This window comes from Myxine glutinosa, chromosome 10 (genome assembly GCF_964187855.1).
Source record: "Myxine glutinosa chromosome 10, kmMyxGlut1.1, whole genome shotgun sequence".
Lineage (NCBI taxonomy): Eukaryota > Metazoa > Chordata > Myxini > Myxiniformes > Myxinidae > Myxine > Myxine glutinosa.
The window spans coordinates 44,865,950-45,010,128 of NC_136270.1; the positions used below are offsets into that span (position 1 = coordinate 44,865,950).

At 42.6% G+C, this 144,179-nt stretch overlaps 4 protein-coding genes across 4 annotated transcripts; 1 reads left to right on the forward strand and 3 right to left on the reverse strand.

Annotated features, from left to right (window-relative positions):
- Positions 1-24,509: 24,509 nt before the first annotated feature.
- Positions 24,510-51,241, reverse strand: LOC137418857 (uncharacterized). The gene is made up of 24 exons (XM_078785183.1): positions 51,022-51,241; positions 50,736-50,914; positions 50,298-50,362; positions 49,346-49,497; positions 49,044-49,213; positions 48,890-48,954; positions 48,555-48,712; positions 48,269-48,447; positions 47,781-47,845; positions 46,829-46,980; positions 46,527-46,696; positions 46,373-46,437; positions 46,038-46,195; positions 45,752-45,930; positions 45,145-45,209; positions 43,232-43,383; positions 42,931-43,100; positions 42,777-42,841; positions 41,358-41,515; positions 41,044-41,243; positions 40,870-40,934; positions 28,710-28,858; positions 25,358-25,458; positions 24,510-25,255 (listed from the first exon to the last, which is right to left on the reverse strand). Exons 1-24 carry the CDS (start codon positions 51,239-51,241, stop codon positions 25,154-25,156), a joined length of 3,204 nt encoding a protein of 1,067 aa, XP_078641309.1. The 3' UTR covers positions 24,510-25,153.
- A 4,233-nt stretch (positions 51,242-55,474) lies between these two features.
- On the reverse strand, positions 55,475-59,986 carry LOC137418858 (uncharacterized). The gene is made up of 13 exons (XM_078785184.1): positions 59,847-59,986; positions 59,614-59,765; positions 59,312-59,481; positions 59,158-59,222; positions 58,823-58,980; positions 58,537-58,715; positions 58,124-58,188; positions 57,172-57,323; positions 56,870-57,039; positions 56,716-56,780; positions 56,381-56,538; positions 56,041-56,273; positions 55,475-55,516 (listed from the first exon to the last, which is right to left on the reverse strand). The coding sequence occupies exons 1-13, from the start codon at positions 59,984-59,986 to the stop codon at positions 55,475-55,477; spliced, it is 1,749 nt and encodes a 582-aa protein (XP_078641310.1).
- Positions 59,987-60,937: 951 nt separating this feature from the next.
- LOC144893942 (uncharacterized) lies at positions 60,938-61,947 on the reverse strand. The gene is made up of 4 exons (XM_078785185.1): positions 61,779-61,947; positions 61,625-61,689; positions 61,290-61,447; positions 60,938-61,182 (listed from the first exon to the last, which is right to left on the reverse strand). The coding sequence occupies exons 1-4, from the start codon at positions 61,923-61,925 to the stop codon at positions 60,938-60,940; spliced, it is 615 nt and encodes a 204-aa protein (XP_078641311.1). The 5' UTR covers positions 61,926-61,947.
- A 15,439-nt stretch (positions 61,948-77,386) lies between these two features.
- Positions 77,387-78,514, forward strand: LOC144894142 (uncharacterized). The gene is made up of 2 exons (XM_078786229.1): positions 77,387-78,229; positions 78,375-78,514. Exons 1-2 carry the CDS (start codon positions 77,879-77,881, stop codon positions 78,396-78,398), a joined length of 375 nt encoding a protein of 124 aa, XP_078642355.1. The 5' UTR covers positions 77,387-77,878; the 3' UTR covers positions 78,399-78,514.
- Positions 78,515-144,179: the final 65,665 nt, after the last annotated feature.

The window sequence follows — 144,179 nt, forward strand, 5'->3', positions numbered from 1 at the left end:
TGATTCCGAAGAGAATCATTGAAGGGTCGTTACGTCTCGAGAACGGGCCGTCGGCCATTTTGACTTGCGCGCTTTGCATGTCGAGCAAGGTTTTTTTTTTGTTTTTTTTTGTATACTGAATCGAGGCTCGTGAAAGAGCTAACATTTATTTCACAAACAAATCAACCAGACAAACAAAATATACAAAAGAGGGAGCGGAAGACAAGATGGGGAGAGAAGGGGAAGCACACAACCACAACATTTGACAGCAGGGAGAAGTGTGGGAGGGAGAGGGCTTGGGGGCAGGAGGCGTGGGAAGGGGAGGTGGGGAGGTGGGAGAAGTATAAAACACAAGGGGACCGAAATTAGCGGGGGGAGAAAAGATCAAGGTTTTGGATGGGAGAGGATAAGAGATGGTGGTGAACAGCTGTTTTAAAGACCTGGAGGGTAGAGTGGGATTGAAGAGAGCGAGGGAGTTTGTTCCAGAGGCGGGAGAAAAGAGGAATGAAGGAGTGAAGGTGAGCAGAAAGTCTTGATTTTGGCAGTTTAACCATAAGAGGGTTGCAGGCAGATCTTGTGCGACCTGTAGGAATATTTGGGGGACAGAGCCCAGAGAGGGCTGGGGGGGGGCAAGGCCAGAGAGGAGTCGGTAGAAGACGGAAAGACCACCAACCTGCCTGCGGTGAGTGAGTGAAAGGCCCTTGGAGTTAGCTTCATCACGGGAGATTCCAATGATTCTGAACGCTTTGGTTTCAACAGCGTGAAGACGGGCTAGGTGTGAGGCAGGAGCACCAGACCAGAGGGGAGAGCAGTATTCCATAGAGCTGCGGATGAAAGCCTTGTATGTGGTGAGGAGCTCAGGTGTGTCAAGGAAGGACTTCACACGACGGAGGATGCCCAGTCGGCGACTGGCTTTGGAGGCCAGATTTGAAATGTGGTTTTCCCAGGAAAGATCATGGCAAATAGTGAGACCCAAAAGCTTGAGTGACAGAACTTCTTGGAGAGGATTATTCAGAAAGTGGATGGGAGGGTTTTCCAGTCGGTCTTTTCGGAGAGACATCGTAAGAGTGTGAGATTTATCAGGATTGAAAGACATGTTCCATTTGTTTGCCCAGTCTGTGATTTTGTCCAGGTCTGCAGAGAGTGAGGAGGCTGCAGTCTGCCGATCTGAGGGATGAGGAATGGAGCGACAGAGAGTAGAGTCGTCAGCAAAGAGATAGAGAGGATTTTCAAGAGAGTCAGAGAGATCATTGATGAAGACCAGGAAAAGCACAGGGCCCAGAACACTACCTTGGGGAACTCCAGCCTGAACAGGAAGAGGAGATGAGAGAAACCCATTCAGGGCCACACGTTGACTACGACCAGAGAGGAAGTCCGCCAGCCATGCATGGAGATTTCCATGGATACCAAAGGAGGAGAGTTTGGTGAGCAGAGCAGGGTGCCTAACCGTATCGAAGGCACGTGAAATGTCAAGGGAGACAGCTCTAATTTCCTGTTTGGCGTTGAGGACCTCCATCCATTGTTGAGAAAGCAGAAGCAGCATGTCCAGAGTAGAGTGACCAGGTCTGAAACCAAATTGATGATCAGAGATCAAGCCATTGGAGAAGAGGAAAGATTTCATATCTGAAGCAATGATGGATTCCATGACTTTGCTGATAATTGGGAGAAGGCTGATTGGTCTGTAGTTGCTGGGATCAGTTTTTGCACCTTTTTTGTGCAAAGCGGTGATGTTGGCTGATTTCCAAGCAGATGGCAGATGACCTTGAGCAAAGGAGAGGGTGAAGAGAACAGAAAGAGGGGGTGAAAGAGCGCAAGAACATGATTTTAGGACCCGTGGGCTGATGCCGTCAGGACCAGTTGCAGAATCAGAGTCGAGGGTTGACAGAAACTTTTCCACCTTGTCAGGAGGAAAGGACACAGAGTCCAGGAGCAGCTGGGTACGACTGGGTATGGTGGGTACAGAGAGGGATGGGTTTGGGACACAAGATTTAGAGGCAAACACAGAGTTGAGGCATTCAGCTTTTTCACGTGCGGAGTCAGCCGTTAAGCCATTTGAGGTGATGGAGGGGATGGAGGGGGAACAAACACCAGAAACAGATTTGACCAGATGCCACCAGGATTTGGAAGAGGGAGACAGACAAGAGAGTTCGGTCTTGAGAATGGTGAGATATTGTTTCCTGGCTCTCCTGAGGGTGGACACACACTTGTTTCGGGCTTTGTGAAAGGAAATGAGATTTCCTTCCGTTGGATTTGCTTTCCAGGAGACGAAAGCAAGTTGTTTCAGGGCAAACAGCCTCACCACAAGAATCCGTGTACCATGGACGGGAGGAAGGGTATGACAACTGAAGACGAGATGGGATAAATCTGTGCATGAGAGAGAGCAATTTACTTTGAAAGAATTCCCAGGATGAGTTGATGTCAGAGGCGGTAGAGATGGGAGAGCAGTCCAGATGATTGATGGCTGCTTGAAGACCGTGCCAGTTGGCCTGAGTGAAATGCCAGACTCGTCGACGCTGAGGAGGCTCTCTGAGAATGGTCAGAGAGATGTCCACCTTGACAAGCACATGATCAGATGAGCCGATTGGAGCAGAAGAAGAGCAGCAGACATTTTCAGGGAAGTTTGTCATAACCAAATCCAGAAGAGAAGATGCTCCGTTGACTGAGATCCGGGTCGGGAAATTGACAGATTGTGTCAGTCCCAGTGAGTCGCAGAAGTCCTTTGCTGAAGAGCCGTGGCTGGTGAGAGAGGTACCCACACCCAGCCAACTGGCATGGTGACAATTGAAATCACCACATATGAGGAAGAGAGAGTTGGGATGGGTAGATAGAAGTTGGTCCATATTATCAGACAGCGAGATGTAGATGGAGTCATCGCTGTTTGGTGGACGGTACAACACACATATGAACAAAAGGTGGGAGCGAAGGGGAAGCCATAGCCAAAGGTATTCCTGGGGGTGACGTGGAGAGAGGGCAGTGGAGGGCGAGTGAGGAAGAGAGTTTTTTATAAAGATAGCAACCCCACCTCCAGGACGAGGCTCAGGTCTATCATACCGGAGGAGGGACTAACCTGGGAGAGATACCAAGGCATCAGAGACATCATGAAGGAGGAAAGTTTCTGTTAAGCAGATCACATCTGGTTTGTCAGAAGCAACCTGTATGGAGAGATCAGTCAAGTTTGAGCGGAGGCTCCGGATGTTTGAGGTCCATACCGTTAATGAAGAGGAAGGGGGAGCATCGGGTCCAGAATTGGACCCGATTGGACCCGTTTCTTTGCTTTGCTGCAGCCTTTGTGCGATGCGCAAGGTTTTTCTTTGCTTGACTTCAGCCGTTTTCACCGCATTCAGACGTATCTGGTGTGTGTGTGTGCAATGCGGATTTTGAAGGTATATCTGAGGTTCGCTGACTGTGAGCTTTGGAACATCCATACCCGAGGGTGTGATTTCCCAGTCGCCTGGAGGGCGCCTTTGGATTTCCCAGTCGCCTGGAGGGCGCCTTGGCACAGCTTTGGCAGCAGGACTGTAACTGCCAACCCAACGGGATTCTGGTCTCGATTGGACATTGATCTGACAATCGCTGGAGCGAATCCACTTTGGCTTGAAGCCGGGAATTAGAGACATTGGGAATCTTCTTCTTTCCGCTCACTTGGAGCACAGTGAGTAACATATTACGAAACTGATGGTACCATCATAGGATATATATTGATTGTACAATTGATTTCTATTGTTGTACTGTTATTCTTGTGTGATCTTAATACAATATTTGTTTGTGAGTAACAATTGGTGTGGCTTCCCCATTGATCTTTGACATACAGAATAACACATTTTTCTGCCGTGACTCCTCTCGGGGCTCGGAGGTACAACGTGACCAGGGGGTCGGGGAGGAGTACGTAACAGAAATTGGGACCCCGTCCGGGATTAAATTCCCTAATAACACTCATCTGTTATTAAATTCCCTAATAACACTGGTCAGGGATAGAATTCCCTACCCGCCTTGTCCGGGATAGAATAGAAATTGGGGGCTCGTCCGAGATATTGGGAACTTGTCCAAAATTGGCCCAAATTGAAACTGGGGGCTCGTCCGGAATCGAAATCCCTAACATTCCCAAAATTCCCAAATTTGGAATTTTTCTAACATTCCCAAATTTTTCAAAAAATTGGAAAAAAAATTGTGTGAAGGTTAACAGGTGTTAACTGATAGTCAACATGGTGTTTGACGCAGAAACGTTTGCGGCATCCCCTAATGAGGCACAGTTCCTAGCGTTAAAAAGATCGGCACTGTGGAAGTACTGTACTGCATTAATGTACTGTATGGCATGGTATTAAATGTACTGTATGGCATTAATCAAAACCAATATGGAAGTAGAGATCTTGACATCATAGTGATCGTTGGAATTGGAAACCGAAGCAGATAGACGATTTCGTAAATGAATGTCAGGAATTTGCACGAACGTGGTAATCTCTTGTTCACCTGGTCACAGCCCCAGGCTAGAACACCCTCCTATTGTGAGGCAAATGCAACTCCCAGCAGGGGGGGGGGCGAACCGGCTCCAGTAAGGCGATCGAGTAACGGATTAGAAGCAGCGGAGAAGGGATTACGATTTCAGCGGACAGAGGATTAACTCAAGCGTGCCGATATAAACCAGAACAGACTTTGATTCAGGAGGACTTGCCACGAGAACATCTGCCGGATGGACGAACGAGTATGCAACGGGAAAGCAGCGCCAGGAGAGCACCGGCCAATGAGGAAGAACCAACGACTTGAATTACTAAATTCGTTATGGTATTGTAGTTCCTTATTATATTGAAACAAGTGAACTAGTAGTTAATAAAGTCTTGATCTTTTGTAAACCTGTTTCCGGTCATTGGAGTCCTGTGAGTCCCCCAGTAAATTCCCTGACAATCTTGGAGGCACCGCTGCGATCAATTGTACAAGCAAGTCTTCTTTAAAAGGTGAGTGTGTCTTGTCTTGCCCAATATGATTTACGAACTTGGAAGTTATGGGTACATACATGGGGGAGCAGGTGATCTGGGGCTCCTTTGCGCACCGATGCCGCGATATAGGTGGCGTGAGCCATCACGAATGGGATTTCGATAAACGACTGTAGCTTTATTCGTTTTTTTCTAAATGATTTCTGTAAATACGTATTTTGGCGCTGTGTAAATAGATGCGCCAGTTCGACGCTGGTTATTAGAAGCCTTACCATGAACTGGGAGCAAGATCGTGCCATGAGTGCACCATGGGACGATCTGCTTCCAGGACGTGTAAGGCCGGTACACTCGTTTACACACCCGCACACGGATAAAGTACTACTTTTTTTTTGCACTTGTTCGAAGCACTTGACTTGCTCGGGAAACGGAATTATATTTATATATATATATATTTCCAATATGGTACACCGGCCACAACGATTTTAGCGATTATCCGAGTTTTTTTTTAACGATTTCTGTAAATACGTATTTTTCCTGCGCTGTGTAATTCTTCTGACACGCACCACGAAGAAACGCACCACTGATGTGCATGAAGCGATTTGTTTGCCGGGTCGATAAGGTCCGTACACGTGTACAATCGTGTACACCCGTTTTAAATAGAGAATTTTTTCAGTTTTCCCGCCATAACTAAAACCTGTTGTGTTTTTTTTTTGTTTTTGTTTTTTTTGACGAAATTTGCTAGATAAATAGCATGGGTGACACGGATTAAATGATTTTATGATTATGAATTAATGAGAAAATGATTTTATAGTTAAATATAAAAATTGATCTGCTTGGTGTTAGTTTAAGGGCTGGTCCAAATTTATCTTGATTATGAGACAAAAACAGCAGAATGGGAATCGGCAGACAATGGAACAGCTAGCGACGGGTGTTTGTGAGTAACAACCACCCTCTGGTCGAGGCTCATAGAAAAAATTGATACTTATTGATTTGGCACGCTTACAATAGATATTAATGGCGAGGGTTCTGTGGTCGTTCGTTTTGGCTTTGCGAATGGACCAAAGAAACGTTGTGATTATGAGAGATAATTACAGGAAATGTGTACTGTTCTTGTTGTAATTATGAGAGATAATTACAGGAAATGTGTACTGTTCTTGTTGTGGTTATGAGAGATAATTACAGGAAATGTGTACTGTTCTTGTTGTGATTATGAGAGATAATTACAGGAAATGTGTACTGTTCTTGTTGTGATTATGAGAGATAATTACAGGAAATGTGTACTGTTCTTGTTGTGAGTATGAGAGATAATTACAGGAAATGTGTACTGTTCTTGTTGTGAGTATGAGAGATAATTACAGGAAATGTGTACTGTTCTTGTTGTGGTTATGAGAGATAATTACAGGAAATGTGTACTGTTCTTGTTGTGGTTATGAGAGATAATTACAGGAAATGTGTACTGTTCTTGTTGTGATTATGAGAGATAATTACAGGAAATGTGTACTGTTCTTGTTGTGAGTATGAGAGATAATTACAGGAAATGTGTACTGTTCTTGTTGTGGTTATGAGAGATAATTACAGGAAATGTGTACTGTTCTTGTTGTGGTTATGAGAGATAATTACAGGAAATGTGTACTGTTCTTGTTGTGAGTATGAGAGATAATTACAGGAAATGTGTACTGTTCTTGTTGTGGTTATGAGAGATAATTACAGGAAATGTGTACTGTTCTTGTTGTGAGTATGAGAGATAATTACAGGAAATGTGTACTGTTCTTGTTGTGATTATGAGAGATAATTACAGGAAATGTGTACTGTTCTTGTTGTGAGTATGAGAGATAATTACAGGAAATGTGTACTGTTCTTGTTGTGGTTATGAGAGATAATTACAGGAAATGTGTACTGTTCTTGTTGTGGTTATGAGAGATAATTACAGGAAATGTGTACTGTTCTTGTTGTGAGTATGAGAGATAATTACAGGAAATGTGTACTGTTCTTGTTGTGGTTATGAGAGATAATTACAGGAAATGTGTACTGTTCTTGTTGTGATTATGAGAGATAATTACAGGAAATGTGTACTGTTCTTGTTGTGGTTATGAGAGATAATTACAGGAAATGTGTACTGTTCTTGTTGTGAGTATGAGAGATAATTACAGGAAATGTGTACTGTTCTTGTTGTGGTTATGAGAGATAATTACAGGAAATGTGTACTGTTCTTGTTGTGATTATGAGAGATAATTACAGGAAATGTGTACTGTTCTTGTTGTGAGTATGAGAGATAATTACAGGAAATGTGTACTGTTCTTGTTGTGGTTATGAGAGATAATTACAGGAAATGTGTACTGTTCTTGTTGTGGTTATGAGAGATAATTACAGGAAATGTGTACTGTTCTTGTTGTAATTATGAGAGATAATTACAGGAAATGTGTACTGTTCTTGTTGTGATTATGAGAGATAATTACAGGAAATGTGTACTGTTCTTGTTGTAATTATGAGAGATAATTACAGGAAATGTGTACTGTTCTTGTTGTGGTTATGAGAGATAATTACAGGAAATGTGTACTGTTCTTGTTGTGAGTATGAGAGATAATTACAGGAAATGTGTACTGTTCTTGTTGTGGTTATGAGAGATAATTACAGGAAATGTGTACTGTTCTTGTTGTGATTATGAGAGATAATTACAGGAAATGTGTACTGTTCTTGTTGTGAGTATGAGAGATAATTACAGGAAATGTGTACTGTTCTTGTTGTGAGTATGAGAGATAATTACAGGAAATGTGTACTGTTCTTGTTGTGGTTATGAGAGATAATTACAGGAAATGTGTACTGTTCTTGTTGTGGTTATGAGAGATAATTACAGGAAATGTGTACTGTTCTTGTTGTGGTTATGAGAGATAATTACAGGAAATGTGTACTGTTCTTGTTGTGATTATGAGAGATAATTACAGGAAATGTGTACTGTTCTTGTTGTGGTTATGAGAGATAATTACAGGAAATGTGTACTGTTCTTGTTGTGATTATGAGAGATAATTACAGGAAATGTGTACTGTTCTTGTTGTAATTATGAGAGATAATTACAGGAAATGTGTACTGTTCTTGTTGTGGTTATGAGAGATAATTACAGGAAATGTGTACTGTTCTTGTTGTGGTTATGAGAGATAATTACAGGAAATGTGTACTGTTCTTGTTGTAATTATGAGAGATAATTACAGGAAATGTGTACTGTTCTTGTTGTGGTTATGAGAGATAATTACAGGAAATGTGTACTGTTCTTGTTGTGGTTATGAGAGATAATTACAGGAAATGTGTACTGTTCTTGTTGTGAGTATGAGAGATAATTACAGGAAATGTGTACTGTTCTTGTTGTGGTTATGAGAGATAATTACAGGAAATGTGTACTGTTCTTGTTGTGGTTATGAGAGATAATTACAGGAAATGTGTACTGTTCTTGTTGTGAGTATGAGAGATAATTACAGGAAATGTGTACTGTTCTTGTTGTGATTATGAGAGATAATTACAGGAAATGTGTACTGTTCTTGTTGTGAGTATGAGAGATAATTACAGGAAATGTGTACTGTTCTTGTTGTGAGTATGAGAGATAATTACAGGAAATGTGTACTGTTCTTGTTGTGGTTATGAGAGATAATTACAGGAAATGTGTACTGTTCTTGTTGTGAGTATGAGAGATAATTACAGGAAATGTGTACTGTTCTTGTTGTGAGTATGAGAGATAATTACAGGAAATGTGTACTGTTCTTGTTGTGGTTATGAGAGATAATTACAGGAAATGTGTACTGTTCTTGTTGTGAGTATGAGAGATAATTACAGGAAATGTGTACTGTTCTTGTTGTGGTTATGAGAGATAATTACAGGAAATGTGTACTGTTCTTGTTGTGATTATGAGAGATAATTACAGGAAATGTGTACTGTTCTTGTTGTGATTATGAGAGATAATTACAGGAAATGTGTACTGTTCTTGTTGTGAGTATGAGAGATAATTACAGGAAATGTGTACTGTTCTTGTTTGGTGAGTATGAGAGATAATTACAGGAAATGTGTACTGTTCTTGTTTGGTGAGTATGAGAGATAATTACAGGAAATGTGTACTGTTCTTGTTGTGATTATGAGAGATAATTACAGGAAATGTGTACTGTTCTTGTTGTGATTATGAGAGATAATTACAGGAAATGTGTACTGTTCTTGTTGTGGTTATGAGAGATAATTACAGGAAATGTGTACTGTTCTTGTTGTGATTATGAGAGATAATTACAGGAAATGTGTACTGTTCTTGTTGTGATTATGAGAGATAATTACAGGAAATGTGTACTGTTCTTGTTGTGAGTATGAGAGATAATTACAGGAAATGTGTACTGTTCTTGTTGTGAGTATGAGAGATAATTACAGGAAATGTGTACTGTTCTTGTTGTAATTATGAGAGATAATTACAGGAAATGTGTACTGTTCTTGTTGTGATTATGAGAGATAATTACAGGAAATGTGTACTGTTCTTGTTGTAATTATGAGAGATAATTACAGGAAATGTGTACTGTTCTTGTTGTGATTATGAGAGATAATTACAGGAAATGTGTACTGTTCTTGTTGTGATTATGAGAGATAATTACAGGAAATGTGTACTGTTCTTGTTGTAATTATGAGAGATAATTACAGGAAATGTGTACTGTTCTTGTTGTGATTATGAGAGATAATTACAGGAAATGTGTACTGTTCTTGTTGTGAGTATGAGAGATAATTACAGGAAATGTGTACTGTTCTTGTTGTGGTTATGAGAGATAATTACAGGAAATGTGTACTGTTCTTGTTGTGATTATGAGAGATAATTACAGGAAATGTGTACTGTTCTTGTTGTAATTATGAGAGATAATTACAGGAAATGTGTACTGTTCTTGTTGTGATTATGAGAGATAATTACAGGAAATGTGTACTGTTCTTGTTGTGAGTATGAGAGATAATTACAGGAAATGTGTACTGTTCTTGTTGTGGTTATGAGAGATAATTACAGGAAATGTGTACTGTTCTTGTTGTGATTATGAGAGATAATTACAGGAAATGTGTACTGTTCTTGTTGTGATTATGAGAGATAATTACAGGAAATGTGTACTGTTCTTGTTGTAATTATGAGAGATAATTACAGGAAATGTGTACTGTTCTTGTTGTAATTATGAGAGATAATTACAGGAAATGTGTACTGTTCTTGTTGTGATTATGAGAGATAATTACAGGAAATGTGTACTGTTCTTGTTGTGATTATGAGAGATAATTACAGGAAATGTGTACTGTTCTTGTTGTAATTATGAGAGATAATTACAGGAAATGTGTACTGTTCTTGTTGTGATTATGAGAGATAATTACAGGAAATGTGTACTGTTCTTGTTGTGAGTATGAGAGATAATTACAGGAAATGTGTACTGTTCTTGTTGTGGTTATGAGAGATAATTACAGGAAATGTGTACTGTTCTTGTTGTAATTATGAGAGATAATTACAGGAAATGTGTACTGTTCTTGTTGTGGTTATGAGAGATAATTACAGGAAATGTGTACTGTTCTTGTTGTGATTATGAGAGATAATTACAGGAAATGTGTACTGTTCTTGTTGTAATTATGAGAGATAATTACAGGAAATGTGTACTGTTCTTGTTGTGATTATGAGAGATAATTACAGGAAATGTGTACTGTTCTTGTTGTGAGTATGAGAGATAATTACAGGAAATGTGTACTGTTCTTGTTGTGGTTATGAGAGATAATTACAGGAAATGTGTACTGTTCTTGTTGTGATTATGAGAGATAATTACAGGAAATGTGTACTGTTCTTGTTGTGATTATGAGAGATAATTACAGGAAATGTGTACTGTTCTTGTTGTGGTTATGAGAGATAATTACAGGAAATGTGTACTGTTCTTGTTGTGATTATGAGAGATAATTACAGGAAATGTGTACTGTTCTTGTTGTGATTATGAGAGATAATTACAGGAAATGTGTACTGTTCTTGTTGTGATTATGAGAGATAATTACAGGAAATGTGTACTGTTCTTGTTGTGGTTATGAGAGATAATTACAGGAAATGTGTACTGTTCTTGTTGTGGTTATGAGAGATAATTACAGGAAATGTGTACTGTTCTTGTTGTGGTTATGAGAGATAATTACAGGAAATGTGTACTGTTCTTGTTGTGATTATGAGAGATAATTACAGGAAATGTGTACTGTTCTTGTTGTGAGTATGAGAGATAATTACAGGAAATGTGTACTGTTCTTGTTGTGAGTATGAGAGATAATTACAGGAAATGTGTACTGTTCTTGTTGTAATTATGAGAGATAATTACAGGAAATGTGTACTGTTCTTGTTGTGATTATGAGAGATAATTACAGGAAATGTGTACTGTTCTTGTTGTAATTATGAGAGATAATTACAGGAAATGTGTACTGTTCTTGTTGTGAGTATGAGAGATAATTACAGGAAATGTGTACTGTTCTTGTTGTGATTATGAGAGATAATTACAGGAAATGTGTACTGTTCTTGTTGTGATTATGAGATAATTACAGGAAATGTGTACTGTTCTTGTTGTAATTATGAGAGATAATTACAGGAAATGTGTACTGTTCTTGTTGTGATTATGAGAGATAATTACAGGAAATGTGTACTGTTCTTGTTGTGAGTATGAGAGATAATTACAGGAAATGTGTACTGTTCTTGTTGTGGTTATGAGAGATAATTACAGGAAATGTGTACTGTTCTTGTTGTGATTATGAGAGATAATTACAGGAAATGTGTACTGTTCTTGTTGTGAGTATGAGAGATAATTACAGGAAATGTGTACTGTTCTTGTTGTGGTTATGAGAGATAATTACAGGAAATGTGTACTGTTCTTGTTGTGAGTATGAGAGATAATTACAGGAAATGTGTACTGTTCTTGTTGTGGTTATGAGAGATAATTACAGGAAATGTGTACTGTTCTTGTTGTGATTATGAGAGATAATTACAGGAAATGTGTACTGTTCTTGTTGTGAGTATGAGAGATAATTACAGGAAATGTGTACTGTTCTTGTTGTGGTTATGAGAGATAATTACAGGAAATGTGTACTGTTCTTGTTGTGAGTATGAGAGATAATTACAGGAAATGTGTACTGTTCTTGTTGTGAGTATGAGAGATAATTACAGGAAATGTGTACTGTTTGGTGAGTATGAGAGATAATTACAGGAAATGTGTACTGTTCTTGTTGTGATTATGAGAGATAATTACAGGAAATGTGTACTGTTCTTGTTGTGATTATGGGAGATAATTACAGGAAATGTGTACTGTTCTTGTTTGTTGGGTTTTGCTGACGTTTCCACAACGTCGCTACAACGTTTCACTTTCGTTGTTGCAACGTTTTGCTCCAACGTTTTGGGGACACTCAAAATGTTAAGTGAATCGGATAAGAATTCAGGAATTATTTCATTATTAGCGATTAATGAAGTACTTATTTAATTAATTACATTGCTTATTAAATTACAGTAATTACATTACAGTAATTACAGTTCCGGTAATTACAGTAATTACAGTAATCATTACAGTAATTGCAGTAATCTTATTACAGTAATTACATTACATTAACTCAGGCACCTTTTGAGTAAGGAAGCTGATATATGGACATGACACTGACCGAGTGATATGGCTGTCAAGGAAAATATTGATTTATTGATTAATCATTTAATAAATTAACTCTTTGATTAATAAATGACTTATTTAATTAAAAGTCCTCAGAGACACATCTTCGGATGAAATACTTGCAGATTGGTTATGCTATGAGCCAATTGATTAAGGAAAATATTTTGTGATGGCCATATTGGCAATTTCATGGCCATATTCGTGGCAACTCAGTTAGTGCCACTGCACCTTTAAAATGCATCCCTGCGTTCATTTTTCGATCGATTGAGTTGAAATTTTGAACAATCGGATCTGGACTGTCGTTGTTAACGACTCTAGCACGCACTCGTCCAATCAGGATGGAGCGGTATGGTCCCCGGATCATCACTGCCCGCAGTTTTAATTAATTTTACTTTTTCTCTTGGGCATATAATTTTGAAGACATGCATGTCATGATAGAGGAAATGTTTGTTCTGTTAAACGGAATAAATGTTGTTTATTTGTGTGGGTGTGTATTTTTGTGTATTTGGATATATTTTCACGACTAATTCCAGTTATCGTCCTGCAAAAGGTCTGCTCGTTCTTTTCCTTTGAGTCGTAAATTCCTGTTGAACTCTCATTAAAAAGCGGAATTAAGTACGCTGTGTGATGATGGAGATCCTTGATGACGAATCAGGAATAGTGAATGAGCAGACAAATATCACGGATGGTACACCAGATAGGGAAAATGTAGATGAAACCCCTTTTGCTCAGGTGCTGTGTAGCGCTGCACAAAGATCCATATGAGCGGGGCCTGGGTGCTGTGTAATTAGTACACAAAGAACCAATTACTAGGGTGCTGAATAAACACAAAGATCCATTTTTGGAGCTGGTTCTCCCGGTGCTGTGATTTATTCAAAGAACCAAATCTTGCAAGAATTAAGATATGATTTGTCGACATTAGAAATACTTTAATATATGTAACGATTTTGTAACGATCATCCTGCAAAAGGTCTGCTCGTTCTTTTTCCTTTGAGTCGTAAATTCCTGTTGAATTCTCATTAAAATGCGGAATTAAGTACGCTGTGTGATGATGGAGATCCTTGATGACGAATCAGGAATAGGGAATGAGCAAACAAATATCACGGATGCTGCGGCTAGAGCAGTGGAAGCGATTTTTGAATTGTTCAATGATTATTCGATATTGTTATGACTTTTTGTAAATAGGTATACTAAGTGGCCATGAGGTAGCCTGTTGCTATGTACAGTTTTATTCTATTGTTGATTATACCACATAGCTGTGGTGATAAAGGAAATGTTCGTTTTAAATAGATGATTATGATAGGACCATGACGATAAAATCATGATGATTATTATGAATGATATCATAGGGTTCAAATGCAGAATGCTGCATGAACTTGGGAAAGAACTTTCAAGCCCTATGGGATAAATTGGGTGGTACAAGCGATGGAGTTTCAAAATTTAGCATGATTAAAGGAATTTTACAGTCCCATTTCAGGAGTTTTACGAAATTTATATTGCCAAGAGATTTTGGGTACTATTAAAAGGAAAATGATGAGATATTTTTCCCAAAGAACTTTAATATCTGGCATCCATTTTGGCTGTCTCACGAATGAAGGATGAGTTGCCTTTAGTGGTTGCAAAGAAAAATTTGTGAAGACCAGGCAAAATGGGAAAATATGTCAGATATGACCCTAGGACAGGACGGCGATTCATCAATTGACATGAGGTACGAATCCGAGGTGACGACCGATGAAATTCGATCTCAGTCAATGGATGGACCTGTCCTGACATCATTGGGGAAAGGGCTTATGCAAGGAGTCATTCAAAATGATTAATTTGATTTATTGATGAATATTGATGAATTAATTGAAATTGAATAATTGATTGAATTGTTAATTGATTGAATCTAATTGATTGAATTTAATTGCATAAATTGAACTGAATAAATTGAATTGAATATATTGATTGTTTGATTGATGAAAATGCGGTCTCAAGAAAGAAGCTTTGATATCTTTGCGAGATATTATCAATGTGGAGACAACCTGGGAAAATTGAGCAAGGTGGTGAGTTTATATACAGATATATATGTGCGGTTACCATTGTGTGATTTCCCCGTCAAACAGAGCGGACACCTGAGGATTCACCCACTTCATACTGACCCTCCGGCTCATCTGCAAATACTGATCTGTGAGATTGGATTGTGCAAAAGCCACAGCTGAGGGAGATTCTCTGGAAATCACCGTGCGAACAGGTGGAGAGATCCTTCCTGGAGGTACGAGTGAAGCTTTAGAGGAACCTGGAACAAGCTACAACACATCCAACGCTACTTTGATAAAAGGCAGAATGGGAAATGGAGCCTGCAAGAACACACAAGGACAACCAGAGATTCCACAAAAAGGTACTTGTACACATCATATGTACGACCGTTATGGTGCCGAAGCTATAAGGCAGGTCGAGAATTGGTATTTGTGGACAAAGGGACATGATGAGGAGTTTCCAAGAGATGGTACATTTGAGCGAAGTCGATTGGAAAGATTGGAACAAAGATTGAAAGCCAGGAAGAGACAGAATCTAACGGTAGACTGGCTTGCATTCCATCTTTGGGATGGTGAATCCAGACAACGGGAACAGCAAGAACGGATAACGGAACTAGAACTTAAAATAAAAAGGATACAGGATACAGTGGAGGAGACAAATGCACAACTGCCCTCGAAATTAGGAATGAAAGTCACAGTTGTCCCATCTGATTTCCAGTTGTCTCCCCCAAAAGGACGGTACAGAGAATTTTTTCGTGTTTCAGGAGATAACGAGAGATTGCAGTGGCAACTCAGGGATGTAGAGATGCAGCCCAGCAATACAAGTGCACAGGCGCACAGATCAGACAACGACAGAAACCGGTGTTTCGAGTGTGGAAAGATGGGACATTGGAGAAGAAGATATCCGTATGTCAACAGGAAGACAAGGTCATGGGGCAAACCAAGATCAAGGGTACCAGTGCTTACCGGTACCTCAGACAATGATTAGGCCTTCATTGCTGCAAATCCCAAATGATGATTGGCCTCAACAGATTCGATTACTGGACAAACATGAATAACTGTCGATGATTCTTGTGTCTGAAAAGTTTTCAGAGCAAGAATGATTCATTTTTTCTTTTTGCTTGTTAACAAATTAATAATTAATTGATCAAATGCCAAAATTGGATCTTCTATTTTGGGCACAGCAATTTTAAATTTACAAAGTTTGGAACAATTGCGTTGCAATTTTTGGCAAACCAAGTAACAAGAGTCACATGATGATCAGGTGGGAATTTCGGACTATTGTTCCGCACGATTGATAGGTCAATGGTCGACTGACATGCAAATGGGTGTGTAGTCAAAATTTGGATAGATTATTGTGAAGGCAGAAAGGGTAATTTCAATTTGACATCATAAGGGTTTTCTAAGAATGGACTTTTGGTTTATTTGTCTATAAGCATTTTGAATTTGATTGACAAATTTTATGAAATTGAAATACATGAGCTTCATAAAAGGAAATGAGGAAGTACAAAATCATCCAAATTTGGGAGAGGTCTTACACTGACTTCCCAGAATACTCTGCTCATGGATTTTATATATATAAACTTGAATTTTATCAGCATATAAATTGTGCTGTATGTATGGATGTGTTTTAGGCATAGATGATATGGGAAAATAGTAAAGAAAATTTTGCTGGTTTGAACTATTGTGGGTTTTTCAGTTCTGGAGTTCAAACAAAGTCACTGGTTAACAGATGAGAAAGGATAGTAAATAAATTATTCTCTGCTGGGCAAATTAAGTACGATATTACTAAGACTTATGAGAGCTATTGTTCCGCCTTACAGCAGTGGAAAATTATTGGAAAAAATTAGATCCAACATAATGAATCTATAAAAGAATGTGATAGGGATAATATCCTCAATTTGTACTAATTATTTGATTGTGGGTAAAGGAATTAAGTCATCGTAGTGGATTGTTAACAGCAGCCTGAAAATGTCCTGAGAGTGTGCATCCATGTAATCAGAAATCCCAGATGTGTTTTTACAAACAACATTTTGGTAGAGGTCTTGTGTGGAACACTTCCTTGGTAGATAAAAAACGGTACTGCATGCTGGCAGCCACTTTTGCGGCCAGTTAGGCCAAACAAATTGAGAGGAAATTGTAGTTAAATACGTAAGTTACACATGGCTATTTGTAAAAAAGGAAATTTGTTGAGATGGGAAACATTTTTTCGAAGGTTTATTAAGGTGTTATAATATGACATGTGGCAAGGCAAACTATTGGATGGGAAAATTAGATCTGGCTATAGAATAAATTTATTGACCCCTTGAAGTTAATCCTTCGAATCATTGTTTCACTGGCATTTTTGTTCAAATTGGAAATAGTTTGGTAGAGCTTTGGTTAAAACCTTTGGTTGCGGTATCTTGGAACGAATTGATAAACCATAGGAGATTGATAAGAATAGAAACAAATATGGACCCAAAATAGAAAGTTGGATTCATGCCTCTCATTGCAAGCAAGCACATGGGGCTAAGGTGGACGATCCCACAGAAAATGAGGCTGCACCTAGCAGCCCAGCAGAACATTCAGTGGTAGAAAAATGATAGTCGTGATTTACAGTCATTTGAATTACATTTTAACACCCCTTGCATTGATAAACATTACATTTTCAACATGTGATATTCCTACTTGGAATAGTGACATTTATTTGCCTACATGACATACAATTACCTGCTGATATTAATACAACATGAGTGAAAAAATGTATCACAACTACACTCATGATCAGGGGATTGAGTTCAACCCCGCGAGATAGGGGGATCAGGGTAAGACAAATAATCTGATTATGTTACATATTAAGGGATTTTCTTTATTTACCTTTTAGGAAGCTTGTTAGTTTGGTATATAATGTTAAATGTCATCGACATATAACTATGTCATAGATATGAATATATACAAGGAGTAGCAGACTTGTTTGTTGGTTTAGTAGTTATATTGGCAATTGTTTTAGTGGTGGCTTGCTTGAAAGCCTTAGTGACGGTGTGTTTGAATAAGGTAACCAACAACACGATGATAACACATGAAGTGACAAATGAGGAAAGAAATGTGGAACCAGAAAAGGAAGACTTTTATGGCGACATAAACAGTAGAATTAAGATAATGGCATAACGACAATGTTATGAGTTGTGTCAATTACAATATCAATGAACTCATATCACCACGAGTGACACACTGTTAGGAAAAAGAGGGAAAAGAAAAAGTGGAGAGGAATTATGGTAATAATACATTATGCTTAATTTGTTGGTTTGGGAAAATTGTTGTTGGGAATTAGGTATTCCCGTTTGTGATTGTAATCATATACAATGCTATTCTTAGTTTAGTAATAAAATACATACCTGATTGAATATTATTTGTGTGACGCATATAAATGAATATAACTTTTTGTGTTAAGGAAAAACAACAAATTGTTGAATGTGAAACTGTCGGAAGATATACATGATTATGCTGATTTCATGGTAAGATGTACCCTATCTGATTCAGTGTGTGCGGAAAGCAGATTCAGATATGACTGAGCATAAGGATAAGACGAGATCACATTTTGGAGGGATTGCTAACGGAATTGGGAAGAAGAAAGAAAGAAAATTTGTGGCTAAAAAATGAAGTTAATCGTGGCATACACCCTCTTTCTCAAAGAATGATGAAGACATTCTCCCGTGTAACTTGGAGATGAATGCTTACCTTCACCAAGGAAATTTATGTGACCATTTGCCTGGATCACACTGCAACATATGAAAGAAAGGCGATCACTTACTCTTGTTCGAAGACTTCGAACATTCACCACATCAGAAGTTGCAGGACAACGACATTTTACCTGCAACCTCGGTGAAATGCGGGGACATATGTTATTACTTCACCAACGTCCGGGGAACCAGCATGGAGCTGCAAAAAACGGCTGTGCCCTTGTCACAACAGCTGTGCACGATTCTGCTGGATTGCTCCTGGTAAGGACCATGAATGACCTGAACACCATGGTCCCAACATCATTGTGGATGCATCCGGCATCCCTGTTCCACATCTTGCTGGCCAATCAATGTCACACCAATACTTGCTGCCCACTCACAATAAGGGAGGAGGCAAGTCGACTACAACTGGGTGAAGGCCTTGTTCAGGAATTACTATGGTTTACAGCAAAAAGTGGCAAGAATGCTACAAGGAGAGCAGGGTCAGTCTATGACTCCGAAATGTTACCACAACAGCGAAATCCTACACGAAGTAGTGCAGGAGCTATGAAGACATTAGGAGAAAATGTTTCATACCAGGATTCAAACACAAGTGATCAGCCCTTCCTTTCAAACAAAGTCAACATTTGTGTGGAGGCAAACGTTTTTGCCAGATGGTGCAGATGCTTTATAAAACTTGAAAATGAAGTGAAATTGTTGTATCTTGGTGATGGTGAAGTGTTGTTTTGAAAATATATTTGTGATGCAAATGCAATAGATTGAACAATATGGAAGGAGTCAATGACCAACGAAATGTTTTTTTGATTCTTGCAGGATGACGGTGTATGCCCAAGGGAATTTGATTACCAAAGTTATGATTATTTACTTATACTTGTAATGATGTTTACTTGCAGTGATTGATTATTTACGTATACTTATATTGATGTTTACTTGTAGTGATTGATTGTTTACTTATATTGATGTTTAGATTAATGGTTAATATAAACAAAAACAAAAAAATGAGGGAATTGTGGAAGTACTGTACTGCATTAATGTACTGTATGGCATGGTATTAAATGTACTGTATGGCATTAATCAAAACCAATATGGAAGTAGAGATCTTGACATCATAGTGATCGTTGGAATTGGAAACCGAAGCAGATAGACGATTTCGTAAATGAATGTCAGGAATTTGCACGAACGTGGTAATCTCTTGTTCACCTGGTCACAGCCCCAGGCTAGAACACCCTCCTATTGTGAGGCAAATGCAACTCCCAGCAGGGGGGGGGCGAACCGGCTCCAGTAAGGCGATCGAGTAACGGATTAGAAGCAGCGGAGAAGGGATTACGATTTCAGCGGACAGAGGATTAACTCAAGCGTGCCGATATAAACCAGAACAGACTTTGATTCAGGAGGACTTGCCACGAGAACATCTGCCGGACGGACGAACGAGTATGCAACGGGAAAGCAGCGCCAGGAGAGCACCGGCCAATGAGGAAGAACCAACGACTTGAATTACTAAATTCGTTATGGTATTGTAGTTCCTTATTATATTGAAACAAGTGAACTAGTAGTTAATAAAGTCTTGATCTTTTGTAAACCTGTTTCCGGTCATTGGAGTCCTGTGAGTCCCCCAGTAAATTCCCTGACAGCACTCTTGATATTGGCCAAACATTGTAACTTGGAGGTCCAAGCTCATATGAAGAAAGCAGAGATGCAGACATTGGTGGTAGAATCTCTGGTGGGACAGGAAACATGGACAGAGGTAGCCTTGGATTGGTTACCCGAGGAAAAAGAAAATGTGGAGCTCCGGAAAATTGAGATGCAACTGCAGAGCCAGGAAAGGTTAAAAGAGTTGGAATGGAAAGTCGAGGAGAGAAGAGCAGAGGAAAGGAGAGCTGAAAGAGAACTCGAGGAAAGAAGAGTCGAACAGGAACGAGAACTCGAGGAAAAAAGAGTAGAACAGGCACGAGAACTCGAGGAGAGAAGAACAGAGGAAAGGAGAACTGAAAGGGAGCTCGAAGAAAGAAGAGCAAAGGAAAGAGCAGAGGAAAGGAGAGCCAAAAGGGAGGTAAAGGAACATGACATGGAGTATCAGAAGGAAGTTAAACTCAAGGAGCTGGAATTAATGGGAGAACGGAGAGAAGTCGTATCCATGCCGGCTAGTTCGACAACTAGTCAGAACACCTGGGATGTTGGTAGGCATGTGAGGCTGGTTCCACCCTTCAATGAAAAGGAGGTAGCCAAGTTTTTTTTACACTTTGAGAAAGTGGCTCAATTGCTGAAATGGCCTGTGGGGTCCTGGACTATGTTAGTGCAAAGGGTTCTGGTGGGTAAAGCTCAAGCTATATTTTTGGCTTTACCGATTGACCAATGTGCAGATTATGAGATAGTGAAGAAAACCATTCTCAAGGCCTATGAATTGGTCCCTGAAGCTTACCGGCAAAAATTCCGGAATGCCAGGAAGAGGGAGAGTGAGACCCATGTGGAGTTTGCCAGAATGAAGGAAACCATGTTTGATCGGTGGTGTGATTCGAAGGGGATTGGGAAAGACTTTAAACTGTTGCGACAACTGATCTTGGTGGAGGAATTCAAACAGTGTGTCCACACGGACATTAAAGTACATCTGGAGGAAAAGAAGGTACCAGAGTTGTATGAGGCAGCAACCGTCGCAGATGACTATGCCTTGCCACACAGGATGGGGTTCCACAAACCTAACTTCCCGCCTAGAGTTCGCCAGGGAGGTTATGGTACATCCGGTGCGGAGAACGAATATTCATGGGGGCGGCCTAGAGATGACTATGTGGACAAATCTGATACCACGACTTTTAGGGATCAGAAGACTACCGTTCCAAAATAGACTTATCTTCCTGGGGGACCGAGGCAGCCCACGAGTTTTAACTCCGGGCCTACTTGCGCTTTTTGCAAGAAACCTGGACATTTGATGTCCTATTGTTATGCCCTGAAAAGGAAAAATCAGGAGCGGAGTCAGACTAGTACAACTCCGAATGCATTGGCAAATGCAAGAAATCGTCCTTGGAGGACAGTGCCTTGTGAAGGTTCCCATGCCAAAGTTACGGCATCACAGAACGACCTTGTTCAAGAGGGTTACAAACCTTTTATTTCAGAGGGGTTTGTGTCACTGGATGGAGACTTGACTAACCAGAGACCTGTTAGGGTATTGAGGGACACAGGAGCACATCAATCTTTGATGCTTCAGGGCATTTTGCCATTGTCAGAGAAGACGGCAACTGGTGTTAATGTTCTTTTACAGGGGGTTGGTGGCTATGTTAAAGCTCCACTTCATGTCATCCATTTGAAGTCTGATTTGGTGTCAGGACCGGTCACCGTAGGTTTACAAGCCACTCTACCTGTAGAGGGAATATCTTTTGTTATCGGGAATGATTTGGCCGGTGGTCAAGTTTCTGGTAACCCGATGTTTGTTGAAAAGCCTAGTATGGAAAATAACACTGCACAGTTAGAGCAGGAGATTCCGGGTGTCTTTCCATCCTGTGCCACGACTCGTGCTATGGGTAGGAATCGCTCTGAAGAGAAGGAGAAGGTACTGACGTCACGCCTTGCACAGGCACGTCTTGTCAAGTACCCTGAAACTGTGTCAGCACACACGAGTCATGAATGGAGGCAATGTTGGCAAGCTCTTTGTAGGTGGACTGAACTTTGACACAAGAGAAGATGTTCTGAACTCTATCTTTGGCAAATATGGACCACTCTTGGAAGTGCTGCTGATAAAAGACAGGGAGACGCAAAAGTCGAGAGGGTTTGGCTTTGTCACGTTTGAAAACACAAAGGCCGCCAAAGATGCAGAAAAGGATTTGAATGGCAAGGATTTGTATATTTTTTTTTTTGTATACAAGATCGAGGCTCGTGAAAGAGCTAACATTAATCACACAAGAAGTCAAACCGACACACAAAACACAAAAAATAAGGGGAGCGGCAGACAAGATGGGGAGAGAGGGGGAAGGACACAAACACAACGTTTGAGAACATTTGAGATGGTCGGACCATAACAGTAGAGAAGGCAGGCCATGGGCGTCGAGGGGGCTACAGAGGAGGAAAACGTGGAGGTAGTTTCAGGGGTGGCTATGGCTCCCGGGGTGGGAGTAGTAGTTTTGGTGGTGGCCGCAGTCAAGATTACTATGGAGGCTCCCAGAGTTACGGCAGCTCCCGAAGGGATGATTACCAGGGTAGTGGCCGAGAGGGAGACCGCTACTCACATGACTACAGCACCCGACTCCACAACTGTGGTTATGATTTTTATGATCAAGAGAAGAGTTGGAAGCACTGAGGGCTCAGGCGCAGCCGAGCCAAGATTCCTACACGGATTAACCATGAACTCCACTTTCCTAAAGGCGTCCATATAGTGAATACTTCCAGGCCTCACCACCCAACCACCATGAAATCTGGCTCTCAGCTCGGCCTCCTTCAAAAAGTGCTATAGATTTGCTTTGCTTTGGATTTTTGATCACAACCCCTTAACCTTCATTCAAAAAATTGAAAAATAAAAATCAGAAGTTGATGAGATGGAGTTTGGCTTTGCAGGAGTTCAACTTGCAAATTGAGCATGTAAAGGGCAGGAACAATGTCGTTGCTGATGCTTTGTCCAGAGTGAACTAACTTTGGAAATTTCTGTAGGTTGTTTGGAAGTTTTGTTGCTTTATTTTTGAGAAATATTAATTATTGTTGATTATGTGAATTGATGATTTGGGTGTGAGTTTTACTTTTGTTTGTTAAAAGAGTTTTTGCATGCAAAGAAAGTTTTCACTATGTTCAAACTTTCTTTCTTGAGGGGGGAAGTGTTATGGATTCATCACTTCCATTGTGGTGGTTTTCATCCACTGTAACCTTTTTTGATTCCATGTACTATTATTGTTTTCAAAAGGTTTATTGTTGATGAACTGTTTTCAAAAGGTGAAAAGGTTAGTTCTAAATGAAACCGGACGACAAAGAGGAAGAAGAGAGAAAGAAGGCGGAGCGAGTGGAGTCGGACAAGAAGCATAGTTGCTTTGCGGTCTGGAGTGAACGTTGGCGAGCAAGAGTCACGAGTGAACTTTGGGTTTCCCAGGAAAGGGAATTCCTGCGACAGAGTGGTTATCGCTGTGACATAGTAACCTGCATGTCAGGTTTTGCGATTGATTCCAAAGAGAATCATCGAAGGGCCGTTACGTCTCGAGAACGGGCCATCGGCCATTTTGACTCGCGCGCTTTGCGCGACGAGCAAGGCTTCTTTGCTTCGCTTGAGCCTTTGCGCATCGCGCAAGGTTTTTCTTTGCTTGACTTCAGCAGTTTTCACCGCATTCAGACGTATCTGGTGTGTGTGTGTGCAACGCGGATTTTGAAGGTAAATCTGTGGTTCGCCGAATGTGAGCCTTGGAATGTCCATACACGAGGGTGTGATTTCCCAGTCGCCTGGAGGGCGCCTTTGGATTTCCCAGTCGCTTGGAGGGCACCTTGGCACAGCTTTGGCAGCAGGACTGTAACTGCCAACCCAACGGGATTCTGGTCTCGATTGGACATTGATCTGACGATCGCTGGAGCGAATCCACTTTGGCTTGAAGCCGGGAATTAGAGACATTGGGAATCTTCTTCTTACCGCTCACTTGGAGCACAGTGATTTACATATTACGAAACTGCTGGTACCATCATAGGATATATATTGATTGTACTTTTGATTACTATTATTGTTGTACTGTTATTCTTGTAAGATCTTAATACAATATTTGTTTGTGAGTAACAATTGGTGTGGCTTCCCCATTGATCTTTGACATACAGAATAACACTTTTTTCTGCCGTGACTCCTCTCGGGGCTCGGAGGTACACCGTGACCATGGGGTCGGGGAGGAGCACGTAACAGTACACATTGTCTATTGTCTTACTACATACAGCACCATGAGCAAAAAGGTTTGAATTTATTTAAATGATTCGCAACCGATCCATAACTTACGTCTCCGACATATTCCCCACAACTGAAGTTAAACTAACAAGTCAATTGTTCCACAATTACTCTTTAAGTCCTTTATTAAACAACGATGTTGTGTTTGCCACTCTCTAATCCTCTGGTACTTGTCCCGACTCCAATGATCTGCTAAAGATATCCGCTAACATCTCGCTGATCTGCTCGTCCACCTACGTCAATACATTGGGATGCATATTATCTGGGCCCTTCTGTGTGCATCATTGCTTGTATGATAACATTTCCACGAGACAGCATTCATTTGAAAAACCCAATTTTTATTGAAATCGTGTATGTCACAGTATTAAAATATATAGCTTCATAAATTATATTAAATCCCAAAACTGGTATTTCTATCTTTTTAAAATAAAACTCTAACATTTTATATTGGATGTTCTTCTACCATGTATTTATTTGTAATCACATTCCTGGCACAGTTACACAACAGTTTGTAAACACATTTATGAAACGCAAAATGTCGCATCATTTTAACCTCCAACACATTCTGTACCAAGTTTATTCCCTTACCCATGTGAGTTTAACATTTTCCACTTCACCATATGCACTTGAAATTTATATTAGTGCAACACAAGGTCAGTCCTTGATATCGATGTATTTGTTCTTTGTCATGTTTAAAGTAGTCTTATAAGCATTTTCAATAAAGATTAATTGGAGCACCTCATTTAATATTTTATTATTATATCAAAGCAGCTTTCAGATTGTAAAAGTTGCACTTTGACCGGGTTATAAATTGAGGAAAAATCAGGTTGAAAAACCCCCCACCTTTATTTTGTGTTATGAAACCAATGAGGAATGTTTGCTGCCATCAGGACAAATTGTTGTATAAATATATATATATATATAATTTTGCAGCTAATGTACATTCTGTATATGTTCAGCTTCAGTAAACCTTTCTCATATCCAAATGGGGAAAGTATGTCCCGTAATCAGATTTCTGAGTCTTGAAGCTGGCCGTGCGGTGGCGGAAATATTTCATAGCGCACTGTGAAGAGAAAGAAAAGGACACGATTAGTCAGTTGTATCATTTGTTGCACGTCACGAGACGGATGTGGTTTAAGAACATGGCGGATGGGTTGAAACTCACCACTACAGCAAGGAGAGCAAGCAGAGCTGCAAAAATTAAGCAGCAGAGGCCGATTACGAAAATCACCCAGAAGGGTAAAGGCTTTTCCCTTTTTACGATTTCTGTAAAAACATCAAAAAACGTCTCTGTTTGCATTGATAGGAAAGTTAGGTTGGACCAAAAACACCTGAAACCTACATCCTGAGTACCAGCACTGCAGGTGCTATTTGGATGTAATATTAATAGCAGCAATTGTTTTTGTTTTACATTGATCTCAGGCTAATGGAGGATTGTGGACATAAATCACATGCACAACAAAGATGTTCGTACATATCAGTGTGCTTTTGATGTGAATTACAAGGACACTATAGACAATGGACAGATACATACAATTAGTCCACAAAGTCCTTGTGCAACTTTGAACCTTTAACGTTTGATGTACACATGATATAAACACATTATAAATGGCATAAGATAGCATAATTCATTCAGTTTTGTTCATTTTACTATAATTCACCAAATGTCCGTCTGTCCATTCAAAGGTACCGCAAAATGGCTCAACCGATCGCAATGATATTTTGGGTGGGTATTCCTGGGACCCCTGGGAGTAAAATAGGCTATATTGTTTTTCCAATTTTTCCCCAAGTTTTCCAAATTTCCAGTTTTTCCAAACACGATGGAATAATATTTGCCGATATGAACAGTGATGTGGCTGTTTTTGAAATTCTACAAATACTGTTTAGATTTTGATGACAATTATGAACCTGCCGCGAATGCGGAAGTGGACAGACGACGGCAATGCGTGGGTTTGATAATATCCAAATGCAACCGTCATTCAATCGTAATGTTAAATCGTTAAACGTTAATCGTGTTAATCGTTTTGTTAAAGTATCAATTGATGATTGGAATTGAGTGAATACAATTACGATTTTGAATTCGTAATTGTATTCACCCAACCGTACGGAACTTCACATCAGGATTTAAATATTTGTTTATGTCATGAATGTTGTTAAAAGTTTATTTTTTATATTAATGTTATTTCATTTGTGATTGGAGTTATGCTGTTTGGAATGAAAAAAGAGATATTGAGTTCAAGTGAATGACGAAATGCCGTGACGGTTTCTACTTTCAAAACGTAAATTCGCGGATCTCCACATGCAGATTCGCCATTGACTGGGTATGGAACAAGCGTACCCGTTTGTTTCCGTCCGGATACGTTTTTCATGGAAGTCATTCACGAACTTGCTGTCCATGTCTGACGTGCGACTGAAGGTGCTACAGGAATGTGGAATTTATTGGTTTCATGCTTTAGCATTCGCCGTTTCTGCATTGTCTGTTTGCTTCTGGCCTCCCACCCGTGCGTAGCAAATGTACCTCACTAGTGTTATTAATGTCGTTTTGCTGTTGTTAAGTCTATTATTCCCCTGGGTTTATTGACGAGTTGACATTTTCTGATGAGGCAACTTCCACATGATCAGTGGTAAAGTCAACCACCCCAATTACCACATCTGGTTCCCAAACTACGATAAAATCTTTCACATATCACCTTGTACAAGTACCAGCAAGACGAGACTCGCTGCGATTATGCATCGAATGTGCGATGGTTCTGCAATGATGTCTTACCAGACAAGTGGATTGGTAGACTATGATCACAAATGCAATTCATGAAATTACTCAACAGCAACTGGAGAATGTTTTCAACAAGTTTGAAAACCTGATTGAAGGAAGTGTTACAAAATACTGTATTGTGGTTATGTTGAAGTTTAAAAATATGAGTATTTGAACTTTATCGAGTAAAGTCGTCATAAGTGATACTTTCATGCACCATTTACAGTTTGTTTCTATCAAGTGTACAGTGAAAGTTATAAAAGTTCAAAGGTGCACAAGGACTTCATGGACACCCTGTATAATACCGTATGAGACTTTAACTTGGATCGTGAGTCATGGAGTCAGATGGGAATGCTAAACAGTTCAGTTAGATTGCAATAACACATTCAGGGTGTGGTTATGGAATGCATTTTTTGTGCTGCGAATAATATGTATTCAGAATAACATACAAGGACCGAAAGACAGGAAAAGCCCGCTTGCATTGTGCAGAATTATATTTCAAATGGAGTTCACCTGTTTAGCATTCCCATTTGAACCTGTTGTTCTGATATTGGGGACCCAGGTTCAACTTTCTATTCACTGTGAGTTAGATTGGTTTAACTGTCTATTGAGGTTCTTGTAATTCATGTAAAGGTATGCACCATTAGTTGTTGGCTTAACTGTTAAGGTGGCCAGGTTAAGATCAGGTGGCCAGGTTAAGATCTTAGGATCTAGAGTTTGAGCCTGATTGTGCCGTCAAATAACACCAGGTGGGTTGACTCATCCTGACATCATTCTGAGGTGGCAAAATGAGTACCAGCTTGGTGGAAACAGGGGCACTGCATCAGCGGCACAGCTGTGCTTCCATAAATGATGCAACAAGTAGCCCAATCTGCAGCAACCACCACTACTACTACTACTGCTACTACTACAACTACTACTACTTTGACTACTATGATGGTGCTCTGACTGAAGGTAATTTTAGTGGTGTCTTTCGTGCTCCATGGCAAGGATTACACTGGGTGGATTGTATTTGCCTTACCAGCTTTAGCAAGATTTTTTCGTTTGTAATTTTTTCAAGGTGTCGACAATAATTCGTTTCCTCTTTGCAGAAGATACCGTGGGATCTTTAGCCTCAACCCACTAATACTAGCAAGGTGGACATCTGGTTTACCTTTGCGTGATGCTACGCCCCACCTGCGAAGCACCAATCTGACGGTTTAGAGTCAAGTTGAGAACGGCAACCAGACTAGACTGCCCAGATGCATTGTAACACCTTTCAAAGTCAATATAATGCTTTAGGAATAACTTTTGCTGTTCAATAAATGACTATAATTGATGTGAGGCAATTTGCGCAATTTCACCTCTTTGGACGTTATATTACTGAGCCACTGATGTTGCAAATATTTTGTACCTTTACCTTATAGACCCTTATGAGTTAGGAAACGAATCGTTTTCACAATGTAACTATTTATGATTCGGCTCAGTGAACAAAAATTAATCAATTTATAAGAAAAAGTTATTTTGAGATGCGTCATCATAAACTCGTAAACTGAGACTCTCCAAAGTGGAAACTGTAAAATATGATATAGTAAAGTAGATCAATAAACTAAGACTAAAAAAACTGAGCATTTAACAATGCAGATCGCCTCGCCCATGATATATAGATTACAGTAGATCTGATATACAAGTCTATTAAGGTACACCTGCGTGCGGACTCACACACTGACACACTCACTCACACACAGACCAAATGCAACAGAAGAAACAATAAATAATTCATTACCTTTCACAGAGAGTGAAGTTGGCTCCAGCTGAAACTCATTCAGCCAAGATGTGGAATTCGTTTTGTTGGAAAATGTTGTGACCAAATCTGCTTCTACCGCACTGTCTTTTTCAAAGTAACAATGGCAGTCCGTTTTTACCGAACCAATTCTGAAAGGAAAGCACATCATCCCATTTAGGCCTCATTGTTACTTTTGCATGAAAGGGGACGGGGGGCATGGAGGGTTGATTCTCAATTTAAAAAAAAAAAAGAACATCAACTAACAAAATTTCCCCAGGTTTCTAAAGATACACAGTAGGAAACTAACCCTTTTATGCCATTTATTTCTTCCATTAATGTTGAATCCCTGTCTGTGAAAATAACCTTCCGACAACTTGCGTCTCAAACACACATGCATTGAAATGTCGTGAGCGATTCAGAATGTCCAATGGTGAACGAGGCTCATCAAATGCAAATGCATCATAATACATCAAATGTATTATGCAGACAACAATATTGCAGAAAAATATAACATCACCACATGTTTTTCACATGAAAATAAGGTGAACATGTGGTATCAAAAGTAAATTGTGATGTACCATAAACTGCATTGGCAGCACCAATGCTCTATGACTGACCATTCTTAGCAAGGGTTATACTGGGTGGTTTGCCATTGCCTTCCCAGCTTTAGTTAGGGTAAGAATTTGTCATTTGTTCAAGGTGCCGGTGATAGCTCGCTTCCTCTTCCCAAAGGACATTGTGGGATCTTTAACGTCCATCAACTAATGCCGACAGACGGGATGCCAAGTTTCACGTCTTGATAAACCAACCGCCCCCGTGAAACATCAGATTGACAGTTTATCGTTGGGCCGAAATTTGAACCTCGGCTAGTGGCTTGTGTGTGTACCTCTAGTCTAGGCCGTCCTGCCAGTTCTCGAGTAAATACCGAGTCTACATATGGAACATGTATAATTCGGAGAATCTCAAGATGTGGTAATCTATGGTTACACCAAGTATGTAAAGATTAGTTGTTTCTCGCAGTTTGGGATTTGGTATCCAATTAAAGTTTTGTATCAGAAGTAGGAAGAAACAAACACAAACTATGGTGTTTTATTTTAAAAGTACAAATTGTGTAATTTTACGCTTTTGTCCTTTTCAACTGTCACACTGAGGGGAACCATAGGTCAGACCGTTGATCAACACTATCACCAAAATGTCCTCCTAAGGTCATAGGATCCTTTGAATACTGTGGTCACCGATCAGAGACTGTTTTTTTTTGTTTTGTTTTTTTTTGTATACAAGATCGAGGCTCGTGAAAGAGCGAACATTAATCACACAGAAAGACAAACAGACACATAAAACAAATAACATCGGGAGCGGTAGACAAGATGGGGAGAGAGGGGGAAGGACACAAACACAACATTTGAGAGCAGGGACCGAGAGACATGGAGACATCGAGAGATCTGTGGGAGGGAGAGGGCTTTGGGAGGGAGGCATGTGAAGGGGGGGGGGGGGGGTGGGAGAGGTATAAACATATGGACACTGCCAGGATTTCCAGGAAAGAAGTTGGAATTTCAAACAAGGTGGATCTGGGGTGAATTAGTGGGGGTAGAAAAGATCAAGGTTTTGGATGGGGGAAGATAAGAGATGGTGGTGAACAGCTGTTTTAAAGACCTGGAGGGAGGAGAGGGATTGAAGGGAGTGTGGGAGTTTGTTCCAGAGGCGGGAGAAAAGAGGAATGAAAGAGTGAAGGTGAGCAGAGAGCCGAGATTTCGGCAGTTTAACCATCAGAGGGTTGCTGGCAGATCTTGTGCGACCTGTAGGAATATTTGGGGGACAGAGCACAGAGAGAGCTGGGGGAGCAAGGCCGGAGAGGAGTCGGTAGAAGACAGAAAGCCCACCTACCTGCCTGCGGTGAGTGAGTGAAAGGCCCTCAGAGATAGCTTCATCGCGGGAGATTCCAATGATTTTGAAAGCTTTGGATTCAACAGCGTGAAGCCGATCCAGGTGTGAGGCAGGAGCACCAGCCCATAGGGGAGAACAGTATTCCATTGAGCTGCGGATGAAAGCCTTGTATGTGGTGAGGAGCTCAGGTGTGCCGAGGAAGGACTTCGCACGACGGAGGATGCCCAGTCGGCGACTGGCTTTGGAGGCCAGCTTGGAAATGTGGTTTTCCCAAGAAAGATCATGGCAGATAGTGAGACCCAAAAGCTTGAGCGACAGAACTTCTTGGAGAGGAATGTTGAGAAAGTAGATGGGAGGGTTGTCCAGTCGATCTTTTCGGAGAGACATAGTAAGAGAGTGAGATTTGTCAGGATTGAAAGACATGTTCCACTTGTTTGACCAGTCTGTGATTTTGTCCAGGTCTTCAGAGAGTGAGGAGGCTGCAGGCTGCCAATCTGAGGGAAGAGGAATGGAGCGGCAGAGTGTGGAGTCATCAGCAAAGAGATAGAGAGGATTTTCCAGAGAGTCAGAGAGATCATTGATAAAGACCAGAAAAAGCACAGGGCCCAGCACACTTCCTTGGGGAACTCCAGCCTGAACAGGAAGGGGAGATGAGAGAAATCCATTCAGGGCCACACGTTGACTACGACCAGAGAGGAAGTCCGCAAGCCATGCATGGAGATTTCCATGGATACCATAGGAGGAGAGTTTGGTGAGCAGAGCTGGGTGCCAGACCGTATCAAAGGCCCGTGATATGTCAAGGGAGACAGCTCTGATTTCCTGTTTGGCATTGAGGACCTCCATCCATTGTTGAGACAGCAGAAGCAGCATGTCCAGAGTAGAGTGACCTGGTCTGAAACCAAATTGATGATCAGAGATCAAGCCATTGGAGAAGAGGAAAGATTTCATATCCGAAGCAATGATGGATTCCATGACTTTGCTGATAATTGGGAGCAGGCTGATTGGTCTGTAGTTGCAAGGATCTGTTTTTGCACCTTTTTTGTGTAAAGCGGTAATGTTAGCTGATTTCCAGGATGCTGGCAGATGACCTTGAGCAAAAGATAGGGTGAAAAGAACAGAGAGAGGGTGAGATAGAGCGGCAGAGCAGGATTTTAGGACCCGTGGGCTGATGCCGTCTGGTCCAGTTGCAGAATCAGAGTCGAGGTTTGACAAAAACTCCTCCACCTTGTCAGGAGAGAAGGACACAGAGTCCAGGAGCAGTTGGGTTCGACTGGGAAAGGTGGGAACAGAGAGAGATGGGTTTGGGACTAAGGATTTTGAGGCGAACACAGAGTTGAGGCATTCGGCTTTGTCACGTGCGATGTCAACTGTGTGGCCATTTGAGGTAAGGGAGGGGATGGAGGGGGAACAAACACCAGAAACGGATTTGACCAGATGCCACCAGGATTTGGAGGAAGGAGACAGGTTTGAGAGTTCATTCTTGAGTGAGGAGAGATAGTGCTTCCTGGCACTCCTGAGGGTAGACACAAACTTGTTCCGAGCTTGGTGGAAGGAACTGAGATTGCCTTTTTTTTTTTTTTTTTTTTTTTTTTGTATACAAGATCGAGGCTCGTGAAAGAGCGAACATTAATCACACAGAAAGACAAACCGACACATAAAACATATAACATAGGGAGCGGTAGACAAGATGGGGAGAGAGGGGGAAGGACACAAACACAACATTTGAGAGCAGGGACCGAGAGACATGGAGACATCGAGAGATCTGAGAGAGGGCGAGGGCTTTGGGGGGGGGGGGCGTGGGAAGGGGGTGGTGGGAGAGGTATAAAACATATGGACACTGCCAGGACTTCCAGGAAAGAAGTTGGAATTTCAAACAAGGTGGATCTGGGGTGAATTAGCGGGGGTAGAAAAGATCAAGGTTTTGGATGGGGGAAGATAAGAGCTGGTGGTGAACAGCTGTTTTAAAGACCTGGAGGGAGGAGTGGGATTGAAGGGAGTGAGGGAGTTTGTTCCAGAGGCGGGAGAAAAGAGGAATGAAAGAGTGAAGGTGAGCAGAGAGCCGAGATTTCGGCAGTTTAACCATCAGAGGGTTGCTGGCAGATCTTGTGCGACCTGTAGGAATATTTGGGGGACAGAGCACAGAGAGAGCTGGGGGTGCAAGGCCGGAGAGGAGTCGGTAGAAGACAGAAAGACAACCTACCTGCCTGCGGTGAGTGAGTGAAAGGCCCTCAGAGATAGCTTCATCGCGGGAGATTCCAATAATTCTGAAAGCTTTGGTTTCAACAGCGTGAAGCCGAGCTAGGTGTGAGGCAGGAGCACCGGCCCATAGGGGAGAACAGTATTCCATTGAGCTGCGGATGAAAGCCTTGTATGTGGTGAGGAGCTCAGGTGTGCCGAGGAAGGACTTCGCACGACGGAGGATGCCCAGTCGGCGACTGGCTTTGGAGGCCAGCTTGGAAATGTGGTTTTCCCAAGAAAGATCATGGCAGATAGTGAGACCCAAAATCTTGAGCGACAGAACTTCTTGGAGAGGATTGTTGAGAAAGTAGATGGGAGGGTTGTCCAGTCGATCTTTTCGGAGAGACATAGTAAGAGTGTGAGATTTGTCAGGATTGAAAGACATGTTCCACTTGTTTGACCAGTCTGTGATTTTGTCCAGGTCTTCAGAGAGTGAGGAGGCAGCAGACTGCCGATCTGAGGGAAGAGGAATGGAGCAGCAGAGTGTGGAGTCATCAGCAAAGAGATAGAGAGGATTTTCGAGAGAGTCAGAGAGATCATTGATGAAGACCAGAAAAAGCACGGGGCCCAGAACACTGCCTTGGGGAACTCCAGCCTGAACAGGAAGAGGAGATGAGAGAAACCCATTCAGGGCCACACGTTGACGACGACTAGAGAGGAAGTCCGCCAGCCAGGCGTGGAGATTTCCATGGATACCAAAGGAGGAGAGTTTGGTGAGCAGAGCGGGGTGCCAGACCGTGTCGAAGGCACGTGATATGTCGAGGGAGACAGCTCTAATTTCCTGTTTGGCATTGAGGACCTCCATCCATTGTTGAGACAGCAGAAGCAGCATGTCCAGAGTAGAGTGACCTGGTCTGAAACCAAATTGATGATCAGAGATCAAGCCATTGGAGAAGAGGAAAGATTTCATATCCGAAGCAATGATGGATTCCATGACTTTGCTGATAATTGGGAGAAGGCTGATTGGTCTGTAGTTGCTAGGATCTGTTTTTGCACCTTTTTTGTGCAAAGCGGTGATGTTGGCTGATTTCCAAGCAGATGGCAGTTGACCTTGAGCAAAAGAGAGGGTGAAGAGAACAGAGAGAGGGTGAGATAGAGCAGCAGAGCAGGATTTTAGGACCCGTGGGCTGATGCCGTCGGGTCCAGTTGCAGAATCAGAGTCGAGGGTTGACAGAAACTTTTCCACCTTGTCAGGAGGAAAGGACACGGAGTCCAGGAGCAGCAGGGTACGACTGGGTATGCTGGGTACAGAGATGGATGGGTTTGGGACACAAGATTTAGAGGCAAACACAGAGTTGAGGCATTCAGCTTTTTCACGTGCGGAGTCAGCTGTGTAGCCGTTTGAGGTAAGGGAGGGGATGGAGGGGGAACAAACACCAGAAACGGATTTGACCAGACGCCACCAGGATTTGGAAGAGGGAGACAGATAAGAGAGTTCGGTCTTGAGAATGGAGAGATATTGTTTCCTGGCTCTCCTGAGGGTGGACACACACTTGTTTCGGGCTTTGTGAAAGGAAATGAGATTTCCTTCCGTTGGATTTGCTTTCCAGGAGACGAAGGCAAGTTGTTTCTGGGCAACAGCCTCACCACAAGATTCCGTGTACCATGGACGGGAGGAAGGGTATGACAACTGAAGACGAGATGGGATAAATCTGTGCATGAGAGAGAGCAATTTACTTTGGAAGAATTCCCAGGATGAGTTGATGTCAGAGGTGGTAGAGATGGGAGACCAGTCCAGATGATTGATGGCTGCTTGAAGACCGTGCCAGTTGGCCTGAGTGAAATGCCAGACTCGTTGACGCTGAGCAGGCTCCCTGAGGATGGTCAGAGAGATGTCCACTTTAACAAGGACATGATCAGATGATCCGATCGGAGCAGAAGAAGAGCAGCAGACATTTTCAGGGAAGTTAGTCATAACCAAGTCCAGAAGAGAAGATGTTCCGTTGACTGAGATCCGGGTCGGGAAATTGACAGATTGTGTCAGTCCCAGTGAGTCGCAGAAGTCCTTTGCTGAGGAGCCATGGCTGGTGAGAGAGGTACCCACGCCCAGCCAACTGGCATGATGACAGTTGAAATCACCACATATGAGGAAGAGAGAGTTGGGATGAGTAGATAGAAGTTGGTCCATATCATCAGACAGCGAGATGTAGATGGAGTCATCACTGTTTGGTGGACGGTACAACACACATATGAACAAGAGGTGGGAGCGAAGGGGAAGCCGTAGCCAGAGGTATTCCTGGGGGTGAGGTGGAGAGAGTGCAGTGCAGGGCGAGTGAGGAAGAGAGTTTTTGATAAAGATAGCAACCCCGCCTCCAGGACGAGGCTCAGGTCTATCATACCGGAGGAGGGAGTAGCCCGGGAGAGATACTATGGAATCAGAGACATCATAAAGGAGGAAGGTTTCTGTTAAGCAGATCACGTCTGGTTTGACAGAAGCAACCTGTATGGAGAGATCAGTTAAGTTTGAACGAAGGCCCCGGATGTTTGAGGTCCATACCGTTAATGAAGAGGAAGGGGGAGCATCAGATACAGAACAGGGGGGAGGAGGGGTAGGGTAAGATGTGGAAGAGGTGGAAGAGGTAGGGAGAGCTGTTGAAGGTGTGTCAGAGATTTCAGAATAGCTCGGAGAAAGGGAAGGATGGGGCGGACAAAAGGTTTGATGGTGATTGGGTGAGCCACAATGAGGTGTTATTTGAGGAGGGGGAAGAGCGAGGCAGAAGGTTGGGGGAGATGGAGGTGAGAGTTTGAAGGGGGAAGAAGCGGGGAGGACGCTTTGAGGAGGGGGAGTGAGAGGGGGGAAATTGAGAAGCAATGAGGGTGGGGAGATTTGAAGGGGAGGGGTGAGGGGGGAGTTTGGGAGGGAAGGGACAAGGGGAGGGATTTGAAAGGGATGGGATATGGGGGAGATTTGGAGGGGAGGGGTGAGGCAGGAGTCTAGGAGGGGAGGGGCGATGGGGCGTCTTGGCGGGGAGGGGTGAGGGGGTAGTTTAGGAGGGAGGGGGCAAGGGGGGAGATTTGAAAGGGATGGGTGATGGGGAAGATTTGGAGGGGAGGGGTGATGGGGAAGATTTGGAGATGAGGGGTTATGGGGAAGATTTGGAGGGGAGGGGTGAGATTGGATTTTTGAAAGTGTACGATTTATGGGAAACGAACATTTATTGCAAAATGAGTTTCTTGTGACCTTCGAGTTAAAAATACGTTTAAGGACACTGGATGGAGGATGGAGTGCAGGAGAGTTTAGGGAATGTAGAAAAAAGGCACTATAGGAGATGGATATTTTTTTGGGGATGAATTGATTTGGTGAGCAAGTCGAAAGCAGCCTTTTAAAGAAGAAGAAGAAAAAGGTGTTATAAAATATGACGGAATACATAACTAGAGGGGAAAGTGTAAACATTGAAGGTTAATGAGTGAAAACTATCTGGGGAAATGGGGGAGAAACACGTGGTCGAAGAACGAACGAACAAGAATGAATAAACGAATGAGAACAGAGAAGGAAATGTTTTTTTTTTTTTTTTTTTTGAGTTGAGATTTACACAAGGAAGTAGGCTATGGGTGAAAAGACTGGGAATACAGAGAACGAAAGTTATTGGATCACAAACGACGGACCGCTGAGAAAAACAAAGCCTCAAGGTTGTACAGTGCACACTGTACAAGGCCTCAAGACACGACACGAATTAACACGATTTTCAATACAGGTATGAAAGATTTGCACCGAAAAATCTTCGTCGGGACACAATATACGTACAACACCATAAATAAATACAGTTTTAACGAAAATACAAATGGGAACAAAATACAAATGGGCCTTCAGTTGGATTAGCCTTCCAAGAGGCAAAGGCAAGTTGTTTCAGGGCAACTGCCTCACCACAAGATTCAGTGTACCATGGACGGGAGGAAGGGTAAGACAACTGAAGGCGAGATGGGATAAATCTGTGCATGAGAGAGATCAGTTTGCTTTGGAAGAATTCCCAGGAAGAATTGATGTCAGAGGCAGTGGAGATGGGAGACCAATCCAGACGATTGATGGCTGCTTGAAGACCGTCCCAGTCGGCCTGAGTGAAATGCCAGACTCGTCGACGCTGAGGGGGCTCTCTGAGAATGGCCAGAGAGATGTCCACTTTGACAAGCACATGATCAGAAGAACCGATTGGAGCAGAAGAAGAGCAGCAGACATTAGCAGGGAAGTTTGTCATAACCAAGTCTAGAAGAGAAGATACTCCATTGGCTGAGATCCGGGTCGGGAAATTGACAGATTGTGTCAATCCCAGTGAGTCACAGAAGTCCTTTGCTGAGGTGCCATGACTGGTGAGAGAGGAACCCACACCCAACCAGGTGGCATGATGACAGTTGAAGTCACCACATATGAGGAAGAGAGAGTTGGGATGAGTGGATAGAAGTTGGTCCATGTTGTCAGACAGTGAAATGTAGATGGAGTCATCACTGTTTGGGGGACGGTACAGAACACATATGAACAAAAGGTGGGAGCGGAGAGGAAGCCGTAACCAGAGGTACTCCTGCGGGTGAGGAGGAAAGAGGGCAGTGCAAGGAGAGTGAGGAAGAGAGTTTTTGACAAAGATAGCCACCCCACCACCAGGCCGAGGCGCAGGTCTATCATACCGGAGGAGGGAGTAACCAGGAAGAGATATTAAGGATTCAGAGACATCTTGAAGGAGGAAAGTCTCTGTTAAGCAGATCAAGTCTGGATTGTCAGAAGCAACCTGTATGGAGAGATCAGTCAGGTTTGAGCGAAGGCCCCGGATGTTTGAGGTCCATACCGTTAATGAAGAGAGAGGGGGAGCATCGGGTACAGGACAGGGGAGGGGAGGAGTAGGGTAAGATGAAGGATGAGAGGGGGAGGTAGGGAGAGCAGTTGATAGTGTGTCAGATGTTGCAGAAGAGTTCCAAGAAAGGGAAGGATGAGGAGGATGAAAGGTTTGATGATGAAGGGATGAGGCACAGTGAGGGTTTGTTTGAGGGGGGGCAGAGGAAAGTAGAAGGTTTGGGGGGGTGGAGGTATGAGATAGAAGGGAGACGAAGTGGGGAGGAGGCAGCTTGGAGGAGGAGGGGGGAGGAGGGAGAATTGGAGAGGAATGGTATGGGGGGAGAATTGAATGGGAGGGATTGGGGGGGAGTTTTGAAGGGGAGGAGTGAGGGGGGAGTTTAGGAGGGGAGGGGCAAGGGGGGAGTTTTGGAGGGAAGGGGCAAGGGGGAAGTTTAGAAGTGGAGGGGCAAGGGGGGAGTTTAGGAGTGTCGGGGCAAGGGGGGGGATTTGGAGGGGAGGGGCAAGGGGGGAGTTTAGGAGGGGAAGGGCAAGGGGGGAGATCAGGAGTGGAGGGGCAAGGGGGGGGATTAGGAGGGGAGGGGCAAGGGGGGAGTTTAGGAGGGGAAGGGCAAGGGGGGAGTTCAGGAGTGGAGGGGCAAGGGGGGAGTTTAAGAGTGGAGGGGCAAGGGGGGAGTTTAGGAGTGTCAGTGCAAGGGGGGGGATTTGGATGGGAGGGGCAAGAGGGGAGTTTAGAAAGTGGATGATTAATGAAAGACGAACGATTCAGATTGACATTGATCACATTGATTAACATTGATTGACGAAAGACGAACATTGATAACAAATTGGGTTTGTTGTGATTTTCAAGTTAGCAATCCGATTCAGAACGATGGAGGAGGGATGGAATGAATGTGAATTTAGACCATGTAGTGAGGGAGACGTATAAGATATTGAATTTCTTTTTTTTGAAGTGGAATGAGTTGGAGAGGAAATTGAGAAAAGCCTTTTAAATAGGAAGAAAAACAGCGTGTTGTAATATACCACTGAATAAAACACAGAAGGGGAAAGGTTAAACATATTTAAATAATATTTAAACAGAAACGTGAACAATCTTATATGCACAAAAATACCAACGGGGGGAGAGCCGAGAGGGACCACCACGAGTCACGTGAACAGGGCAAACGGTGGATGGCAAGGAGATAATGGGGGCGGGGCGAACAGCCCCACAGAATGGGGGTGGTTTATTTTGCATCATAACTATTTACAACAAGCACATGCTGTTTCACAATTCTCTTTTGTGGGTGCATAATCAATCCATCATCATCTTTCATCTGCAGTGGAAGTGAGCACACCAATGAGGTACATCAGTTGTGATGATGTACGTTCCAGTTGTGATGTAAGCAACAGACCCGAAGCTTCCAGGGAGCTGCTGCACATATCCTCCATCTCTCCATGCACAGGTTTTCAAGAGCTCTGCATGGTTGTTGTTGTTATGGTTCTTGTTGGGAGTCAATTTTTGAAATGTGCACCCATTGGTTGGACAGCTGCCAGACCCCACCCACATTTGTCGTTTGACTCTACCCACCATGGCACCCAGAAAAAATAATATGGCCACCATCTTGGTTTTCTGGTGGGCCTAAGACATTCAGGCCTGTAGGCCTCTGCCGATTATCCACTGCTCGGGTTTGTTGCGTCAGATTTCCATTGGCTTTGTTTGGGTCGATTGTTACTTACAATGAGGGACCCCGAAAAATATCATCAATGTCGAACATAAATTACTCGTAAGGTTTAATCAAGCCCTTCAACATGCACAGTGCGTTCCTCCCTAAAAAAAAATAGCATAAGGTAATACTTAAACGGCCCCATGTTGGGTTAAACAATCCGTGACCGTGTAATGAATCGGCTCGTTCTGATGTAGCTGTGTTGGAGGGTGATATGGATAAGACGTGTGAAGTTATTCTTTTCAGAGTGCATTAAATGTGTGTTTCTCAATTGGCCTGTTACTGGATTTGGTTTTAGGTTGTGACCACAGTGCGGTCATTCTTGTTTCTTTCTTTGTCCTTGTCTAGGGATGGGTGAATCTTGCAAAACGTGCAATGTTCCACTCGGTGCGACTGGATGGGTTTGTGGGTAGAGGGGTCATAGCCGAAACCCGACACCTATCCAGGTTCCTCCAGATGATTCCATCGTTGTCTATTTGAGTTCCTCCTGATACTCCAACGCTGTGTCTAGTCTGTTATTTGATATTGTTGGTCGGTTAAAAAGTGATGACCTCGGCACTCATTTTGTGCAGGAAAGTGTGGACGGCAGGAAATATATATTGGGCTCAGTCTGTGCCATGTGGAGAATGTGGCCATGAAAGGTGAGATGATGTCATTCGACTGTGGATATAAGAGGCCTTGCACTGGATCTGTCATAGACAGTTTTCTTTGTACTTGTTCAGAGAAAAATCTCATGGTGCTGCTGCTGAGGATAATTGATGATAGTCAAAATAGGCTGTAATTTGTTCTCGGCCTTGCATCACTTGAAATGTTTCAGGATAAGCTCACCGTTTCACAAGAGCTTACTTTAAATAGAAGAGCCATTTTTATTTTTTTGCAAAAATCTCTGCTTGTGGAAGACTGTGGAGATAGAGGGTCAAAAGGCAATGCACTGATTATAATTGGGTAACGGGTGGAAGAAACAAGTATAGGAATGAGGACATTTGATGGAATACAATGTCGAAGAGGGTTGGGTTATGTGGGCTCGGTTAATGTGGGTCAAAAAGGTCTCTTTCTCCTCTGTGCGGTGGATCAATAATTACCTCTGCCACCAAAGCTGGACGGAGGTTATGTTTTCAAGTGTTTTTGTATGCAAGCAGGATATCGCATAAAGTTGTGGACAGATTCGGACAAAGTTTGCGGACAGGTTGAGTGTGTTACAACGATAAAATGATTCGTTTTTGGCGAAGATCTGGATCCGGATACTTTAATTTTAAGTGATTCTTAACCATTGAGAGATCGGGCCAAAAACGATATAAAGCACAATATCTCAAAAGGTTGAGAACGGATTTCGGACGAAACTTGGTGGACAGGTTGGGTGTGTGACAAGGACGAATTGATTAGATTTCAGTGAAGATCCGAATCCGGATCCGGCCTATCAGAGGGATAGAAAATGTACACTGTTCAGCTTGGCAGAGGTATGCGCTCTAACGAGTGTCGTTCTAGTTAGTTGTGTGATTGGCATGAATAATGAATGAAACACACCTCCACATTTTCAGGTACTACAAAGACTTACCTCAATCCAGTCACTTTGCAGTATTTGAACAACTTGGGATAGGTGCCTCTATAAAGATTATTCAGCTGAAATGAGAGGGATGTACAACTGTGAGTGAAAATATGTTATTTCTACATTAAAACATTATTAGTATGTGATACGATTTGGTGAAAGAAAGCAAAACCTGAAACTCACCCTCGCTTCAATGTTCTTAACCAGTTTCTTGTAATATGCTGAGTTGGGATTGTTGAGGTCATCCGTAAAGTTGCGGTTGATAATAGTGAATTTAATTTCATACTTGTCCAGTTTGTCAGGAGAAAGTGTTGTTGTTGTTGTTGTTGTTGGTGGTGGTGGTGGTGGTGGTTGAACAGTGGTTGGAGGCTGAGGTTCATAAGCTGCAAGGCATTAAATGAGTGATACTTGTTGATAACAATAAAAAAACATTTAAAACTGTTATGGGAACATTAAAGATGCTTAAATAAATCGTGATGTCAGCACTATCTCTCCACCTGTGACTTGCGTGTCAGTCGGGTCACTTTTCAGTAGGTAAGGCCCAAGCGTGTGGTGGTCATTTGTGCCAACATCAAATGCCTTTTTCACTTTGGTTTCACTCAGCGAGCTCGTATTGAGAAAGTCACAACGTCCCACAACGACCAAGGGACCAGACCTGCAAAAACAGTGAGATATCATGATGACCATGATGGAATGAGCACCTGAGTCTCAATGCAAACCCAAACATCATTCTACTCAAACCGTGGTGTATGTATGACTTGTAATGTGCACTTTCTCAGAGAATGGGCAACTTTGTGTGACTATGTGGTACTGCAGCTGAAATGGCCAATTCCCAATGACAAGATGCTGTACCCAGCATACACTACATCAGTTAAAGCGGTAACTAAAGGTGAGTCACGTGATCATTAGTCAGTTGATGAAATAATAATCACATTTTCGAGCCTCATGGTGATTGTTGGTTTAATTTAGCAAAATCATTACGATCCAAATTTAAAATATCTAAGTTAAGAGTGGAAAATGCTGACTTCCTGCTTTTCAAGAAATGAAATGAACAACTTCCTGCAATGGAAACAAATTCATTATCGTTCATCAGCAAGGTAAATGAATACATTCTGTGTTATTGCGGTCACGGATTCATCCTTTCTTTGGTTTCTAGCAATTTGTTTTGGGGAAAGCAACATGTTAATAGGGTCAGCAAGTAAAAAAAATAATCCGAATGAGAGCATATTTAAAAACAATTGATGAAACGAAAGAAACATTTGACATGAGGATCCTGATGAAGATGTGCAGAAATGTTAATGCCACACAGGAGCATTTTCCGAAGGTGCTATATGATTCGCACCTTTTTCAGCTGACTCGTGGGACCTTGCATGTTGTCTTTAGAAAATGGTCGGGAACTTTTTATACAATCACAGATACATCTAAAAATGAATAATCTAATAAATGCAAAATGTGCATTTATTGAACAAAATATGCAAAATGGTTATGCAAAATGACATGCGGAAGTAGAACAAAATAGTGAGACATGTTTTTTCACATGAGACGTCTCTTAGCAGTAAAACATCATGTGACACCAATACCAGCTGCTTTATTTCACCACCTGAGAGTGAACAGCTCACATTGAAGACAAGTCTGAAGAAATTACCTGATCTTTGAGCGACTGAATGAACTTGGCATTTGATAAATTAATGCCCTTATATATTCATTGGACAGTGTGAGAGTTTTCCAGAGTTTCCTTTTGTAAAACATCACTATATTTTCAAACTCTATGCCTTTAAAAAGCTTTCACGTTCCCTTAAAAAGTCTTTTACAAACTCAAACAATACTTATTTAAAAGATTACATTCTTCATATTGGTAACAAAATGATATCACCAAAAGAGGAGATTGTTCATAGGTATTACAACGTCGTTCTTACCAGTATCGTGCCACTGTGCAGTTTTGAGTTTCACTTCCAAGCTCTTTCTTGAAAAGGTCCTCCAGCTGAAAATGATATTTGACGACAAATGAACGTTATTTGTGAATCGTTATAAATTATGAGATAAAAAGTATTGTCATTGTTCCGTTATTACCTCTTTGGAGATGCTGGAGGTGTATTCCTTGTAGAGTGGAGAGCTTGTGTTGTCCAGGTCAGGAGAGAACGTGTGGTTGACCACAGTGAACTTGATAAATAAGGTCCGGATGGTTTGGACTGCTGTAGGGGTCGTACTCGGTACCATTGTTGGAGGTTGTGGTTCTGGAACTAAATGCACGTTTTTTCCAAGTTAATATTATTCCAATACTTTTGGCCGAATCCTAATTGGTCTGACGAATCATAAAAATACAAGAATGTCCAATGAATCAACAAATGTTGTCTTTACACAAATTACATACTTGAAACGGTGAGCGAGGTTTTGTCAAGCTCGTAGTAATCCAGGTTCTGCAGTTCATTCGTTCCCCTTTTGAAAGCTTCCTCCACCACTGATTCATTAACCTGGCTGGTGTTGTCAAAAGAGCAGCGTGCTACCACCACGAGTGGACCAGACCTGAGAAGAACAAATGAATTCAGAATCAAATATAAATTATACCAAAAAATAATCCAATAAAAGGATCACTGCAGACAAGACCAGCAATACTCAAGGATTGTAGAATAGCAAATGGAATATATGTTTTGATTGAATGCATCAATTTTGATACAACATTATATTCTCTTCTCTGCATCACCATCACTATTGTTTACTCTCATACTTTGACAATGCCGCAATGATTTTTTGTGATTGTCCACCACCAATTGTTGTCCATCATCAATTGTCCATCATTTTTTGAAATTGAGAAAGTCGGAGATGGCATTGAAATGAGCTCTGCTCGACCGACCAACCAACCGATCATCTGTCAATGTGCTTTATGTGTACACGATTTTTCAAACCTGTTATACATTTTGACAAACTGTATATTCCTCATGACATTATCTCAACCTGATTAGATCATGGCTGTGATTGCCAAGGCAACCATCTTGGAAACTTGACTTGTATGCACAATATTTGAAAAACTGTTAAGAGGAATAGATCTGTGTAATATGAACGTAAACCTTATCATCTAACCCTAACACCTTATCATCTAAACGAACTAACCCTAACACCACCAGCCATGCGGTCAGCGCCTAAAATTACATGGCATGATCGCCGACCGGATCCGGATATTACTACTACACCCCCCAGCTCGAATCTTCTCGATGGGCGCCAAGTGAGGCTGTCAGGTCACGCCCCGAAGGACGATTGGTTGGGGCGAGGTGATGGCACTCGTTGATTGGTGAGAGTGTGATGTCATCGTCGAACATTCTATTGTCGGAGTAAAAAGGGACACGTCCCGCCATTTTCTCTCTCTCTGTTCTGGCATTCATAACAAGCAGTCACACATTCTTTCTCTTGCGCTGGGTTTGATTGCCAGTGGACGCATTCCTTGTCTGTCTTGGTCTGGCCTTCATCGCGAGCAGTCACAGTTGATACAATCTCCTTGGTGCTGGCTTTGTGACGGCTGTGATTCGTGCTGTGTGTGCTTGACAAACAACGGAGCTTTGTGGAGCGTGAAATGAGCAGAGGAGGAAGGAGTTTTGCTGCAGCTTCACGGGTCGGTGGCTGCTCTGGGCGAGACTGCGTGCCATTTTGTGCGGTTCCTGCGCGGTAGTTCGGGGACCGGTCAAAGACGCCAGGTGGAGTATCAGTCAATGCACCACACGATGCATTTATTTTCATTCATCATTCCCTTGTGTTGTATACGAGTCCGTGTGAAGGGTCCCTCAATTAAGGAATTTAGTGTCACATTTTTATTGTATTGCGATTATTTTAATGAAATCATTATTTATTGCATTTCCTTGTCGTGCCTGTCTTGTACGTTTATTTGTTGTGGGGATCGGTTAACCCCCGTGCCACGTCCGTCAGTGCAGGTAAGCCCTCGCTGCCCTCTCTGCCCTTCACAACCCCCCACATGTGCACAAGGTACCACCATAGTTGGGTATAGGTCTTGGAGTTAAAGCTAATTTGGTCATCTGTCGCCCTGAGGTCTTCACCACAGGGTGGTGACGCGACAACATCATAGTGCAGGAAAGGAGGGAGATAGTGCTCATACACAGGAATTTAAAAATGAACATGGAACAAAAACTGAGCGTCAAGATCGTTTAACTACAGGGTTTGAATTTCCTGGAGACACTGACAAACGATTATCCGTGTTTGTTGGAAATACAAATACATTGTTTTGAAGTCCACTGACGTGCAGCAGGTGTAGATTATATCAGTGTTCGTTTCACTTACCAGAAATTTGTAACTGAGCAGTTTTGTGCCGAATCCCCAAGCTGTTTCTTGAAAAGATCTTCGAGCTGGAATTAAAAGAATTTTCAACAATCATCATTGATTGAAACATCTTCTGGTTGTGAGTTTTACTTCATTCTTGAATAAAATTAATGAAGTTGTGAATTCAAGATGTGCATAATCTGTTCGTCAATGTTTTTCCGTAAAGTCTCACGTGACAACCTCAATCATTTTAATACGATGGTGAAAAATAATATTAATACGATGGATGAAAATCACTTTCAAACAATGGGTGAATAATCATTTTAATACGATGGGTGAAAAATAATTTGAATACGATGGGTGAAAATCATTTTAACATGATAGGTGTAAAATAATTTTAATACGACGGGTGTCAAATAATTTTAATACGATGGGTGAAAAATAATTTTAATACGATGGGTGAAAAATATTTTCAATACGATGGGTGAAAAATTTTAATACGATGGGTGAAAAATCATTTTAATACGATAGGTGAAAAATCATTTAAATACGATGGGTGAAAAATCATTTTAATATGATGGGCGAGATCATTTTCAAGGGAAAGAGTGTCATTGACGGGATGTTTCACCTTGCTGCTGATATCTGAATTGTAATTCTGGTACAAAGTAGAGCTGGCATTGTCCAAGTCCTCTGAGAATGTCCGATTCAACACGGTGAACTCCAGGTAAAATGATTGCTTCTCCATTGGTTGTGCTGTTGTTGGCTGCAGTGTTGGTGGTTGTGGCGTTGGTGGCTGCGGTTCGTAAACTGCAATATATATAAATTTATATCAAGAAAAGAGTTTCCTTTTTGTTGAACATTTCATGAAACACACACCGAGAAATAAAATATTATTGATATAGAACTGTCTGCACCTGTGACTTGAGTGTCAGCAGAGTCATTTTTCAGAAGGTAAGGCCCAAGTGTATGGTGGTTGTGTGTGCCGACATCAAATGCCTTTTTCACTTCAGACTCGGTCAGGGAAGATGTGATGAGAAAATCACAACGTCCCACAACAACCAAGGGACCAGACCTGCAATGGTATTTGTTTAATGCAATATTTGTGACCTGAAATGAAAATGCTACGTGTGCCATGACACCACATTGGCTTTTTGCTTTCTGCCGTGACACATTTTGTTATTTTCATGTTTCCTTTTCTGAATAAATGATTGATATTAATCACTGATCACAATTACCAAGTCGTGCTTACCAGTATCGTGCAACGGTGCAGTTTTGAGTTTCGTTTCCAAGCTCTTTCTTGAAAAGGTCCTCCAGCTGAAAATGATATTTAACGACAAATGAACGTTATTTGTGTGTCGTTATAAATTATGAGATAAACAGTATTGTCATTGTTCCGTTCTTACCTCTTTGGAGATGCTGGAGGTGTATTCCTTGTAGAGTGGAGAGCTTTTGTTGTCCAGGTCAGGAGAGAACGTGTGGTTGACCACAGTGAACTTGATAAATAATGTCTGGATGATATTGACTGCTGCAGGTGTCGTACTCGGTACCATTGTTGGAGGTTGTGGTTCTGGAACTAAATGCACGTTTTTTTCTTCGTTAATGTTATTTAAATGCTTTTGACCTGAACCTCATTGGTTTTACGAACCATAAAAATACAAGAATGTTGGGTAAATCAATAAATCTTGCATTTCCACAAATTACATACTTGAAACGGTGAGCGAGGTTTTGTCAAGCTCGTAGTAATCCAGGTTCTGCAGTTCATTCGTTCCCCTTTTGAAAGCTTCCTCCACCACTGATTCATTAACCTGGCTGGTGTTGTCAAAAGAGCAGCGTGCTACCACTACGAGTGGACCAGACCTGAGAAGAACACATGAGTTCAGAATCAAATATAAATTATACCAAAAAATAATCCAATAAAAGGATCACTGCAGACAAGACCAGCAATGCTCAAGGATTGTAGAATAGCAAATGGAATATATTCTTTGATTAAATGCATCAATTTTGAAAGCACATTGTGTTATCTTCTGTCCATCACCATCACTATTGTTTACTCCCATAATTCGACAATGTGCAGTCATTTTTTGTAATTGTCCACCACCAATTGTTGTCCATCATGAATTGTCGATCATTTTTTGAAATTGAGAAAGTCGGAGACGGCATTGAAATGAGCTCCGTCCGACCAACCGATCACGTGTCAATGTACTTTTGTGTACGTGATTTTTCAAACCTGTCAAACATTTTGACAAGTGTTCCTCATGACGTTATCACAACCTTATTAGATCACGGCTGTGATTGCAATGGCAACCATCTTAGAAGCTTGACTTGTATGCATGATATTTCAAAAACCGTTCACGGTTTACGTTCATATTCTACAGATCTATTGCTCTTTTCACCCAAAGGCGGGGAACTTAGAGTATCAGCTCTTGATATCATCGTGCAGAAGAGGAGGAATATGGTGCTCATGCACAGCAAAATAAAAATGAACATGGAACAAAAACTGAGCGTTAAGATCGTTCACATACAGGGTTTGAATTTCCCGCAGACACTGACAAACGATTATCCGTGTTTATTGGAAATACAAATACATTGTTTAAATGTCCACTGATGTGCAGCAGGTGTAGATTTTGTCTGTGTTCCTCGTGTTTCGTTTCACTTACCAGAAATTTGTAACTGAGCAGTTTTGTGCCGAATCCCCAAGCTGTTTCTTGAAAAGATCTTCGAGCTGAAATTAAAAGAATTTTCAACAATCATCATTGATCGACACATCCACTGTTTGTGAGTTTTCCTTGATTCTTGAATAAAATTAATGAAGTTGTTAATTTGAGACGTGCAAAATCAGTTCATAAATGTTTTACCGTAAAGTCTCACGTGACAACCTCAATCATTTTAATATGATGGTGAAAAATAATTTTAATATGATGGGTGAAAATCATTTTCAAACAATGGGTGAATAATCATTTTAATACGATGGGTGAAAAATCATTTTAATACGATGGGTGAAAAATAATTTTAATACGATGGGTGAAAAATCATTTTAATACGATGGGTGAAAAATAATTTTTATACGATGGGTGAAAAATAATTTTAATACGATGGGAGAAAAATCATTTTCATGGGAAAGAGTGTCATTGACAGAATGTTTCACCTTGCTGCTGATATCTGAATTGTAATTCTGGTACAAAGTAGAGCTGGCATTGTCCAAGTCTTCTGAGAATGTCCGATTCAACACGGTGAACTCCAGGTAAAATGATTGCTTCTCCATTGGTTGTGCTGTTGTTGGCTGCAGTGTTGGTGGTTGTGGCGTTGGTGGCTGCGGTTCGTAAACTGCAATGTATATAAATTTATATCAAGAAAAGAGTTTCCTTTTTGTTGAACATTTCATGAAACACACACCGAGAAATAAAATATTATTGATATAGAACTGTCTGCACCTGTGACTTGAGTGTCAGCAGAGTCATTTTTCAGAAGGTAAGGCCCAAGTGTATGGTGGTTGTGTGTGCCGACATCAAATGCCTTTTTCACTTCAGACTCGGTCAGGGAAGATGTGATGAGAAAATCACAACGTCCCACAACAACCAAGGGACCAGACCTGCAATGGTACTTGTTTAATGCAATATTTGTGACCTGAAATGAAAATGCTACGTGTGCCATGACACCACATTGGCTTTTTGCTTTCTGCCGTGACACATTTTGTTATTTTCATGTTTCCTTTTCTGAATAAATGATTGATATTAATCACCGATCACAATTACCAAGTCGTGCTTACCAGTATCGTGCAACGGTGCAGTTTTGAGTTTCGTTTCCAAGCTCTTTCTTGAAAAGGTCCTCCAGCTGAAAATGATATTTAACGACAAATGAACGTTATTTGTGTGTCGTTATAAATTATGAGATAAACAGTGTTGTCTTTGTTCCATTCTTACCTCTTTGGAGATGCTGGAGGTGTATTCCTTGTAGAGTGGAGAGCTTTTGTTGTCCAGGTCAGGAGAGAACGTGTGGTTGACCACAGTGAACTTGATAAATAATGTCTGGATGATATTGACTGCTGCAGGTGTCGTACTCGGTACCATTGTTGGAGGTTGTGGTTCTGGAACTAAATGCACGTTTTTTTCTTCGTTAATGTTATTTAAATGCTTTTGACCTGAACCTCATTGGTTTTACGAACCATAAAAATACAAGAATGTTGGGTAAATCAATAAATCTTGCATTTCCACAAATTACATACTTGAAACGGTGAGCGAGGTTTTGTCAAGCTCGTAGTAATCCAGGTTCTGCAGTTCATTCGTTCCCCTTTTGAAAGCTTCCTCCACCACTGATTCATTAACCTGGCTGGTGTTGTCAAAAGAGCAGCGTGCTACCACTACGAGTGGACCAGACCTGAGAAGAACACATGAGTTCAGAATCAAATATAAATTATACCAAAAAATAATCCAATAAAAGGATCACTGCAGACAAGACCAGCAATGCTCAAGGATTGTAGAATAGCAAATGGAATATATTCTTTGATTAAATGCATCAATTTTGAAAGCACATTGTGTTATCTTCTGTCCATCACCATCACTATTGTTTACTCCCATAATTCGACAATGTACAGTCATTTTTTGTAATTGTCCACCACCAATTGTTGTCCATCATGAATTGTCGATCATTTTTTGAAATTGAGAAAGTCGGAGACGGCATTGAAATGAGCTCCGTCCGACCAACCGATCACGTGTCAATGTACTTTTGTGTACGTGATTTTTCAAACCTGTCAAACATTTTGACAAGTGTTCCTCATGACGTTATCGCAACCTTATTAGATCACGGCTGTGATTGCAATGGCAACCATCTTAGAAGCTTGACTTGTATGCATGATATTTCAAAAACCGTTCACGGTTTACGTTCATATTCTACAGATCTATTCCTCTTTTCACCCAAAGGCGGGGAACTTAGAGTATCAGCTCTTGATATCATCGTGCAGAAGAGGAGGAATATGGTGCTCATGCACAGCAAAATAAAAATGAACATGGAACAAAAACTGAGCGTTAAGATCGTTCACTTACAGGGTTTGAATTTCCCGCAGACACTGACAAACGATTATCCGTGTTTATTGGAAATACAAATACATTGTTTAAATGTCCACTGATGTGCAGCAGGTGTAGATTTTGTCTGTGTTCCTCGTGTTTAGTTTCACTTACCAGAAATTTGTAACTGAGCAGTTTTGTGCCGAATCCCCAAGCTGTTTCTTGAAAAGATCTTCGAGCTGAAATTAAAAGAATTTTCAACAATCATCATTGATCGACACATCCACTGTTTGTGAGTTTTCCTTGATTCTTGAATAAAATTAATGAAGTTGTTAATTTGAGACGTGCAAAATCAGTTCATAAATGTTTTACCGTAAAGTCTCACGTGACAACCTCAATCATTTTAATATGATGGTGAAAAATAATTTTAATATGATGGGTGAAAATCATTTTCAAACAATGGGTGAATAATCATTTTAATACGATGGGTGAAAAATCATTTTAATACGATGGGTGAAAAATAATTTTTATACGATGGGTGAAAAATAATTTTAATACGATGGGAGAAAAATCATTTTCATGGGAAAGAGTGTCATTGACAGAATGTTTCACCTTGCTGCTCATATCTGAATTGTAATTCTGGTACAAAGTAGAGCTGGCATTGTCCAAGTCTTCTGAGAATGTCCGATTCAACACGGTGAACTCCAGGTAAAATGATTGCTTCTCCATTGGTTGTGCTGTTGTTGGCTGCAGTGTTGGTGGTTGTGGCGTTGGTGGCTGCGGTTCGTAAACTGCAATGTATATAAATTTATATCAAGAAAAGAGTTTCCTTTTTGTTGAACATTTCATGAAACACACACCGAGAAATAAAATATTATTGATATAGAACTGTCTGCACCTGTGACTTGAGTGTCAGCAGAGTCATTTTTCAGAAGGTAAGGCCCAAGTGTATGGTGGTTGTGTGTGCCGACATCAAATGCCTTTTTCACTTCAGACTCGGTCAGGGAAGATGTGATGAGAAAATCACAACGTCCCACAACAACCAAGGGACCAGACCTGCAATGGTACTTGTTTAATGCAATATTTGTGACCTGAAATGAAAATGCTACGTGTGCCATGACACCACATTGGCTTTTTGCTTTCTGCCGTGACACATTTTGTTATTTTCATGTTTCCTTTTCTGAATAAATGATTGATATTAATCACCGATCACAATTACCAAGTCGTGCTTACCAGTATCGTGCAACGGTGCAGTTTTGAGTTTCGTTTCCAAGCTCTTTCTTGAAAAGGTCCTCCAGCTGAAAATGATATTTAACGACAAATGAACGTTATTTGTGTGTCGTTATAAATTATGAGATAAACAGTATTGTCATTGTTCCATTCTTACCTCTTTGGAGATGCTGGAGGTGTATTCCTTGTAGAGTGGAGAGCTTTTGTTGTCCAGGTCAGGAGAGAACGTGTGGTTGACCACAGTGAACTTGATAAATAATGTCTGGATGATATTGACTGCTGCAGGTGTCGTACTCGGTACCATTGTTGGAGGTTGTGGTTCTGGAACTAAATGCACGTTTTTTTCTTCGTTAATGTTATTTAAATGCTTTTGACCTGAACCTCATTGGTTTTACGAACCATAAAAATACAAGAATGTTGGGTAAATCAATAAATCTTGCATTTCCACAAATTACATACTTGAAACGGTGAGCGAGGTTTTGTCAAGCTCGTAGTAATCCAGGTTCTGCAGTTCATTCGTTCCCCTTTTGAAAGCTTCTTCCACCACTGATTCATTAACCTGGCTGGTGTTGTCAAAAGAGCAGCATGCTACCACTACGAGTGGACCAGACCTGAGAAGAACACATGAGTTCAGAATCAAATATAAATTATACCAAAAAATAATCCAATAAAAGGATCACTGCAGACAAGACCAGCAATGCTCAAGGATTGTAGAATAGCAAATGGAATATATTCTTTGATTAAATGCATCAATTTTGAAAGCACATTGTGTTATCTTCTGTCCATCACCATCACTATTGTTTACTCCCATAATTCGACAATGTGCAGTCATTTTTTGTAATTGTCCACCACCAATTGTTGTCCATCATGAATTGTCGATCATTTTTTGAAATTGAGAAAGTCGGAGACGGCATTGAAATGAGCTCCGTCCGACCAACCGATCACGTGTCAATGTACTTTTGTGTACGTGATTTTTCAAACCTGTCAAACATTTTGACAAGTGTTCCTCATGACGTTATCGCAACCTTATTAGATCACGGCTGTGATTGCAATGGCAACCATCTTAGAAGCTTGACTTGTATGCATGATATTTCAAAAACCGTTCACGGTTTACGTTCATATTCTACAGATCTATTCCTCTTTTCACCCAAAGGCGGGGAACTTAGAGTATCAGCTCTTGATATCATCGTGCAGAAGAGGAGGAATATGGTGCTCATGCACAGCAAAATAAAAATGAACATGGAACAAAAACTGAGCGTTAAGATCGTTCACTTACAGGGTTTGAATTTCCCGCAGACACTGACAAACGATTATCCGTGTTTATTGGAAATACAAATACATTGTTTAAATGTCCACTGATGTGCAGCAGGTGTAGATTTTGTCTGTGTTCCTCGTATTTAGTTTCACTTACCAGAAATTTGTAACTGAGCAGTTTTGTGCCGAATCCCCAAGCTGTTTCTTGAAAAGATCTTCGAGCTGAAATTAAAAGAATTTTCAACAATCATCATTGATCGACACATCCACTGTTTGTGAGTTTTCCTTGATTCTTGAATAAAATTAATGAAGTTGTTAATTTGAGACGTGCAAAATCAGTTCATAAATGTTTTACCGTAAAGTCTCACGTGACAACCTCAATCATTTTAATATGATGGTGAAAAATAATTTTAATATGATGGGTGAAAATCATTTTCAAACAATGGGTGAATAATCATTTTAATACGATGGGTGAAAAATCATTTTAATACGATGGGTGAAAAATAATTTTTATACGATGGGTGAAAAATAATTTTAATACGATGGGAGAAAAATCATTTTAATACGATGGGAGAAAAATCATTTTCAAACAATGGGTGAATAATCATTTTAATACGATGGGTGAAAAATCATTTTAATACGATGGGTGAAAAATAATTTTTATACGATAGGTGAAAAATAATTTTAATACGATGGGAGAAAAATCATTTTCATGGGAAAGAGTGTCATTGACAGAATGTTTCACCTTGCTGCTGATATCTGAATTGTAATTCTGGTACAAAGTAGAGCTGGCATTGTCCAAGTCTTCTGAGAATGTCCGATTCAACACGGTGAACTCCAGGTAAAATGATTGCTTCTCCATTGGTTGTGCTGTTGTTGGCTGCAGTGTTGGTGGTTGTGGCGTTGGTGGCTGCGGTTCGTAAACTGCAATGTATATAAATTTATATCAAGAAAAGAGTTTCCTTTTTGTTGAACATTTCATGAAACACACACCGAGAAATAAAATATTATTGATATAGAACTGTCTGCACCTGTGACTTGAGTGTCAGCAGAGTCATTTTTCAGAAGGTAAGGCCCAAGTGTATGGTGGTTGTGTGTGCCGACATCAAATGCCTTTTTCACTTCAGACTCGGTCAGGGAAGATGTGATGAGAAAATCACAACATCCCACAACAACCAAGGGACCAGACCTGCAATGGTACTTGTTTAATGCAATATTTGTGACCTGAAATGAAAATGCTACGTGTGCCATGACACCACATTGGCTTTTTGCTTTCTGCCGTGACACATTTTGTTATTTTCATGTTTCCTTTTCTGAATAAATGATTGATATTAATCACCGATCACAATTACCAAGTCGTGCTTACCAGTATCGTGCAACGGTGCAGTTTTGAGTTTCGTTTCCAAGCTCTTTCTTGAAAAGGTCCTCCAGCTGAAAATGATATTTAACGACAAATGAACGTTATTTGTGTGTCGTTATAAATTATGAGATAAACAGTATTGTCATTGTTCCATTCTTACCTCTTTGGAGATGCTGGAGGTGTATTCCTTGTAGAGTGGAGAGCTTTTGTTGTCCAGGTCAGGAGAGAACGTGTGGTTGACCACAGTGAACTTGATAAATAATGTCTGGATGATATTGACTGCTGCAGGTGTCGTACTCGGTACCATTGTTGGAGGTTGTGGTTCTGGAACTAAATGCACGTTTTTTTCTTCGTTAATGTTATTTAAATGCTTTTGACCTGAACCTCATTGGTTTTACGAACCATAAACATACAAGAATGTTGGGTAAATCAATCAATCTTGCATTTACACAAATTACATACTTGAAACGGTGAGCGAGGTTTTGTCAAGCTCGTAGTAATCCAGGTTCTGCAGTTCATTTGTTCCCCTTTTGAAAGCTTCCTGCACCACTGATTCATTAACCTGGCTGGTGTTGTCAAAAGAGCAGCGTGCTACCACTACGAGTGGACCAGACCTGAGAGGAACACATGAGTTCAGAATCAAATATAAATTATACCAAAAAATAATCCAATAAAAGGATCACTGCAGACAAGACCAGCAATGCTCAAGGATTGTAGAATAGCAAATGGAATATATATCTTTTGATTAAATGCATCAATTTTGAAAGCACATTGTGTTATCTTCTCTCCATCACCATCACTATTGTTTACTCCCATAATTCGACAATGCGGTCATTTTTTGTAATTGTCCACCACCAATTGTTGTCCATCATGAATTGTCCATCATTTTTTGAAATTGAGAAAGTCAGAGACGGCATTGAAATGAGCTCCGTCCGACCAACCGATCACGTGTCAATGTACTTTTGTGTACGTGATTTTTCAAACCTGTCAAACATTTTGACAAGTGTTCCTCATGACGTTATCGCAACCTTATTAGATCACGGCTGTGATTGCAATGGCAACCATCTTAGAAGCTTGACTTGTATGCATGATATTTCAAAAACCGTTCACGGTTTACGTTCATATTCTACAGATCTATTCCTCTTTTCACCCAAAGGCGGGGAACTTAGAGTATCAGCTCTTGATATCATCGTGCAGAAGAGGAGGAATATGGTGCTCATGCACAGCAAAATAAAAATGAACATGGAACAAAAACTGAGCGTTAAGATCGTTCACTTACAGGGTTTGAATTTCCCGCAGACACTGACAAACGATTATCCGTGTTTATTGGAAATACAAATACATTGTTTAAATGTCCACTGATGTGCAGCAGGTGTAGATTTTGTCTGTGTTCCTCGTGTTTAGTTTCACTTACCAGAAATTTGTAACTGAGCAGTTTTGTGCCGAATCCCCAAGCTGTTTCTTGAAAAGATCTTCGAGCTGAAATTAAAAGAATTTTCAACAATCATCATTGATCGACACATCCACTGTTTGTGAGTTTTCCTTGATTCTTGAATAAAATTAATGAAGTTGTTAATTTGAGACGTGCAAAATCAGTTCATAAATGTTTTACCGTAAAGTCTCACGTGACAACCTCAATCATTTTAATATGATGGTGAAAAATAATTTTAATATGATGGGTGAAAATTATTTTCAAACAATGGGTGAATAATCATTTTAATACGATGGGTGAAAAATCATTTTAATACGATGGGTGAAAAATAATTTTTATACGATGGGAGAAAAATCATTTTAATACGATGGGTGAATAATCATTTTAATACGATGGGTGAAAAATCATTTTAATACGATGGGTGAAAAATAATTTTAATACGATGGGTGAATAATCATTTTAATACGATGGGTGAATAATCATTTTAATACGATGGGTGAATAATCATTTTAATACGATGGGTGAAAAATCATTTTAATACGATGGGTGAAAAATAATTTTAATACGATGGGTGAATAATCATTTTAATACGATGGGTGAAAAATCATTTTAATACGATGGGTGAAAAATAATTTTAATACGATGGGAGAAAAATCATTTTCATGGGAAAGAGTGTCATTGACAGAATGTTTCACCTTGCTGCTGATATCTGAATTGTAATTCTGGTACAAAGTAGAGCTGGCATTGTCCAAGTCTTCTGAGAATGTCCGATTCAACACGGTGAACTCCAGGTAAAATGATTGCTTCTCCATTGGTTGTGCTGTTGTTGGCTGCAGTGTTGGTGGTTGTGGCGTTGGTGGCTGCGGTTCGTAAACTGCAATGTATATAAATTTATATCAAGAAAAGAGTTTCCTTTTTGTTGAACATTTCATGAAACACACACCGAGAAATAAAATATTATTGATATAGAACTGTCTGCACCTGTGACTCGAGTGTCAGCAGAGTCATTTTTCAGAAGGTAAGGCCCAAGTGTATGGTGGTTGTGTGTGCCGACATCAAATGCCTTTTTCACTTCAGACTCGGTCAGGGAAGATGTGATGAGAAAATCACAACGTCCCACAACAACCAAGGGACCAGACCTGCAATGGTACTTGTTTAATGCAATATTTGTGACCTGAAATGAAAATGCTACGTGTGCCATGACACCACATTGGCTTTTTGCTTTCTGCCGTGACACATTTTGTTATTTTCACGTTTCCTTTTCTGAATAAATGATTGATATTAATCACCGATCACAATTACCAAGTCGTGCTTACCAGTATCGTGCAACGGTGCAGTTTTGAGTTTCGTTTCCAAGCTCTTTCTTGAAAAGGTCCTCCAGCTGAAAATGATATTTAACGACAAATGAACGTTATTTGTGTGTCGTTATAAATTATGAGATAAACAGTATTGTCATTGTTCCGTTCTTACCTCTTTGGAGAGGCTGGAGGTGTATTCCTTGTAGAGTGGAGAGCTTTTGTTGTCCAGGTCAGGAGAGAACGTGTGGTTGACCACAGTGAACTTGATAAATAATGTCTGGATGATATTGACTGCTGCAGGTGTCGTACTCGGTACCATTGTTGGAGGTTGTGGTTCTGGAACTAAATGCACGTTTTTTTCTTCGTTAATGTTATTTAAATGCTTTTGACCTGAACCTCATTGGTTTTACGAACCATAAAAATACAAGCATGTTGGGTAAATCAATAAATCTTGAATTTCCACAAATTACATACTTGAAATGGTGAGCGAGGTTTTGTCAAGCTCGTAGTAATCCAGGTTCTGCAGTTCATTCGTTCCCCTTTTGAAAGCTTCCTCCACCACTGATTCATTAACCTGGCTGGTGTTGTCAAAAGAGCAGCGTGCTACCACTACGAGTGGACCAGACCTGAGAAGAACACATGAGTTCAGAATCAAATATAAATTATACCAAAAAATAATCCAATAAAAGGATCACTGCAGACAAGACCAGCAATGCTCAAGGATTGTAGAATAGCAAATGGAATATATTCTTTGATTAAATGCATCAATTTTGAAAGCACATTGTGTTATATTCTGTCCATCACCATCACTATTGTTTACTCCCATAATTCGACAATGTGCAGTCATTTTTTGTAATTGTCCACCACCAATTGTTGTCCATCATGAATTGTCGATCATTTTTTGAAATTGAGAAAGTCGGAGACGGCATTGAAATGAGCTCCGTCCGACCAACCGATCACGTGTCAATGTACTTTTGTGTACGTGATTTTTCAAACCTGTCAAACATTTTGACAAGTGTTCCTCATGACGTTATCGCAACCTTATTAGATCACGGCTGTGATTGCAATGGCAACCATCTTAGAAGCTTGACTTGTATGAATGATATTTCAAAAACCGTTCACGGTTTACGTTCATATTCTACAGATCTATTCCTCTTTTCACCCAAAGGCGGGGAACTTAGAGTATCAGCTCTTGATATCATCGTGCAGAAGAGGAGGAATATGGTGCTCATGCACAGCAAAATAAAAATGAACATGGAACAAAAACTGAGCGTTAAGATCGTTCACTTACAGGGTTTGAATTTCCCGCAGACACTGACAAACGATTATCCGTGTTTATTGGAAATACAAATACATTGTTTAAATGTCCACTGATGTGCAGCAGGTGTAGATTTTGTCTGTGTTCCTCGTGTTTAGTTTCACTTACCAGAAATTTGTAACTGAGCAGTTTTGTGCCGAATCCCCAAGCTGTTTCTTGAAAAGATCTTCGAGCTGAAATTAAAAGAATTTTCAACAATCATCATTGATCGACACATCCACTGTTTGTGAGTTTTCCTTGATTCTTGAATAAAATTAATGAAGTTGTTAATTTGAGACGTGCAAAATCAGTTCATAAATGTTTTACCGTAAAGTCTCACGTGACAACCTCAATAATTTTAATATGATGGTGAAAAATAATTTTAATATGATGGGTGAAAATCATTTTCAAACAATGGGTGAATAATCATTTTAATACGATGGGTGAAAAATCATTTTAATACGATGGGTGAAAAATAATTTTAATACGATGGGAGAAAAATCATTTTCATGGGAAAGAGTGTCATTGACAGAATGTTTCACCTTGCTGCTCATATCTGAATTGTAATTCTGGTACAAAGTAGAGCTGGCATTGTCCAAGTCTTCTGAGAATGTCCGATTCAACACGGTGAACTCCAGGTAAAATGATTGCTTCTCCATTGGTTGTGCTGTTGTTGGCTGCAGTGTTGGTGGTTGTGGCGTTGGTGGCTGCGGTTCGTAAACTGCAATGTATATAAATTTATATCAAGAAAACAGTTTCCTTTTTGTTGAACATTTCATGAAACACACACCGAGAAATAAAATATTATTGATATAGAACTGTCTGCACCTGTGACTTGAGTGTCAGCAGAGTCATTTTTCAGAAGGTAAGGCCCAAGTGTATGGTGGTTGTGTGTGCCGACATCAAATGCCTTTTTCACTTCAGACTCGGTCAGGGAAGATGTGATGAGAAAATCACAACGTCCCACAACAACCAAGGGACCAGACCTGCAATGGTACTTGTTTAATGCAATATTTGTGACCTGAAATGAAAATGCTACGTGTGCCATGACACCACATTGGCTTTTTGCTTTCTGCCGTGACACATTTTGTTATTTTCATGTTTCCTTTTCTGAATAAATGATTGATATTAATCACCGATCACAATTACCAAGTCGTGCTTACCAGTATCGTGCAACGGTGCAGTTTTGAGTTTCGTTTCCAAGCTCTTTCTTGAAAAGGTCCTCCAGCTGAAAATGATATTTAACGACAAATGAACGTTATTTGTGTGTCGTTATAAATTATGAGATAAACAGTATTGTCATTGTTCCGTTCTTACCTCTTTGGAGATGCTGGAGGTGTATTCCTTATAGAGTGCAGAGCTTTTGTTGTCCAGGTCAGGAGAGAACGTGTGGTTGACCACAGTGAACTTGATAAATAATGTCTGGATGATATTGACTGCTGCAGGTGTCGTACTCGGTACCATTGTTGGAGGTTGTGGTTCTGGAACTAAATGCACGTTTTTTTCTTCGTTAATGTTATTTAAATGCTTTTGACCTGAACCTCATTGGTTTTACGAACCATAAAAATACAAGCATGTTGGGTAAATCAATAAATCTTGCATTTCCACAAATTACATACTTGAAACGGTGAGCGAGGTTTTGTCAAGCTCGTAGTAATCCAGGTTCTGCAGTTCATTCGTTCCCCTTTTGAAAGCTTCTTCCACCACTGATTCATTAACCTGGCTGGTGTTGTCAAAAGAGCAGCGTGCTACCACTACGAGTGGACCAGACCTGAGAAGAACACATGAGTTCAGAATCAAATATAAATTATACCAAAAAATAATCCAATAAAAGGATCACTGCAGACAAGACCAGCAATGCTCAAGGATTGTAGAATAGCAAATGGAATATATTCTTTGATTAAATGCATCAATTTTGAAAGCACATTGTGTTATCTTCTGTCCATCACCATCACTATTGTTTACTCCCATAATTCGACAATGTGCAGTCATTTTTTGTAATTGTCCACCACCAATTGTTGTCCATCATGAATTGTCGATCATTTTTTGAAATTGAGAAAGTCTGAGACGGCATTGAAATGAGCTCCGTCCGACCAACCGATCACGTGTCAATGTACTTTTGTGTACGTGATTTTTCAAACCTGTCAAACATTTTGACAAGTGTTCCTCATGACGTTATCGCAACCTTATTAGATCACGGCTGTGATTGCAATGGCAACCATCTTAGAAGCTTGACTTGTATGCATGATATTTCAAAAACCGTTCACGGTTTACGTTCATATTCTGCAGATCTATTCCTCTTTTCACCCAAAGGCGGGGAACTTAGAGTATCAGCTCTTGATATCATCGTGCAGAAGAGGAGGAATATGGTGCTCATGCACAGCAAAATAAAAATGACCATGGAACAAAAACTGAGCGTTAAGATCGTTCACTTACAGGGTTTGAATTTCCTGCAGACACTGACAAACGATTATCCCTGTTTATTGGAAATACAAATACATTGTTTAAATGTCCACTGATGTGCAGCAGGTGTAGATTTTGTCTGTGTTCCTCGTGTTTAGTTTCACTTACCAGAAATTTGTAACTGAGCAGTTTTGTGCCGAATCCCCAAGCTGTTTCTTGAAAAGATCTTCGAGCTGAAATTAAAAGAATTTTCAACAATCATCATTGATCGACACATCCACTGTTTGTGAGTTTTCCTTGATTCTTGAATAAAATTAATGAAGTTGTTAATTTGAGACGTGCAAAATCAGTTCATAAATGTTTTACCGTAAAGTCTCACGTGACAACCTCAATAATTTTAATATGATGGTGAAAAATAATTTTAATATGATGGGTGAAAATCATTTTCAAACAATGGGTGAATAATCATTTTAATACGATGGGTGAAAAATCATTTTAATACGATGGGTGAAAAATAATTTTTATACGATGGGTGAAAAATCATTTTAATACGATGGGAGAAAAATCATTTTCATGGGAAAGAGTGTCATTGACAGAATGTTTCACCTTGCTGCTGATATCTGAATTGTAATTCTGGTACAAAGTAGAGCTGGCATTGTCCAAGTCTTCTGAGAATGTCCGATTCAACACGGTGAACTCCAGGTAAAATGATTGCTTCTCCATTGGTTGTGCTGTTGTTGGCTGCAGTGTTGGTGGTTGTGGCGTTGGTGGCTGCGGTTCGTAAACTGCAATGTATATAAATTCATATCAAGAAAAGAGATTCCTTTTTGTTGAACATTTCATGAAACACACACCGAGAAATAAAATATTATTGATATAGAACTGTCTGCACCTGTGACTCGAGTGTCAGCAGAGTCATTTTTCAGAAGGTAAGGCCCAAGTGTATGGTGGTTGTGTGTGCCGACATCAAATGCCTTTTTCACTTCAGACTCGGTCAGGGAAGATGTGATGAGAAAATCACAACGTCCCACAACAACCAAGGGACCAGACCTGCAATGGTACTTGTTTAATGCAATATTTGTGACCTGAAATGAAAATGCTACGTGTGCCATGACACCACATTGGCTTTTTGCTTTCTGCCGTGACACATTTTGTTATTTTCATGTTTCCTTTTCTGAATAAATGATTGATATTAATCACCGATCACAATTACCAAGTCGTGCTTACCAGTATCGTGCAACGGTGCAGTTTTGAGTTTCGTTTCCAAGCTCTTTCTTGAAAAGGTCCTCCAGCTGAAAATGATATTTAACGACAAATGAACGTTATTTGTGTGTCGTTATAAATTATGAGATAAACAGTGTTGTCATTGTTCCGTTCTTACCTCTTTGGAGAGGCTGGAGGTGTATTCCTTGTAGAGTGGAGAGCTTTTGTTGTCCAGGTCAGGAGAGAACGTGTGGTTGACCACAGTGAACTTGATAAATAATGTCTGGATGATATTGACTGCTGCAGGTGTCGTACTCGGTACCATTGTTGGAGGTTGTGGTTCTGGAACTAAATGCACGTTTTTTTCTTCGTTAATGTTATTTAAACGCTTTTGACCTGAACCTCATTGGTTTTACGAACCATAAAAATACAAGAATGTTGGGTAAATCAATAAATCATGCATTTCCACAAATTACATACTTGAAACGGTGAGCGAGGTTTTGTCAAGCTCGTAGTAATCCAGGTTCTGCAGTTCATTCGTTCCCCTTTTGAAAGCTTCCTCCACCACTGATTCATTAACCTGGCTGGTGTTGTCAAAAGAGCAGCGTGCTACCACTATGAGTGGACCAGACCTGAGAAGAACACATGAGTTCAGAATCAAATATAAATTATACCAAAAAATAATCCAATAAAAGGATCACTGCAGACAAGACCAGCAATGCTCAAGGATTGTAGAATAGCAAATGGAATATATTCTTTGATTAAATGCATCAATTTTGAAAGCACATTGTGTTATCTTCTGTCCATCACCATCACTATTGTTTACTCCCATAATTCGACAATGTGCAGTCATTTTTTGTAATTGTCGACCACCAATTGTTGTCCATCATGAATTGTCGATCATTTTTTGAAATTGAGAAAGTCGGAGACGGCATTGAAATGAGCTCCGTCCGACCAACCGATCACGTGTCAATGTACTTTTGTGTACGTGATTTTTCGAACCTGTCAAACATTTTGACAAGTGTTCCTCATGACGTTATCGCAACCTTATTAGATCACGGCTGTGATTGCAATGGCAACCATCTTAGAAGCTTGACTTGTATGAATGATATTTCAAAAACCGTTCACGGTTTACGTTCATATTCTACAGATCTATTCCTCTTTTCACCCAAAGGCGGGGAACTTAGAGTATCAGCTCTTGATATCATCGTGCAGAAGAGGAGGAATATGGTGCTCATGCACAGCAAAATAAAAATGAACATGGAACAAAAACTGAGCGTTAAGATCGTTCACTTACAGGGTTTGAATTTCCCGCAGACACTGACAAACGATTATCCGTGTTTATTGGAAATACAAATACATTGTTTAAATGTCCACTGATGTGCAGCAGGTGTAGATTTTGTCTGTGTTCCTCGTGTTTAGTTTCACTTACCAGAAATTTGTAACTGAGCAGTTTTGTGCCGAATCCCCAAGCTGTTTCTTGAAAAGATCTTCGAGCTGAAATTAAAAGAATTTTCAACAATCATCATTGATCGACACATCCACTGTTTGTGAGTTTTCCTTGATTCTTGAATAAAATTAATGAAGTTGTTAATTTGAGACGTGCAAAATCAGTTCATAAATGTTTTACCGTAAAGTCTCACGTGACAACCTCAATCATTTTAATATGATGGTGAAAAATAATTTTAATATGATGGGTGAAAATCATTTTCAAACAATGGGTGAATAATCATTTTAATACGATGGGTGAAAAATCATTTTAATACGATGGGTGAAAAATCATTTTAATACGTTGGGTGAAAAATAATTTTAATATGATGGGTGAAAAATCATTTTAATATGATGGGTGAAAATCATTTTCAAACAATGGGTGAATAATCATTTTAATACGATGGGTGAAAAATCATTTTAATACGATGGGTGAAAAATCATTTTAATACGATGGGTGAAAACTCATTTTAATACGATGGGTGAAAATCATTTTCAAACGATGGGTGAAAAATCATTTTAATACGATGGGTGAAAACTCATTTTAATACGATGGGTGAAAAATCATTTTAATACGATGGGTGAAAAACAATTTTAATACGATGGGTGAAAAATAATTTTAATACGATGGGAGAAAAATCATTGTCATGGGAAAGAGTGTCATTGACAGAATGTTTCACCTTGCTGCTGATATCTGAATTGTAATTCTGGTACAAAGTAGAGCTGGCATTGTCCAAGTCTTCTGAGAATGTCCGATTCAACACGGTGAACTCCAGGTAAAATGATTGCTTCTCCATTGGTTGTGCTGTTGTTGGCTGCAGTGTTGGTGGTTGTGGCGTTGGTGGCTGCGGTTCATAAACTGCAATGTATATAAATTCATATCAAGAAAAGAGATTCCTTTTTGTTGAACATTTCATGAAACACACACCCAGAAATAAAATATTATTGATGTAGAACTGTCTGCACCTGTGACTTGAGTGTCAGCAGAGTCATTTTTCAGAAGGTAAGGCCCAAGCGTGTCGTGGTTGTGTGTGCCGACATCAAATGCCTTTTTCACTTCAGACTCGGTCAGGGAAGATGTGTTGAGAAAATCACAACGTCCCACAACAACCAAGGGACCAGACCTGCAATGGTATTTGTTTAATGCAATATTTGTGACCTGAAATGAAAATACTACGTGTGCCATGACACCACATTGCCTTTTTGCTTTCTGCCGTGACACATTTTGTTATTTTCATGTTTCCTTTTCTGAATAAATCATTGATATTAATCACCGATCACAATTACCAAGTCGTGCTTACCAGTATCGTGCAACGGTGCAGTTTTGAGTTTCGTTTCCAAGCTCTTTCTTGAAAAGGTCCTCCAGCTGAAAATGATATTTAACGACAAATGAACGATATTTGTGTGTCGTTATAAATTATGAGATAAAAAGTATTGTCATTGTTCCGTTCTTACCTCTTTGGAGATGCTGGAGGTGTATTCCTTGTAGAGTGGAGAGCTTTTGTTGTCCAGGTCAGGAGAGAACGTGTGGTTGACCACAGTGAACTTGATAAATAATGTCCGGATGATTTGAATTGATGTTGTCAATGGAGAGGTTGGTGAAGTGGTTGGTGAGCTTATTGATGATTCTTCAGGCTGTCTTAATAAGTAATCACCAAGGTTATTGCGCTGGTTCGTGCCATTGACAAAAGCTGCTTCCACAGCAGAAGCATTGATCACGATCGTGTCCGTCAGATAGCAAAGGCTCTGCACTCTTAACGGTCCGGTGCTGTGGTTTACCCAAAAACAGCTGTATTAGAATCCTTGTAATGATGTATAACAAAATTAATTCTAAAATACTATAAAAAATGAAATGATCCCAAACAGAGATATATATTTCCACCTGTGTTTGATATATATTTTTGAGGACAACATCATACTCGTTGAACATTCCCAACAAAGTGCAATATCACAAAATGCCAAATGTTTGTCATGAATCAAACACATTGTATCTCTTATGCTTGTTATTAATCAATTGTCAAAGCTCTGCCTGGGGTTATTTGGCATGACCCCCACATTGATCAATGCAATCATGCCAAGCTGAATGATCTGTAGATGTGCTTATTTTACCTGAAATTGAAGATTTCGCATTGTGTTTCTGTAATGTTTAGCTGATCATCGAAAAGGTTCTCCAACTGTTTGGCACAAAACAATTAAGATATTTATTTCCCACAGTAAATCTGCTGTGACGATGCAATATCCAGTGATGCCTTTTGAAGAACTCACCAGATTTGTTATGTTTTCCTGGTATTCTTGATAAAGTGATGAATTGCTATTTGCCAGATCAGCAGAGAAGTTGTGATTGTAGATTATGAAATCAATAGTAAAACCCTTGGTTCCAGGAGGCTCACCAGTGTCAGGGGGAGGTGTGTCCACCACTATCTGATCTTCTGTTATTGTGGGATATTGTGTCTCAGACCCTGTCGAACCAATGGGAGAAAAGTAACAAAGTGGCTGTCAATGAAAAAGGTAAGACCACACCACATGCAGTTGTTTCCAAGTGTTGTCAATATTAATATACATATTTTCACTTTATGCTGATGAAGGCAAAATTGACCAATGAGCAGATTTTTTGTTTCCACTGCAAATGATGTGAAAAGTAAGTTACAGAATGTCCTGTTGAAGTCCAGGGGAATAAGATGACATGTTGGTCAAGCTTATTATACAGTGCCCTCCATAAGTATTGGAACCGTGAAGTCAAATTTGTTATGATTGCTTTGTACTTAAGAAATTTGGATCTGAGTTCAAAAGGTGAACATGAAGCAAGATAAATTGAACATATCGAGCATACTTTTGCTGAACATGAAAAGTGCTATTGTTACATGATGGTAAAACATCTATATAATAATAGCGTAAGGACTCGACTTTGTTATCCCTTTTACGCTGCACCCAGTGACCCGATGCCCACGGCACTAATGGATTTACGATCTACGAACCGCGCTCTTTGTTTATCACGTACAGCCAGACTCGAAAAATCTGAATTAGCCGACGTTGGGGCCCAAAAGCATCCGATTAACCCCCGATACGACGCCATCTTTCGATGCCATCGTATTGGCGTCTGCTGGGCGAAGGCGATGCGAGCCGTCCGCTGATTGGACAGTCGAGTGGTGCCATTAAATAATGGGCCGTGCTTACTGCTTACTGATATTGATCGGAAACTTGCAAATGGGCATGTATTGCAAAGCAATTTTCCTTCTTATATTGTCCAAGTCTAAAATACACACCCACACACACACATAAATCAGCTGATCGTCAAATCTGCATTCCCTACAACAAGTGATTACAGGTTTAAAAAATGATTTTTTGACGTATTGACTCAACGATGTAAATAGGAAAGCATTAATTTAATTATTTCCTTCTTATTCTGTAAAAGCGGCCTCGACGGTATAGTGTGCGATTGCCCAAAGCAGGTTCTTATTTTGACAATCGTTAGTCGTACAATAAATACTTACGGAATATTAAATGAAAAAAAATGTTTCTTTCTTGAATATTTTAAAGCATTTTGTTTTTCATTCCACATGGTGTGTTTCTTCCCTCCCTCTGTGGACAACCAAGTGCCGGCTTCCGGTGGTAGTATAATCCTCTGTAGCAGTGTCGGGTTTTATGAGCCAATGATTATGGTGCGGCGCATGTCGAGTCACAGCAGGATTTTATGAAATGCCATTTGAAGTTGTGAAAAAGGTCAGAGTACCTGCTAACATGTCAAGCTACAGCAGGGCGGCACAGGTCAGTTATAGTTAATCAACGGATCAATGAGAATGTCCTTTACTGTACGTACTGTACTTTACCACATCGGTTAGAAATGCTGCCGCAGGAGATCTCCGATGGTCTTTACTTTAGCTTCTGTTTTGGATTCGGTTCCCGCCTCCTGATACCTCGCAGGTGTGACGTCGCATCAGAGGACGTTAAGCCAGCTGTCTCATCTGATTGGACAGTCGAAGGCGACAGCAAGCCGTCCACTGAGTGGACAATCCAGAGCATGCATTTGTGCCGGTGTCGGCGATCGTTGTTCATATACGCACTCTTCATTCTCATCTTTCTTCCTAACTCTTACTCGGACAAGCAAATCCCCTATGCCATCCATAATGGTACACTCTATCCATACACCACATCCTCCCTTCCGTGGATGCTCCACGGGTTTCGGCTAGTATTCATTATTGGAGAAAATGCCAGGGGCATAGAAAAGGTCCCAACCCAAATATCCAACCCAGATGGGCTTGGGAGTCTGATGCCTTATCCATGAGGCCATTGGGCCAGCAAGTTAGTTGTTTTTTAGGTAATAAGAGGTATAAAGCATGTATGTATCTATGTGTGTATATATATATATGTAATGACTTGCGGTTGGGATTAACATCAAATGAATCCACTTTTAGTTCTGCAACCTTTAATGAGCAAACAAACAAATAAACAAACAAACGTCAAGCAGAGCATATTTATATATATTTAATTTCAAAGCAAAAACTATAGCACTTATGTGGAATTTGTTTTGAAAGTAATTAACTAGAGCGATTGGCCGATGTATATTCCAGGTTTCAGCTAGTTTCAATGTATAGCCTTTGATAAATGAGCGCCAACACATTTTGGACAGACGGTCGGATGGACTGACAGACACCAACGTGAATTTGAGGGTTTTCTAAATAAAACTCAAGAATGCGGAGACGGACGTTGCTGAAATTTGGAACTTATCACCTTGACGTGCAAAGCATTTACTACTAAAATTTGCAGCTGATTCCGTCCAGAGGCCGAGAAATTAATTTTCAGTCCCCATGTAAAAGGTGCATTCAGAGAAACGATCCCTTATATAAAGGGAGGGGTGCTTACGCCTCCTTTGATAGAAATACCAAGAAATAAAAACTGAGCTTCTGTACTCTTTCCTCATATTCATATTTTAATCTCAAATCCAATTTTCTTGAGTATATGGCAATATTTACAAAGTTAACTTCATTGTTCCAATACTTATGGAGGGCACTGAAGTGTGGTTTTTCATTTGTAATTGTCTGGCGTCAAATTAATCTTTGGAGATAAGGGCAAACACTGGAGAAGTGTACAAAGAAGCCAAGTAGAGACACTTCACCGACAACACACGTTATAACATTCAAACAAAATAGTTAATTCCTCAGGAAAGTCGCAAAAGAAGATGAATAGAAAAAACATATTAATATGATGAAGTGAAAAAAACCATTTTTATAAATAACTAGCTGAATGCACCCGGCGTTACCTGGGTTCTTTTTGAATGAATTTAATCTTCTGTACATAGGTCTGACGCGAGCCCCGTATCAGTTAGTACTCAACGATTCCTTGTTCCTTCTTCTGTCGGGCCCCGCGAGAGAGAATTTTGAAAGCATGTGTTGCAATCGGTCAGATATTCCTATTAAGTGCATAAGTTGTACTTCAAGAGAATTTTGAAAGAAGAAACTTTATTGCGAAATGGGCCCAGCCCGGCCGAGGTGGCCTCGACCGGCCTCGCCACCTAGCCTATAACCTTCCTGGGACCCATCCCGACATTTTTTGTTGCAGAGGTTTCCTCCTATCTTTCACCGTTCAGGAGATTAGCGCGTGCAGACAAACAAACAAACAAACAAACAAAAACTTTCTTTGATATATATAGAAGACTAGCAGAAGTACCCGGCGTTGCCGGGCGGGGGAGGGCGGAGAGGAGGGAGAGGGATGGGAGGGGGGAGTGTGGTTGGAGGGGGGAGGGTGGAGGGAGGAAGGAGGGAGGGGTAGGGAGGAGCGAAGGGGAGGGGAGGGGGTGAGGGGGGGAAGGGGGGAAGGGGAGGGGAGGGGGAGAGGGGGGAGGGGAGGTGAGGAGGGGGAAGGGGAGGGGAGGGGGAGAGGAGGGGGGGGGGGTTGGCCCAGGTTCTTTTTGAATGAATTTAATCTTCTGTACATAGGTCTGACGCGAGCCCAGTATCAGTTTGTGCTCAACGATGAGTTGCAATCAGTCAGATATTCCTATTAAGTGCATAAGTTGTACTTCAAGAGAATTTTTAAAGCATGTGTTGCAATCAGTCAGATATTCCTATTAAGTGCATAAGTTGTACTTCAAGAGAACTTTTAAAGAAGAAGAAGATTTATTGCGAAATGGGCCCAGCCCGGCTGAGTCGGCCTCGACCGGTCTCGCCACCTTGCCGATAACCTTCCCGGGGCCCGTCCCGACATTTTTTGTTTCAGAGGTTTACTCATATCTTTCACCGTTCAGGAGATTAGCGCATGCAGACAAACAAATAAAAAACAAACAAACAAACAAACAAAAACTTTCTTTTATACATATATATATATAGAAGAAGATTGTCTTGCTTTTGGTGAGGATATTTCATTTGTTTTGATAAAGTAAATATTTATGTACCTGTTGTGGAAAATGTTGTCTTCGGAGTCAATGGTGATGTTACTCCTGCTGAAATCAGGGCGGTCGACTCTGTGGACGTGGATTTTGCTGCAAGACATTCGTAAGATGCATTGATTTTAAAGCAAATACCACGTCATGTATTTGATGCTGATCACCAAGATGCTTATTCATCAGTTATACTGGTTGCATCATTGCTGGGAGCGCGTCTGTGCCGCTGATGCAGTGCCCCCTGCTCCCAACAAGCAGGTACTCATTTTGCTGATCTTGGAAGGATGACAGCCTGAGTAAGCTCACCTGGTGTTATTTAACGGCACAGCAGGGGCTCGAACTCGAGACCCGAAGATTTAAAGGAAGCAACCTTAACCGTAAAGCCAACACCAGGCTTAGTCGTAGATGTAGGAAAAGTAGGTCATTAATAAGCTTTCTCAATTTATTTACAAACAACAATAATCCATTGCAAAACCTTGTTTCGTTTATGGGTTCAAGTTCAGTAAATAGAATTCAAGGCTTTCGCATGACTGTTTGGGTTTCATATAGTTAATAGGAGTTTTCAACATGTAATAAGAACACATGGATGTAAGAACACATGGATTAAACATCGCGAGAGACTGGGCCTCTTCTCGTTGGTTTCTTACGAAATTGCCAAATTAGGTCTTAATACATTTTGGTTGGATGCACCTTTCTTCTTTACAGTGCATGTATGTATGTATGTATGTATGTATGTATGTATGTATGTCAGCCATTGGGGTTTAAACCCCATGACTCAATTGATCATAAACATCTGAAATTATATATCGTGCTTCTGAAAACTGATTTGAACTCAGCTGCAGGCAGAGGCGGGGGGGACAAAATGTGCTTTCGAGACTCGAGGTACAGGGTGGATCCTTAGCCCAGTAAACAAGTCCTTGAATGTATGTGCCAGACAGTAGATAAAATGCTCGCGACCCACGTACAGGGAAAACATGTCGCCAAACGCCTCCTTCACGAAGGGAATAATTAATTATATATCTTTGTAGTTTCTAGTATGTCTCCTAAATCAAGGATGTAACCAACCTTGGAAAGAAATATAGACATTACATATCCTTGATTGTTATTGTATTCAGCACGTGTATCCAATCATTCATCTACCATTTAGCCTAGTGTATGAGAATATTTTCTTCGGCCTGCGCTCGGGTCTGATATGTTTAGATAAAGAGCCAAAAAGGCTCAGCCTATCCTATGCTTACATCTTTTTGTCTAAGTTTGGCCTTCTTCAGGAAGGGACGAGGGAAGGTGGGTCTTTATGGCCCAGGTTTTGCTATGTCTTTAGCGCAGATTCTTGTCTGATATTTTGCTATAAATGAAATGCCTTTTTACTTATTTTTCAGCGAGTGTCTTGAGGAATTGCCCGCTGCGTGTTAGGCGGTGCATTCTCGAGCCTTGCTCCACACTGTGTGTTTGTAATCGATTTTATTAAACATTGTTGCTCTGATTCTTCTTCTTCTTCCTTCCCTTGAGGTCTTAGACCGACAATTTTGGTGTCAGAAGTGGGATCATCCAAGTGTGCAGACGAGGTGGACCCTCACGTTCCAGGTCGGGAAGGAGGCCTGCCGGCATCAAATTTGGGTAAGCATTTTTGCACATCGAAATTGAAGCCTCCTGCCTTACTTTGGACGTGTGGACCTCTGTCGGCTGTACTACCTGGCTTGCATTCCGAACCATATTTAGTTTAAACCAGAGCAGCAGTGGGTAATGAATCGATTATACAGGGCGCCCGAGATAAGGAGGGATATCCCTCAGGTAAGCTTCCTGCGTGGGAAGCAGGTAGACCCATATGTGGGTTTTTTTTTTTTTTTTTTTTTTTTTTTTTTTTTGTATACAATATCGAGGCTCGTGAAAGAGCGAACATTAATCACATGAACACACAGAAAGACAAACCGACACATAAAACATATAACATAGGGAGCGGTAGACAAGATGGGGAGAGAGGGGGAAGGACACAAACACAACATTTGAGAGCAGGGACCGAGAGACATGGAGACATCGAGAGATCTGAGAGAGGGCGAGGGCTTTGGGGGGGGGCGTGGGAAGGGGGCAGTGGGAGAGGTATAAAACATATGGACACTGCCAGGACTTCCAGGAAAGAAGTTGGAATTTCAAACAAGGTGGATCTGGGGTGAATTAGCGGGGGTAGAAAAGATCAAGGTTTTGGATGGGGGAAGATAAGAGATGGTGGTGAACAGCTGTTTTAAAGACCTGGAGGGAGGAGTGGGATTGAAGGGAGTGAGGGAGTTTGTTCCAGAGGCGGGAGAAAAGAGGAATGAAAGAGTGAAGGTGAGCGGAGAGCCGAGATTTCGGCAGTTTAACCATCAGAGGGTTGCTGGCAGATCTTGTGCGACCTGTAGGAATATTTGGGGGACAGAGCACAGAGAGAGCTGGGGGTGCAAGGCCGGAGAGGAGTCGGTAGAAGACAGAAAGACCACCTACCTGCCTGCGGTGAGTGAGTGAAAGGCCCTCAGAGATAGCTTCATCGCGGGAGATTCCAATAATTCTGAAAGCTTTGGTTTCAACAGCGTGAAGCCGAGCTAGGTGTGAGGCAGGAGCACCGGCCCATAGGGGAGAACAGTATTCCATTGAGCTGCGGATGAAAGCCTTGTATGTGGTGAGGAGCTCAGGTGTGCTCAGGTGTGCCGTGATAGATAATAATAGGTGTTAAGTTACTCCGGCGTGAGAACTGCGTTTAAGGTTAGGGATCGGGGGGCGACCCGATCTTAGGACTACCAGGAGGGACTAGCCCAAGAAAGGTAGGACGATGAGTATTTTAAGTTAAGCTACGCACTGGATGTGTTGGAGTGAGCACAGGTATGTTGTGTGCTGAGTGGAAGCGGTGCTGCATTGTCGAGCATGCTTCCAAGGAAGACTTTGGGATGCTAGAGTTGGAAGCGTTTTTGTTTGTATCTCAAGGGAGATATTGGTTATTTCTTATATGTGGAAATAGAAAATATTTATGTGATTTTTGGAGAATAAAGGGTCAGTCACATGGTATTTGTGTATAAGGGAATGAATGATCTGTCATTGCAGCGTGTATTTGTGTTTATTGTGTGAGGCATTGAAGTGTGTCATGGATTGACAAGGGGTTCCCCAAATTGCCTACAGGCGTTGGGCAATCCGGATGAGTAAAATTGGCAGGAAATAATGAGTATGTTATGGAGAGCATGTGTAGACAGGGCTTTAAAACAAGTGTTCAATTACATCCCCACATTAACGGCTCTCCAAATGTAGCAAGGGAGAATGGGAGTGAAAGTCAAAAATGATAGGCTGTCAACCGACTGGGTGTTTATTCAACGGCATGGCCGGGGCTTGTATTTGGCCGACTTGGGATGGCAGAATGCGTTGAATGAAGGCAAGAATGACATGTGATGCTGACGTGAGTCCAATCGGAAGGATGGATGGTTATGGTTTCACCCGGTCTGTTTATCTGTCTGTCTGTCCGGACACAGAGCTCTTGGGGAGAGCCAGAATGGGTTGGGGTGACCAAGATGAATGTGGACAATATATTAATTGTTTGCCATTGTGAAAATTTGCCCTCGATTTGGGACGAAGACATATGGCATTTGCTGACCGGCTCAGGTCGGCTGGTTTCCTCAGCTCTGGAGGATCAGAGCGGGTGTATATTTCAAGCTGATACTCCTATGACAAATGTTGATACTCCTATGTGATGCGGGGTATGTGTGTGGTGATGGTGTCTGGGGCCTCGGGATTTGCCCCTGCCTATTTGCCGGTCTGTCTGTCTGTCACATTTGACCCTCAGAAAAGGTTTTGTGAAAGGGGTTACACTTGATGGGCCAACTTATAGACAGGAACATGGAATTTGTACAGAATGCAGGCGATAACCCACCTGTGTCTATCTCTGTGTGTGTGTGTCCGTATTTGTCTGGCTTTCTGGCTGTCCATGGAGTCATGTCTCTGAACACTGATTTTGAGGGAGTTGCAGGCGTGATGGAGTTGCAGGTGCGAACCAAAGCGGTGTCCGCGGTATCTACTGGGGGTCGAATGTCACTCCCTCAGTGTCTGCAGACTTGTCGTTCGGCAGTGTCGAAAGACAGGTTCGATTGTCGGTCTGTCTGCTTGATTTTCGGGTCTCACTCTGAGTATATGGCATATACTCTGAGTATATGGTCGTTTTCTGTTTTGTGATAAGAAGGTGATTGGGGGCTGGTGAAGATTGGATCACGGCTCTGCAGACGAGGTGAACAGAACTCCACCAGGTATGTGGGAATCACATCAATTAAATTATTGCTCAAAGGGAGGTGATAGAGCAAAATGAAGAAGATTGTCATGTGGACCGCAAGGCTAACCTCCGCTCTTGCAGGGAAATGGCTTTGGGAGGCTAGTTGTTGTTTTTGGTAGACTCTAGGTTCTAAAACCTAAGGCAAAATGCATAGGAGGGTAAAGTTGGTGATGGCGGATGGAGATTAGTTAGAGAACTTGGAGACGATTTCGTTATTTTTCAGATAATTTTTCCAGTGGGTTTATACTGGTGTGAAATTCGCGTATCTAGGAAGGAAGGGAAAAAATGTCCAGGTATTGATAGGATAACAGTGAAATTTTGAAGTGAAGTGAAGGATAACAGTGAAGTGTTAGTGTGTTCGTTGCGATTTTTGGGAATGGCAGGGTATTGTCGTACATGGATAATTGACTATGCGTTACTAGCAAAACCTCTATATGAGGCGACGAAAAACGACCAGCCACGGATGGTGAACTGGACGGACAATCGAATACGCTGCTACGAAGGACTCAAACGAGCCCTGGTAACGGCCCCAACCTTGGGCCTTCCCGATTATAAAAAGGCCTTCACACTTTTCACCCATGCAGTAGGGGGATTCGCACAATCCGTGTTAACTCAGACTCATGGAGATAGGGAACGTCCGGTAGCCTATTTCAGCAAAAAGCTTGATGCGGTAGAACAAGGCTTTCCGCTGTGCTTACAAGCCGTGGCGGCTGCCCGATACGCAGTTGAGCGGACGGCCGACATAGTTATGGGACATCCGGTCCTTTTACAGGTACCGCATTGCGTCCATACGCTACTACAACAGCGAAACACACAGTATCTCACAGCCACTCGACTGATGCAATACGAAACGGCATTAATTATGGCACCCAACGTGACGGTGATGCGGTGTACCGTTCTTAACCCAGCGACACTTTTGCCAACAAAGGAGGAGGGAATCCCGCACGTTTGTACGGACGTGGTCCAATTAATATCCACGGTAAGGCCCGACTTACAGGACACACCGCTACAGGAAGCCGATCACACCTATTACGTCGATGGTTCAGCCAAACGGGCTTGGGACGGATCCCTGTTATCTGGGTACGCAGTATGCTCGGATACGGAGACGGTCGAAAGCGGCCGCCTCCCGCCCACCTGGTCAGCACAACAAGCTGAACTGTACGCACTCACGAGAGCGTGCGAAGTAAGCGAGGAAAAGGCAGTGACAATTTATACTGACTCGGCATACGCACACGGAGTGGTCCACGACAAAGGGGCCATATGGAAAATGAGAGGGTTCCTCACTTCAGCGGGAGCACTCATTAAAAATGGGGACTTAGTGCGTAATCTGCTTCATAGTATTATGCTTCCACGTGAAATAGCTGTAGTTAAATGCCGAGGTCACCAGCGTACAGACGACGCTGTGGCCCGTGGAAACGCCCGAGCCGACGAAGCAGCAGCACAAGCGGCAAACCAACAGATTGGGTATAATATGCCAGTAGTTACGCGCAAACAGGGCGCTAAAGCGACCGCCCAGACAGACGTTCCGACATCCGCACCTACAGAGTTCGATGTAATACAATTACAAGCCGCGGCCTCAAACGTAGAACATCAAGATTGGATTAAATTGGGAGCTCAACGCCCCGCAGAAGGACAAATGTGGACGATTAATGACAAACCCGTGGCACCGCGAGCTTTATTGCCATGGTTGGCACGCATGGCGCATCAAAATGGCCATGTGTGCCATAGGGGGGTGATGAGGCAGGTCACTTCCACCTGGGCAGCACCAGGCCTTTTGGCTGCGGTTACCATGGTCTGTCGCTCGTGCGCTATATGTCAACGGCATAATAGGGGGGCACCCCCCAGACGCCGCCACAACGCGGGTCACCCGGCTCCCGTCGGGCCGTTCTGTCATATCCAGTTCGATTTTTTCAATTTACCGCCTTGTATGTCCTTTAAGCATGTACTGGTAGTGGTGGACATGTTCACCAAGTGGGTGGAGGCCTACCCATGCGTCAGGGCTGACGCTATAACGGTGGCCAAGTGCCTTTTGCGGCACTTTATATGTCGATTCGGTGTCCCGCAGAAAGTGTCATCCGATCAGGGCGCGCACTTCACAGGTGACGTCATTAAAGCCGTGTTAAAGGCCTTGGGAGTGATACAGTCGTTCCACTGTGTTTACTACCCACAATCGGCGGGACTTGTAGAACGAACGAATGGCACACTGAAAGGTAAGTTGGCAAAGATTTGCGACGAGACAGGCCTCAAGTGGCCGGAGGCCCTTCCGCTAGCGTTAATGAGCGTGCGCTCCACTCCAGGGCGCACCACTGGTCTCTCTCCGCACGAGATATTAATGGGTCGGCCCATGAGTTTGCCGGTATCGGCGCCAGTGGATATGGCAGCCCTTGAATTACCTATCATGGATGACATGCTTCTAAAGTTTTGCATAGGTCTATCCCATGTGGCGCGCAGCATACATGAACGCGTTCGGGAGGCCCTGCCGGAGCCAGCAAGCAAGCCTATCCACACCTTCGAGGCAGGAGATTACGTGCTGGTGAAGCATTTCACCCGTAAGACTGCGCTCGAACCAAGGTGGACGGGGCCATACCAAGTTCTTCTGATCACACCAACAGCGGTGTTTTGTGAGGGCAAGTCGTCCTGGGTACATGCCACACATTGTAAGTTGGCCATACCCACAAACACAGACACCTCAAACGCACCACCACATATCGAGGATGCAGCACCACCGCCTGTTAGGGGTGGCAATCACACTTAGTTTAATATACCGCTTTGCCAGCACTGGGGACATGAGGGCATGGGCGAACACGGAGACATATGCATATGGCGACCAAACCATTAAGGTCTACCGGCAGAGAGTTATCTGGGGCCAGAGGCTAAAACAGGTGTCTGCAACAGGTGCATGGGATGCTAAGAGAGGTATTAGAGGACATTGGATTGACTTTAAATTGAAATGAAAATTGAAAGGGTGGATTAGGAAAATGAGTTTGTTCAAATAATCGTGGCATCTGTGGGATGCAACAATTCACAGACAGAATAGTGTATGGGAGCCGTCATCTGGGAAGCGTCGTTAAATGGCAGTAGGTTTAGACAGATATTGAAAGGGTTCGTGCAATGTCATTTTGGGGCTTATGGCTCGCCATTGTCTGTCTGCCAGTTATGGTGGGCAGAGGGAAGAGGGAGTGATACTGCTCTGGCCTCTTGCTCGGCAGAATTGAGTATTGCTGGTTTTACCCCTGTTCAAAATTGAGCTCTCGAGAGCTGATTAACATTAGGATGCATCTCTCAAGGGACCCCTGGGTGGTCTCGAAAGCTGAGGTGTGAAATATGATGACGTTGTCTTATGGACACTTTGTGAGTGGCTAGACACGTGCCTGAAAAGGGAAATTGTATTCATAACTCATGTGGGTTGTGTCTGAAGAAAAGGTTTAAAAGGAAGTGTGAAGAAGGTCATGGAAAGTGCAAAGATGATTGGAGTGGAAAGTCGAATCAGATGGATTATTTGTCAATGACAGGTGACTGCAGGAATTGATGAGAAAGTGGAGGAAAAGGTTATAAAAGTTAATGGAAAAGGCAGGAAATAAAGGAAAGTGGTTAGTTATGGACTGTTGTTCCGTGATAAGAAGGTGATACAAGAGGTTGGCTTGCACTGGGGGGGAAATGGTTGGTAAATCATGTATTATTAGATGTAGGGAAGATGATTAAAAGGAAGGTATTTTCGGAAATTGGTGAAAGTAAATATGGCATTCGAATTTCCAGACACGACACAGGAAATGCGGCTATGAATAAGCCAACCATCTGAGAGATAAGGTAACTAAATGCCAATTGGTGGGACGGGGGGCTAGGAATTTGATCATGGTGTGTGTAAGAAAGTATTTTTCAGGATGGACAATGAAGAAACCGCCGTCGGAAGACCATGATCTTGACCATAGAGGCCGTCGACCTGAATGGGTCCTTCAACAAGGCAGATGTGACCGGCGCTTCAGAATTTTGTATTGATTTTTGTGATGACTGTGATACTTGTGTTGAAAAATCCCTTGTGGGAACTGGCTGATGCCTGTATTGATTTTTGTGATGACTGTGATACTTGTGTGGCAAACCCCTTGCGTGTACTGGCTAACGCCTCTTATGTATTATGAATGATTGGCGAATAGATAGTCTCGCATTAGTAATGGAACGAATTGGAAACGAAACCCGAATCGCAGAACTACAATTGGAAAACGAATTAGTGCATATGCGAACGATGGTGATGCAGAATCAAGTGGCTTTGGATATGTTGTTGGCAGAAAAGGAAGGAGTATGTGGGGTAATCGATGAACCTATTGATGCTTGGGATTCTGATAATGATTATTTTAGTTGGGATGATTATACCTGTGATTTAGAAAGTGTAGGTTCTTTTAAAGGTTATTGCTATTATGCCAGCAGTAAGGAGCGGATGGCAAACATGTATCCGGGAGAACCACCCTCACCACCACTTACACCACCCGTAACAACCACTTTGGGATCGTCTCAGCTTAAAACACCCAACACTTTGAATACTGACGTTGACACAGACTATGTGGAGATGGAGATTTGTGATTATGAGGAGATGGATATTGGTGATGACGAATGTGCCTCCTTTTCTTCCACAGAGCAATCACATGTACAAGGCTTGATGGCATTGGACGTCGATTGTTTGCCCTGATTCGCGAGGACCACGCCTGCATAAGGAGGGCCCTAAATCTGGCTGGCAACCGGGTCGCACCTACGCCGCTGCGAGGGTGGATTCGGAATCCGGCCGGGCGGCAGCAATCTCTTGACCAGGCGCCGTCGTCGCGAATTATGGCTAACAATTTATGCGTTGAATGTTAGACGGCCAGTTAGGGCCGATATCTTTCTTGAGCATGCGTGACGCTGTGTCGCGCCTGGCATGTGACTAATTGGGATGCTAACCACTAGGTATACGGTGTCTTTCCAAGGAGTTGTCTTGTAAAGACAAAGGAAGGAACTGTCAGCCATTGGGGTTTAAACCCCATGACTCAATTGATCATAAACATCTGAAATTATATATCGTGCTTCTGAAAACTGATTTGAACTCAGCTGCAGGCAGAGGCGGGGGGGACAAAATGTGCTTTCGAGACTCGAGGTACAGGGTGGATCCTTAGCCCAGTAAACAAGTCCTTGAATGTATGTGCCAGACAGTAGATAAAATGCTCGCGACCCACGTACAGGGAAAACATGTCGCCAAACGCCTCCTTCACGAAGGGAATAATTAATTATATATCTTTGTAGTTTCTAGTATGTCTCCTAAATCAAGGATGTAACCAACCTTGGAAAGAAATATAGACATTACATATCCTTGATTGTTATTGTATTCAGCACGTGTATCCAATCATTCATCTACCATTTAGCCTAGTGTATGAGAATATTTTCTTCGGCTTGCGCTCGGGTCTGATATGTTTAGATAAAGAGCCAAAAAGGCTCAGCCTATCCTATGCTTACATCTTTTTGTCTAAGTTTGGCCTTCTTCAGGAAGGGACGAGGGAAGGTGGGTCTTTATGGCCCAGGTTTTGCTACGTCTTTAGCGCAGATTCTTGTCTGATATTTTGCTATAAATGAAATGCCTTTTTACTTATTTTTCAGCGAGTGTCTTGAGGAATTGCCCGCTGCGTGTTAGGCGGTGCATTCTCGAGCCTTGCTCCACACTGTGTGTTTGTAATCGATTTTATTAAACATTGTTGCTCTGATTCTTCTACTTCTTCCTTCCCTTGAGGTCTTAGACCGACATGTATGTATGTATGTATGTACGTACGTATATACAAAATCCACAGGGTACAATACATGACCAAATGTATGCGGACACCCCCTTCGAATTAGTGGATTCGGCTGTTTCAGCCACACACATTGCTGATAGGTATATATAATCAAGCACACAGCCATGCAATCTCCATAGACAAACATTGGCAGTAGAATGGGCCGTACTGAAAAGCTCAGTGACTTTCAATGTGGCACCGTCATAGGATTCCACCTTTCCAACAAGTCAGTTCGTCAAATGTCTGCCCTGCTAGAGCTGCTCCGGTCAACTGTAAGTGCTGTTATTGTGAAGTGGAAACGTCGAGGAGTAACAACAGCTCAGCCGTGAAGTGGTAGGCCACACAAGCTCACAGAATGGGACCGCCGAGGGCTGAGGTGCGTAGTGCGTAAAAATCGTCTGTACTCGGTTGCAACACTCACTAACGAGTTCTAAACTGCCTCTGGAAGCAACGTCAGCACAACAACTGTTCGTCGGGAGCTTCACGAAATGGGTTTCCATGGCCGAGCAGCCGCACAAAAGTCTAAGATCACCATGTACAATGCCAAACGTCGGCTGGAGTGGTGTAAAGCTCGCCACCATTGGACTCTGGAGCAGTGGAAACACGTTCTCTGGAGTTATGAATCATGCTTCACCATCTGGCAGTCCGACGGACGAATCTGAGTTTGGCGGATGCCAGGAGAACGCTACCTGCCTGAATGCGTAGTGCCAACTGTAAAGTTTGGTGGAGGAGGAATAATGGTCTGGGGCTGTTTTTCATGGTTCGGGCTCGGTCCCTTAGATCCAGTGAAGGGAAATCTTAACGCTACAGCATATAATGACATTCTAGATGATTGTGTACCTCCAACTTTGTGGCAACAGTTTAGGGAAGGCCCTTTCCTGTTTCAGCATGACAATGCCTCTGTGCACAAAGCGAGGTCCATACAGAAATGGTTTGTCGAGATCCGTGTGGAAGAACTTGCCTGACCTGTACACAGCCCTGACCTCAACCCCATCAAACACCTTTGGGATGAATTGGAACGCCGACAGCGAGCCAGGCCTAATCGCCCAACATCAGTGCCCGACCTCACTAATGCTCTTGTGGTTGGATGGAAGCAAATCCCCGCAATAATGTTCTAACATCGAATGGAAAGCCTTCCCAGAAGAGTGGAGGCTGTTATAGCAGCAAATGGGGGGGGGGGGGGGGGGGGGAACCAGCTCCATATTAATGCCCATTAATTTGGAATGAGATGTGTGATGTTTGGGTGTCCATATACTTTTAGTCATGTAGTGTATCTTAAGCACTGTTGCCTCAAACAACGTCAGCGAACAAGTTTCGTGTTTACAGTGATAATTGTGATTGTAATTTACCTGTTGTGGATGGAGGTGTCATCATCTTACTGGTCAATGATGTCTTTGCACTTGTTGACAGCTGAGATGAGATCAGTTTTGCTGCAAACATGGTGGGAGAGAGAGACAAAAAAACATTGCGAGCATTATTGAAAGAACTTTGATGGAGACATTGTCGGTTGTGTGGTGGAGGTGAAAGTCTGAATTGCTGTCATACCTGTTGTTCCGAAAGTTTGACTTTCGACTGCTTGTGATCCTGGTGATAGAAATGTTGTTTTAAATGTTTGTGATGTCACTGCTGGCAAAGACATTTGTACTGTCATTCTGAAATAGGCTGTGATGGGCATATTTGTGATGGGATTTACTGATGTTCCTTTGGATGATGGTGTATATGCCACATGAGATGGTTGAGCTGCTTTTTCAGTTGTAACTTCTGCAGGAGTGACAACTGTTCTTGGTGATTCAACAGAGCTACTCGTAGTTAGTGAAGCATTTGAATCATAAAATGTTGTTCGTAATGTTGATCGAGGTTGTATTGTGGAAATGATGGAAGTGTTGTTGGGTTGTGTTCGTGGTTGAGCTGTCATTTCTACTGTTGCTTCAGAAGAAGAAATATCTGTACGCAGTTCTGCTGCTGATGTGGAAGTGGTTGGGCTTTTTTCTTCCGTTTCAGGTGGTTTTGTTTCCTCTTCGATTGGAAGCTCCGTTCGTTCTAGAGAAGTGGTCATGGTTGTGGTTTCTGAGGGAGATGGGGGCGATTCAGTGTTTGTTGTTGTTCTTGTTTCCACTATTGCAGGTATTGTGGAAGTGATGGAAATTGTGCTGTGTTTAGTTGATGCTGTGGTGGGGGAAATTGTGTTTGCAAAACCTGAGGTCAGTTCTGTTGTTGAATGTTCAGTTACGATTTCTGTTGATGGTCGATTTGCTGTTTCATTTGTTGTTGTTTCTTGCATTATCTGAGGATGTGTTGTCGAAATCATAATAGGGACACTGGTTGCAGGTGATGCTTCTGTTGTTGTTTCGGTTGTAATTACAGGGTTTGACGTTGTGGATACTTGAGGTGTGTTGAAAGCTGATGGTGGTGATTCAGTGGAGGTACTGCTGCTTTATGGAGCTACAGATACAGGAAATGTTGTTTCTACTCCAGCATGAGTGATTGTTGTGGATCTGATGGACGTAATGATGGGTTCTGTTGTTGTTTGCACCATTTCTGCAGTCGCCTCTTCGGGACTAGGTGAAGTTGAAGGCAGTTCTGTTGTTGATCGTTCAGTTAAACTCTTCGTTGATAACGGAGTTGCAGTTTCATATGTTGATGTTTCTGTGTTTTTCTGATGGTGCGTTGTAGATATCATTGCATAAGCACTTGTTTCAGGCAATGCTTGTGTTGTTTCAGTTGTATTTACAGATGAAAACACCATGGCTGCTGCAGGTGTTGTCAAAGGTGTTGTTGGTGATGAGACAGAGGTAGTTGTACTTGAGGGAGGTTGAGATTGAGTAAATGTTCGTAATGTTGACCGAGGTTGCATTGTGGAAATGATGGAAGTGATGTTGGGTTGTGTTGGTGGTTGAGCTGTCATTTCTACTGTGGCTTCAGAAGAAGAAATATCTGTACGCAGTTCTGTTGCTGATGTGGAAGTGGTTGGGGGTTTTTCTGCCGTTTCGGGTGGTTTTGTTTCCTCTTCGATTGGAAGCTGTGTTAGTAGAAGAGAAGTGGTCATGGTTGTGGTTTCTGAGGGAGATGGGGATGATTCAGTGTTTGTTGTTATTCTTGTTTGAGTTGTTTCCACTATTGCAGGTGTTGTGGAAGTGATGGAAATTGTGCTGTGTTTAGTTGATGCCATAGTAGGGGAAATTGTGGTTGCAAAACCTTCTGTTGTTGTTTCAGTTGTAATTGCAGGGTTATACAGTGTGGATCCTGGAGGTGAGCTGAAAGCTGATGGTGGTGATTCAGTGGAGGTACTGCTGCTTGTTGGAGCTACAGATACAGGAAATGTTGTTTCTACTCTGGGATGAGTGTTTGTTGTGGATCTGATGGACGTGATGATGGGTTCTGTTATTGAATGTTCAGTTTCCATTTCTGTTGATGGTTGAGTTGCATTTTCATATTTTATTGTTTCTACTATTATCTGAGGTTGTGTTGTATAAATCGTCAAGGTAGAGGCACTGGTTGCAGGTAATGCTTGTGTTGTTGTTTCAGTTGTAATTGCACGGTTAGACACGGTGCTTGCTTCCTGTGACTTGTATGTAGAAGGAAAGGTAAGTGGTGTTCTCTCACTTGTGAATACACTTGATGGTGTTGTTGCAGATTCACTTGTAATCCTGGTTGTTGTTGTTGTTGTTGTTGTTGTGGATGGCAGAAAGGAGCTTTTGGATGATGTTTGAAGTTCAGGTTCAGATGTAGTTGTTAATGCTTGAAGGGGAGTTTGTGCTGTTGAGGATGATGATGATGATGATGATGACGTCAGAAGGCTGGTTGTTGTCTCGATTTTCTTCTCTGTGACCACAACACACCACAGAAGAAAGGACCATTGTAATAAATATTGACCTTGTGGAAAGTTGTTTGTCGTACATAACTTGCTGAATGGAGCCTTTGTCATGATTGTTGTTACAATTTGTCCACAGTACGCTGCACATGCTTAACAATCACAAGAATATAAGACCCGTCGCTTCACTGACGGAAATACCAATCTTTACTGGGATGGCTAATCCGTGGGTGAAGAAAAAAAAGAAGGATTCCTGGGAGATCCTGCTCTCTGTGCATGGATAACAAACGTCACGTGTTGACATTTGCAGTTTTGACACGCGTGTCCATGTACCCATTTAAAAAAAAAAAATTGGATCACAAACACTCCCTGGAGTTACCCGAATCCACCGTAGTTGGATTTATTGAAATCCGTTAATCCGTTCTCAAGTTATAACACGACAAACAAACAAACAAACAAACAAACAGACAGGCAGATATGGCTCCTTTTAGAATATAGAAGTTGTTTGGCTGTGTATCCTACTGTATTAGATAAGGCAATTCTGTGTGTGTGTGTGTGTGTGTGTGTGTGTGTGTGTGTATTATATATGTATGTATGTGTGTTTGTATGTATATATGTATGTATGTGTGTTTGTATGTATATACATTATACAGTCATGTGAAAAAGTAAGTACACCCATGTAAATTTTGGACTTTTTCAACATATTTCAACATACAACTATTTGATCTTCATTTCAACAATATTGATAGATAAAGGTGATATAATATAACAAATATCATGAAACATTTACATTTTGTAGTCCATTGTATCTATCTATAATTCCAGCAATCTCTGTGTGTCTGTCTGTGTGTCTGTGTGTCTGTGTGTCTGTGTGTCTGTGTGTCTGTGTGTCTGTGTGTCTGTGACCGCTGTTTCTCGACAACCACGGGTCCGATATACTTGAAACTTGCCAGGTATATTGCTGGGGACCCGAGGATGTGCCTTTTCAAGGTTTCATATTAATCGGACAATTACTTACCGAGCTATGTCCAAAAAACGCTTCAACCAATCAGAGAGCAGCGAGCTATCACGTGTGCCGAACGTGGCGATCAGACTCTGCCTCGGACGGCACATTTGACAGCGTATTCATTTATTTCACGTTGGAAAACTATGTTGCCGTTAAACTATGTTTTAAAACGAATTCAAACTGCGATTAAATTAAAACGATTCATCCTAACTGCGATTTGCGAACTTCCGGACAGTGACGACTGTCCGGCAGCACGCTTTCCGGCATCCAATCACAGAACGCTTTGTTGCGTAGGCGTGGCCGATGTGAGACGAGCGGAGCTGAGCGCGTTACGAGCTGACCGCCATTACGGTACGTAATTCGATTTCTTATGCGCATTATTTCTCCCAATTCAGTCAGAGCGAAGGGCGGAAGCGAAGAGCGTTGTATTTTTTGTTTACGGGCGTACGGGCGGGGTAGAGCGTACGGGTAGCGTTTTTTTTTTTTTTTTGGCAAGGAACGGGCAACCACGCGTTTGTGCACGCGATGGCGATTGCTTTACCAAACTCCGGAAGCCGTTCGCTTTGGACCAAACCATTGCATGTAAATAGAGGGGGGGGTTCTGTGGTCGTTGCGAATGGACCAAACCATTCATGTAAATAGAGGGGGGGGGTTGTCACTGTACTCGCAAGCCGTTCGCCGTTCGCTTTGGCGTTGCGAATGAACCAAACCATTTCATGTAAATAGAGGGGGGGGATATAATTTTAGATAGATATATAGTACGGGCATATATATAGTACGGGCATGCCCTAGTAATTTAAATAAACATAAATGCAAATTTCGCATGTGGAAAAAGTAAGTACACCCTTGGCTCTGATAGGTGGTATTGCCCCCTTTGGCAGAAACGACCTCAAGTAGGCATTTCTTATAACTGTCTACCAGTCTCTGACATCGACTGGGAGAATTTTTTGCCCACTCCTCCATGCAGAATTCTTTCAGCTGTGCGATGTTTGAGGGGTTTCTTGCATGCACAGCTCGTTTCAAATCCCCCCACAACATCTCGATGGGATTTAGATCCGGGCTTTGACTTGGCCATTCCAGAACCCTCCATTTCTTTCTTTTCAGCCATTCCTTGGTGGATTTCCTGGTACGTTTCGGGTCATTGTCATGTTGCAAGGTCCACCTTCGGTTGAGCTTCAACCTTCCGACAGATGACCTCACATTATCCTCAAGCACCCTCTCGTACAATGAAGAATTCATAGTGGATTATACGATGGTGAGCTGCCCATGCCCTGATGCAGCAAAGCTGCCCCAAACCATAATATTTCCACCACCATGCTTTACAGTTGGTATCAGGTTCTTGTGGTCAAATGCTGTCTTTGGTTTTCGCCAAATATGTCTTCTGGTACTGTGGCCAAATAGCTCTACGTTTGACTCATCTGTCCAGAGCACATTGTTCCAGAAGTGCTGGTCTTTGCTGAGGTGTTCATTGGTACACTTTAGTCTTGCCCTGATGTTCTTTCTGGACAGCAAAGGTTTCCTCCTGGCACACCTCCCATGTAGATCAAATTCGTGCAGCCTCTTTCTGATGGTAGACTCGTGCACTTTGACATCAACAGTGGCAAGAGCTACATGTAGGTCCCGTGATGACATTCTGGTATTCTTAGAGACTTCTTTCAGCATCTTGCGGTCTGCTCTTGGGCTGAACTTGCTGGGGCGGCCTGGCCTGAACAAGTTGGCAGTTGCTTGGATTCTTCTCCACTTGTAGATGATCTTCCGGACAGTCAAATGATTGATTTCAAATTGTTTGGAGATCTTTTTAAATCCCTTCCCAGACTCGTAGGCATCTATAACCTTCTTTCTGAAGGCCTCAGAGAGCTCTTTTGATCTAGGCATGGTGACGCCGCACACTTCAACAACAAAGAGCAAACCAAATGAAATGTCTGAGGTTTAAATAAGACAGGTTCCTCCAAGATCCTCTCTAACGATGTTCTAATCATTTGCACCTGAGCTGGTGCACCTGATTCTAATTTTAGGTATTTGAAGTAGTGATAAATGTAGGGGTGTACTTACTTTTTCCACATGCGAAATTTGCATTTATGTTTATTTAAATTATACAATGGACTACAAAATGTAAATGTTTCATGATATTTGTTATATTATATCACCTTTATCTGTCAATATTGTTGAAATGAAGATCAAATAGCTGTATGTTGAAATATGTTGAAAAAGTCAAAACTTTACATGGGGTGTACTTACTTTTTCACGTGACTGTATGTATCTATCTATATTATAATAGCCGTAGATGATTCTGTCTGTCTGTCTGTTGGGCGTCTGTCCGGGGTGTGGCTTACTCGGTTTGCAGAGTAGCTCCACCCATAGCTCCACCCATTCTGGGAGTGGCTTCATATAATTATAAACAAAAAATATCCACCATTTTATTAACTCGCATAGCTTTGAGGCCTGTTTTGTAGGCCCGTGGTGTCTTGCTCTCTCTCCCAGTTTTATTTCAAATCAAATTCGATATATCATTTCATTTTTCACAGTCGCTAACATAGTTTTAGACTCGGTTGAAAAAAAACGGGAAGAAAATCCAATGAAAGTTGCCGTTTATAGAACGAAATGAATTCTCAAATGCCTGTAACTTCAAGGCCATTGAGTCTCTCTCACGCCTTTATCTCCAATCTAACTCACCATATGATTTCATTTTTATCGATGGTTTTGGACTCGGTGTCAGCAATAATTAAGAACATTCCACACACGTGGGAAAATGCAGATATAGCATGGTGTATAATACACCGCCCAACATGACACCGACGGCAACGTGTCGATACATATTAAAAATTCGATATATAATTTCATTTTTCACAGTCGCTAACATAGTTTTCGACTCGGTTGAAAAAAAACGGGAAGAAAATCCGATGAAAGTTTCCGTTTATAGAACGAAATGAATTCTCAAAGGCCTGAGATATATATCTCTACAGAGATACAGAGATACAGAGATACAGAGATACAGAGATACAGAGATACAGAGATACAGAGATACCTGAGATAGATATATATATATCTCTCTATCAAAGGTCAGAGCTCTCTGAGGCCTTCAGAAAGAAGGTTATAGATGCCTACGAGTCTGGGAAGGGATTTAAAAAGATCTCCAAACAATTTGAAATCAATCATTTGACTGTCCGGAAGATCATCTACAAGGTTCATAAATAAATAAAGGTCTCAAAGGCCTCAAATTCTCAACTTCAAGGCCATTGAGTCTCTCTCACGCCTTTATCTCCAATCTAACTCACCATCTGATTTCATTTTTATCGATGGTTTTGGACTCGGTGTCAGTAATAATTGAGAACATTCCACACACGCGGGAAAATGCAGAGATATATTTTTAAAAATCGCGCATGGTGTATCATACACCGCCCAACATGACACCGACGGCAACGTGTCGATATATATTAAAAATTCGCTTTTCCTTTTCCCTTAAGATATATTACTTTTTCGTTTGATGACAGTCGTCACAAAAACGTCAACAATGATGCCGACATATATTTCTTCGTTTTTATTTCATTCAACATTATTAGCCGGAAGTAAAATATGTTTCAGGAAATTACCGAGAGATATTTCTTTGTTTTTTTTTATTAGTTATGTGCGCATTCACTTTAAATAGGCTTATTTGAAATCTTTAATTTTCCACAATATAATTTACTTGCCATTTATCATTTGATGATTACGAGACAAATTCCTCTTGAGGATCGCGACAATTCATGCGCTGCGTGGAAACTTCTATTTCCAAAATGAATGAGACGATCGATGAAGAACGCAGACTTGAACAGGATGCAGCAAGAAAACGAATGAGACGGGCGAACGAGTCCATCGACGAACGTCAATGCAAACTTGCGGGGGTCACCCGTGGGAATCCCACGGGCATGGATGTGTGTGACATTTCGACATATTGAGTTAGATGCTGCACATTCATTTTTACAAAATGGTTACTGGCAAGTCATCAGATCCAGAAATGGTGTAATGAACACAATTTATTTACGCGCAAGCACGAAAGCAAGACGGGCCCATTTCCGATTCCGACGGGCCGACGGGCGAGACGGGCCGATTTGGAGCAAGAAAAAGAACGAGACGGGAGAAAAACGAGAGAAATGAGACGGGGAAAGCCGATTGGAGAGGCGAGTGAGGAGCGATTGGAGAGGCGAGTGAGGAGCGATTGGAGAGGTGAGTGAGGAGCGATTGGAGAGGCGAGTGAGGAGCGATTGGAGAGGCGAGTGAGGAGCGATTGGAGAGGAGAGTGAGGAGTGATTGGAGGGGAGTGTGAGGCACGATTGGAGAGGAGTGTGAGGCGCGATTGGAGAGGAGTGTGAGGCACGATTGGAGAGGTGTGTGAGGCACGATTGGAGAGGAGTGTGAGGCGCGATTGGAGAGGAGTGTGAGGCGCGGTTGGAGAGGAGTGTGAGGCGCGATTGGAGAGGAGTGTGAGGCGCGATTGGAGAGGAGTGATTGGAGGGGAATGTGAGGCGCGATTGGAGAGGCGTGTGAGGGATTGGAGAGGAGAGGAGTGTGAGGGATTGGAGAGGTGAGGGATTGGAAAGGAGAGGAATGTGAGGGATTGGAGAGGAGAGGAGTGCTAGGTGGAGAGAGGAGAGTGTCAGGTGGAGACAGGAGAGTGTCAGGTGGAGAGGAGTGAGGGGTCACATATTATGTGAAATAAATAAATTGTGTTCATCACACCATTTCTGGATCTGATGACTTGCCAGTAACCATTTTGTAAAAATGAATGTGCAGCATCTAACTCAATATGTCGAAATGTCACACACATCCATGCCCGTGGGATTCCCACGGGTGACCCCGCTAGTATGCATGTAAGTATGTTTCATGTATGTTTATGTCGATGTGTATATGTATGTATGTATGTATGTATGCATGTTTATATGTGTATGTTTTTTCAAAAAAAAACTTTTCATCTTTAAATTGCAGACCTTTGGCATTGATTGGTATTTTTTTTAAATTATATATTTCACATCATAGCTTTATATTATCGGGTACGGGAGATGGAAAAAATGGGGTTGAACAGACATTTAGCATAGGTTGTTGAGCTCCATTTTTGGTTTGAATTTGGTCTAAACGAGACGGTATAGACTAAAAAATACCTTCTTTTTATGAAATGCATCAATGACGATGCCCTTGCATACGGTGCAACTGCCTTCTCAACGTTTTGGCAAGAACCTCATGCGCGGTGGAAATGGAAAGCAATGTTCAATAATAATAATAAAACACTGGATTTATCACTGGAAAGCCAAAACGAGTATGGAAACCGCCATGGGAAGTGGGATGTGTCTATTGCTCCATGTTGGGCTAACTTTCAAAATGTCAGCTGCACCTTGATTCCCACAGAGGTTGACATGCTCTGATCGGCCTTCAGTTACAGGGATGTAAAAGGAACCTGGATGCAGGAGGAGGAAATTTGGCCAATCCTGTCTGCACTCCATTAACACCACTGTTCTCATTCCCACTCCTCCATCCGCACTCCCAGGGAATACCAGTCGATAAACTGATAGATTGGATCAATCAATGTGGCGTTGATGTAACACAGGCATGATGGACCAAATTACATCCTTCTGCATCAAAGTTGTTTGTGAATTGAAGATTCACGTCTGTGTTGATGATTCTTAAGTTGGAGTAGTTGCATTCCACTCTCTCTCCATCGTTTCCAGGGTTCGTCTCCAAAGACTTTTAATGACCCGAAGACCTGAAATACTCCACCACTGACTGGTACACTTTGTATAGATTGTGCTCAATTTTGAGTCGTAGTTCGCAAGAATAGGAAACAAACCCGAGAATCCCAGATGAAAACTTCAGTGGAATTTTCCAACCACAAATAACTGAGGATCCATCATGAAAATGTTAACGTTGTTTCAACAGTTGAATGGAAGTTCTTTTTTTCGATGAACTTGAATTATCTACATTTCAAAAATGAAAATATCGTTTGAGATATAAACAAATCCAAATTGTGTTTCTTGTTGCCATTTGATGCAAGGTTCCAATGTAAGTGATGACAAGTACCTGTTGTTGAGCGGATATTTGGCACAGCAGATGAAGAAGGTGGTGCACTCGTTGAAGGCAGTGTTGTTGAGCCCTTTGTATTTGCTGAAATAAGAATACGAGACACAACAACAATCTTACAGCACGAAAAGCTAGCTTTTGAATAAACAAAACAAATGATTCAGTGTGAGCATTCATGAAATCAAGAATAGAGCACAAATAGATGTGGAGGTGTCAGCAAAATGAGGATGAAATTCGAAACTTGTTTGGCCTTGCTGATGTTGTCTCACCTTCCAACGTGAAAATAGAGGAAGTTGTGCTTAATTCGCCAACTACAGCGACAGGTGAAGGTGATATTGTTGTTGCAATCAATGTGGTGCTTGATTCTGTTGTTGTTTCTGTTGTTGTCGATGTAGTTCTGGTTTCTGTAGGTGATGTCACAACAGCTTCAGTTGTCATTAATGTTGCTGCAGCTTCACTTGTGCTGGCTATTGTTTGGATAGTTGTGGTTGCAGGTGTGATCGTGGTTTCTGCAGCTGTCACTGGTTGGGATTTTGTGATTGACAAGGTGCGTATTTCTGGTGTTGTTTTTAACGTTGTTATAGTGGTGGGTTCAGAGGTTGTCAAAGCAACTTCAGGTGTTGGCACAATTAGTGATGCCGGCTCAGACATACTTGTTAGTGGGTGCATCAACGTTGAAGGTATTATAGTTGTTATTGCTGTTATCTCTGGTTGTGTTGCTGGAAACAAAGAGGTCTTAGCTTCTGGTGTTGCTTCTACTGATACATTTGATGCTTCAGGAGCAGAAGTAATTGAAAATAGTTCTGTTGCTGTTGACAATATTGGTGATGGAGTAAATTCTGTGTCTGGTGGTTTCGTATCCTCCTCAATTAAATCTTCAGTTAGCACTGGAGGACTTGTCATCGTGGTGAATGTTGTAGAAGAGGGCAGTGATTTGGTGGTGCCCCTTGATATGAGGGTTGAACCTTCAACTGTTGCCACCGTTTGAGATGTTGTTGAAATTATGGGTGTTGTGCTGCGATCAGTTGACGCGGGGGGAGAAGAGATTGTAGCTGCTTTACTTGAAGACATGTCTGTTGTTGGTGCGACAGTTGTCTGTGGTTGTGTTGTTGAAATCAAAACGGAGTTTGTTTCTCTCGATGGCGTTGTGGGTGCAGGTACTGACGCAGTAGTTTCTGTTATCACCAGCGTTGTCGTGGCTTCACTTGTGGTAGTTTGTTGTGGAGTTGTACTTGGAGGTGGTATAGTGGTTGCCACAGTCGTATAATATGGTGGTGGTGTTGAAATTATAGTGCCGCTTATTTCTGTCATTGTTGTCGTCATGGATGCAGGTGTTGATGTAGTCGTTTCTATTGTCACAAAAGTTGTTGCTGCTTCACTTATGCTTGCGGTTTGCTGGAGAGTTGTACTTTCAGGTGGTGTAGTGGTTGCCATAGTTGTGTCTGGTTGTGTTGTTGAAATTGAATTGGTGCTTGTTTCTATCCCTGTTGTCTTTATGGATGGAGGTGTTGATGTACGAGATTCTGTTGTCACAATAGTTGTTGCTGCTTCAATTATGTTTGAGGTTTGTTGGGCATTTGTGCTTTGAAGTGGTGTGGTTGTTGCCACAGTTGTATATGGTTGTTTTGTTGAGATCAAAGTTGTGCTTGTTTCTGTTGTTGTCATTGTGGGTGCAGAAATTTTTGTGGTTTCTGTTGTCACCAGAGTTTTCACTGCTCCACTTGTGCTGGTAGTTTGTTGCGGAGTTGTACTCTCAGGTGTTATACTGGTTGTTACATTTGTGTCTGGTTGTGTTGTTGAAATCAAAGTACCGGTAGTGCTTGTTTCTGTCATCGATGTGGCTGGAGGTGATAATGTAGTGGATTCTCTTGTCCCCAGAGTTGTACCTGCTTGTCTTATGGTGGTAGTTGGTTGCGGAGTTGTACCCTCAGGTGGTGAAGTGGTTGACACAGTTGTCGTGTCTGTTTGTGTTGTTGAAACCGAAGTGGTGCTTGGTTCTGTCGTTGTGGGAGTAGCTGTTGATGTTGTTTCTGTCGTTGGGGGAGCAGATGTTGATGTTGTTTCTGTTGTTGTGGGAGTAGCTGTTGATGTTGTTTCTGTCGTGGTGGGAGCAGATGTTGATGTTGTTTCTGTCGTTGTGGGAGTAGCTGTTGATGTTGTTTCTGTTGTTGTGGGAGTAGCTGTTGATGTTGTTTCTGTTGTGGTGGGAGCAGATGTTGATGTTGTTTCTGTTGTTGTGGGAGCAGCTGTTGATGTTGTTTCTGTCGTTGTGGGAGTAGCTGTTGATGTTGTTTCTGTTGTTGTGGGAGCAGATGTTGATGTTGTTTCTGTCGTTGTGGGAGTAGCTGTTGATGTTGTTTCTGCTGTTGTGGGAGCAGATGTTGATGTTGTTTCTGTCGTTGTGGGAGCAGAGGTTGATGTTGTTTCTGTTGTTGTCGGAGCAGAGGTTGATGTTGTTTCTGTCGTGGTGGGAGTAGCTGTTGATGTTGTTTCTGTTGTTGTGGGAGCAGCTGTTGATGTTGTTTCTGTCGTTGTGGGAGTAGCTGTTGATGTTGTTTCTGTTGTTGTGGGAGCAGATGTTGATGTTGTTTCTGTCGTTGTGGGAGTAGCTGTTGATGTTGTTTCTGCTGTTGTGGGAGCAGATGTTGATGTTGTTTCTGTCGTTGTGGGAGCAGAGGTTGATGTTGTTTCTGTTGTTGTCGGAGCAGAGGTTGATGTTGTTTCTGTCGTGGTGGGAGCAGATGTTGATGTTGTTTCTGTTGTTGTGGGAGTAGCTGTTGATGTTGTTTCTGTTGTTGTGGGAGTAGCTGTTGATGTTGTTTCTGTCGTGGTGGGAGCAGATGTTGATGTTGTTTCTGTTGTTGTGGGAGCAGCTGTTGATGTTGTTTCTGTCGTTGTGGGAGCAGCTGTTGATGTTGTTTCTGTCGTTGTGGGAGTAGCTGTTGATGTTGTTTCTGTTGTTGTGGGAGCAGATGTTGATGTTGTTTCTGTCGTTGTGGGAGTAGCTGTTGATGTTGTTTTTGTCGTTGTGGGAGCAGATGTTGATGTTGTTTCTGTTGTTGTGGGAGTAGCTGTTGATGTTGTTTCTGTCGTTGTGAGAGCAGATGTTGATGTTGTTTCTGTCGTTGTGGGAGCAGATGTTGATGTTGTTTCTGTCGTTGTGGGAGCAGATGTTGATGTTGTTTCTGTCGTTGTGGGAGCAGATGTTGATGTTGTTTTTGTCGTTGTGGGAGTAGCTGTTGATGTTGTTTCTGTTGTTGTGGGAGCAGATGTTGATGTTGTTTCTGTCGTTGTGGGAGTAGCTGTTGATGTTGTTTTTGTCGTTGTGGGAGTAGCTGTTGATGTTGTTTCTGTTGTTGTGGGAGCAGATGTTGATGTTGTTTCTGTCGTTGTGGGAGCAGATGTTGATGTTGTTTCTGTCGTTGTGGGAGCAGATGTTGATGTTGTTTCTGTCATTGTGGGAGCAGATGTTGATGTTGTTTCTGTCGTTGTGGGAGCAGATGTTGATGTTGTTTCTGTCGTTGTGGGAGCAGATGTTGATGTTGTTTCTGTCGTTGTGGGAGCAGATGTTGATGATGTTTCTGTCGTTGTGGGAGCAGATGTTGATGTTGTTTCTGTCGTTGTGGGAGCAGATGTTGATGTTGTTTCTGTCGTTGGGGGAGCAGAGGTTGATGTTGTTTCTGTCGTTGTGGGAGCAGATGTTGATGTTGTTTCTGTCGTTGTGGGAGCAGAGGTTGATGTCGTTTCTGTTGTTGTGGGAGTAGATGTTGATGTTGTTTCTGTCGTTGTGGGAGTAGCTGTTGATGTTGTTTCTGTCGGTGTGGGAGCAGATGTTGATGTTGTTTCTGTCGTTGTGGGAGCAGAGGTTGATGTCGTTTCTGTTGTTGTGGGAGTAGATGTTGATGTTGTTTCTGTCGTTGTGGGAGTAGCTGTTGATGTTGTTTCTGTCGGTGTGGGAGTAGAGGTTGATGTTGTTTCTGTTGTTGTGGGAGCAGAGGTTGATGTCGTTTCTGTTGTTGTGGGAGTAGATGTTGATGTTGTTTCTGTCGTTGTGGGAGTAGCTGTTGATGTTGTTTCTGTCGGTGTGGGAGCAGATGTTGATGTTGTTTCTGTCATTGTGGGAGCAGAGGTTGATGTTGTTTCTGTTGTTGTGGGAGCAGAGGTTGATGTCGTTTCTGTTGTTGTGGGAGTAGATGTTGATGTTGTTTCTGTCGTTGTGGGAGTAGCTGTTGATGTTGTTTCTGTCGTTGAGGGAGCAGATGTTGATGTTGTTTCTGTCGTTGGGGGAGCAGAGGTTGATGTTGTTTCTGTTGTTGTGGGAGCAGAGGTTGATGTCGTTTCTGTCGTTGTGGGAGTAGCTGTTGATGTTGTTTCTGTCGTTGTGGGAGCAGATGTTGATGTTGTTTCTGTCGTTGGGGGAGCAGAGGTTGATGTTGTTTCTGTCGTTGTTGGAGCAGATGTTGAAGTTGTTTCTGTCGTTGTGGGAGCAGAGGTTGATGTTGTTTCTGTTGTTGTGGGAGCAGAGGTTGATGTCGTTTCTGTTGTTGTGGGAGTAGATGTTGATGTTGTTTCTGTCGTTGTGGGAGCAGATGTTGATGTTGTTTCTGTCGTTGGGGGAGCAGAGGTTGATGTTGTTTCTGTCGTTGTGGGAGCAGAGGTTGATGTTGTTTCTGTTGTTGTGGGAGCAGAGGTTGATGTCGTTTCTGTTGTTGTGGGAGTAGATGTTGATGTTGTTTCTGTCGTTGTGGGAGCAGATGTTGATGTTGTTTCTGTTGTTGTGGGAGTAGATGTTGATGTTGTTTCTGTCGTTGTGGGAGTTGATGTTGATGTTGTTTCTGTTGTTGTGGGAGTAGATGTTGATGTTGTTTCTGTCGTTGTGGGAGTAGATGTTGATGTTGTTTCTGTTGTTGTGGGAGTAGATGTTGATGTTGTTTCTGTTGTTGTGGGAGTAGATGTTGATGTTGTTTCTGTCGTTGTGGGAGCAGATGTTGATGTTGTTTCTGTCGTTGTGGGAGTAGATGTTGATGTTGCTTCTGTCGTTGTGGGAGCAGAGGTTGATGTTGTTTCTGTCGTTGTGGGAGCAGATGTTGATGTTGTTTCTGTCGTTGTGGGAGTAGATGTTGATGTTGTTTCTGTCGTTGTGGGAGTAGATGTTGATGTTGTTTCTGTTGTTGTGGGAGTAGATGTTGATGTTGTTTCTGTTGTTGTGGGAGTAGATGTTGATGTTGTTTCTGTCGTTGTGGGAGTAGATGTTGATGTTGTTTCTGTCGTTGTGGGAGTAGATGTTGATGTTGTTTCTGTTGTTGTGGGAGTAGCTGTTGATGTTGTTTCTGTCGTTGTGGGAGCAGATGTTGATGTTGTTTCTGTTGTTGTGGGAGCAGAGGTTGATGTCGTTTCTATTGTTGTGGGAGTAGCTGTTGATGTTGTTTCTGTCGTTGTGGGAGCAGATGTTGTTTCTGTTGTTGTGGGAGTAGCTGTTGATGTTGTTTCTGTCATTGTGGGAGTAGCTGTTGATGTTGTTTCTGTTGTTGTGGGAGTAGCTGTTGATGTTGTTTTTGTTGTTGTGGGAGTAGCTGTTGATGTTGTTTCTGTCATTGTGGGAGTAGCTGTTGATGTTGTTTCTGTTGTTGTGGGAGCAGATGTTGATGTTGTTTCTGTCATTGTGGGAGCAGATGTTGATGTTGTTTCTGTTGTTGTGGGAGTAGCTGTTGATGTTGTTTCTGTCGTTGTGGGAGCAGATGTTGATGTTGTTTCTGTTGTTGTGGGAGTAGCTGTTGATGTTGTTTCTGTCGTTGTGGGAGCAGATGTTGATGTTGTTTCTGTTGTTGTGGGAGCAGCTGTTGATGTTGTTTCTATCGTTGTGGGAGCAGATGTTGATGTTGTTTCTGTCGTTGTGGGAGCAGATGTTGATGTTGCTTCTGTCGTTATGGGAGCAGATGTTGATGTTGTTTCTGTCATTGTGGGAGCAGATGTTGATGTTGTTTCTGTCATTGTGGGAGTAGCTGTTGATGTTGTTTCTGTTGTTGTGGGAGTAGCTGTTGATGTTGTTTCTGTCATTGTGGGAGTAGCTGTTGATGTTGTTTCTGTTGTTGTGGGAGCAGATGTTGATGTTGTTTCTGTCATTGTGGGAGTAGCTGTTGGTGTTGTTTCTGTTGTTGTGGGAGCAGATGTTGATGTTGTTTCTGTCATTGTGGGAGCAGATGTTGATGTTGTTTCTGTCGTTGTGGGAGCAGATGTTGATGTTGTTTCTGTTGTTGTGGGAGTAGCTGTTGATGTTGTTTCTGTTGTTGTGGGAGTAGCTGTTGATGTTGTTTCTGTCATTGTGGGAGTAGCTGTTGATGTTGTTTCTGTTGTTGTGGGAGCAGATGTTGATGTTGTTTCTGTCGTTGTGGGAGCAGATGTTGATGTTGTTTCTGTCGTTGTGGGAGCAGATGTTGATGTTGTTTCTGTTGTTGTGGGAGTAGCTGTTGATGTTGTTTCTGTCGTTGTGGGAGCAGATGTTGATGTTGTTTCTGTTGTTGTGGGAGCACCTGTTGATGTTGTTTCTGTCGTTGTGGGAGCAGATGTTGATGTTGTTTCTGTTGTTGTGGGAGCAGATGTTGATGTTGTTTCTGTTGTTGTGGGAGCACCTGTTGATGTTGTTTCTGTCGTTGTGGGAGCAGATGTTGATGTTATTTCTGTCGTTATGGGAGCAGATGTTGATGTTGTTTCTGTCGTTGTGGGAGCAGATGTTGATGTTGCTTCTGTCGTTGTGGGAGCAGATGTTGATGTTGTTTCTGTCGTTGTGGGAGCAGATGTTGATGTTGTTTCTGTCGTTGTGGGAGCGGATGTTGATGTTGCTTCTGTCGTTGTGGGAGCAGATGTTGATGTTGTTTCTGTCGGTGGGGGAGCAGATGTTGATGTTGTTTCTGTCGTTGTGGGAGCAGATGTTGATGTTGTTTCTGTCGTTGTGGGAGCAGATGTTGATGTTGTTTCTGTCGTTGTGGGAGCAGATGTTGATGTTGTTTCTGTCGTTGGGGGAGCAGATGTTGATGTTGTTTCTGTCGTTGTGGGAGCAGATGTTGATGTTGTTTCTGTCGGTGGGGGAGCAGATGTTGATGTTGTTTCTGTCGTTGTGGGAGCAGATGTTGATGTTGTTTCTGTTGTTGTGGGAGTAGATGTTGATGTTGTTTCTGTCGTTGTGGGAGCAGATGTTGATGTTGTTTCTGTCGTTGTGGGAGTAGATGTTGATGTTGCTTCTGTCGTTGTGGGAGCAGAGGTTGATGTTGTTTCTGTCATTGTGGGAGCAGATGTTGATGTTGTTTCTGTCATTGTGGGAGTAGCTGTTGATGTTATTTCTGTCGTTGTGGGAGTAGCTGTTGATGTTGTTTCTGTCGTTGTGGGAGCAGATGTTGATGTTGTTTCTGTCGTTGTGGGAGCAGATGTTGATGTTGTTTCTGTCGTTGTGGGAGTAGCTGTTGATGTTGTTTCTGTTGTTGTGGGAGCAGATGTTGATGTTGTTTCTGTTGTTGTGGGAGCAGATGTTGATGTTGTTTCTGTCGTTGTGGGAGTAGCTGTTGATGTTGTTTCTGTTGTTGTGGGAGCAGATGTTGATGTTGTTTCTGTCGTTGTGGGAGCAGATGTTGATGTTGTTTCTGTCGGTGGGGGAGCAGATGTTGATGTTGTTTCTGTCATTGTGGGAGTAGCTGTTGATGTTGTTTCTGTCGTTGTGGGAGTAGCTGTTGATGTTGTTTCTGTTGTTGTGGGAGCAGATGTTGATGTTGTTTCTGTCGTTGTGGGAGCAGATGTTGATGTTGTTTCTGTCGTTGTGGGAGTAGATGTTGATGTTGCTTCTGTCGTTGTGGGAGCAGAGGTTGATGTTGTTTCTGTCATTGTGGGAGCAGATGTTGATGTTGTTTCTGTCATTGTGGGAGCAGATGTTGATGTTGTTTCTGTCATTGTGGGAGTAGCTGTTGATGTTGTTTCTGTCGTTGTGGGAGTAGCTGTTGATGTTGTTTCTGTTGTTGTGGGAGCAGATGTTGATGTTGTTTCTGTCGTTGTGGGAGCAGATGTTGATGTTGTTTCTGTTGTTGTGGGAGCAGATGTTGATGTTGTTTCTGTTGTTGTGGGAGCAGATGTTGATGTTGTTTCTGTCATTGTGGGAGTAGCTGTTGATGTTGTTTCTGTTGTTGTGGGAGCAGATGTTGATGTTGTTTCTGTCGTTGTGGGAGCAGATGTTGATGTTGTTTCTGTTGTTGTGGGAGTAGCTGTTGATGTTGTTTCTGTCGTTGTGGGAGCAGATGTTGATGTTTTTTCTGTTGTTGTGGGAGCACCTGTTGATGTTGTTTCTGTCGTTGTGGGAGCAGATGTTGATGTTGTTTCTGTTGTTGTGGGAGCAGATGTTGATGTTGTTTCTGTTGTTGTGGGAGCACCTGTTGATGTTGTTTCTGTCGTTGTGGGAGCAGATGTTGATGTTGCTTCTGTCGTTGTGGGAGCAGATGTTGATGTTGTTTCTGTCGTTGTGGGAGCAGATGTTGATGTTGTTTCTGTCGTTGGGGGAGCAGATGTTGATGTTGTTTCTGTCGTTGTGGGAGCAGATGTTGATGTTGTTTCTGTCGTTGTGGGAGCAGATGTTGATGTTGTTTCTGTCGTTGGGGGAGCAGATGTTGATGTTGTTTCTGTCGTTGGGGGAGCAGATGTTGATGTTGTTTCTGTCGTTGTGGGAGCAGATGTTGATATTGTTTCTGTCGTTGGGGGAGCAGATGTTGATGTTGTTTCTGTCGTTGTGGGAGCAGATGTTGATGTTGTTTCTGTCGTTGGGGGAGCAGATGTTGATGTTGTTTCTGTCGTTGGGGGAGCAGATGTTGATGTTGTTTCTGTCGTTGTGGGAGCAGATGTTGATGTTGTTTCTGTCGTTGGGGGAGCAGATGTTGATGTTGTTTCTGTCGTTGGGGGAGCAGATGTTGATGTTGTTTCTGTCGTTGGGGGAGCAGATGTTGATGTTGTTTCTGTCGTTGGGGGAGCAGATGTTGATGTTGTTTCTGTCGTTGTGGGAGCAGATGTTGATATTGTTTCTGTCGTTGGGGGAGCAGATGTTGATGTTGTTTCTGTCGTTGTGGGAGCAGAAGTTGATGTTGTTTCTGTCGTTGGGGGAGCAGATGTTGATGTTGTTTCTGTCGTTGGGGGAGCAGATGTTGATGTTGTTTCTGTCGTTGTGGGAGCAGATGTTGATGTTGTTTCTGTCGTTGGGGGAGCAGATGTTGATGTTGTTTCTGTCGTTGGGGGAGCAGATGTTGATGTTGTTTCTGTCGTTGTGGGAGCAGATGTTGATGTTGTTTCTGTCGTTGGGGGAGCAGATGTTGATGTTGTTTCTGTCGTTGGGGGAGCAGATGTTGATGTTGTTTCTGTCGTTGGGGGAGCAGATGTTGATGTTGTTTCTGTCGTTGTGGGAGCAGATGTTGATGTTGTTGATGTTGTTTCTGTCGTTGTGGGAGCAGATGTTGATGTTGTTTCTGTCGTTGGGGGAGCAGATGTTGATGTTGTTTCTGTCGTTGTGGGAGCAGATGTTGATGTTGTTTCTGTCGTTGTGGGAGCAGATGTTGATGTTGTTTCTGTCGTTGGGGGAGCAGATGTTGATGTTGTTTCTGTCGTTGTGGGAGCAGATGTTGATGTTGTTTCTGTCGTTGTGGGAGCAGATGTTGATGTTGTTTCTGTCGTTGGGGGAGCAGATGTTGATGTTGTTTCTGTCGTTGTGGGAGCAGATGTTGATGTTGTTTCTGTCGTTGTGGGAGTTGTTGTTGACGTTGTTTCCATTGTCACCAGAGTTGATGTTCCTTCACTTGTTGTTTGTTGCAGAGTTGTACTCACAGATGGTGTTGTGGTTGACACAGTTGTGGTGTCTGCTTGTGTTGTTGAAACTGAAGTGGTGCTTGGTTCTGTCGTTGTGGGAGTAGTTGTTGACGTTGTTTCCATTGTCACCCGAGTTGATGTTCCTTCACTTGTTGTTTGTTGCAGAGTTGTACTCACAGGTGGTGTAGTGGTTGACACAGTTGTAGTGTCTGCTTGTGTTGTTGAAACTGAAGTGGTGCTTGGTTCTGTCGTTGTGGGAGTAGTTGTTGATGTCGTTTCCATTGTCACCAGAGTTGATGTTCCTTCACTTGTGGTTGGCGACAGAGTAGTGCTCACAGATGGTGTTGTTGTTGACACAGTTGTAGTGTCTGCTTGTGTTGTTGAAACTGAAGTGGTGCTTGGTACTGTCGTTGTGGGAGTAGTTGTTGACGTCGTTTCCATTGTCACCAGAGTTGATGTTCCTTCAATTGTTGTTTGTTGCAGAGTTGTACTCACAGATGGTGTAGTGGTTGACACAGTTGTAGTGTCTGCTTGTGTTGTTGAAACCGAAGTGGTGCTTGGTTCTGTCGTTGTGGGAGTTGTTGTTGACGTCGTTTCCGTTGTCACCAGAGTTGATGTTCCTTCACTTGTGGTTGATGGTAGAGTTGAACTTACAGATGGTGTAGTGGTTGACACAGTTGTCGTGTCTGCTTGTGTTGTTGAAACCGAAGTGGTGCTTGGTTCTGTTGTTGTGGGAGTAGTTGTTGACGTCGTTTCCGTTGTCACCAGAGTTGATGTTCCTTCACTTGTGGTTGGTGGTAGTGTTGTACTTTCAGATGGTGTCGTGGTTGACACAGTTGTAGTGTCTGCTTGTGTTGTTGAAACCGAAGTGGTGCTTGGTTCTGTCGTTGTGGGAGTTGTTGTTGACGTCGTTTCCATTGTCACCAGAGTTGATGTTCCTTCACTTGTGGTTGGTGGCAGAGTTGTACTCACAGATGGTGTAGTGGTTGACACAGTTGTAGTGTCTGCTTGTGTTGTTGACACCGAAGTGGTGCTTGGTTCTGTCGTTGTGGGAGTAGTTGTTGACGTCGTTTCCGTTGTCACCAGAGTTGATGTTCCTTCACTTGTTGTTTGTTGCAGAGTTGTACTCACAGATGGTGTAGTGGTTGACACAGTTGTAGTGTCTGCTTGTGTTGTTGAAACCGAAGTGGTGCTTGGTTCTGTCGTTGTGGGAGTAGTTGTTGACGTCGTTTCCATTGTCACCACAGTTGATGTTCCTTCACTTGTTGTTTGTTGCAGAGTTGTACTCACAGATGGTGTAGTGGTTGACACAGTTGTAGTGTCTGCTTGTGTTGTTGAAACCGAAGTGGTGCTTGGTTCTGACGTTGTGGGAGTAGTTGCTGATGTTGTTTCCATTGTCACCACAGTTGATGTTCCTTCACTTGTTGTTTGTTGCAGAGTTGTACTCACAGATGGTGTGGTGGTTGACACAGTTGTAGTGTCTGCTTGTGTTGTTGAAACCGAAGTGGTGCTTGGTTCTGTCATTGTGGGTGTAGTTGTTGACGTCGTTTCCGTTGTCACCATAGTTGATGTTCCTTCACGTGTTGTTTGTTGCAGAGTTGTACTCACAGATGGTGTCGTGGTTGACGCAGTTGTCATGTCTGTTTGTGTTGTTGAAAACGAAGTGGTGCTTGGTTCTGTCGTTGTGGGAGTAGTTGTTGACGTCGTTTCCGTTGTCTCCAGAGTTGATGTTCCTTCACTTGTTGTTTGTTGCAGAGTTGTACTCACAAATGGTGTCGTGGTTGACACAGTTGAAGTGTCTGCTTGTGTTGTTGACACCGAAGTGGTGCTTGGTTCTGTCGTTGTGGGAGTAGTTGTTGACGTCGTTTCCGTTGTCACCAGAGTTGATGTTCCTTCACTTGTGGTTGGCGACAGAGTTGTACTCACAGATGGTGTAGTGGTTGACACAGTTGTAGTGTCTGCTTGTGTTGTTGAAACCGAAGTGGTGCTTGGTTCTGTCATTGTGGGAGTAGTTGTTGACGTCGTTTCTATTGTCACCAGAGTTGATGTTCCTTCACTTGTTGTTTGTTGCAGAGTTGTACTCACAGATGGTGTAGTGGTTGACACAGTTGAGGTGTCTGCTTGTGTTGTTGACACCGAAGTGGTGCTTGGTTCTGTCGTTGTGGGAGTCGTTGTTGACGTCGTTTCCGTTGTCACCACAGTTGATGTTCCTTCACTTGTTGTTTGTTGCAGAGTTGTACTCACAGATGGTGTCGTGGTTGACACAGTTGTAGTGTCTGCTTGTGTTGTTGAAACCGAAGTGGTGCTTGGTTCTGTCGTTGTGGGAGTAGTTGCTGATGTAGTTTCCGTTGTCACCAGAGTTGATGTTCCTTCACTTGTTGTTTGTTGCAGAGTTGTACTCACAGATGGTGTAGTGGTTGCCACAGTTGTAGTGTCTGCTTGTGTTGTTGAAACTGAAGTGGTGCTTGGTTCTGTCGTTGTGGGAGTAGTTGTTGACGTTGTTTCCATTGTCACCACAGTTGATGTTCCTTCACTTGTTGTTTGTTGCAGAGTTGTACTCACAGATGGTGTAGTGGTTGACACAGTTGTAATGTCTGCTTGTGTTGTTGAAACCGAAGTGGTGCTTGGTTCTGTCGTTGTGGGAGTAGTTGTTGACGTCGTTTCCATTGTCACCAGAGTTGATGTTCCTTCACTTGTGGTTGGTGGTAGAGTTGTACTTACAGATGGTGTAGTGGTTGACACAGTTGTCGCGTCTGCTTGTGTTGTTGAAACCGAAGTGGTGCTTGGTTCTGTCGTTGTGGGAGTTGTTGTTGACGTCGTTTCCGTTGTCACCAGAGTTGATGTTCCTTCACTTGTGGTTGGTGGTAGAGTTGTACTTACAGATGGTGTGGTGGTTGACACAGTTGTAGTGTCTGCTTGTGTTGTTGAAACCGAAGTGGTGCTTGGTTCTGTCGTTGTGGGAGTCGTTGTTGACGTCGTTTCCATTGTCACCACAGTTGATGTTCCTTCACTTGTTGTTTGTTGCAGAGTTGTACTCACAGATGGTGTTGTGGTTGACGCAGTTGTAGTGTCTGCTTGTGTTGTTGAAACCGAAGTGGTGCTTGGTTCTGTCGTTGTGGGAGTAGTTGCTGATGTTGTTTCCATTGTCACCACAGTTGATGTTCCTTCACTTGTTGTTTGTTGTAGAGTTGTACTCACAGATGGTGTAGTGGTTGACGCAGTTGTAGTGTCTGCTTGTGTTGTTGAAACCGAAGTGGTGCTTGGTTCTGTCGTTGTGGGAGTAGTTGCTGATGTTGTTTCCATTGCCACCACAGTTGATGTTCCTTCACTTGTTGTTTGTTGCAGAGTTGTACTCACAGATGGTGTTGTTGTTGACACAGTTGAAGTGGCTGCTTGTGTTGTTGACACCGAAGTGGTGCTTGGTTCTGTCGTTGTGGGAGTAGTTGTTGACGTCGTTTCCGTTGTCTCCAGAGTTGATGTTCCTTCACTTGTTGTTTGTTGCAGAGTTGTACTCACAGATGGTGTAGTGGTTGACACAGTTGTCGTGTCTGCTTGTGTTGTTGAAACCGAAGTGGTGCTTGGTTCTGTCGTTGTGGGAGTAGTTGTTGACGTCGTTTCCGTTGTCACCAGAGTTGATGTTCCTTCACTTGTGGTTGGCGACAGAGTTGTACTCACAGATGGTGTAGTGGTTGACACAGTTGTCGTGTCTGCTTGTGTTGTTGAAACCGAAGTGGTGCTTGGTTCTGTCGTTGTGGGAGTAGTTGTTGACGTCGTTTCCGTTGTCACCAGAGTTGATGTTCCTTCACTTGTTGTTTGTTGCAGAGTTGTACTTACAGATGGTGTTGTGGTTGACACAGTTGTAGTGTCTGCTTGTGTTGTTGAAACCGAAGTGGTGCTTGGTTCTGTCGTTGTGGGAGTAGTTGCTGATGTCGTTTCCGTTGTCACCACAGTTGATGTTCCTTCACTTGTTGTTTGTTGCAGAGTTGTACTTACAGATGGTGTAGTGGTTGACACAGTTGAAGTGTCTGCTTGTGTTGTTGACACCGAAGTGGTGCTTGGTTCTGTCGTTGTGGGAGTAGTTGTTGACGTCGTTTCCATTGTCACCACAGTTGATGTTCCTTCACTTGTTGTTTGTTGCAGAGTTGTACTCACAGATGGTGTAGTGGTTGACACAGTTGTAGTGTCTGCTTGTGTTGTTGAAACCGAAGTGGTGCTTGGTTCTGTCGTTGTGGGAGTAGTTGCTGATGTAGTTTCCGTTGTCACCAGAGTTGATGTTCCTTCACTTGTTGTTTGTTGCAGAGTTGTACTCACAGATGGTGTTGTGGTTGACACAGTTGTAGTGTCTGCTTGTGTTGTTGAAACCGAAGTGGTGCTTGGTTCTGTCGTTGTGGGAGTAGTTGCTGATGTCGTTTCCGTTGTCACCACAGTTGATGTTCCTTCACTTGTTTGTTGCAGAGTTGTACTCACAGATGGTGTCGTGGTTGACACAGTTGTCGTGTCTGCTTGTGTTGTTGAAACCGAAGTGGTGCTTGGTTCTGTCGTTGTGGGAGTAGTTGTTGACGTCGTTTCCGTTGTCACCAGAGTTGATGTTCCTTCACTTGTGGTTGGCGACAGAGATGTACTCACAGATGGTGTAGTGGTTGACACAGTTGTAGTGTCTGCTTGTGTTGTTGAAACCGAAGTGGTGCTTGGTTCTGTCGTTGTGGGAGTAGTTGTTGACGTCGTTTCCGTTGTCTCCAGAGTTGATGTTCCTTCACTTGTTGTTTGTTGCAGAGTTGTACTTACAGATGGTGTTGTGGTTGACACAGTTGTAGTGTCTGCTTGTGTTGTTGAAACCGAAGTGGTGCTTGGTTCTGTCGTTGTGGGAGTAGTTGCTGATGTCGTTTCCGTTGTCACCAGAGTTGATGTTCCTTCACTTGTTGTTTGTTGCAGAGTTGTACTCACAGATGGTGTAGTGGTTGACACAGTTGTCGTGTCTGCTTGTGTTGTTGAAACCGAAGTGGTGCTTGGTTCTGTCGTTGTGGGAGTAGTTGTTGACGTCGTTTCCGTTGTCACCACAGTTGATGTTCCTTCACTTGTTGTTTGTTGCAGAGTTGTACTCACAGATGGTGTCGTGGTTGACACAGTTGTAGTGTCTGCTTGTGTTGTTGAAACGGAAGTGGTGCTTGGTTCTGTCGTTGTGGGAGTAGTTGCTGATGTAGTTTCCGTTGTCACCAAAGTTGATGTTCCTTCACTTTTTGTTTGTTGCAGAGTTGTACTCACAGATGGTGTTGTGGTTGACACAGTTGTAGTGTCTGCTTGTGTTGTTGAAACCGAAGTGGTGCTTGGTTCTGTCGTTGTGGGAGTAGTTGCTGATGTCGTTTCCGTTGTCACCACAGTTGATGTTCCTTCACTTGTTGTTTGTTGCAGAGTTGTACTCACAGATGGTGTCGTGGTTGACACAGTTGTCGTGTCTGCTTGTGTTGTTGAAACCGAAGTGGTGCTTGGTTCTGTCGTTGTGGGAGTAGTTGTTGACGTCGTTTCCGTTGTCACCAGAGTTGATGTTCCTTCACTTGTGGTTGGCGACAGAGTTGTACTCACAGATGGTGTAGTGGTTGACACAGTTGTAGTGTCTGCTTTTGTTGTTGAAACCGAAGTGGTGCTTGGTTCTGTCGTTGTGGGAGTAGTTGCTGATGTAGTTTCCGTTGTCACCAGAGTTGATGTTCCTTCACTTGTTGTTTGTTGCAGAGTTGTACTCACAGATGGTGTTGTGGTTGACACAGTTGTAGTGTCTGCTTGTGTTGTTGAAACCGAAGTGGTGCTTGGTTCTGTCGTTGTGGGAGTAGTTGCTGATGTCGTTTCCGTTGTCACCACAGTTGATGTTCCTTCACTTGTTGTTTGTTGCAGAGTTGTACTCACAGATGGTGTCGTGGTTGACACAGTTGTCGTGTCTGCTTGTGTTGTTGAAACCGAAGTGGTGCTTGGTTCTGTCGTTGTGGGAGTAGTTGTTGACGTCGTTTCCGTTGTCTCCAGAGTTGATGTTCCTTCACTTGTGGTTGGCGACAGAGTTGTACTCACAGATGGTGTAGTGGTTGACACAGTTGTCGTGTCTGCTTGTGTTGTTGAAACCGAAGTGGTGCTTGGTTCTGTCGTTGTGGGAGTAGTTGTTGACGTCGTTTCCGTTGTCACCAGAGTTGATGTTCCTTCACTTGTTGTTTGTTGCAGAGTTGTACTTACAGATGGTGTTGTGGTTGACACAGTTGTAGTGTCTGCTTGTGTTGTTGAAACCGAAGTGGTGCTTGGTTCTGTCGTTGTGGGAGTAGTTGCTGATGTCGTTTCCGTTGTCACCACAGTTGATGTTCCTTCACTTGTTGTTTGTTGCAGAGTTGTACTTACAGATGGTGTAGTGGTTGACACAGTTGAAGTGTCTGCTTGTGTTGTTGACACCGAAGTGGTGCTTGGTTCTGTCGTTGTGGGAGTAGTTGTTGACGTCGTTTCCATTGTCACCACAGTTGATGTTCCTTCACTTGTTGTTTGTTGCAGAGTTGTACTCACAGATGGTGTAGTGGTTGACACAGTTGTAGTGTCTGCTTGTGTTGTTGAAACCGAAGTGGTGCTTGGTTCTGTCGTTGTGGGAGTAGTTGCTGATGTAGTTTCCGTTGTCACCAGAGTTGATGTTCCTTCACTTGTTGTTTGTTGCAGAGTTGTACTCACAGATGGTGTTGTGGTTGACACAGTTGTAGTGTCTGCTTGTGTTGTTGAAACCGAAGTGGTGCTTGGTTCTGTCGTTGTGGGAGTAGTTGCTGATGTCATTTCCGTTGTCACCACAGTTGATGTTCCTTCACTTGTTTGTTGCAGAGTTGTACTCACAGATGGTGTCGTGGTTGACACAGTTGTCGTGTCTGCTTGTGTTGTTGAAACCGAAGTGGTGCTTGGTTCTGTCGTTGTGGGAGTAGTTGTTGACGTCGTTTCCGTTGTCACCAGAGTTGATGTTCCTTCACTTGTGGTTGGCGACAGAGATGTACTCACAGATGGTGTAGTGGTTGACACAGTTGTAGTGTCTGCTTGTGTTGTTGAAACCGAAGTGGTGCTTGGTTCTGTCGTTGTGGGAGTAGTTGTTGACGTCGTTTCCGTTGTCTCCAGAGTTGATGTTCCTTCACTTGTTGTTTGTTGCAGAGTTGTACTTACAGATGGTGTTGTGGTTGACACAGTTGTAGTGTCTGCTTGTGTTGTTGAAACCGAAGTGGTGCTTGGTTCTGTCGTTGTGGGAGTAGTTGCTGATGTCGTTTCCGTTGTCACCAGAGTTGATGTTCCTTCACTTGTTGTTTGTTGCAGAGTTGTACTCACAGATGGTGTAGTGGTTGACACAGTTGTCGTGTCTGCTTGTGTTGTTGAAACCGAAGTGGTGCTTGGTTCTGTCGTTGTGGGAGTAGTTGTTGACGTCGTTTCCGTTGTCACCACAGTTGATGTTCCTTCACTTGTTGTTTGTTGCAGAGTTGTACTCACAGATGGTGTCGTGGTTGACACAGTTGTAGTGTCTGCTTGTGTTGTTGAAACCGAAGTGGTGCTTGGTTCTGTCGTTGTGGGAGTAGTTGCTGATGTAGTTTCCCTTGTCACCAAAGTTGATGTTCCTTCACTTGTTGTTTGTTGCAGAGTTGTACTCACAGATGGTGTTGTGGTTGACACAGTTGTAGTGTCTGCTTGTGTTGTTGAAACCGAAGTGGTGCTTGGTTCTGTCGTTGTGGGAGTAGTTGCTGATGTCGTTTCCGTTGTCACCACAGTTGATGTTCCTTCACTTGTTGTTTGTTGCAGAGTTGTACTCACAGATGGTGTCGTGGTTGACACAGTTGTCGTGTCTGCTTGTGTTGTTGAAACCGAAGTGGTGCTTGGTTCTGTCGTTGTGGGAGTAGTTGTTGACGTCGTTTCCGTTGTCACCAGAGTTGATGTTCCTTCACTTGTGGTTGGCGACAGAGTTGTACTCACAGATGGTGTAGTGGTTGACACAGTTGTAGTGTCTGCTTTTGTTGTTGAAACCGAAGTGGTGCTTGGTTCTGTCGTTGTGGGAGTAGTTGCTGATGTAGTTTCCGTTGTCACCAGAGTTGATGTTCCTTCACTTGTTGTTTGTTGCAGAGTTGTACTCACAGATGGTGTTGTGGTTGACACAGTTGTAGTGTCTGCTTGTGTTGTTGAAACCGAAGTGGTGCTTGGTTCTGTCGTTGTGGGAGTAGTTGCTGATGTCGTTTCCGTTGTCACCACAGTTGATGTTCCTTCACTTGTTGTTTGTTGCAGAGTTGTACTCACAGATGGTGTCGTGGTTGACACAGTTGTCGTGTCTGCTTGTGTTGTTGAAACCGAAGTGGTGCTTGGTTCTGTCGTTGTGGGAGTAGTTGTTGACGTCGTTTCCGTTGTCTCCAGAGTTGATGTTCCTTCACTTGTTGTTTGTTGCAGAGTTGTACTTACAGATGGTGTTGTGGTTGACACAGTTGTAGTGTCTGCTTGTGTTGTTGAAACCGAAGTGGTGCTTGGTTCTGTCGTTGTGGGAGTAGTTGCTGATGTCGTTTCCGTTGTCACCAGAGTTGATGTTCCTTCACTTGTTGTTTGTTGCAGAGTTGTACTCACAGATGGTGTAGTGGTTGACACAGTTGTCGTGTCTGCTTGTGTTGTTGACACCGAAGTGGTGCTTGGTTCTGTCGTTGTGGGAGTAGTTGTTGACGTCGTTTCCGTTGTCTCCAGAGTTGATGTTCCTTCACTTGTTGTTTGTTGCAGAGTTGTACTCACAGATGGTGTAGTGGTTGACACAGTTGTCGTGTCTGCTTGTGTTGTTGACACCGAAGTGGTGCTTGGTTCTGTCGTTGTGGGAGTAGTTGTTGACGTCGTTTCCGTTGTCACCACAGTTGATGTTCCTTCACTTGTTGTTTGTTGCAGAGTTGTACTTACAGATGGTGTCGTGGTTGACACAGTTGTAGTGTCTGCTTGTGTTGTTGAAACCGAAGTGGTGCTTGGTTCTGTCGTTGCGGGAGTAGTTGCTGACGTCGTTTCCGTTGTCACCACAGTTGATGTTCCTTCACTTGTTGTTTGTTGCAGAGTTGTACTCACAGATGGTGTTGTGGTTGACACAGTTGTAGTGTCTGCTTGTGTTGTTGAAACCGAAGTGGTGCTTGGTTCTGTCGTTGTGGGAGTAGTTGTTGACGTCGTTTCCGTCGTCTCCAGAGTTGATGTTCCTTCACTTGTTGTTTGTTGCAGAGTTGTACTTACAGATGGTGTTGTGGTTGACACAGTTGTAGTGTCTGCTTGTGTTGTTGAAACCGAAGTGGTGCTTGGTTCTGTCGTTGTGGGAGTAGTTGCTGATGTCGTTTCCGTTGTCACCACAGTTGATGTTCCTTCACTTGTTGTTTGTTGCAGAGTTGTACTCACAGATGGTGTCGTGGTTGACACAGTTGTCGTGTCTGCTTGTGTTGTTGAAACCGAAGTGGTGCTTGGTTCTGTCGTTGTGGGAGTAGTTGTTGACGTCGTTTCCGTTGTCACCAGAGTTGATGTTCCTTCACTTGTGGTTGGCGACAGAGTTGTACTCACAGATGGTGTAGTGGTTGACACAGTTGTAGTGTCTGCTTGTGTTGTTGAAACCGAAGTGGTGCTTGGTTCTGTCGTTGTGGGAGTAGTTGTTGACGTCGTTTCCGTTGTCTCCAGAGTTGATGTTCCTTCACTTGTTGTTTGTTGCAGAGTTGTACTTACAGATGGTGTTGTGGTTGACACAGTTGTCGTGTCTGCTTGTGTTGTTGACACCGAAGTGGTGCTTGGTTCTGTCGTTGTGGGAGTAGTTGTTGACGTCGTTTCCGTTGTCACCACAGTTGATGTTCCTTCACTTGTTGTTTGTTGCAGAGTTGTACTTACAGATGGTGTCGTGGTTGACACAGTTGTAGTGTCTGCTTGTGTTGTTGAAACCGAAGTGGTGCTTGGTTCTGTCGTTGTGGGAGTAGTTGTTGACGTCGTTTCCGTCGTCTCCAGAGTTGATGTTCCTTCACTTGTTGTTTGTTGCAGAGTTGTACTTACAGATGGTGTTGTGGTTGACACAGTTGTAGTGTCTGCTTGTGTTGTTGAAACCGAAGTGGTGCTTGGTTCTGTCGTTGTGGGAGTAGTTGCTGATGTCGTTTCCGTTGTCACCACAGTTGATGTTCCTTCACTTGTTGTTTGTTGCAGAGTTGTACTCACAGATGGTGTTGTGGTTGACACAGTTGTAGTGTCTGCTTGTGTTGTTGAAACCGAAGTGGTGCTTGGTTCTGTCGTTGTGGGAGTAGTTGCTGATGTCGTTTCCGTTGTCACCACAGTTGATGTTCCTTCACTTGTTGTTTGTTGCAGAGTTGTACTCACAGATGGTGTCGTGGTTGACACAGTTGTCGTGTCTGCTTGTGTTGTTGAAACCGAAGTGGTGCTTGGTTCTGTCGTTGTGGGAGTAGTTGTTGACGTCGTTTCCGTTGTCACCAGAGTTGATGTTCCTTCACTTGTGGTTGGCGACAGAGTTGTACTCACAGATGGTGTAGTGGTTGACACAGTTGTAGTGTCTGCTTGTGTTGTTGAAACCGAAGTGGTGCTTGGTTCTGTCGTTGTGGGAGTAGTTGTTGACGTCGTTTCCGTTGTCACCAGAGTTGATGTTCCTTCACTTGTGGTTGGCGACAGAGTTGTACTCACAGATGGTGTAGTGGTTGACACAGTTGTAGTGTCTGCTTGTGTTGTTGAAACCGAAGTGGTGCTTGGTTCTGTCGTTGTGGGAGTAGTTGTTGACGTCGTTTCCGTTGTCTCCAGAGTTGATGTTCCTTCACTTGTTGTTTGTTGCAGAGTTGTACTTACAGATGGTGTTGTGGTTGACACAGTTGTAGTGTCTGCTTGTGTTGTTGAAACCGAAGTGGTGCTTGGTTCTGTCGTTGTGGGAGTAGTTGCTGATGTCGTTTCCGTTGTCACCACAGTTGATGTTCCTTCACTTGTTGTTTGTTGCAGAGTTGTACTCACAGATGGTGTTGTGGTTGACACAGTTGTCGTGTCTGCTTGTGTTGTTGAAACCGAAGTGGTGCTTGGTTCTGTCGTTGTGGGAGTAGTTGTTGACGTCGTTTCCGTTGTCTCCAGAGTTGATGTTCCTTCACTTGTGGTTGGCGACAGAGTTGTACTCACAGATGGTGTAGTGGTTGACACAGTTGTAGTGTCTGCTTGTGTTGTTGAAACCGAAGTGGTGCTTGGTTCTGTCGTTGTGGGAGTAGTTGTTGACGTCGTTTCCGTTGTCTCCAGAGTTGATGTTCCTTCACTTGTTGTTTGTTGCAGAGTTGTACTTACAGATGGTGTAGTGGTTGACACAGTTGTAGTGTCTGCTTGTGTTGTTGAAACCGAAGTGGTGCTTGGTTCTGTCATTGTGGGAGTAGTTGCTGATGTCGTTTCCGTTGTCACCAGAGTTGATGTTCCTTCACTTGTTGTTTGTTGCAGAGTTGTACTCACAGATGGTGTAGTGGTTGACACAGTTGTCGTGTCTGCTTGTGTTGTTGACACCGAAGTGGTGCTTGGTTCTGTCGTTGTGGGAGTAGTTGTTGACATCGTTTCCGTTGTCACCAGAGTTGATGTTCCTTCACTTGTGGTTGGCGACAGAGTTGTACTCACAGATGGTGTAGTGGTTGACACAGTTGTAGTGTCTGATTGTGTTGTTGAAACCGAAGTGGTGCTTGGTTCTGTCGTTGTGGGAGTAGTTGCTGATGTAGTTTCCGTTGTCACCAGAGTTGATGTTCCTTCACTTGTTGTTTGTTGCAGAGTTGTAATCACAGATGGTGTTGTGGTTGACACAGTTGTAGTGTCTGCTTGTGTTGTTGAAACCGAAGTGGTGCTTGGTTCTGTCGTTGTGGGAGTAGTTGCTGATGTCGTTTCCGTTGTCACCACAGTTGATGTTCCTTCACTTGTTGTTTGTTGCAGAGTTGTACTCACAGATGGTGTTGTGGTTGACACAGTTGTAGTGTCTGCTTGTGTTGTTGAAACCGAAGTGGTGTTTGGTTTTGTCGTTGTGGGAGTTGTTGTTGATGTCGTTGTGGGAGCAGTTGATGATGTTGTTGTTGTTGTTTCTGCAAATATAAACAAGCTCCCTTTAGTGTTTTGTTTGCATTTTGTAAAATTTTCAATTCAATAAGAATTATTTCCCAAGTTTTCAATGTTCCTTGTTTGTTCAAACCTTTTGGCTTTTCCATTCCCTTCATCTTCCATTGACAAGAAAAATATTCATTTCCAAAAACTTACAGAACATTATGAATCAATTTTGTCATTTAACTTATTTTTGCTTGAAAAATGCACCGAATGTACGAGCACTTAATCGTACAGGTAGGTGAAAGGTTGGTGAGGTGAGTTGAATTGTCGGTTGGTCGGTGGGATGAGGACAGGTGAGGGCAGAGTTTACTTTTTCTCTTCAAAGTGTTTCGCTTCATCGTCAAAAGACAAGAGAATGCACATTTTGCCATTTTCACCATTCCCGCCATTTCCTTCAACCTTCACTACTGGTGCAGCAGAGAAGATTATACTACCTGTACATCATCTTGATTATACTACCTGTATATCATCTTGATTATACTACCTGTATATCATCTTGATTATACTACCTGTATATCATCTTGATTATACTACCTGTATATCATCTTGATTATACTACCTGTATATCATCTTGATTATACTACCTGTATATCATCTTGATTATACTACCTGTATATCATCTTGATTATACTACCTGTATATCATCTTGATTATACTACCTGTATATCATCTTGATTATACTACCTGTATATCATCTTGATTATACTACCTGTATATCATCTTGATTATACTACCTGTATATCATCTTGATTATACTACCTGTATATCATCTTGATTATACTACCTGTATATCATCTTGATTATACTACCTGTATATCATCTTGATTATACTACCTGTATATCATCTTGATTATACTACCTGTATATCATCTTGATTATACTACCTGTATATCATCTTGATTATACTACCTGTATATCATCTTGATTATACTACCTGTATATCATCTTGATTATACTACCTGTATATCATCTTGATTATACTACCTGTATATCATCTTGATTATACTCCCTGTATATCATCTTGATTATACTACCTGTATATCATCTTGATTATACTACCTGTATATCATCTTGATTATACTACCTGTATATCATCTTGATTATACTACCTGTATATCATCTTGATTATACTACCTGTATATCATCTTGATTATACTACCTGTATATCATCTTGATTATACTACCTGTATATCATCTTGATTATACTACCTGTATATCATCTTGATTATACTCCCTGTATATCATCTTGATTATACTACCTGTATATCATCTTGATTATACTACCTGTATATCATCTTGATTATACTACCTGTATATCATCTTGATTATACTACCTGTATATCATCTTGATTATACTACCTGTATATCATCTTGATTATACTACCTGTATATCATCTTGATTATACTACCTGTATATCATCTTGATTATACTACCTGTATATCATCTTGATTATACTACCTGTATATCATCTTGATTATACTACCTGTATATCATCTTGATTATACTACCTGTATATCATCTTGATTATACTACCTGTATATCCTGTCTATCAGTCTTTCTGTCTCTCAGAGGTCAGTAAATGAACGAGCAACAACGACATTAAAATTAAATTCTATATTTTGAACACTGCAGAACACGAATCACAAACACCAAGTGGAACACGAACCTGCAGTTTAGCAGTACTTTATTTACCTCTAAATTTGGCAAATTGTACAGAGTCTCGTCCCAAGGTCGGACCCGCACTCGTGTGTACACCTGATTTCAGCCCCCCACTCTCAGCCCCCCACTTTCTCTTTACCCTCTCTGGTTGTGCATACTGTATCTCCATCTGGGTACAGTAGCTCAGGCAACGTCATCAGATATAGTTTTCGGGTCCTTTCCCCCCATTAGTTTGCCACCACATTTGTACAGCACATCCCTCTTCCCACTTTTCTCCATCATCTCAATGAAGTAGAGATTGAATAATGTTCCATCGTCAGATTTTGGTGCATCCCTGTCGAGACCATTTTCTCCCTCAATATCTGGGGTCACACGCCCACCAACATGAACTTCTGCCCTCATTCCATCGTGCTTATATTGCATGAGCTTCACCATCACAGGAGGAATAGCAAACTTTTGTAATGCTTCCCAAAACCCATGTTGACGAACTGAATCATTCGCTTTCTTCAGGTCCACAAACAACATGCATATCTTAGTACTATGTTCTTATAACACTTATAACACCTATGACATCATCATTAACATATTTTATTCCCCATGGAGAGTTCTTTACAATGAGCCATGTCTCAATTTATTCTATTCAGCACTTTCGGAGATATGGAGGTGCAAAGCTTTTCGGTTTTTCCAAGATGGCGGCCGTACCACGTGACCTATGACGTCATAATTATCATTAAAAATTATACAGGTGGAGTTGCACCTATGGTGAAAATTTCATGTCAATCGACCAACGGTTGCAGAGAAAATCATACAAACGGACTCAAATGCAATACCCTCTCCTCTTGCGAGGATAATAACAAAAACAATGATAACATTGTAATAAATCACATATTAATTAATGCTTATAGTATTAACAATAATAATAACAAACATATAACCCCCAAATCCCCCACCCTGGCCCAAGCACATCTGGGATTGGTGAAGAGCAAGCTAATGCTTATGAAGCAGTACAGCAGGCAGGTATGCGACAAGGCCGTGAAGAGCAACTGGAGTTACCCAGAGGGGAGAGCAGTGAGCAACTAACCCCAACAACATTACCACTTTACACAAAAATGGTGCAAAAACGGGCACCCATAACTACAGACCGATTAGCTTACTTCCAATCATCATCAAGGTCATGGAATCCATTATCACAGATAACATTAACTCCTTCCTTTTCTCCAACAACCTCATCGAAGATCATCAATTCGGATTCATAACCAGGTCACTCTATCTTGGACATGCTGCTTCTACTCTCCCAACAATGGATGGATGGAGGCCCTCAATGTCAAACGTGAGATCACGGTCGTCTCTCTGGATATACAGTCACGTGAAAAAGTAAGTACGCCCCATGTAAAGTTTTAACTTTTTCAACATATTTCAACATCCAGCTATTTGATCTTCATTTCAACAATATTGATAGACTAGCCGAAACCCGTGGAACATCCACGGAAGGGAGGTGGTGTATGGATAGAGTGTACCATTATGGATGGCACAGGGGATTTGCTTGTCTGAGTAAGAGTTAGGAAGAAAGATGAGAATGAAGAGTGCGTATATGAACAACGATCGCCGACACCGGCACAAATGCATGCTCTGGATTGTCCACCCAGTGGACGGCTTGCTTTCGCCTTCGCTGTCTTTCGTAGAATAGATCAAGGTTTTGGATGGGGGAAGATAAGAGATAGTGGTGAACAGCTGTTTTAAAGACCTGGAGGGAGGAGTGGGATTGAAGAGAGTGTGGGAGTTTGTTCCAGAGGCGGGAGAAAAGAGGAATGAAAGAGTGAAGGTGAGCAGAGAGCCGAGATTTCGGCAGTTTAACCATCAGAGGGTTGCTGGCAGATCTTGTGCGACCTGTAGGAATATTTGGGGGACAGAGCACAGAGAGAGCTGGGGGAGCAAGGCCGGGAAGGAGTCGGTAGAAGACAGAAAGACCACCAACCTGCCTGTGGGGAGTAAGTGAAAGGCCCTCGGAGTTAGTTCATCGCGGGAGATTCCAATGATTCTGAAAGCTTTGGTTTCAAAAGCGTGAAGCCGAGCTAGGTGTGAGGCAGGATCACCGGCCCAGAGGGGAGAACAGTATTCCATTGAGCTGCAGATGAAAGCCTTGTATGTGGTGAGGAGCTCAGGTGTGCCAAGGAAGGACTTCGCACAAAGGAGGATGCCCAGTCAGCGACTGGCTTTGGAGGCCAGCTTAGAAATGTGGTTTTCCCAGGAAAGATCATGGCAGATAGTGAGACCCAAAAGCTTGAGTGACAGAACTTCTTGGAGAGGATTATTCAAAAAGTAGATGGGAGGGTTGTCCAGTCGGTCTTTTCGGAGAGACATAGTAAGAGTGTGAGATTTGTCAGGATTGCAAGACATGTTCCAATTGTTTGACCAGTCTGTGATTTTGTCCAGGTCTGCAGAGAGTGAGGAGGCTGCAGACTGCCGATCTGAGGGATGAGGAATGGAGCGGCAGAGAGTGGAGTCGTCAGCAAAGAGATAGAGAGGATTTTCAAGAGAGTCAGAGAGATCATTGATGAAGACCAGAAAAAGCACAGGGCCCAGAACACTGCCTTGGGGAATTCCAGCCTGAACAGGAAAGGGAGATGAGAGCAACCCATTCAGGGCCACACGTTGACTATGACCAGAGAGGAAGTCCGCCAGCCATGCGTGGAGATTTTCCATGGATACCACAGGAGGAGAGTTTGGTGAGCAGAGCGGGGTGCCAGACCGTATCGAAGGCACGTGATATGTCAAGGGAGACAGCTCTAATTTCCTGTTTGGCATTGAGGACCTCCATCCATTGTTGAGACAGCAGAAGCAGCATGTCCAGATCCTGGTCTGAAACCAAATTGATGATCAGATTTCATATCCGAAGCAATGATGGATTCCATGACTTTCCATGATAATTGGGAGAAGACTGATTGGTCTGTAGTTGCTAGGATCTGTTTTTGCACCTTTTTTGTGTGAAGCGGTGACGTTGGCTGATTTCCAAACTGATGACAGATGACCTTGAGCAAAAGAGAGGGTGAAGAGAACAGAGAGAGGGTGTGAAAGAGTGGCATAGCAGGATTTTAGGAGCTGTGGGCTGATGCCGCCAGGTCCAGTTGCAGAATCAGAGTCAAGGGTTGACAGAAAATTTTCCACCTTGTCAGGAGAGAAGGACACAAGAGTCCTGGAACAGCTGGGTTTGACTGGGTACGGTGGGTACAGAGAGGGATGGGTTTGGGACACAATATTTAGAGGCAAACACAAAGTTGAGGCATTCAGCTTTTTCACGTGCGGGGTCAGCTGTGTAGCCATTTGAGGTAAGGGAGGGGATGGAGGGAGAACAAACACCAGAAAAAGATTTGATCAGACGCCACCAGGATTTGGAAGAGGGAGACAGGTTTGAGAGTTCGGTCTTGAGAGTGGAGAGATATTGTTTCCTGGCTCTCCTGAGGGTGGACACACACTTGTTTCGGGCTTTGTGAAAGGAAATGAGATTTCCTTCCATTGGATTTGCTTTCCAGGAGGCGAAGGCAAGTTGTTTCTGGGCAACTGCCGCACCACAAGAGTCAGTGTACCATGGACGGGAGGAAGGGTATGACAACTGATGACGAGATGGGATAAATCTGTGCTTGAGAGAGAGCAATTTACTTTGGAAGAATTCCCAGGATGAGTTGATGTCAGAGGCGGTAGAGATGGGAGACCAGTCCACATGATTGATGGCTGCTTGATGACCGTGCTAGTTGGCCTGAGTGAAATGCCACACTCGTCGACGCTGAGGAGGCTCTCTGAGAATGGTCAGAGAGATGTCCACTTTAACAAGCACATGATCAGATGAGCCAGTTGTAGAAGAAGAAGAGCAGCAGACATTTGCAAGGAAATTAGTCATAACCAAGTCGAGAAGAGAAGATGCTCCGTTGACTGCGATCCGGGTTGGGAAATTGACAGATTGTGTCAGTCCCAGTGAGTCACAGCAGTCCTTTGCTGAGGAGCAATGGCTGCTGTGAGAGGTACCCACACCCAGCCAACTGGCATGGTGACAATTGAAATCACCACATATGAGGAAGAGAGAGTTGGGATGGGTTGATAGAAGTTGGTCCATATTATCAAACAGCGAGATGTAGATGGAGTCATCACTGTTTGGTGGACGGTAGAACACACATGTCAACAAAAGGTGGGAGCGAAGGGGAAGCCGTAGCCAGAGGTACTCTGGGGGATGAGGTGGAGAGGGCAGTGCAGGGCGAGTGAGGAAGAGAGTTTTTGATAAAGATAGCAACCCCACCTCCAGGACGAGGCTCAGGTCTATCATACCGGAGGAGGGAGTAACCTGTAAGAGATATTAAGGAATCAGAGACATCATGAAGGAGGAAAGTTTCTGTAAAGCAGATCAAGTCTGGTTTGTCAGAAGCAACCTGTGTGGAGAGATCAGTCAAGTTTGAGCAAAGGCCCCGGATGTTTGAGGTCCATACCATTAATGAAGAGGAAGGGGGAGCATCGGATACAGAACAAGGGAGGGGGGGGGGGGTAGGGTAAGATGTGGAAGAGGAGGAAGAGGTAGGGAGAGCTGTTGAAAGTGTGTCAGAGATTTCAGAATAACTAGGAGAAAGGGAAGGATGGGGCGGACAAAAGGTTTGATGGTGATTGGGTGAAGCACAGTGAGGTGTTATTTGAGGGGGGGCAGAGCGAGGCAGAAGGTTGGGGGAGATGGAGGTGAGAGGTGGAAGGGGAAAGAAGTAGGGAGAACGCATTGTGGAGGATGGGTGAGAGGGGGGAAATGGGAAAAATGAGGGTGGGGAGATTTGAAGGGGAAGGGTGAGGGGGGAGTTTATGAGGGGATGGGATACGGGGAGTTTAGGAGGGAAGGGGCAAGGGGGGGGGGGGGGGTTTGAAAGGGATGGGAGATGGGTGAGATTTGGAGGGGAGGGGTGAGGGCGAGTCTCGGAGGGGAGGGCTGTGGGGGGAATCTAGGAGGGAAGGGGCAAGGGGGGGGGGGGGATATGAAAGGGTTGGGTGATGGGGAAGATTGGAGGGGAGGGGTGAGTTTGGATTTTAGAAAGTGTACGATTAATGGGAGACGAACATTTATTGCAAAATGGGTTTCTTGTGACCTACAAGTCAGAGATACGATTATGGACGCTGGAGGGGGGGGGGGGGGGGGGGTGGAGTGCAGGTGAGTTTAGGGAGTGTAGGAAATCAGAACTGTGAGAGATGGAATTTTTTTTTTAGAATGAATAGATTTGGTGAGCAAGTCGAAAGCAACCTTTTAAAGAAGAAGAAGAGAAAGGTGTTATAATATACGACAGAATACAGCACTTGAGGGGAAAGTTTAAACATTTTAAAATTGAACAGTGAAAACTATCTGGGGAAATGGGGGTGAAACACGTGGTTGAAGAAGAACGAACGAATAAGAACAACGAATAAACGAATAAGAACAGAGAAGGAAATGTTTTTTTGTTTGTTTTGTTTTTTAGTTAAGATTTTAAACAAGGAAGTATGGGGTGAAAAGACTGGGAAAAACTGAGAGAACGAAAGTAAATGGACCACAATCGACCGCTGAGAGAAAAACAAAGCCTCAAGGTAGGAAACAAGGTACTAAGGCGCAAAAAAGCGGCACAAAATAACCGACGATTTTTTACACAGGTACGAAAGATTAACACCGAATAATCTTACTAGGGACACACTATAGGTACACACACGGAAAGATAGATACGGTTTCGACAAAAATACAATTGTGAACAATTACTTAACTTCGAAAGCATGGAGAGCGTGTAGAGCTTGAAAAACCGTGCCCTCGCCTGCAAGATCCGCGATCCACTTCTACTCGAGAACACTTCTATTCTTTTTCACACAAAGTTCTTCCTTGGCACACCTGAACTCCTATCCACCAACAAGGTTTTCATCTACAGCTTGATGGAGCACTGCTCTCCCCTCTGGGTTGGCTCCTCTGCCTCACACCTTGCTCAACTTGATGTTGTGGAAACCAAGGCCTTCAAGATCATTGGAATCTCACGTGATGAAGCTGAGCCTATCACTTTGCCATTGCCGAGAAGTAGGTGGTCTCTGTTTTCTTCTTCCTCCTTCGTGGTCTTGCACCCTCTGTCCTATCCGTGCTTTGTCTCCGCCAAAGTATGTGCAGGACACAGACAGTCAACCAGCAACCCCTTCTAGGAAAAACCCCCAAATTCAGAATCACTGCTCACCTCCACTCATTTGGTTATTGTTTTCCCACCTGTGAAACCAACTTCAACATTCACTTCAATCTCATTCATCCCTCCAGGTCTTCAAGATAGCTGTTCACCACCATCTCAGATCGCCCCCTATCCAAAACCTTGATATTTTCTACACCCATGGAAACCACCCCACACATTTTTGTTTGCTTCTGTATCTATCTTGTCCCCCCCTTGCATAGTCCCCTATCATCGTTACGCACATCCCTTGTTTGTCTGTCTCCGTCTATTTTCTCCCCCCCCCCCCCCCACCCCCACCCTGCTCTTCGCATTTTCCCTTTTCTCTTTCTGCTGATCCTTTTGTTATGTTACATCTTGATCCGTTACATGTTCTAGCTCTTGGATGAGCCTTGACTCTATGCAAAATAAGTTATATGGTATTGAGGTCTGGTGAGTCGGAGGGCTATAGAAGATGGGTAACTTCGTCCTTGTACTTCTCAAACCACCTGGTGACAACACCTGCCCTGTGGAACGAAGCATTGTCATCCTGAAAGACACCGTCGCAGCAGGGAAGAAATGCTGCATCATGGGATGCAGATGATCGCTCAGGATGGTAACGTAGCGTGCTGCATGAACCCTGCCTTTGAATGGAATGAGTGGACCCAGGCCATGCCAGGAAAATGTGTCCAACACCATTATGGAACGGCTAGAACCTTATAATGGTAGAAACAGGCACTTGGGGTGGGAGAGCTCCCATGGCTGTCGCCACGTGTGCAAAGATCCATTCGTCGAGAAGATGGTGAATGATGGAGTCATCAGACTACATCACATTCCTCCACTGCTCGGCAGTCCATTGCTTATACTCCTTGCACCACTGGACCTGCAAACTGGTGATGCCAGGTACTATGAGCGGTTTGAGCACAGCAAGCCAGCTATGGGATCCCACCCTGTGAAGTTCCCTTGTGACCGTTTACGACGACACGGGATGCTCATTGCTCTCCTGTTTCACCTCAGTCTGGACTAATGCTCGTGCATCACAATTGTCTAGTTACGCCCTTCTGCCCACTGTTGCCTTCGGATGATGACATCTTTCCTTCTTTTTCCCAGGCTGACATCACGTCAGCAATTTCCACAGCCTTTGTCACTGAAGCACCTGCCAAGCACGCACCAACAATTATACCCCGTTCAAAGTTAATAATGTCCCCTGTTGTAGCCATACTGGTTCTCGATACCAGACTTGAGCCGCTGCCTGCTTACATACAACAAGAGAGCACTGCCAGGTAGAGATTTGCATATTTCACCTGCCGGTCACTTACTGTACATGTGGTGCTCCCATACTTTGCATCGGCCCACGTACCTATGTATTTCCGTTTTGTTGACCACTATCTATAGATACTGGAGACGGACGGGAAAGTGTATCAGTATAACTAAATAAATAATTAAAGGTGGTATTTAGGTAGCGGTGATGATAAAATTGGTATTAATAAATAAACATTCTCCAGAAACATATACAATCCTCTGCTATTCTCCCATAAATAGTCTTAAATACCAAAATTTCAAATTTGAGCTCATCCCAAAATCATTTGATGTGCCTCATGCCCGCATATAGATCCCAGCGGAAGTACCCGTTCTACGTACGGAGAAATCTGTGTGTGTGGAGAGAAGAGGAGGGAGGGGAGTGGGAGAGTGGGTGGGAGTAGGATTGGGTGGAATGTGGAGGGGGTTGGTAAGGGTTGGGGGTAGAAAGTGGAGTGTGGGATATACTGGTCGCCCAGGGGAACCAGAGTTTGGTGGTGAGGATGGGATTTGGTGGGATGGTGGGAAGCTTGGGTGTTGGGTTGGGGGAAAGTCAAAGTGCAAAACCATCGTGGAGGAATGGACACACTTGATACCAACTTAGAGCCCCGTGCGTCAGGTGTTGTGGCCGGTGAATCAGAACACGCACACACACATGCGCGTGCACCCACACACATACACGTGCGCGCATGCACACACATGCACACACACATACACACGTGTGCACGCACAGGCACAAACACACACACACATACACACGTGTGCACGCACAGGCACAAACACACACACACACACACACACACACACACACACACACACACACACATATATACACACAAACACACACACATACACACACAAACACACACACACACACACACACACACACACCTCAAATGTGTAAATAGATTATTGCAACATGTGCTGAATATGAAAGAAATGTGTCCAGTAATTTTCAAGGCGAGGATCCAGATGGACACACCCAATTTAACATCCATCCGAGGGATGACACACACACACACACACACACACACACACACACACACACACACACACACACACATCAGGGTGACAATTTATAGCTGAGTCGAGTTTTGAACCAATGTTAGACAGCTCAGAGGTGAGTGGTATCGAGGCTATCCTGCCAATCCTGGTTGATGGTGAAAGGTAAAATCTCAAAACGAATTTAGGGGATTTGAGAGGTACATACTATAGCCAGAAGGCAAACGTTCAGTCGAGACATTGTCTGAGCATGTTACCAAGCTTATCTTTCGATCAGTGAAATGTGTCTACTTGCACAAGTGTATACAGCCACTCCCTGAGCTTCCAAGTCAAATGTCAAAAACAAATCTGAAAATATCGCAGGTAGAAACCATTGTAATTCAGGATAGCTTCAAACGAGGCAGTCCAAAGTGATCAACACAACACTGAGAACTGTGTTTTTACGGTGTGTGCTGTTTTTATTGTATAATTATTTTTTATACGAAGAACTAACACATGGAACATATAATAAAGGGAGTGGGAGACAAGAGAGGGAGAGAGAGAGAAGCACAACAACAGTAGAAAACAGGGACATCGAGAGATGTGTGGAAGGGAGAGGGGAAGGAGGGATGGACGAGTGGAAGGAGGGTTGGACGAGTGGAAGGAAAGATGGATGCTATTCTCGAAGATTCTCGAAGGAATCATTCCATTGGCTGCTGAATCTAATGCAAGATGACCTGGATCATGACCTGGTTCAACCTCCTATGTAGAGCAATGCGCTGAATCCCATCCAACAATTGTCCGTGATGCTTTGATTCTATGCATGTGCATCATTTCAATTGGATGTTGGAGATTTGGGCGGGGTTTCACAGGCTAATCGGCTGTTTAGACTCGCACAACTAAACGGATGTTAATCTCCCTTCGTAAATTGCTATTTAAACGGGTATTATGTTAGGTTAGCAAGACCCTCACTAAACGACTTTCATAAATTCGGCCCATAATGTCACTTTCAACTAAAACCATGATTATACCAAGCATATGGCTTCACTGGAAGACCGGAAAATTATGCTTCGGAAACAAAGTGTGATTTTCCCAAAATAGATAATGGAAAACAAGCTCCCGAATGTCTGACAGACAGACACCAAATTGTGTATTTTAGTATGGCAGATGTTTACCAGCCTCGGTGGCATTATGGGTGGAGCGTTTGCTGCTCTTCTCTGATTTTGGGAGGTCGGCGGTCCTGATTTTTCAAGTGTATTGGTCGGTTGCGTTTGTTATGCTGTCTGTGTGTTTGTTTGTCACCAGCCTACAGGTCACAATTCTAAACCGATAGTCATGAAACTTCACCGAGTTGTAGAGGTCGTCACAATTGAGAAGCCTATTGATTTTGAGGTCAAACATCATCTGGAGGTCAACTTCCTAAAATCGCCATTTTTCATCCAATTGACTTGAAAATTGAACAGCATTTGTTTATCGATTCACTAAATTGGAAAACCAACTATTTTTGAGGTCAAACCGTCAAAGGTCAACTCAAGGTCAAACTTCCAAAATCATCAATTTTCATCTGAAAAATCGTCAATTTTCATCCGATTGAGTTGAACATTGAACAGCATTTGCACATTGAGTCACTAAATTGTGAAACCAACTATTTTGAGGTCAAAACGTCAAAGGTCAACTCAAGGTCAAACTTCCAAAATCATCAATTTTCATCTGAAAAATCATCAATTTTCATCCGATTGAGTTGAAAATTGAACAGCATTTGCACATTGAGTCAATAAATTGGGAAACTAACTATTTTTGAGGTCAAACGTCAACTCAAGGTCAAACTTCTAAAATCATCAATTTGCATCTGAAAAATCATCTCTTTTCATCCTGTTTACCCGAGCATTGATCAAGATCGTCAATTTTAATCTTGATGATGGATCAATTTCATCATTTTTTTCAATGACAATTTGATGGATCAATGGCAACCTTTTGGGGGGGGGGGGGGGGAAGGGGGAGGTTTCAAATATATTGCTCTGCATGACGTCTTCCTGATTTATTCATTTATTTATTTATTGTAGTTTTTCCTCAATATAATAGTTTCTCCATTTGTCTTTTAAAACGATTCCTAACTGACTCAGTCAGCTCCATATTGCATTGAGCCACTTTGCTCATCTTATTTCCATTTGTTTTGTCAAAGTCCAGGTTTGAGCTGCATAAGCCATTTTTGCTAAAATACTCGTACATTGACAAAACAAATAAAAACATTTTTGTTTTAAAGTGATTGGAAAATTGCTCTTCAATCTGAATCTGTATTTACCAGAAGAGGACCATCCTTGTCTTTGTAAGTGATTCGTGTGAAAGCTCCTGAGTGATCTGATAAATGTAAAAAAAGTTGGTGACCCCATCAGAGATTAGCGAGGGAGCCTCTCTCAGGGCGGATCATGGATTTTTGTGTGTGTGTTGAGGGCGAGGGGGGCGGGGGAGAGGTGGGGGGGACCAGACCAGATTAATATAGTATTATTTAGACCACAAAAATGCTAAGATCAGGACCTTGGCATGATTTTTTTAGGTCACATGAAATACCTGTGACTGTGTACCCATTATGCATCGAATTTGGATGATGATCACAATGTGTTGTCAGAGGAAAATGGTCCATTCCAGCGACCGGCCAGCGATTTCCTGGGAATGACGGTCCCACTGATAGACGCTCCAAATCGGCATTTGATATCATCTGGCATTTGGAAACATTTGCTATGTTGTAGCTAGGCAATATTAAAGTCTGGAACGCGACGTTCAGGGGGTTCAAAGGCACTCAGTAAATTCCCTCCTGAATCTGTCACGACTCTCTATACGCGGCTTTGTTCAGTGCGGGGCTTTTAGTTGCCCCGTCCTCCCTCATGTGTACACCCCAAAGATATTGTTCTACTTTTTGAAAATATTAGGCCTTTGGGCCAATATCTTGGATTAATATCGTATTAAAGGAAGAGGATTAAATTCTTCCATCTCTTTGCTCACTCTATTTTATGTTTGTCTGTTGTATGTTATTCATTCCCCCCCCCCCCCCCCCTTCTCACGCCTCCTCCCCCCAAGCCCTCTCCCTCCCACACTTCTCCCTGATCTCAAATGTTGTGGTTGTGTGCTTCCCCTTCTCTCCCCATCTTGTCTTCCGCTCCCTCTTTTTGTATATTTTGTTTGTCTGGTTGATTTGTTTGTGAAATAAATGTTAGCTCTTTCACGAGCCTCGATTCAGTATACAAAAAAAAAAAAAAAAAAATGTCATCGCAAGAAGAATAGCAAGACCAACCAAAGAAACTTCTGTATCAGGCCGTATCCATCTTGCTTGGAGGCCTCACCCCATGCTACTTTCCTGGTAGTTCTTGCTCAAACTGGCCTGGCACTCTTGATCCGACCAGACCAAGATAGACTGGGACTAAACATTCTACAGGGTCATCTATTTATTAGGTACATTCTTGGTTGGGTGGGGGCTTGAGGATGAATTGAGAAAAGTGAAATTGAGAAAAGGGAAAAAAATCATAGAAAAAGGAGGTGAGGCGGTTGCAAGACAAGTCGGGAGATTAAGAAAATAAAAAGTTGTAAAGGAGATATGGAATTAAGGGCCTGAAGGGTAGGGGCAAGTATGGAGTATACAGGAGGGGTGGAGAGGGAGAAGGCCAAAATTCCACCATGGTTGCACACGTGATAAATAGATGGCCCACAGTGAAAACATAGTACTGGGTACCACGTCATGTTTGCTGTTCTGAGATTTAAGCCTGATATTCGAAGCAGATCTGTAGATCTGGCGATTGTGCCATGTGGGCAATTCATCCTTGTATATCAGAGGATGGATGACTCGGGTGAGGATTCCTTTTACTGGCACTTTGATTCAAGAGGAATTCAAGAGGATTCAAGAGAAACATGCCAGTCATGTGTGTGTGCTGAGAGATGAGAGTTCCTAAAGTGGAAGCAAACAAAGATGAAAAGAGTGCACGACAAGCTGGTGCTGCACAGCGATGGACGAATCCCCTGTTTTAAATTACATCAATGACACATTTTCACGTTTAAATCGTACTGGGAGTTCAAGGACTAATTGTGAAAACATGCGCCTGCCAAACATACCGTGAGCATGAAGTGTCGATATGTGAAGATAGTGGGACACTCTCACGCACCCCATGCCAATACAATACACTCGATCATGCAAAAGGACGAAATATGTGTCTATGGAGGTGGATAAAATAATCCGAGGACACCATGAGGATTCCATGGTGGTTGTTTGAGATTTTGAATTATTTGATGTTATGACTAAGCTCGTCTTTATCAAGTCTTAAGTCATTCCTCGGCCCCTCCTTTTAACTACTCACTGCTCAACGAACAACACTCCTACATACATTTCCTGGCGTGCTGGGCATACCTTGAAGGCACACAGGGCGAGGCTTTCACCTTTATTTCATGATAAATGATCTTTTGTACAAAGTCGATCCTCCATATCTCAGTCAAGGCATTCTTGCCTCAAAGCTATATCAATCAGTGACGGTTTGATCAGAAATCCAAAAATATTTGATTATAACCTTTTGTGTGAAGTTAGTGTGGTGACAGCAAGGGGGTGCTGCATTGATGAGTACACCGTCATGCATTCAGAAGGGACATTAGGCTGGATGCCTCGTCAAATTGAAAGCTACTTACAAAACTGTTTCACTGATTTAGTAATCAATGTGAATTCTGTTGTCCAGATATATTTATGCAATACAACAACAACACAACATGCATTTTAAGGCCATTTTCCCTGCTAGAGCGGGGGTTAACCTTGCGGTCCCCATGACAATCTTCTCCATTTTGCCCTATTTTCTGCATCTCTCCTTGTCAACCCGCATTTCTTCTTCCACCATCTTTAGCCAAGTCTTTCTCGGTCTTCCTCGTCCTCTACTTCCTTCTACATTCATTTCCATCACTCTTCTCAACCAGTCACTTTCATCCTTCCTCAACACATCTCAACCTGGTCCTCTTCACAGCATCAATCACAGGCTCTATTCCCATCATCTTTCGCAATTCATCATTTGTCTTCCTCTCTCTCAACGATACTCCGCACATCCACCGAACCATTCGCATTTCCACTCTTTCCAGCCTTCGTTGCTGCTCTACATTCATTACCCATGTCTCGCTCCCATAAATCATCACACTTCTCACACATGCAGCACACACCTTTCCCTTCAGCTTCAACGACACTCCCCTCCTCATCAGCACACCACTCAGTTCCCGAAACTGCTTCCATGCACATGTCACTCCAGCAACCGTTGCTGAGTCTGATTCACCTTCTCCATTCAGCATGTCTCCGAGGTAGCAAAATGTTTTCACACCTTCCAGCTTCACTCCGTCTCCGAGATCCAACTCAACATTTCCTCCATCTGCAGCTCCCTCTGTGCACACCTTACACTTGAATGTAGCTGCCACACTGGTTAATGACCCTCTCAGACCACTGCATTTTTGATGAAACCACTCAGCGCACATTGTACATTGAATGGAGTTCACTCCGACACCCTTCCTGCACACAGCACAGGGCCACTTCCCAGTTCTTTCCACCTCACCACATGCTTTACCACTTGCCATCACCTTCGTCTTTCCGATATTCACCTTCAGACCTTTTGTCTCCATACATTCCTTCCACTTGTTCATCTTTTCCTTCAGTCCATCCATACTTTCCGCAATCAACACCAGATCATCTGTATACAACAACTCCCACGGTAACCCTCCTTTACGTTCTGAGCCAGCACCTCCATCACAGCTACAAATAGTAGTGGACTTAGTACCGACCCCTGATGCACTCCCACCTTCACCTCAAACTCACCACTGTTCCTGTCCTTCGTCCTTACAGCTGTGCGCGCTCTTTTGTACATTGCCATCACTACTCTCCTCCACCATTCCATTCCTCCTCCACTCCTAACCACTCCTCCACTCCTCCATTCCTCCTCCATTCCTCCACTCCTAACTTCCTCATTGCCCATGTCAATACTTTGCGTGGAACACTATCGAATGCTTTCTCCAGATCAACAAACCCAAGAAACAACTTCTTCCTCTTCTCCATGTACTTCTCCTGCAACTGCCTCACAATAAAAAGCGCGTCTGTCATTCCTCTTCCTGGCATAAATCCAAACTGCATTTTGTCGATCTTCACTTTCTTCCTTATCCTCCTCTCCAACACCCTTTCCAATACCGTCATTCCATGCTCCAATAACTTTATCGCTCGGTACGAGCCACAGTCCAGAGGGTCACCTTTCCCCTTGTATAGAGGGACGAGGGTACTCAGTTCCCAATCCACTGGAATGTGTCAGAATATCGTCAAAGAGGAACTTGGAGGAACCTGTCTTATTTAAACCTCAGACATTTAGTTTGGTTTGGTCTTTGTTGTTGAAGTGTGTGGGGTCACCATGCCTAGATCAAAAGAGCTCTCTGAGGCCTTCAGAAAGAAGGTTATAGATGCTGACGAGTCTGGGAAGGGATTTAAAAAGATCTGCAAACAATTTGAAATCAATCATTCGACTGTCCGGAAGATCATCTACAAGTGGAGAAGATTCCAAACAACTGCCAACTTGTTCAGGCCAGGCCGCCCCAGCAAGTTCAGCCCGAGAACATAAAGCAAGATGCTGAAAGAAGTCTCTAAGAACCCCAGAATGTCATCACAGGACCTACAGGTAGCTCTTGCCACTGTTGATGTAAAAGTGCACGAGTCTACCATTAGAAAGAGGCTGCACAAATTTGATCTACATGGGAGGTGTGCCAGGAGGAAACCTTTGCTGTCCAGAAAGAACATCAGGGCAAGACTAAAGTTTGCCAATGAACACCTCGGCAAAGACCAGCACTTCTGGAACAATGTGCTCTGGACAGATGAGTCAAGGGTAGAGCTATTGGCCACAGTACCAGAAGACATGTTTGGTGAAAACCAAAGACAGCATTTGACCACAAGAACCTGATACCAATTGTAAAACATGGTGGTGGAAATATTATGGTTTGGGGCAGCTTTGCTGCATCAGGACCTGGGCAGCTCACCATCATATAATCCACTATGAATTCTTCATTGTACCAGATGGTGCTTGAGGAAAATGTGAGGCCATCTGTCGGAAAGTTGAAGCTCAACCGAACGTGGAGCTTGCAACATGACAATGACCCTAAACATACCAGTAAATCTACCAAGGAATGGCTGAAAAGAAAGAAATGGAGGGTTCTGGAATGGCCAAGTCAAAGCCCGGATCTAAATCCCATTGAGATGTTGTGGGGGGGTTTGAAACGAGCTGTGCATGCAAGAAACCCCTCAAACATCGCATAGCTGAAAGAATTCTCCATGGAGGAGTGGGCAAACATTTCTCCCAGTCGATGTCAGAGACAGGTAGACAGTTATAAGAAACGCCTACTTGAGGTTGTTTCTGCCAAAGGGGGCAATACCACCTATTAGAGCCAAGGGTGTACTTACTTTTTCCACATGCGAAATTTGCATTTATGTTTATTTAAATTATACAATGGACTACAAAATGTAAATGTTTCATGATATTTGTTGTATTATATCACCTTTATCTATCAATATCGTTGAAATGAAGATCAAATAGCTGTATGTTGAAATGTGTTGAAAAAGTCAAAACTTTACATGGGGTGTACTTACTTTTTCACGTGACTGTATATATATACTGTTTATTAATATCGCAAACACACTATATGGCTGGCAGGATAACCAAGACATATGGTCCTTCACTTCTGAGCTGTGCCGGTTGGGCTCAAACGTCGATCCAGGTATAAACTGCTGCCGTGGCCTTTCACAGGCAGGGCGACTCAACAATGTGTGCTCATTCCACCGGAAGGATGTGAACCCGAAGGACCAGCTAATCTGCCATCGTTAATGTCGTCGGGTGGCGATTAACAATTAAACACGGTGCATCTTTCGCCAAGAGTAGGCGAGTCATCGCCGACACTCTGAAGAAGTTGTAAAATTCATGGCCGGACTTATTGCTGGGAGGGAAACGACGGCAAATCACCCAGTATATATATATATATATATATATATATATGTATGTATGTATACCAGTGTATAGTCATTAGGGAAATATATACATATAAATATCTACATATATACACAAAGAATTAAGTTAAGCACCCCCCCCCCCCCCCCCGTTTTTTTACAACCTCGCACATTACAAGTTTGTTGTCGTCAAAACAGTGTAATATACCCATGATATTGCTATATTTTCTGGAGAAGTGATATTATGGTCACATAAAAACATAACAATCATGCCGTTTTCAATATTTTATTCTGAATAATTTAAGGTGAAAATTTTTGGGAATTTTAGGCATATTTTCACCTCAATTTAAGTATGGAGCTATAGGTCCATCACGGACAGTGTGGATGACGTTTATGTTTTCTAACGTACAGTCATTGTTCTGAGAAGACCTCTAGCGATCTTTGCGTCAATAACGTGTGTAGGACCCACGTGATCGGATCACTGACTCAACCCTACGTCTCATAGACCCTGTAAGCCGTCGTATGCGTTGCTGTGGCAGGTTGTTCCATTCCCGATGTAATGCACGTTCCAATTCATCCAGATTGGCTATTGGAGGGACCATCTTCGCAATTTGTCGTCCCAACATGTCCCAAACGTGCTCGAGGGGGTTCAACCTGCCACAGCAACGCATACGACGGCTTACAGGGTCTATGAGACGTAGGGTTGAGTCAGTGATCCGATCACGTGGGTCCTACACACGTTATTGACGCAAAGATCGCTAGAGGTCTTCTCAGAACAATGACTGTACGTTAGAAAACATAAACGTCATCCACACTGTCCGTGATGGACCTATAGCTCCATACTTAAATTGAGGTGAAAATATGCCTAAAATTCCCAAAAAATTTCACCTTAAATTATTCAGAATACAATATTGAAAACGGCATGATTGTTATGTTTTTATGTGACCATAATATCACTTCTCCAGAAAATATAGCAATATCATGGGTATATTACACTGTTTTGACGACAACAAACTTGTAATGTGCGAGGTTGTAAAAAAAACGGGGGTGGGGGGGGGGGGGGTGCTTAACTTAATTCTTTGTGTATATATATAATCTTTGCCAAGAGACTGCTTGGGCAGCACCGATTCTGCGTAATTAATATGTCAAGGGTGCATTGATAATGACTATACACTGGGCAGCAATGCAAATAACCACAGACACACAAGTTGGTAAGTTGGTTACCTGCTACGTTTGCAAATGTAGAACAGAGAAAGATGAACACCAGCACGGTTGCCCATGTCCTTGAATTTCCAAGCGCGGTGAAACATGGTAAGCTTCCAACCATTGCACTCTCCGCGTTGCTCGACTATCTGCTTGTTGCGACTTGTTACCAAAGAGAAGAGAAAAAAATCCTCAAAGCCTTTCCTTGCCAGATAGCTCAAGTAATGTGCCCTGTATCTGTGGTTCAACTTCGTTTTATTTCACCTGCGGATCGAGTCCACGCCTCCAGGTAGGCTCCTCCCCCTCATCACCTCCTCCTCTCGTTGGTTTCCAAACAACAATCGTCTAAACAAAGTGATTAATCGTACGTGTGAAGTTTTTCTTGTTTTCACTGCGAATGCGTAAAACGCAGATACGTACATCTATTGAGAGTGTGCCCCTTGGAAACCATCGGTGTTTATAAATATCGATACAGAGGGTTTATATTTGTCTTTTTCTGATGGAATGCCTTTCATTGAATGATATGTCTAATAATGTTGTTTAAATGCACAACACATGTCATATCACACGTCACGATTGATCTATTTATTCACTTATTTCCTTTATTACCATCATTTCTCATGTGCAGTTCACGTTGCAGGTTATTTGTATTGACAACGTTTGCTTATTTCTGGAACATGTTAAATGGCGAATGTTTAAACAGTGAGGTCACAATCATATCGTGACACCTGAGAAAGTTAAAGTGCATACAGCACACTGTAATAAACACTGCTATGTACGATGTGAGAAATGTGGACACAGTCAGTATGTGTGTATATTTGTATGTGTATATATAGTATATGTGTATATATATATATATATATATATATATATATATATATATATATATATATATATATATATATATACACACACTCTATAAATGACATTCAGATCTCTGCCATTGAATCAATCACAAATCGATCACACACCACGATTCTGAAACGTGAGTCCTTTTGGATACACAAACTTCGGACAAAAGTCCCTCATGGCATAAATTTTGATGACTAAAGCATGTTCCCACATCAACCCAATCAAATTGTTAACCGTAACCCATTCATTCATTCATTCATACATCATTCATTCATTCATTCATTCTACCTTTATATGTCATTTATATAAATATATAAATATATTATATGAATATAAATGAGATATGAATATATGCTTGTGTGTTTATGTATGTATATCTCTATATTTGTATATGCACGTGCACTCTAACGGAAGTGACCGTAACGGAAACGGTCACTTCCGTTGAACTTGGGGCTGGTGAGTGAGCTTTGGCGTGGCTCTTCCTTCTGTATGCATTTTCTACACACGTCACACATCTCACACAGATATCATATCACCATACACGCTTGACTGATATACATGCCTGCTGTTTTTGTAGACTCAGAAGAAGACCTTTGTTGGTCGAAAGCTTGGTCGACAATTAAAGATCGACGTCCTGAAGCTACGTCCGCGTCTTATTTAATCTAACGATTATATATTCAATACAAATGAGACGCCCTGCTCGTACTTTGGAGTTTCTACTATTTCTTACAGTTATATATATATATATATATATATATATATATATATATATATATATATATATATATATATATATATATATAGTTGTGGTTTTGAGAAATAAAGGAAACCCCCCTTTAGTTAATTGCACCACAACATGTAGCCTCGCTTTAGTTCAGTTATTTCTTATTAAATGTTAAGTATAGTCTCCTTCCCAGTGTGAGTATGCGTTGAGACAGGTAAGTAAGGGTAGGCCTCATTTGGCCTGGAATGCCATGTGCTGGGCCTGGGACAAGTCTAGAAGGCCCGAGGGAGGAGCTAAAGGGGAGTGGCCAACAACGCAGCCAATGGGAGCTAAAGGGAAGTGGCCAACAACGGCAGCCAATGGGAAGTAAAGGGGAGTGGCCAGCGACGGCGGCCAGGGGAGGCCCTTGGAACATTCTAGTGGGACCCCGGGGGGGCTATAAAACCCGGCCCCTGACCCCCGATCTCTCTCTCTCTCACTCTCTCACTCTCTCTCTATCTCACTATCTCACTATCTCTCTATCTCTCTATCTCTCTATCTCTCTATATCTCTCTCTCTCTATCCCGGGATTCTGAAGCGCTCAGCGCTCTCTGCCCCCAAACTCAAGAAGCTCTCAGCACTCAGCCGAGATCTCTGCTCTCTGCTGCCCTGTTATCAACGGAGCCGTCCGGGGTGAGCTGCACCAAGCGGCCGCACTTTGAGCGCGTCCTCTTCTTCCTTCCTTTCCCCGTGTGAGTCAGGGGGCCCTTGTCTGGAGAATTAAGTTAAGAACGGTTAAGTTTCTACCCTGTGTCTCTTCTCTCTGGCCATTGTACAAATTGGAATAAACCTGTGTTTTGCTTCCACTTGGCCATTTACGTCTTTTCCCAATTGGCCTCGCATTGCATGAGATAAAACCGCTCGATCGGGTTCCTAATAATAATTAACGGCACGAGTCACGTGACACGCAAACTGCTCGGGCGTATCAACCCAGCGTGACTCGTGTGAGGTTCAGCCCCCGTCCTCGTGGCTGCGTGCGTATCGAAGGTACTCGGGTATTTGATCAGAAACCCTTCTGCACGCTCGCTGCGGGGCTGGCGGCTGCAATTGCTTAGCAATCCCCCCCCCCCTCCCCACGAGTGTAAAGTGGGTAGCGGCCTCGTGGACTCGAAGCTCGAGGGGGAGGAGGGTTTAACCGCCCTTAGTACGTCGACGGGCTCGAGATCCGCAACAATATATATATATATATGTATATATATATATATATATATATATATATATATATATATATATATATATATATATATATATATATATATATATTGTTACAGACACGACTTTGATGTTAAGGTGGGCCGAGCGGAATGGCCGTCGTGTCCGCACAAGTTACCCGATTATACTCGAACGTTGACCAGATCGCCCCACAGATATTCAATCGGGAAATCTCTAACGCGACCGAAAGAGAAGGAAAAAGAAGAAGAAGAAGAATACGGAGGAAGAACAGGTTTTATTATACACACACAAGCAATGGATGGAAGAAGCAGTAACACAGCGAATCCTTAACTTACACTATTCATTTTTTACTTAGCCCCAAGACAAACGAACAGGACAGGACGTTCACACTTACACCGGGGATAATTGCAGGCAGGTAAGGCTTGAGATGGATCGCTTGGTCGGGAGCGCGCAGTTCGCAATCCCTCGCGGTTTTGGCGGGAAACCCTCCGTCGCGTATCCACCGCGGTAGACGTCCCGCGCTGGTTCGGCACACCTGCTCCCCTTTGGCTTGGAGCGGGGCCGTCTCCCTCCTTTCAGCGCGTCTCTCCAAAGCTGGTCTCCTTGCCGAGTACCTCTCCTCTTTGGCTTGGAGCGTTTCGCATCTCACCGCCTCTCTTTGGTGCAGCCTCGTTGCTCCTCTCCCAGGGTCATCTCCAGCTCATCTCCAGTCATCTCTCATCTGGTAAAGCAGTCCCCTGCAGTCGCTTTTATCACCTCCAGCGAAATCAAGCCGCCGACTCCGAGGGCACGCCTACCGGGTCACTCACCGCGGTGTTGATTGGCTGTTAGGGCTGGTTCACTCCTTCCCTCTTACGACGAGGTGGAGACACGCCTTTCTTCCCCAACCTTGCCTCGTGGCCAATGGTGGTTTGAAGAAAACCAGCCAAAATGCGGAAGGCAATTGGAAGGGAGGTTTTTGGGGAAATTGGAAGGGCCTACGCTTATTTTGTTTGATACAATGCAAAGTCAATCTAGTGGGAAAACACATACTTAGCCTACATGGAATAAGGAAATACACTATTTAAAAGATATATCGTGACCTGCGTGTATATTTCATGCAATTAACGAGGACGCTGACTGCGACCATTATTTACATTACAGGGTGGTACCGTACGTTTGTAACGTTCACATTGTAACGTTTCCATTGTAACGTTTTCACATTCATTACACTTCCTCCAAAATTGTTACACTTCTCAAAACCCGTTACACTTCTCAAAATCGTTACAATATATATATATATATATATATATATATATATATATATATACATATACACACACACAGACTTGGCATTTAATATGGAATATTTTTTTTGTGGGGGTGAACTTACTTTTCAAGATGACTTAGAACCAAAAGTTCATTGGAATTATGTTGAAATTATTCTAGATTTTGTTAATGTGACCTTTAAAAGAAACAAAAACCAAATTTGACATATCGAAGCAAATAAATTGATCCTTATAAGTGATGTAAACTGATATCGAACTCAATTCACGGACAGTACTGCGTAGAACTTCTGTACGTTTTCCAGAAGTATCTCTTTATTTTGCACATTAGCCAAAAAAAAATTCAACCAAAACAAAAGCTAAATTATGACTGTGATTACGGACAGTAAAATTACAGTTCAGTACTTCGTGTAACCCCCACGAGCATTCAGGAGAGCACTACACGTTGAGGCATGGTGTTCACCAGATTTGCCAAGGTTTGGACAGGAATCGCTTGCCATGCAGTGACAATAGTCTGCTGCAATTCACGCACAGAGGTCGGCTGCTGGTACAAGTTGTCGATTTGACGCTTTAAATCTGCCCACAAGTTCTTTATCGGATTCATATCCGGGGACATGGCAGGCCACTCCATATGCTCTACACCACGGTGAGCAAGAAAGTGTTGGATCATGTGAGCACGATGAGGCTGTGCATTGTCATCTTGGAAGACAAAGTTTCCTCGAAAGGCTGCACGAGCAAATGGAAGCAATGTTTCTTCCAGTATGACCCTGTACTTGAACTGGTTCAGGTTTCCATTCAGAACAACCAGGTCAGTTTTGCCCCATGCATGAAAAGCAGCCCAAACGGTCACCCCACCACCTCCAGCCTGGACTCTTGGCACTATACAATCTTCGTTGTGGGCTTCATGCACTTGTCTGCGCACTCGGACGCAGCCATCTTGACGATAGACCAGAAATCTAGACTCGTCACTGAAGGTCACGTGATTCCAAGTGTCCTGGCTGCCATTGACGGTACTCTCTTGGCCACTGCAATCGGCACTGGCTGTGTTGTCTGGTCAGGCGTGGCTTTCTCAGGGGACGCCTGACACGATAGCCTGCTTGAACCAGTCGTTGGTTGACTAGCCTTCTGGATACAGGCACATTTGTCACTTGCTGCCACTCAGCCCTAAGCCGATTAGCTGACTTGGTACGGCCATTGCAGACTAACCGGTGCAGCTGGCGATCATCTCTCCTTGTGGTTCTGCGTGGACGTCCTGGCCTCGGTATTGGAGTAGGGACACCCCTCTGAACATTTCGTTTCAGGATCTTTGACACCTGACCTTGAGTGATGCCATACTGCCGAGCAATAGCACGCTGTTTCATGCCAGAATTTCGTAAAGCCACCACTCCATGAAAAACAGCATTGTCAAGTTGACGGACCATCTCCAGAGGAAGCGGCAATAACTTTTGTAGATGTGCAGCAGTTGTTTTCCACTAATACAGAACGCAACAACCCTTATATACCCGATTGTGAAGCCAATCGTCAAATGTACCTGTCCTTACATTTTGTCACGCCACCTGCGATATAATCCTGTTGTTGACTTCTTGCTGCGAAAGACAATCAGTGACATGGTTCTTTCAACAAAGACATCAGCGAAGGGTAAAATAAACTCACGAGATTGATATACTGAGTTCAGAAAGTAAACCCAAGTCAAGCAAAAAAAAAAATACCATATTAAATGCCAAGTCTGTATATATATACTACCGGTCAAAAGTTTTAGAACACCTTAATTTTTCCAGTTTTTATTGAAATTTAAGTAATTCAAGTCCAGTGAATAACCTGAAATGGTACAAAGGTAAGCAGTAAACTGCTCGAGACCATTATAACCCTTAAAAGTGTAGGTCTTTCCTTTTGAGAAATTTCAAAGAAAGCCAAGGTGTCAATGAGTACAGTTTCCTACACCATCAAAAGGCACTTGGAAACTGGAGGAAACTCTGACAGGAAGAGGTCTGGCAGACCCAAAGCCACAACAGAATCAGAAGACAAGTTTCTGTGAGTCAACAGCTTGCGTGATAGGCGGCTCCCAGGACAACAGCTTCAAGCACAGCTTAACACTGGTCGAAGTAAGCAAGTCTCAGTTTCAACTGTGAAGAGAAGACTTTGAGCTGCAGGTTTGACAGGTCGAGTGGCAGTAAGAAAGCCATTGCTAAGATGGCAAAATAAGAAAAAGAGGCTTGCCTGGGCCATGAAGCACCGCCAGTGGACTACTGAAGACTGGAAGAAGGTCTTATGGACCGATGAATAAATATTTGGAATCTTTGGTTAATCACGCAGGGTTTTTGTACGCCGCCGAGTAGGCGAAAGGATGGTTCCTCAGTGTGTGATACCAACTGTCAAACATGGAGGAGGAAGCGTGATGGTCTGGGGCTCTTTTGCTGGATCCAGAGTCGGTGACTTGCACAGAGTGACTGGCACCCTGAACCAAAAGGGCTGCCACAGCATTTTGCAGTGCCATGCAATACCCTCTGGTATACACCTAGTTGGTCAAGGGTTCATCCTAAAGCAAGATAATGACCCTAAACACACCTCCAGGTTATGTTAAAACTACCTTCGAGGAAAAGAACAAGACGGTAGGCTTCAAATCATGGAATGGCCAGCACAGTCTCTAGACTTAAACCCCATCGAGCTGGTTTGGGATGAACTGGACAGAAGGGTGAAAGCAAAGCAACCTCCAAGTGCAACACATTTGTGGGAACTTCTGCAACAGTGTTGGGAAGAACTTCCCGAACAATATTTGATTTCCATTGTAGAAGGAATGGCACGAGTGTGTTCGGCGGTTATATTTGCAAAAGGTGGCTACTTTGCTGAGTCAATAATTAAAAAATTAAAAAATTAAATTAAATTAAATTTTGTTAAACAAAATGATTCTATGATTTCTTTTTTATCTCCAATTGTTTATTTGTTCTATGATTAACCCTTTGAGTACGGATGACGTCCAGTGCCGCAACCCACGAAAAAGTTTTGTGTACGGATGACGTTGCTACACCTCATCGACTACACCTATAAATAGATCGTCAGTACGTGGTTGCATTCCCGCACCAAAATGCCAAATGAATCCCGTACCGGGGGTATTTTTATTGAAAAAAAATCCCGTACTCAAAGGGTTAATTTCATAGTACATTGAGACATTAAACTGCGTAAATTTCAATAAAAAACTGGAAAGATTGATGTGTTCTAAAACTTTTGACCGGTGGTGTATATATATGAATATTTGAGAGGACCAGAAGTTTGAGAGGACCGGTTCAACTTGAAAAGAGAAACCGCCGGGAGCACCCAAATCAGTAAGAACGGCACGAAACATTAAGCGTGTGTGGGTCAGTTTTGAGAAGTCCGCATCGCTCCAGCCGAAAGCATGCATCAGCCGTAAGAATTTCTCACACGTCCCTACGCCGCATATTGCAGAAGGATTTTAACTTTTATCCCTATAAAATTCAAACTGTCCAGGAATTAAGCCAAGATGATGAGATTGCCCGCAATAATTTTTGTGAGGGAATGCTTGGCCATGTTGCAGAACGTCATGAATAATTGGCGTCGAAGATTGGAGGAATGTGTCAGTTGAAATAATGCGCATCTCCTGGATGTTCTTTTCCACAAATAAATGGCATGTCATGTACTTTACTTTCTTGTAAGAATTTGTTTTGAAATACAACTTTTTATTACCTTCACACCAGTGTCGGATTAAGCCTCGGCTGGCCCTAAGGCACATTTTGAAATTTTGGAGAATGGCCTGAACAATTTAAATTAGATCTCCGACTCATGGAAATGGACCCCAGACAAAAGATGAACTGATTCATGAACAAAATATTTAATACAAAAAAAGACAAATATTTAATGTGAAAAGAAAGTACTTTTAAACTAGTTTTGTCTATACAATTTGCAGTGCATGAATATATGCATGACAAAACACGCACAGATTTGGCACTTTGCTTTACAGTTTACTAGACCTTCGATTGTAACCTTGCGCACGTTTACAACTGCAAACTCTTCAATTACGGGACTGAAGTCCAGTTCTCGGAGCAAATCACTTTCAATGCACAAAAGGGCCATTTTTGTGGCCCGAATTTTTGGCTGGCCCTAAGGCACATGCCTTGTCTGCCTAATGGTTAATCCGGCAATGCTTCACACGAGTGTTAAAAATAACCATATTTCTGGCTCACCCTCACCCTATATCTATATACCTCACCCATGAATGGTTTTGCATAAATGTGTTTTTGCATGAGTGGTGAATGTTGGTAAGGGTACGTGGTTGGTTGGTTGTGTGTGTTTTTTTTTCTTCTATTATTATTTCTTATTTTGTGTATGTGAGTGAGTGAGTGGGTGAGGATGTGTGTTTTTGAATGAATTAATTTTTGCATGAGTGTGTGTGTTTTTGTATGTTGAGTGGTGTATGTTGTAAGGGTAGGTGGTTGGTTGATATGTTGTGTGTTTCTGTGTGTGTGTGTGTGTGTGTGTGTGTGTGTGTGTGTGTGTGTGTGTGTGTGTGTGTGTGAATGATGTGGTGTGTTTTGTTGGTGAGTGGTGAAGGGTATAAAGGTGGGTGTTTGAGTGTTCCACCATGTTTACTTGTTTGGTGCTGTGGATTCTGGAAATGGTGGCGATTTTGTTGTTCTAGTCTGTGTTTGCACTGGCTGTGGGTGGGGGTGGGGGTGGGGGTATGTACGCATCCAGGTGTAGTTGCTGCATGTGGAGGTGTAGGTGCCCCTGCTGGCCCACCTTAGCTGACCGTATCGAGGTTGAAGGGCCGAAACGGGATGATGCTGAGGACCCGGTCAGTGAGGCACACTTGTGACCAGGTGTGTTTTAAAATATATATAATGCACATTATTAATTTGTTCAAACCTTCATTCTATAAAATCATTTATATAACCGGATACCACTGGGTGGCACGATAGGATACACATTTACATAGTGAGAATTGGGGTCTTCCCGTTGCAATGAAACCCCTCCCCCAGATAAGCTACCCAAAGAAACCATATGTGGGGTACACTTCGGCAACATGCAAAATCTGGTTGGATTTGGTTCAGTCGTTTTTTAGTTTTTGAAGCATATATAAACATAGAAAAACAAATCTACGAATCCCCTTTTATAGTATACTACAGATATAGATATACTAGTACAGCTTTGCTCCAATGAATTCAACCTTCTTGAAGACCAGCCAGAAACGTTTTTGGTCCAGGTCTTTCACGAAACGTCTGGCTCGGCCTGACAATCGACTGTGGGTCATTTGGACAGGAGTTTGACATAAAAATTCAGGGTGCTGGTGATAACTCACCTTCTCGTTGCGAAGGATACCGTGGAATCTTTAACGTGCACCAAAGACCAGGGCTGGGAGACGGGTCTCTGGCTTGGTGTTCTTCCGATGAACGATGCACACATTGGTGTGTGTCCCCCTGCATGCACAGCACCAGGATGACTGTTTATATAACTCGGTCAATACTAAAACCAAGGCTAGACACCTCAAAGACAAGTGTGCATACCTTTAGCTAGACCATCCTGCCAGCCCTTAAACATATTTCTACATTATACATGTATAACATCATACGAAAAGGTCATTTGGTCCTCATATTCCATTAAGCTTTTTATTTATTTATTATAAACATTGTCTGGCTCATAAAGGAGCTTAACATAAACCACATGCAGGACAAGGATATTGGTAGACGTCAGGGTCATTTTTCCATCAACTAGCGAAGAACCCATCCTTATGGACGCGTTCATCCCCCAGAATCACGGAGGGTATCATTCTCCCAGAATTGGTATATTTTCGTACAACATGTAATACCACCTCCCACCGGGAATGGAACCAAGCCATACATGTTTACATGGATAAGGTGGACAGGCTAGGTGTGTGACAAGGACAAATTGATTCGATTTTGGCTCAGGTCCGCTTGCGGATACAGATCCGAAATTTTTAAAAATTTAAAAGTGATTATTCATTATTAAGGAATATGGTCAAAAACTATACAGTCTGGATAGCATGATATTTCAAAACGTTGTGGACGAGTTCCGATTTGATTTGGATTCAGGTCAGAATCCAGATCTGGTCTACCAGTGGGAACAAGCCGATTCAATTTGGGTTGAGGTCCAAATCCCGATCCGGTCTATCAGTGGGAAAAGCCGATTAGATTTGGGTTCAGGTGTGAATCCATATCCGGTCTATCAGTGGGAAACAAGCCGATTAGATTTTAGTTCAGGCGCGAATCCAGATCTGGTCTATCAGTGGGAACAAGTCGGTTCGATTTGGGTTCACGTCAAAATCCAGATCTGGTCTATCAGTGGGAAAAGCCGATTCATTTTGGTTCAGGTCCAAATCCAGATCTGGTCTATCACTATCAGTGGAAACAAATTGATTTGATTTGGGTTTAGGTCCGAATCCAGATCTGGTCTATCACTATCAGTGGAAACAAATCGCTTTGATTTGGGTTCAGGTCCGAATCCAGATCTGGTCTATCACTATCAGTGGAAACAAATCGCTTTGATTTGGGTTTAGGTCCAAATCCAGATCTGGTCTATCACTATCAGTGGAAACAAATCGCTTTGATTTGGGTTCAGGTCCGAATGCAGATCCGGTCTATCATGGGGAATCAAGAGGGGGTGTGGCCGGGGATGTGGGGGGGGGAGGTGTGGGGGGGGGGGGCGGGGGTGTGGTGGGGTGTGAGCGCTGCACAAACGAATACCGACTGAACCTCTGTTTTCAAAACGAATGTTTATGAAGAAAATGTGGATTAAAATTGGGCCATCACTCGTCAGTCTCCCCGAAATGGATAAAAACAACAAACACTTACAAAACTCGGTGACGAAGTCAAGTGTTGGTGTTGGTATGATGATGATAATACGAGTTACCTCATTCGGAGCTTGAACAGTGGACGACGCCATTAGGCCCACCAAAGCCTGCGCAATGGTTGTTTATCTATGCTTTGTCCTTTTTAAATGCAGAGCATCAACCAAGGAAGCAGCAAGTGCAAGTTCCGACTCGGTCTGCGTTCGAATCACCGACCTCCCAAATTCAGATCGGACACTTACGACTACACCACGTGATCTGGTTAAACGTAACCGGACCGAGGTTCGAGTACAGTACACCAAATCATGTTCGTTACATTCAAACAACGTATCAAATGCACCTGGAGTTTTCACATATTCATCTTATCATCAGCAACAGTGGTTTGTTGCTAAATGTTGAGGTGTCGGAGACTCGGAGCTCTGAAAAAATATCAGCCGTGACGTCATCACCAGACGTACCATCACATCAAGTTATAACATGAAACTTACCACTTGAGTTCCCGTCAAATGAAATATGCACATTTCCCCATGATAACGAAAGACAACACCCGCATCCACTTAATCTCACAATGAAGAATCCCCTTAGAAAAGGGCAGGTCATTGTCGGCTCTATCACCATTTTCAGACAAAACTATGTATTTTAAGGCTTGAAGAGAACATTATTAATCTTTATTTAGTACCATGTGGATATGTCTGCTTTTTCATCTTACATATTTCCTGTGTCCACACATCCACACAGGGATAAACACCTGTTGCTGCATCAACCCCAATGTCAGTGTCACACTGTGTGTGTGCGCCATGTTGAACTTGAAGCTGCTGCAACACTAAATCTCCTCGTCTCAATTGTCAGTCCGTTTGTTAATCTGAGAAACTGTGTTGAACAAAGAATGATTTTACATGTTTTTTGTTTCACACCGACATAAAAAACTGCCTTCATCAATGGATTCCTCCATTTTACAAATGTAGTGCATTGTGGGATATCTTATGCAACATTGAATTTATATTTTTGTTCTGAAAAGCAACTATTTCAATATAAGAATTAAAATTGGTTGGTTATAGCCGGCGAAGCCGGTGTTGTCAATGAACGCGTACGTATTATGTTGAAAAGCCAGATTTTAGCCGGCGAAGCTGGTGTTGTGAATGAACGCGTACATATTATGTTGAAAAGCCAAATTTTGCTGGATCCCTTGAGAATTTCGTAGCTTTGACGCACCAAATCGCTCAATGGAAGCCGCCATCTTGCGGATGCGGAAGTATGCATAACAAATTGAAAAAAGTTCAATAGGAGTTTGTTACACCCGTCTTTGTTTCATTCACAATCTTATGCACCTCTAATTTGTAATTAAAATACTTTAAGACCAACCTTGGCCCGCACGGGCCTGGTTATCTTCAACGAAAATCGTCACCAAACACCGGAACCAATGAGATTCGAGCATTTGAAAAAATATTTCAAAAACCAAATCACTCAATGGAGGCCGCCATCTTCCGGATGCGGAAGTATGCATAAAAAAATTGCGAAAAAGTTCAATAGGAGTTTGTTTCACCCGTCTTTGTTTGATTCACCATCTTATGCACCTCTAATTTGTAATTAAAATACTTTAAGACCAACCTCGTTCCCCGGGCCCACACGGGCCCTGGTTATTTGCAACGAAAATCGTCACCAATTACCGGAACCAATGAGATTCGAGCATTTGA

What these genes read in the sequence shown, in the direction of transcription:
- LOC137418857 (XM_078785183.1), bottom strand. Translation starts at nt 51,241, where the DNA reads ATGGCACACGTAGCATTTTCATTTCAGGTCACAAATATTGCATTAAAC. An exon ending in AACCTCGCTCACCGTTTCAA is followed by an intron (nt 46,697 to 46,828) that starts GTATGTAATTTG and finishes ACGTGCATTTAG; the next exon opens with TTCCAGAACCACAACCTCCA. An exon ending in ATTCAGATATCAGCAGCAAG is followed by an intron (nt 45,210 to 45,751) that starts GTGAAACATCCC and finishes TTTTAATTCCAG; the next exon opens with CTCGAAGATCTTTTCAAGAA.
- LOC137418858 (XM_078785184.1), bottom strand. Translation starts at nt 59,986, where the DNA reads ATGACTGCACATTGTCGAATTATGGGAGTAAACAATAGTGATGGTGAT. An exon ending in TGCTGACACTCAAGTCACAG is followed by an intron (nt 58,716 to 58,822) that starts GTGCAGACAGTT and finishes TATACATTGCAG; the next exon opens with TTTACGAACCGCAGCCACCA. An exon ending in CCTCCAGCCTCTCCAAAGAG is followed by an intron (nt 56,781 to 56,869) that starts GTAAGAACGGAA and finishes TATCATTTTCAG; the next exon opens with CTGGAGGACCTTTTCAAGAA.
- LOC144893942 (XM_078785185.1), bottom strand. Translation starts at nt 61,925, where the DNA reads ATGGTACCGAGTACGACACCTGCAGCAGTCAATATCATCCAGACATTA. An exon ending in TGCACCGTTGCACGATACTG is followed by an intron (nt 61,448 to 61,624) that starts GTAAGCACGACT and finishes GTACCATTGCAG; the next exon opens with GTCTGGTCCCTTGGTTGTTG. An exon ending in TGCTGACACTCGAGTCACAG is followed by an intron (nt 61,183 to 61,289) that starts GTGCAGACAGTT and finishes TATACATTGCAG; the next exon opens with TTTACGAACCGCAGCCACCA.
- LOC144894142 (XM_078786229.1), top strand. Translation starts at nt 77,879, where the DNA reads ATGAATGATTGGCGAATAGATAGTCTCGCATTAGTAATGGAACGAATT. An exon ending in CACCACCACTTACACCACCC is followed by an intron (nt 78,230 to 78,374) that starts GTAACAACCACT and finishes TTTCTTCCACAG; the next exon opens with AGCAATCACATGTACAAGGC.